The 117,066-nt window shown below is 53.0% G+C and overlaps 6 protein-coding genes, 1 long non-coding RNA gene, 1 other non-coding gene and 1 pseudogene across 14 annotated transcripts; 7 read left to right on the top strand and 2 right to left on the bottom strand.

Moving 5' to 3' along the window:
* Positions 1–3,293: 3,293 nt before the first annotated feature.
* On the top strand, positions 3,294–5,772 carry LRG1 (leucine rich alpha-2-glycoprotein 1). The gene is made up of 2 exons (XM_063109600.1): positions 3,294–3,386; positions 4,393–5,772. The coding sequence occupies exons 1-2, from the start codon at positions 3,355–3,357 to the stop codon at positions 5,375–5,377; spliced, it is 1,017 nt and encodes a 338-aa protein (XP_062965670.1). The 5' UTR covers positions 3,294–3,354; the 3' UTR covers positions 5,378–5,772.
* Positions 5,773–6,917: 1,145 nt separating this feature from the next.
* On the top strand, positions 6,918–15,826 carry PLIN5 (perilipin 5). Its single transcript, XM_063111979.1, has 8 exons — positions 6,918–6,997; positions 7,742–7,823; positions 8,572–8,767; positions 9,919–10,001; positions 10,446–10,617; positions 11,593–11,792; positions 14,231–14,347; positions 14,772–15,826. The coding sequence occupies exons 2-8, from the start codon at positions 7,764–7,766 to the stop codon at positions 15,303–15,305; spliced, it is 1,362 nt and encodes a 453-aa protein (XP_062968049.1). The 5' UTR covers positions 6,918–6,997; positions 7,742–7,763; the 3' UTR covers positions 15,306–15,826.
* Positions 15,827–19,149: 3,323 nt separating this feature from the next.
* Positions 19,150–32,559, top strand: PLIN4 (perilipin 4). 6 transcript variants are annotated; one of them, XM_063111317.1, is made up of 8 exons: positions 19,150–19,226; positions 19,348–19,415; positions 19,922–20,057; positions 20,964–21,025; positions 23,299–26,704; positions 26,859–27,046; positions 30,209–30,295; positions 30,376–32,559. In XM_063111317.1, the coding sequence occupies exons 2-8, from the start codon at positions 19,365–19,367 to the stop codon at positions 30,706–30,708; spliced, it is 4,263 nt and encodes a 1,420-aa protein (XP_062967387.1). In that variant the 5' UTR covers positions 19,150–19,226; positions 19,348–19,364; the 3' UTR covers positions 30,709–32,559. The 6 variants fall into 6 exon arrangements, with proteins under 6 accessions (XP_062967387.1, XP_062967385.1, XP_062967388.1 ...); XM_063111315.1 differs by having other exon boundaries at positions 20,949–21,025; XM_063111316.1 differs by having other exon boundaries at positions 19,183–19,269; positions 20,949–21,025.
* On the bottom strand, positions 32,541–53,975 carry HDGFL2 (HDGF like 2). 2 transcript variants are annotated; one of them, XM_063111321.1, is made up of 16 exons: positions 53,794–53,975; positions 51,289–51,365; positions 51,057–51,195; positions 43,939–44,136; positions 39,976–40,092; positions 39,794–39,865; positions 38,508–38,661; positions 38,248–38,323; positions 37,815–38,112; positions 36,477–36,580; positions 35,437–35,510; positions 35,145–35,215; positions 34,595–34,696; positions 34,244–34,457; positions 33,442–33,571; positions 32,541–32,847 (listed from the first exon to the last, which is right to left on the bottom strand). In XM_063111321.1, the coding sequence occupies exons 1-16, from the start codon at positions 53,863–53,865 to the stop codon at positions 32,745–32,747; spliced, it is 2,001 nt and encodes a 666-aa protein (XP_062967391.1). In that variant the 5' UTR covers positions 53,866–53,975; the 3' UTR covers positions 32,541–32,744. The 2 variants fall into 2 exon arrangements, with proteins under 2 accessions (XP_062967391.1, XP_062967392.1); XM_063111322.1 differs by having other exon boundaries at positions 32,541–32,844.
* Positions 53,976–54,411: 436 nt separating this feature from the next.
* Positions 54,412–79,872, top strand: LOC134387513 (caytaxin-like). The gene is made up of 9 exons (XM_063109968.1): positions 54,412–54,470; positions 61,623–61,681; positions 68,201–68,422; positions 72,226–72,411; positions 72,733–72,835; positions 73,981–74,112; positions 75,440–75,526; positions 79,657–79,755; positions 79,797–79,872. Exons 2-9 carry the CDS (start codon positions 61,645–61,647, stop codon positions 79,870–79,872), a joined length of 942 nt encoding a protein of 313 aa, XP_062966038.1. The 5' UTR covers positions 54,412–54,470; positions 61,623–61,644.
* Positions 76,904–76,977, top strand: TRNAV-AAC (transfer RNA valine (anticodon AAC)). Its single transcript has one exon. It is a non-coding gene; the product is annotated as a tRNA-Val (tRNA).
* A 3,454-nt stretch (positions 79,873–83,326) lies between the features above and the next one.
* On the top strand, positions 83,327–84,111 carry LOC134388379 (uncharacterized). Its single transcript, XR_010024631.1, has 2 exons — positions 83,327–83,362; positions 83,715–84,111. It is a non-coding gene; the product is annotated as an uncharacterized LOC134388379 (long non-coding RNA).
* Positions 84,112–85,013: 902 nt separating this feature from the next.
* Positions 85,014–89,258, top strand: LOC134387512 (uncharacterized). The gene is made up of 3 exons (XM_063109967.1): positions 85,014–85,017; positions 85,896–86,142; positions 88,655–89,258. Exons 1-3 carry the CDS (start codon positions 85,014–85,016, stop codon positions 89,187–89,189), a joined length of 786 nt encoding a protein of 261 aa, XP_062966037.1. The 3' UTR covers positions 89,190–89,258.
* Positions 89,259–89,599: 341 nt separating this feature from the next.
* LOC134387511 (zinc finger RNA-binding protein 2-like) lies at positions 89,600–96,383 on the bottom strand (annotated as a pseudogene).
* Positions 96,384–117,066: the final 20,683 nt, after the last annotated feature.

Below are 117,066 nucleotides of genomic sequence, written 5' to 3'. Positions count from 1 at the left end.
GGAGGGGGGTTGCCGCCTTCAACTGGATGGGGGCCAGTTTCTGATTGTTCCTTCGGCAAGTATTTAGTGTGCACCTACTGCGTGAGGGGCACTGTGGCAACAAAGAGCCTGTGTTTATGGAGTTCACAGCCTAGTCAAGGGGGAAGACGAAGGGGAAACATACAAACCAATTAAATCGTGATTTGAGCTGGGGGCTGATGGTGGGGTTGTGGGGTAAGTTAGGGAGAGCCTCTCTGAGGAGGTATCATTTGAGCTGAGATAGGATTTGGGCTGAGAAGGAGCAGCCAAGGGACGATCTACAGGGAGAGCTTTCCAGGCAGAGGCACAGCCTGTGCAAAGGCCCTGAGACCCATGTGGAGATTCAAACCCTTGACCTTGGTATTACCAATACCACACTAACCAACCAGCCCTTGAATTTGTTTTTTTTTTTTTTTTTTAAAGATGACCGGTAAGGGGATCTTAACCCTTGACTTGGTGTTGTCAGCACCACACTCAGCCAGTGAGCGAACCGGCCATCCGTATATGGGATCCGAACCCGGGGCCTTGGTGCTATCAGCACCGCACTCTCCCGAGTGAGCCACAGGCCGGCCCCTTGAATTTGTTTTTAATTGTGGTAAAATATATATAACATAAAATTTACCATCTTAATCATGTTTAAGTGTACAGTTCAGTGGCATTAAGTACATTCACATTGTTGTGCAGACATCACCAACCATCCATCTCCAGAACTTTCTCATCTTCCCAAATGGAAATTGTCTAAATTAAACATTAATTCCCCTTCCCCGCTCCCCCAGCCTTATTAATTTTATTTTAAGTGGGACACAAAATCATCAGAGTGTTTTAAGCAGGGGGTGTGATCTGATTTCTTTTCTTTTCTTTCTTTTCTTTTTTTTTTTTTTGGTGGCTGGCTAGTACAGGGATCCAAACCCTTGTCCTTGGTGTTACAACAGCAAGTTCTAACCAACTGAGCTAACTGGCCAGAACATATATCTTTTTTTTTTTTTTTCTAAAAGATGACCGGTAAGGGGATCTTAACCCTTGACTTGGTGTTGTCAGCACCACGCTCACCCAGTGAGCAAATGGCCATCCCTATATAGGATCCAAACCCGTGGCCTTGGTGTTATCAGCACCACACTCTCCCAAGTGAGTCACGGGCCAGCCCCCCAGAACATATATCTTTATTATTATTTCATTTTAAGAGATTGCTTTGATATTATGTCAGTACACTAGTCCCCCCTTATTTGCAGGGGACACATTCCAAGACCCCCAGTGGACGCCTGAAACCATGGATAGTGTTGAACCCTGTACATGCTATGTTTTTTCCTATACATACATAGCTATGATAATATGTAATTTATAAATTAGGCACATTAAGAGATTAACAACAACTATAACAATATACAGTAATAAAAGTTACGTGATTGTGGTCTCTGTGGGGGGGGGCTGGCTGGTAAGGGGATTTGAACCCTTGACTTCAGTGTTATCAGCACCATGCTTTAACAGAGTGAGCTAATTGGCCAGCCCATCTCTTTCAAAATATCTTATTGTATTGTACCATGGGTAACAAACCACAAAAAGCAAAACTGGGGATAAGGGGGTACTACTGTACATTTCAGATCCCTTCCTTCCTTCCAGCCCCTGTTAATTAAGCACCTACTATAGGCTGGGCTCTGGGGACAGGGCAGTGACCAAGATAGACCCAGCTTCCTCATCATGGGGGAGGTTAACAGTAAACAAAGAAATGCCCATGCCTGCCAGCCACCAAAAAAAAAAAAAAAAAAAAAAAGCAAAACACCATGACAGGATCTAACAGCTCCTCTTTGAACCTCTGTGTGTCTATTTTTGTGGATTCATTTCTGCCACAGGCTTTATCGATCTTTCATTCTCTGCTGTGTGTCCTGCTCTGTATCTCTGTTACTATCTAGGTGTTTTCACTTATCTGTGTCAGTATCCATGTCTGTGTATTCATGTATGTGTCTATCAGCCTTTCTTTATCTGTGCCTGCTGCTATCAGCTGAAGCATTTGTCTTTGTTCCACTACGATAGAACTCTTAGTTATCCTCATAGCTGAACAGGTACAAAACCTGTCAGAGATTGGGCTGGAAGAAGGAGTCATGGCCAGGCATGACAGAAGTCCTGGGTGCAGATAAAGATAACACATCATACTCGAATATTTAGAACTCAGTAAAAATGAAAGCACTGCATAGTCAAACCTGTGGGATGCAGCCAAAGCAGTTCTCAAAGGGAAACGTATAGCCTCCAAATGTATTTATTAGGAAATGAGAAAGATCCAAAACAAATAGCACATCAGCTTTCAGAAGAAAGAGCAAAAAGGGCCCTCAAACATTGAGTTCAGCTTCACAGTTGAGGAAACTGAGGCTGAGAAAAGTTAAGCCACTTGCTTAAGGTCACAAAGCAAAGCAGTTTGAGACAGAGCTGGAATTCAGAACTGGTTTTGTTCTTCTCAAGCCATTGTTCAAAGACCATAGAGACTTTCAGCATTACTCACTATTGAATGTTTTTATTTTTATTTTTACTTTTTTTTAAAAGATGACCAGTAAGGGGATCTTAACCCTTGGCTTGGTGTTGTTGGCACCATGCTCAGCCAGTGAGCGAACCGGCCATCCCTGCATAGGATCCGAACCCGTGACCTTGGTGTTATCAGCACTGCACTCTCCCAAGTGAGCCACAGGCTGGCCCTTGAATCTGTTTTTAAAACATCACTTCATTTAAAAACAAAACAAAACAAAAAAACCCCAACAACTTGTGAGTTCCAGGGGGAAAAAAAAATGCCATGAACTGAAGACAAGAGATTTTTTTTGATGTTCTTTTCAATGAGCTTCCTGGTTGTCCAAGTTTATCATAAATAGTACCTCTTGCTCAAAGAGCTATCCCCACCACCCAGGGAACCTTGACCCTGGAATCCTTAGCTGGGAGAAGTGGGGATTCAGCTAGAGAGACTCTTGGGTACCCCCCCCCCAAAAAAAAAACAGAAAGCAAGCAAGCCTGGCTGGTTAGCTCAGTTGGTAGAGTGTGGTGCTGATAACACCAAGGTCAAGGGTTCAGATCCCTGTGCCAGCTGCCCGGAAAATAAAAAAACAAACCCAGGAAGAAAGGGGAAAAAAACTCGGTTTAGAAGCAGAGCCAAAAAGGGGTGGGGCAGGAAACAACTGCCAAAGCAATTTGTGTAATCCTGACCCCGCCCCTTCCCCTGCCTGGCTCAAGTTCAGCCCCTACCAGGAAATAAATGGAGGTCGGGACTTCCCCATGGTTGTTTCCCCGCCCCCACTCCAGGCAGGTATAAGGTTACCTCCCCAGGCCCAGGGAACCAAGAAGGAAAAGAGAAGGGCCACCATGTCCTCTTGGAATGGAGCACAAAACCAGAGGTAGGTTCCTCTCCCATCCATCGTGGGCAGGCCTAGATGCCCGGCCACACAGGGACACATGGACATTTCATCTGACCCACTGAAGTCACAGGGGGCAGATACAGACCTGCAGGCTGGACCAGACCAACTGTAGCCGTGAACAGACAGGCTCCCTCCCACCCGCACACACACACCTGCAGAAGCCCAGGTGGGCTGTGGGGCCAGGCAGGGAGTGGGGAGAGGCTCCTTGTCAGAGGCCTGGGGCTACAGTGACCAAGGCCGTGCGGGTGATCTCTGATGCTGCTGGGACAGGGATGCCCTGGAGGAGGAGGAGAAGCCCCAGGCCTCCAAGTGTTATGGTGCCAACTCTAAACCACCTCTTCCCGAGACCGAATGCCCAGACCTGCCCAAAGCAGGACATACTTTTCATCTTCAGAGTCTCCTGTTTGCAGCTGGAGCCCTGGGTTGCACCCAAGCACTTGGACGGAGCTGGACACAGATAACCTAACCCAGTTTGGTCAGGGCTGGGCAGAAAGAGGAGGAGCCCAGAGCGGGAACTGAGAGCTCTCCTTGGGACAGGCAGAGCAGGCTCCATGGAAGGGGGGGCACTGGCGCTAGGGCTTTGCGGGATGAGTAAGAGTTCATTGGCTCTGCCTTCAAAACACAGGAGCCAGGGAGACAAGAATGGACCCAGAACACAAGCCAGATCAGAAGAAACTAGCAAGATGGACTGAGAACGATTAACAGCCCATTGGGGCTGGGCTGGTGATGGGGAAGGGTAGTATGTGGAGCTCAGACTCAGAAACTCAAGTTTCATAGAATTAGAATCCTCCCTGGGAAAGGGGCCACTTCTGGCAGCTGTGGGGGGTGGGAGTGGGTTGAGGGAAGAAGGCAGGAGAGGAAGAGGAAGTGACTGCCCAGTCCAGGGTGGTGGCAGTGGGACGAAGGGGCAGATTGTGGGTCCCCTTCTCACTTTGGTTATGAAGCACCTTCTGTTATTGCCGGGGCCTTGACCCCATCTCTCTAGAACCCTGTTCCTGCTGCTGCTGCTATTTGTGGCTTCGTTCCATGCGGCCACCCCAAGCCTCAAAGGCTGCCTGGTGTCCCAGTCAGACAATGGCAGTTCCATCTCCTGCCACCCGCCTGCCAGAGTGCCCCAATACCTCCCAGCTGACACCATCTTCCTGGCCGTGGAGTTCTTCAACCTGACCCAGCTGCCAGCAGACACACTCCAGGGCGCCCCTCATCTCCAGGAATTGCACCTCTCCAGCAACCGGCTGGACAACCTCTCAGCTGAGTTCCTGCTGCCGGTGCCACAACTGAAGGTGCTTGATCTCACCCGCAACGCCCTCACCAGGCTGCCCCCGGGCCTCTTCCAGGCCTCGGCAGCCCTTGACACCCTGGTGTTGAAGGAAAATCACCTGGAAGTCCTGGAGGTCTTGTGGCTGCAAGGCCTGAAAGCACTCAGTTTTCTGGACCTGTCTGGGAACCGCCTCCGGACACTGCCCCCTGGACTGCTGGCCAACTTCACCGTCCTGCGCACCCTTGACCTTGGAGAAAACCAGCTGAAGACCCTGCCGCCTGACCTTCTGAGGGGCCCGCTGCATTTGGAACGGCTGCATCTAGAGGGCAACAGGTTGCGGGAGCTTGCAGAGGGCCTACTGGCACCCCAGCCGGGCCTGCGCTATCTTTTCCTCAACAACAACAAGCTGGCTGTGGTGGCAGCTGGCGCCTTTCAAGGCCTGCAGCAGCTGGACATGCTGGACCTCTCCAATAACTTCCTGACCAGTGTGCCCGAGGGGCTCTGGGCATCCCTAGGGCAGCCAACCCGGGACATGAAGGACGGCTTTGACATCTCCGGTAACCCCTGGACCTGTGATCAGAATCTGCACGACCTCTATCGCTGGCTTGTGGCCAACGAAGACAAGATGTTCTCTGGGAATGACACATGCTGTGCTAGTCCTAAAGCCCTGAAGGGCCAGATGCTCCTGGCAGTGGCCAGGTCCCTGTGAGGCCTGGGGCTGGGGTGGGGGTGGGGGGTGGAGCCTGGAAGAACACTGCACCCCACTTAGCAAATAATCTCACTGTTGCTGGGACCCATTTTGGCCAGGTTCCCCAAAATGCACTGTGGGCTTTCCAGCCTCCTAACCTTGGTCCCAGCTGTTCCCACTTCCTGGAATGCCTTTTCCCCATTCCCAAGATGTCTCCGTCTCTGGGCTCCCCTACATTCCCAGGTCCCTCCTTCTGGCCAAGCCCTGGCTACAATGGGGTTGTCTTTATCTGGTTTCATCTTCCCCAGTTTGAGGGGCTCTGAGTGCAGGGCCTGAGACCGAGTCCCTTCTTATGCAACATGGCTCAGCTTGGGGGCAGACCTGAAGTGTTAAATAAATAACTGTTACAACAGGAATTGGATGAACTGGCATTCATTGTGTTCTTTGTGTCTCCCAAGTTGCTTTCCCAGATCTCCAGGATGAAGGAGTTTCCAAGGAAAGAAGAGGCATGCCTGGGGCCTGGGGTGTGGGACATGGGTCCCATAATGGATGGCAATTGGGATCAATGGCCCACGGCTTGTCCTCCCTCCCCCTATCTTGGAACTTAACTGGAAATAAAACCCTGACCATTGCCCGGGTGTCATTTTACTGGTGGATTTCTGCCAGAACTTGTGTCCTGGGGAAGGTTTAAGTTAAACCAGATTACCCAGGTCTCCAAACAATTTGTCATGCTGACTGACCTGTGATAACCCAACGGGGCCCCTAACCAGGGTAAGCTTGAAGGGGCTGGATGGTGCTGGGGGAACAGGCGGGGTCCAGGGCGCTGTGTTCTTATGACTCAGTTTGTGGGGCCACCTGCCGACGTAGTGGTGGGCTTGTGGGAACTGGGGTGTTGTGACACATCCAGTTTTCTCAGTCCCCTGGAAGGCATTGTGATGAAAGGCAGGGGTCTGGAGTCTAGCGGATCTGGGTTTGAACAGGAGCCCTTACTCGCTGTGGGACCCAGGGCAAGTGGCTTAAGTTTTCTGAGTTTCCTCAGTTTGTTTATCTGTAAAATGGGGATATGAGAAAAGGCTGGCCTGGCTCCTGACTTCGTTAAGTGGCAGATTAAACAAACAAACAAACAAAAACTACCAGCCAGCTGCCAAAAACCAAAGAAACAAAAAAGCCTGCCCCGTTCGCTCAGTTGGTTAAGGCGCGGTGTTGCTAATACTGAGGTCAAGGGTTCGGATGCCCATACTGGCCAGCCGCAAAAAAACCAGAAAGTCATTGAGAACTTGTCCAAGGTCACTCGGCAAGGCAGTGGGAGCTGTGATCGCCCTCCAGTGTCTGGCGGCAACAGCAATGAGGGTGACAGGTGACCAAACGTGGCCAATGAAAGTAGCTCAATACTTGGCATCCAGCGTCCCCGGGTTGCTATGGCAAAAGCAGAGTGCGGCCAAGGGGAGGGTGGGACGAGCCTGGAGCCCCGCCCCGTGGACACGCCCTCTCACGGCCTCTCCCCATTGGTCTGTCCCCAGAGGCTCCGCCCCCCGAGCTGCTATAAGGCGGGCGGGGCGGGCGGGGCCGGCAGGGGCGGAGACTTGAGCCAGAGTCTGGGGTCTGCGGCGGCAGCGGGGGTCTGAGGCTGCGGGCGTCCAGGTGAGTGCGCGAGCGCCCCCAGGCTCGGGGTGGGAGGCCGGATCGGTGGTCCGGCCGCCTGGGAGAGTATGATGGGCCGGAACAGGTGGCTGAGACCCTTGACCCAATTGGCCAGAGCTCAGGACCCTGTTGGGCATGGACCAGGACTGAGAGGGCCCGGGTGGCGACAGAAGTGGGGGAAGGAGGCCAGTCAGAGGCCTGAGGTCGAGCTCCCCGCTCTGACTCTGGCTAGCTGAGTGACCTTGGGCCCAGCATGGACCTGTTGTGTGCCTCAGTTTCCCTGTCAAACGGACTGTGGGTTAATTGGGATTCTGCAGCCACCACCTCCACCCCTGCAGGGGGCTGCTTATGCAGTTCTGTCAGCGCAGGGGCAGCAGGGACCTTCCTCATTTTATAGAAAAGGAAACCGCCCAGAGAGGTGAAGACACTTGCCCAAAGTCACACAGCAGATAATGGCAGGATTTGAACCCAGTGTTTCTCACCCCAGAGCCCATGCTTTGAATCACTACAGTACCCCCACCTTGTCATAGGCTCTTTATTCTGCACCTACTGTTCGCAGAGCCCTGTGCCTGCATTTGTCTGTGCCCTGAACAATACCCCATTTTACGGATGAGGAAACTGAGGCCCCAGGAGGGAACTAGACTTGTCCAAGTCACAAAGCCCAGCTGGACAGGGCCCAGGGCCTGGGAAAGAGCAGGGAGGGCTGCCATGCAGGGAACCCCCTCACTCTGTCCTGCTCTCCAGGGTGACCCTGTTTGGAGCAGACATGTCTGAAGATGAGGCAGGTCAGGCCCCCAGACCCAGCTTGTGGGACCAGGACCAGCAGGTGAGGAGCTGCCCCTTCCCATGGAGTAGGGGCACAGGGAAGGGTGGGGATAGTCCCTTCTGGGACAGTTTCAGGCCAGGTATCCCCTCCCATCCAATCCTTGCTGGGAAACAGAACATTTTAGACCATGGAGGGGGCTGGTCCATTCTGCCCATTCCCTAGAGAGGGCTTAATGAGGACCTGGGAGGGGGACTTCTCTCCAAGGATATCCAGCCGGCTTACCTGGCTCCTGCCCCACTCTCTCCCTTTTCTATCTGAATCTCCACCTGTATCTTTCTGTTTCTGTGCCCACCACCACAGCACCTTTCATAACAATAACGGTAATAGCCCAAGCGTTTCACGTACATTGGCTCCTTGAATACCCCAGTGCAACCCTAGAAACTCATTCTACAGATGGGGAAACAAACACACAGAGCAGTTAAGTCACTTGCCCGTGCTCACACAAGCTTGGAGGTGGCCAAATCAGAACTGAACACAGGCTGTCTTGCTCCAGACTCTGTGACCTTAACCCCTATAGACTAATGTCTCCTCCGTCGAACAGACAAATTATTTCAGAACCTGTAACACTCTGTGTATGGGTGCAGGGACCACAACAGTCTCACATTTATGTGTCTCCACCACCTATGCACAGTTAGGCGCTCAATACACCTTTCCGCAAGTCTCATGCCCAGAGAGGGGAAGTGGGCGATGCTGTGTCTCAGCCCCCCCATCTCCCCCCGGGCCCCTCTGATGCCACCCCTTCCCACAGAACGTGGTGCAGCGCGTAGTGGCTCTGCCACTAGTCAGGGCCACGTGCACTGCAGTCTTTGACGCTTACAGTGCAGCCAAGGACAGGCACCCGCTGTTGGGCTCTGCCTGCCGCATGGCTGAGCAGTGCGTGAACAGCCTGACCACCTGTGCCCTGGACCATGCCCAGCCTCTGCTCGACCACCTGCAGCCCCAATGTGAGTCCTCCTGGCCCAGTCCCTGGGATCTGTGGATTGCCCCACTGCCCCGGCCCCCCTTGGTCCATCTGCATGACATGCCCTGGGGTCATCCACCTGCCTGTACCCCCATCAGTCTGTCCACCTGTCCCATCTCCCCTTCTGTTCTCTACCTGTTCCACCCCCTAGTCAGCCCCCTTCCTACCTCCCCTCAATCTTGTTCACTTACACTTTAATCTGCTTGCTTGGCCTTCTGCCCTTTCCTGTTCATTCCTGGTCTCCCCTCCTCTCTGTCCCCATTTGCACATTTGGTCTGCCTCTCTGTCGTCCTCCCTCATTCCTTGGCCTGACATGCCTTAAGTCCATCTGTCTGTCCAACCTCCCACCTCTCTGTCCCTGCCTCCACTTGTCCTGAACCCCGCAGTCTGAGCCCCACATTTCTCAAATCTCCGTGGACCCCTGTGACCAGCTCAGAGGTCCAATCTGGCTGGGGTGAGAGGCAGGGGGCAGGAAGAAGGTCACCTGAGTGTCCCAGCCCTGGGTCCCCCCCACCCCCTTCCCAGCCAACACCAGTGACCTTGAGCTTGCTACTGGACATCTGAGCTGGGAAGGGCTGAGGAGTCACCTTGGGCTGGGAGCAGCCAGGCGGCTGGCTGGGTCCTGCCTGGTGGCCCACTCACACCCTCAGGGCCCCTAGATTCTCCCAGAGTCAGCCACTTGCTGGGAGGCCCCCAGGTCTCCCTGTGGTCCAGGTCTCCCTCCTCCAGAGTCTCTGTCCAAGACCTCTGGATGTCCATCCCAGCCTCTTTGTGGCTACTCTAGATTCACACAGGCTTAAGGTCTTAGGAGGCCTTCACACCTCTGTGGACAAATCTGTCTGTCTCCTGAATGCGGGTCTTTTCTTGGAGGGAGGGGAGGATCCATCTGAATCCTTGACCTTGGTGTTTTCAACACCGCCCTCTAACCGACTGAGCAGCCGGCCAGCCTCCTTTCTGTTTTGTCTCTCCCTGTCTTTTTTTGTCTCTCCTGATCTTTTCCCTCCCTCTCTGTCTCTGCCTCCTACTCTCTTTCTCTGCCTCTCCCTCTACTACTCCCTCCCTCTATGTCTCTCTCTGTGTCCCTATCTCCCTCTGCATCTCCCTGAGTCTCACTCCCCACCTCTCTCTCTTCAGTGGCCACAGTGAACAATCTGGCCTGCAGGGGCCTGGACAAGCTGGAGGAGAAGCTGCCCTTTCTCCAGCAACCTTCAGAGACGGTACCCAGGATGACCAGACCGTGGGACCTCCACGGGGGTGGGCCAAAAGAGATGGGACGGAGGGATGGTGCTAGCTGGACACTGGGGCAGAGGCAGGCTTTTGTTAATAATCAGCATGGGGCTGGCTGGTTAGCTCAGTTGGTTAGAGCACCACCATGTAACACCAAGGTCAAGGGTTCAGATCCCCATACCAGCCAGCAACCCCGAAAAAGAAAAAAGAATAAATAATTGGCACCAACATATATCGTCCCAGTAGGTGCTGGTAACCCCCTCAACAACCCCTGTGAGGGAAGGATTTTATTATCCCCTATTTTATAGAGGGGAAACTGAGGCACAGAACCAGGAAGGGTTCCAGGGGTCTTTAAGTGCCATCCCCAGAAAACTGGGGTGGGGAGAACAAAGCTGGAGAGCTGCAGCACCTGGAATGGGGGCCCCTCCTGCCAGGTGGTCACCTCGGCCAAAGATGCAGTAGCCAGCGGTGTCACAGGCCTGGCACGGCGGGGCCGGCGCTGGAGCGTGGAGCTGAAGCGCTCTGTGAGCCATGCTGTGGACGTTGTACTGGGCAAGTCCGAGGAGCTGGTGGACCACTTCCTGCCCATGACGGAGGAGGAGCTTGGTGAGGCCAGCACTCTCCTCTCCCCAGCCCCTGAATCTTCCTGCCCTATCACCATCCACATGGTACAGATCAGAGAGGTCCCCATGGTACAGATCAGAGAGGTCTGGGACTTACCCAAGGCCATACAGCAGATCGGCAACAAACATGGAGCTCAAATGCAAGCCTGACTTCTCAGTTGACTTCCACAGCCCCCCAACCCACATCTCACAAGGACCAAGACCCCTCAGACCCCAAGGGCATGAAGGGTTTATTGACTTGAGGACAGAGATCTCAAACTGGTGGCCCTCCAAACTGCATAATTTGGCCTGTGCAATGCCTTTTAAATGTTTTAATTCACTTTATGCATCTAGCAATCAGATTTTGTGCTACAAATCCTGATTTCTGGCTTGTCTTGAAAAACGACACAGGCGGTTCCCTTAACCCCACCATTTCCCAATGTTTCACGTTTTGTCTGCTTCAATTTTTTTTTTTTTTTTTTTTTTTTTGAGACAGACCCCAAACCCTTGCTTTGATTGTTTTTGATACCCGCCTGGCCCTGGAGACAATTTGGCTTTTCAACCCCTGCTTTATAACACTAGAAGAAGGTGTTGACTTAACCCCCTCCTTGGCAGAAAGGCAGTGAGGCATCTGAAGCACCTACTGTGTGCCAGATGCTCGTGATACATTCTTTAAGGGGCTGTGTAATAGAATGGGTAAGTAAAGTATACTCTAGAGCCAGCATGCCTGGGCTCAAATCCCAAGTCTACGTCTTGCAGACTGTGGGACTTTACCTCTCTTTTCCTCAATTTTCCTCATCTGTAAATGGGGCCAATAATAGTGCCTACATCTTAGGGTTTGGGGACAATTAAATGGATTGATGTTAGTAAAAGGAAACTATAAACTTGGGAGTCTGTGGGCTGTTCTACCCAGAAGGTGGTTAGGCATTTGTGGAAGGGGGTGGCCACACTAAAGCCCCTCCCCTGTCCTGTCCTCCAGCGGCGCTGGCAGCTGAGGCTGAAGGCCCGGAAGTGGGCTCGGTGGAGGATCAGAGGAGACAACAGGGCTACTTCGTGCGTCTGGGCTCCCTGTCCGCGCGGATCCGCCATCTGGCCTATGAGCACTCTTTGGGGAAACTGAGGCAGAGCAAACACCGTGCCCAGGACACACTGGCCCAGCTGCAGGAGACGTTAGAGCTGGTGAGAGTTCTCTGCTCGCCCCTGCTCATGAGCCAGACCAATAAGCACAGATTGAGCGCCAGCTGAGTACCTGGTCCCCTGCAGGGGGAGGCAGAGCCAGGCTCAGTCACCTCCAGCCACGTGTGTGTTCAAGGAGCCCGGGGAGTCAGGGAGGGGTTTTATGGATGAGGGGAGATGGGAGCTGGAACTTATAGACAGGAGATGTCAGAAGAAAGAGAACGTGCCCTTTTCCCTGCCTTGCCACCCTTCCGAATCCTCCCTCCTCTCAGCTACCAGCTCACATCCAGCTCCATCCCCCACTGTCCAGTACTCTCCGCTGCAAAGGAAAATAACAGCTCTTGTTTCCTGAGCTTAATGAGGTCAGACACCCCCAAACCTGCTCCTCCCGCATTCCCTGCCCCAACTTAGCTGACGACAGCTCCGTCCCTCCAGGTGCTCAGGCCACAACCTGGGAGGAATCCTCCCCACTGACATTCAATACAGCAGCCATTCTGTCTGCTCTGCCTTCAAAGTCTATCCCAAATTCACCCACTTCTCACCCCTGCTATGGCCACCATGCTGGTCCAGCCCCTATTATTACTCACCTGGACCCCCGGCTTCCACCCTCGCCCCCCACAGTCTGTCCTCCCTGCAGCAGCCACTGGAGGGCGCCCATGAGCACCCGAGTCAGGTCCTGCCCCTCCTCTGCCTGCAGCCCTCCATGGCTCCCACCTCCCTGGAGGGAGAAGCCCAAGTCCTCCTGCAGCCCACCAGGCCCTGCACGACCTACCCCATCCCCTCCCTGCCCTCCCATCCTCCCTCTCTCCCCCTCACTCTCTCTGCTCCATGTTCCTGCAACATGTGGTGCACTGTCCTGCCTTGGGGCCTTCGCACATGCTGTTCCCCCTGCCTGGAACACTTTATTCTCCTTCTTATCACATCTTGCTTCTGCTTTTGGAAAACCATGGGATCTGCTCCTTCATTTACTTGTTTATTGCCTCTGCCCCTCCAGACTGATAATTCTGGGAGGGCAGGGATCTACTCTGCTCTGTCGACAAACATTTATTGTGCCGGGCTCTGTTCCAGGTACTGGCTGGCTTGTTCACCACCCTACCCCCAGCACCTGGCAGAGCACCCACCACGCAGTAATGGCTCAATAAATGCTCATTCAGTGAATACATCAAGAGCCCAGCGGGTACCCAGCACTGTGTCTGTGTTTTACACTATACAGGTGTAGTAGGTTCTTGCACCAACGCTGTGTTTTCTAATACCCACTTTTTGTGGTAAAATGTACTTAACAGGGCTGGCCGCTTAGCTCAGTTGGTTAGAGCCTGGTATTATAACACCAAGGTCAAGGGTTCGGATCCCCATACCAACCAGCCACCAAAATACATATACATATATATATAAATATGTATATGTATTTTGGTTATGTTTTATATATATATATATATATATAAACGTAATATTGACCATTTTAGCCATTTTTAAGTGTATGACTCACTGTCATTAAGAACATGCACACTTGTGTAACCATCACCATTACCTATTTCCAGAACTTTCCCATTACCCCAAACAGAACCTCTGTTCTCGTTAAGCAATCATTCCCCTTTCCCCTTTCCTCCCGGCCCCTGGTAACCTCTATTCTACTTCTGTCTCTAAATCCAATCACTCTAGGTCCCTCCCATGAGCAGAATCACACAGTATTTGTCCTTTTGTGACTGGCTTATGTCACTGAGCACAATGTCCTCAAGGTTCATCCATGTTTTAGCACATGTCAGAATCTCCTTCCTTTTCATGGCTGAGTCATATTCCACCACATGTATCTACCACAGTTTATTCCCATTCATCTTTTCTTTTTTTTTGGTGGCTGGCCAGTACAGGGACCTGAACCCTTGACCTTGGTGTTACAAGGCTGTGCTCTAACCAGCCAGCCCTCCATCCGTCTTCTAATATGCACTTTTTACAGATGTGGGGACCACACCCATAGCTGGGACTCACTTATTTCGATGTGCGCCCACTAGGGAAGGCCCTGACCTGGGCACTGAAGGCACAGACAGCCCTCTCAGTCCACTAGGGGTGTCAGGCCCAGATGAGGGTCTGCCCAGCCAGGAGGGGAGGAGGGAGGGCTTCTGGAGGGGGTGACATCCAGATTGAGACGTGAATTGGAGTGAGCCAGGCAGGGGGATGGGGTGGAGGGGAGAGTGTACCTGGTGGGGGGACCAGCTTGGACAAAGGCCCAGCAGTGAAATTCAGGGGAACCATAGGTCTTGGGGGTTGGTCGAGGACAGAGCAGAGAAGGCGCAGTTTGGCCGGGCTGGATCAGTAGGCAAGGAAGGTTGCATACAGGAGGTGCTCACTACATGCTTACTGAGGCCAGATGCAGGGAAGGATTGGTCCTGAATCTACCCCACCCCCAAATCCTCCAGCCCTGACTACCACTGTCCTTGTCCTTGCAGATTGACCTCATGCAGACTGGGGTGACCCCCATCATCCCAGCCTGCCCCGGGAAGGTGCACGAGCTGTGGGAGGACTGGAGCCAGCAACCCTGGGAGAATGGCCGCAGACGGAGCCAGGTGAGGTGCAGGGGAGCCAGGTGAGGTGGTGGCCATTTCCAGGCAGTGTAGGGAGATGTAGAGTGAGGGGTTCCAGATCAGCCAGGGGCTGGGCTCAAGGTGTCTCCAATTAAATGCTGAGTTCAGCTGGTTGGGGTGTCCATGGGGAAACAGAGGCAAAGCGACAGTCCCGTTGTGGGTCCACGGGAGAAAATGAAGCAGGTCAGTGGCTCTGTATGTGTGTAGGGGTGAAACAGGCAGGGCCACAGTCCCATCAGGTATCCATCGGGAAAACTAAGGCACATTGATGCCCCATTGTGTGTCCATGGCAGCAATTGAGGCAGGTTCATGGATCCATGTATATCCATGGAGGAAAATGAGGTAGGGTGATGGACCTGTTGATTGTCCATTGGGGAACTGAGGTCCCTGCACCCCTCCCCTGCAGGCGGAGCTGGAGACGCTGATGCTGTCCCGCAGCCTGACCCAGGAGCTGCAGGGCACGGTGGACGCACTGGAGACCAGCGTGCGGGGCCTGCCTCCCGGTGCACAGGAGAAGGTGGCCGAGGTGCGGCGCAGCGTGCACGCCCTGCAGGCCGCCTTCGCCAATGCCCGCTGCTTCAGGGACGTGCCAGCAGCCGCGCTGGCCGAGGGCCGAGGCCGTGTGGCCCGGGCCCACGCCAGCGTGGACGAGCTGCTGGAGTTCGTGGTGCAGGCTGTGCCACTACCCTGGCTCGTCGGGCCCTTCGCACCCATCCTTGTGGAGAGGGCCGAGCCCCTGCCTGACCTGGAATCCCTGGTGGATGAGGTGGTCGGGAGCCCCGACCCTCGCTGGGCACACATGGACTGGCCTGCCCAGCAGAGGGCCTGGCAGGCCCAGCATGGGGATGGGACGGGCCTCCCCGGGGACATTCGCGAGGAAGAGCTGGAGCCCCCCAGCCGCCCAGACAAGCACACCCTGATGCCCGAGCTGGACTTCTGACCCAAAGGTTGCCAGTGGACGGACAGGCAGGGGGATGGCCACCCTGCACGCTGAGGTTGCTGCTGCCCCCTGGTGGCCATGCGTAAGCACTATCGGCCAATGCCTTGGCCTTGACACTGAGTTGAGAGGGGGCTGAACTCAGGATCCTTGGCCATCTTTGCTCCTATGGGACCCTCCCCTCTTTTCCTTGGACACTTGGGAACATGAGGCCCGGAGAGGAGCAGGAACTAAGACCCAACTCAGGTCTAACTTTAGCCATGAGCTGGGTTCTTCGTCTGTCTGTGGTCCCATTCCCCTCCACCACCAAGAAGCTTATCAAAACTCCCCAGAAAAACATACTTTTTGCCCAATGGCTTCAATTTGGGGCTTTGAAAAGTGAGCCCCCATCCTCCCCCAGCTTGGATATTCTTGACTGAGGGGTCCCCCAAAGATGCCTGGCCATGCCCCTCCACCTGCCAGACCCACTTGCTTTGCTGTTTGGGGTTTGCTCTCCAGAATAAAGGTGCTTAGTGTTGTCTGAAGGCCCATGCCTCTGTTCTGGTTGGAGTGGGTCTCAGTCCTAGGGGCCTCAGAGGTGTGTGAATGCGGGGACATGGAGAAGGGGGTTTCAAGCCAGAGTTCTTGATCTGGAAGGAATGACACTCCCTGATCCTCTGGTCATCCTGTCTGGAATTCCATCACTAGAGCCCAGCCCACCTGGGGTAAGCCCTGTCCCCTCAAGTGCACTACCCAGAACGGCAACTTTTATCATCTTAGTATAAGTGGATTTCTTAGAAACTGCAGGGAACAGGAGAGGGGAGGGCAGAAGTCAGACGGGACAGCCCCTCCTCTCCCCACCTCCCCAGACCTGCAGGAGCTGGTCTTGCCGTGATTTCCCCAGCTGCACTGGCAGAAGCGGAGAAGACAGAGGCAGGGCAAGGGTCAGGGGCTGGTCTCGTGGGGGCCCTCCTGTCCTCTGACCACATTCCTGGTTGCTCCTTGGACTCCTTTAAGGCTGGGTGGGGGGTTGGGAAACCACCTTCTGGTGCAGTGAGGTCAGGGTGGCCCCTGGCTTCCCTGGGACTCGGTCCAGAGGGTGGCTCTGGGCGCTCCAACCACTTCCCACTAGCCAGATTCACCTCCCTGCCCCTGCTCCAGAACCTCCATAGCTCTCTTTCACCCTCAGACCAAACATCCAAGCTCTTCAGCTTCCCGCTTTATCCTTTGCCCTGCACAGATACTCTGGTCCATTTCTCCTGAACTGTGCACATTCCCCTGGGCCTTTGCTCAGGCTGTGCCCGTTGCCTGGAATGCCCTTCCCACCTCACCACCCATCTCCTGAACACATCTTGTCCATCCTCAAGGCCCAGCCCCAATGCCTCCTCCTCCAGGAAGCCTTCCCGGACTCTACCCCAGTGGGAGAGCTCCCCCTCCAACCCTCCAGAGCCCACCTTATCAGGGCTCCAAGCCCTTTCCACCTTGACTTACAGCCACTGGCAAGCTTGTCTTCTCTTCCCACCCAAGGCTGGTGGCTCCCAGAGGGCCAGGCCTGGCGAGGATGGGCAGAACGGGGTGGGGAAGGGCATTTTGGCAGAGACACTAGCCCAGGTAAAGGCATGGCATTGGGGAAATCAGTTTGGAACAGAGGGGAGAGAAAGAGAAGTGTTGAGATACTGGGATCAGAGAAGGGTTGGGTTACCGGGGGACAGCAGTGAAGACACTGGGGTGTGGGCCCAGCCTTGCCAACAACTGGGTGGGAAAGGACTTTCCCTCTCCGAACTCCAGCTTTCTCCTCTGTGAAATGGGCATGAAAGTATAAAGGCAGTTCTGCCGAATCTCAGTAAACGTCTCACCCACGGAAACTATTATTCACTCATTCATTTGCTCGTTCAACAAGTATTTACTGAGCGCCTGCTGTGTGCCATGCAGTTCTCTACCCTGAGGACGCAGCAGTGAGTAAACATCCTGCCCTCTACGGAGTTCCTAGTGCAGTAGGGGAGATGACAATAAACAAGAAAAAGAAGTAAATTACTTATTTTAGTGTTAGTAGATGATGAGAAAAATAAAAGGGAAGGTGATGGGGAGCCTGTGGGGGTACAGGGAGGGGTGCCTAATATTAAATGGGAGGAGCAATGCAGGAAGGCCTCCCTGAGGAGGTGAATTCTGAGGTGATGCTTTGGGGAAGGGTGTTCCAGGCAGGGGGAATAGCATGTGCAAAGGTCCTGAGGCAGGACCAAGCCTGACGTGTGGGAGGAACAGCAAGGAGGCCCATGTGGCTGGAGCAGAGTGAGCGGGGAGGAGAGGAGGGCAGGGAAAGGATGGGGCAGGTTGTGCAGAGCCTTGTGGGCCTTGGGCTTTTACCCCAAGGCAGGTGGGAGCCATGGAGGGCTGTGGGTGGAGGAGGAACATGCCCTGACTGGAGAGTTTAAGATATTTCTACTGTTTGGGGCTGCTTTCTCCCCATCCCCACTGGGCTGTGGCTGCCTTGGGAGGAAGAGGAGGGAAACACCCAGAATTTTTCTTGCTACCCTTGGGATGCATTGGCTGGGAGTAAACAGACTGGGGGACACCCCCCTGTTCTGTTCCCAAACTGTTTAGCCAACACAGTGACAGCTCCAAGGAAACGGCCTAGGTGTCATCAGGCACAGTAGCTGGATGGACCCTTCCTCCTCCCAGCTCAGCGCCCAGAGCCACTAATTGGGTCTGCTCCCTCATCCAGCACGTGGCTAGGATCCCTGTCCCAGGGGCAGGTGGGAGGACACAGCCCAGGGAGGGTGTGGCCGTCATTCTTCTGGTTGTCCATCCACCCACAGACAGCCCACTCGGCATGCAGTCTCCAAGTTTGGATTTGAATCCTGTCTACAACTTCCTGGCTATGTGGCCTCAGGCACAAGACACCTCCTCTAGGGAGCCTTCCTGGGTTGGTCCAAGCCCAGTAGGCCAGCTTCTCACTTCTAGGGAGCCTCCAGCCCTGATGGTGCTACATCTTTGTCCACATTTTGGCTCAGGTCCCTTCTGGAGTGGCTCATCCCTTTCCTGCTTGGGACACCCCCATTCCTCTTAGAGACCCCATTTCTGCCTGGGCAAGGCTAAGCTAATGTCTGTTGAGCAGCTGCTGGTGCCAGGCACTGGGGTAGATAGGTCACATACGCAGCCTTGTTTCAGGCTCACAAACACCCTATGGGTTGGCCCATTTAGCCAAACATTTATTAGGCACCAAAATGTGTGCCAGGCACTGTTCTAAGTGCACGAGACACAGCAAGGAACGAAACAGGCCTGGCAGAGGTTAGGGACACAGGGAGCCATGTGGGTGTTTGGGGGAAGGGTGCTCCAAACTAACAGAGGGAACAGCCCGTGCAAAGGCCCTGGGGCAGGACCGAGCCTGGCATGTTGGAGGAACAACAATGAGACCTGTGTGGCTGGGACAGAGTGAGCAAGATGAGAGGGAGGAGTGAGGGAGAGGGGGGAGGGGAGGGCATGAAGGGGACAGGGCAAGTCATACGGGACTTTATGGGTCATGGTGAGGAGTCTGGAGGGGGAAATTGAGGCACAAAGATGGTAACTGGCCAAGGCGTCCCACCAGAGTAGGGATTCCAACTGTACCCATCTCATGGATGGAAACCGAAGGCAGAGGGCATGGAGACAGTGCCTCAGGGCCCAGGAGGAGAGCCCAGCTGGCCCATGAGTCACTTGGCCTGGTGCGGGCAGATACCGTGGGCAGAGGTGGCCCAGTGCTGAGAGCGGGGGAAAGGTGCTGGGCCTGGGGCCCACGCTGGGCCGGGCAGGCAGGCACATGACCGCCCAGGCCCCCCCAGCCTCACTGGCCGCCTGCCTCTGCCGGCTGGGCCTGCGCCTGACCCAGACCCTATAAGGCCTGGGAGCCGAGAGCAAAGCCAGCTGCCAGCTGAGCTGGCCGTTGCTCTGAGGGACTCTGCAGTTCAGGTGAGCAGGGCCGTTTGTGCCCCTGGTGACGCCAAGAATCCAGGTGGGTGTTGGGGGGATGGGTGTGGAGCAGGAGGCTGGGGACCTCTCCTATTCATGCATCTTCTCTGACCCCTTCCAGCTGCTTAGACTAGAACCATGTCTGCTCAGGATGAAGGGAGCCGGGATCCCCCCAAAACCAAGGGCAAGGTAAAGAGAGGGGAAAGAAGGGCAGATTCCTGCTAGGGCCTAGAGACCCCCCAGAGCCTTGGGAAGGTGACCTCCCCAGTCCTGGGGTCTGGAGAGGTGCTTCCCTGCTAGGGTGCGAGGGCTCTGAGAACCATGATGCCACCTCTTCCCTTCTGTCCCAAGCCAGGGGTGGGGGGCTCATGCAGACCTTAGCCCCTACCCCACTGTGTGACCTTGGGCCAGCAATGGCCCCCCCTTCTTAGCCTCAGTTTCCCCATCTGTGCAATGGAGACTGTGGAAGGAAAAGGTCTTCGGAGACCTGGTGGACGATCTCCTCCTCTGTCCATGGGAGGCAGGTTGAATCTGCCCATTGCCCAGGTGAGGAAACTGAGGCTGAGTGGCTAGGACACTTTCCCGAAGTCACCCAGGAGTGAGGGGCCGGGGTGGTATCGGACTGAGCAATGCTTCCCTCTCACCCATCCCTGCCATGGCCTGGTCTTGCTCACATTGCCCCCTACGCCACGCAGACCCTGGGCAGGTTTTTGGGGTCTCTGCCTGGCTTCAGTTCTGCCCGGAACCTAGTGGCCAACGCTCACAGCTCAGCGAGAGAAAACCGGCTAGCTGCCAGCCCTGCAGGGGCTCCCACCCCTGAGGCTGCCCAGGGTGAGTGGACAACCCAACAGTGGGGGGACTCTGAGGGTGAACCCCGTGAAAAGGAAATCCCCTAGCAGGAACTTCGGGTCACTTGGGGAGCGCTTCCTATATGCCTGTGTTGTCTGACTACACACTACGAGGCTGGCATGCTCATTTAGCGCCAGATGGGGAAACTGAGGCATGAATACAGGGAGAGAGTTGCCCAGGTGGCATCACCAGCAAAAGCTGGGTTTGGAACCCAGCCTGTTTCAGTCCTGCCCCCGCCCCCACCACCTTGCTGCTGATGCATGGTGGACCAGGCCGGTGCTTTGCATGTCTGAGCTCACCAGAGACTGAGATCCCATCTCCCAGAGAGGGGCGGTGGCTTCCCTGGGGTCACACAGCCTGGGAGACTCCCCAGCCTCCAATGGTTCAGCTGGGGTGCCTCAGGCAGGCTCGGGGCACACAGAGGGGCCACTGCAGGGAGCCCAGGGCTGGGGCAGCACCCCTAGCTAGGCCTCTCTCTGGGCCCAGAGCCCCAGGCAGCTGACTCCTGCTCCACATACCTTGGCAACAGGCTGCTGGCAGCTGCGTGGGGGTGGGGCAGGGTGGGGCAGGAGCTGCTCCCACCCACCCACCCACCCACCCCAGGCTATGTGGACCCTGGAACTTAGAGTAGGTGGCCAACACCCAGCAGAGAAAACGCCACAGAGCCCTGCTCCAGGGGACCGTGGCCCTGCGAGTCCAGGGAGCCCCTGGTGGGATTGGTGGTTGAGCCTGGCCAGTGGCTGTGGATGTCACCTCCTGCTGTCCCTGGCGGGGTGACTGGGACATTCCTGACCTTTCAGACTGTGCCCGGCGATTGTGCAACGGGCACCATTGTGGCTGATCCCATCCATGTCCCTCACCCTCCCTGACCAGCCCCTGTCCCCGCAGAGGCCACCGATCCGGAGCAGACAGCCAGGGGAATGGAAAAGCCGCTGCAACCTTCGGAAAAGGTGAGAAGGGCCTGTGGAGCCTGGTCCGATGGCCTCTGCCTCTCAACTTGCAGCAGAAACCCTCGGGGTGCCCCTTCTGAGATGTCTCAGTTCCCAGCATCTGGGGGGAGGGGTTGTTGTAGGCCAAAGACAGGCAGACACCCCTGTGGTGTGTCAGGCTCTATGCTAAGCACTGTTAACAGTTAATCCTCCCAACCTCCCCACAAGGAAGAGCGCAGTAATACCCCCCATGACAGTAGAAGCACAGAGAAGCTGAGTCACCTGCCAAAAGCCACACAGCAAAAAGTGGTAGTGTGGGGTTTCAACCTTGAACAGATGCTGAACCACGGACCTATGCTGCATCCGCCCTCAATCCTAGATAAATGGGGGGCACTGGCATTGTTATTGTCTCCAAGGCCCAGTCAAAAGAAGTGGCTAGTCTATGATGACTGAAGGCCACAGCAGGGGGGCAAAGCCCTGGTTCTTCCACCCAGCACACACCCCGACTCTGGAGTCTTTTGTGACTCCCCTCTGCCCTCACTGAAGCCCGATTGGAGGCTCTCAGAGGGCAAAGCACTGTGGGGCTCACCCTCTGCAGGCCCGTCTGGCCTAAATCAAAACATATTCCTGGAAGCTGAGGCCACACCCCCTTTTATACCTGCCCCCCAACTAGTATTAATTGAGTACCTACTATGCACACAGAGCTTCAGACATCTCGACTCATTTCCTGCACCACCCTTGAAGAAGGTGCCTCTTTGGTCACCCTTTTTCAGATGAGGATACAGGCTCAGAGATGATGAGGCTTGCCTAAGGTCACACAGCAAATGCAGGAAAGAGCTGGGATTCAAACCTGTTTCTCTCCAGCTGCAGAGACCAAGGTGCCCACTTGAGTCAACTCTGGGCAGGAGCCAGGTGTGAGAATACAAGGGGTCTCCAAAAAGTTCATGGAAAGATTCACACTACCTTTTGATTCTATTTTTCCATGAACTTTTTGAGGTATCATTGTATAATTTCAGGGCTTCTCAACCTCAGTACTATAGACTTGGAGCCAGATCCTTCTCTGTGGTGGGGCCATGTTAAGCTCTGCAGGGGTTGAGCAATGTCCCCGACCCCCACCCACTCCAGGCCAGGAGCACCCCCAAGTCGTGACAACCACAAATGTCCCCAGAGAGCTACCAATGTCCCCTGGGTGGGGTGAAGGATCAACTCAATTGAGAACCACTGGATTAAAAACAGCACACTCATGGTTACACCTAAGTGTTGGTAACTCCCAGGCCGTCACCAGCTTTGTTTAGTGTGGTGAAACTAGAGAAAAATGCCCTTTGGTAGGCCAAAACTGGTTAAAGGTCCTATGGTTCAAACCTAACGTCTGTATTTTTCTTTTTCTTTCTTTTTTTTTTTTTAAAAGATGACCGGTAAGGGGATCTTAACCCTTGACTTGGTGTTGTCAGCACCACGCTCAGCCAGTGAGCGAACCGGCCATCCGTATATGGGATCCGAACCCAGGGCCTTGGTGTTATCAGCACCGCACTCTCCCGAGTGAGCCACGGGCCGGCCCAGTGTCTGTATTTTTCTGGTTATTAATTTTCTAAACCTTGATTCATTTCTTTTACTTGAATACTTTATTTATTTTATTTTTTAAAGATGACCGGTAAGGGGATCTTAACCCTTGACTTGGTGTTGTTAGCACCACGCTCACTCAGTGAGCTAACCAGCCATCCCTATGTAGGGATCCAAGCCCGCGGCCTTGGTGTTATCAGCACCACATTCTCCTGAGTGAGCCACGGGCCAGCCCTTACTTGAATACTTTAATAAACAGCACCGACCAGCTGCCAAAAAAAAAAAGTTTAAACAATTTGTTCTCCTTAAAGTCTCTAGGAAACCAGGCTCAATATTTGCCATAAATAGAGAATAGGCAAGATGAACAAAAACATGTAATTCCAAGACTTGACCTTGAGGCCTTGGGACAGATTCAAGAGTTGTCAGGGACCTGCAGTCAGTCATCCATGGGGTCTTGACTGAGTTAGGGGCTGGAGCGAGTTGGAAAGGAATCACCTGGCATTCCGTAATGCAGAGCTTGTGAAGGCCGTGTCCCGGAGCGCCAGGCTGGCAGCCCAGGTGATGAAAGTACCAGGGAGAAGTACTTCCGGGGGAGAGGTGTAGAGGAGGCAGCTTGGTTTTCAGAGAGGCTGCAGTCCCTCCCCACAAGGCACACCAGGGAGTTGGGATAGCTGAACCTGGTGGGGAGGTGTCTCCTGGTTTTTCTCTTGCCTGCCCATGTCCTTTCTCATCAGATGGGGTCGGGGGCCAAAGACCTGCCATACCCTAAGATGTCTAGGACCAAGGACGCCATCTCCTCCGGGGTGACCAATGTTGTGGATGTGACTAAGGGAGTGGTCCAGGAAGGCCTGGGCACCACCCAATCTGCACTCACGGGCACCAAGGAGGTGGTGTCCAGTGGGGTCACCGCGGCAGTGGGTGTGGCCAAAGGGGTAGTCCAAGGGGGTCTGGACACCTCCAAGGATGTCATCACCAGCACCAAGGATGCACTGTCTACTGGGCTCACGGGGGCAGTGAACTTGGCCAAAGGAACTGTCCAGACCGGCGTGGACACCACCAAGACCATCCTAACTGGTACCAAGGACACCGTCTGTGGTGGGGTGACGGGTGCCATGAACACGGCCAAAGGGGCTGTCAAGGGGGGACTAGACACCACCAAGTCTGTGATCATGGGCACCAAAGACACACTGTCCACTGGGCTCACTGGGGCAGTGAACGTGGCCAAAGGAACAATCCAGACTGGCGTGGACACCACCAAAACTGTCCTAACTGGTACCAAGGACACAGTGTCCACTGGGGTGACCAGTGCCATGAATGTGGCCAAAGGAGCTGTCCAGACCGGCATGGACACTACCAAGACTGTACTAACTGGTACCAAGGCCACTGTGTGTGGTGGGGTGACCGGAGCCATGAACGTGACCAAAGGGGTGATCAAGGGGGGACTGGACACCACCAAGTCTGTGGTCATGGGCACCAAAGACACACTGTCCACTGGGCTCACTGGGGCAGTGAACGCAGCCAAAGGATCTGTACAAACCGGTGTGGACACCACCAAGACTGTGCTGACCGGCACTAAAGATGCAGTGTCCACTGGGGTCACAGGTACAGTGAACTTGGCCAAAGGAACCATCCAGACTGGCTTAGACACCACCAAGACTGTGCTGACTGGCACCAAAGATGCAGTGTCCACTGGGGTCACAGGTACAGTGAACTTGGCCAAAGGAACCATCCAGACTGGCTTAGACACCACCAAGACTGTGCTGACTGGCACCAAAGATGCAGTGTCCACTGGGGTCACAGGTACAGTGAACTTGGCCAAAGGAACCATCCAGACTGGCTTAGACACCACCAAGACTGTGCTGACTGGCACCAAAGATGCAGTGTCCACTGGGGTCACAGGTACAGTGAACTTGGCCAAAGGAACCATCCAGACTGGCTTAGACACCACCAAGACTGTGCTGACAGGCACCAAAGATGCAGTGTACACTGGAGTGACCGGTGCAATGAATGTGGCCAAAGGGGCTGTCCAGACTGGTGTGGGCACCACCAAGACTGTACTAACTGGTACCAAGGACACCGTGTGTGGTGGGGTGACTGGTGCCATGAACGTGGCCAAAGGGGCCGTGCAGGGGGGCCTGGACACCACAAAGTCTGTGGTCATGGGCAGCAAAGACACACTGTCCACTGGGATCACTGGGGCAGTGAACTTGGCCAAAGGAACAATCCAGACTGGTGTGGACACCACCAAAACCGTCCTAACTGGTACCAAGGACACTGTCTATGGTGGAGTGACCAGTGCTGTGAATGTAGCCAAAGGGGCCGTTCAGACCAGTGTGGACAACTCCAAGACCGTGCTGACCGGCACCAAAGACGCAGTGTCCACTGGGGTGACTGGAGCAGTGAATTTGGCCAAAGGAAGTGTCCAGACTGGTTTAGACACCACCAAGACCGTGTTGACTGGCACCAAGAACACCATCTATACTGGGGTGACCAGTGCTGTAAATGTGGCCAAAGGGGCCGTCCAGGGGGGCCTGGACACCACGAAGTGTGTTGTCACTGGCACAAAAGACACTGTGTCCACTGGGCTCATGGGGGCACTAAACGTGGCCAAAGGAACTGTCCAGACTGGCTTGGACACCACGAAGGCCGTGCTGACTGGCACTAAAGACGCAGTGTCCACTGGGGTGACTGGAGCAGTGAATTTGGCCAAAGGAAGTGTCCAGACTGGTTTAGACACCACCAAGACCGTGTTGACTGGTACCAAGGATACCGTCTGTACTGGGGTGACTGGTGCCATAAACGTGGCCAAAGGGGCTGTCCAGGGGGGTCTGGACACCACAAAATCTGTTGTCACTGGCACAAAAGACACTGTGTCCACTGGGCTAATGGGGGCACTAAATGTGGCCAAAGGAACCGTCCAGACAGGCTTAGACACCAGCAAGACTGTACTGACTGGCACCAAGAACACCATGTGTGGTGGGGCGACCAGTGCCATGAATGTGGCCAAAGGAGCCGTCCAGACGGGTATGAACACCACCAAGACAGTACTAACTAGCACTAAAGACACAGTGTCCACTGGGCTCACTGGGGTAGTGAACTTGGCCAAAGGAACTGGCCAGACCAGCATGGACACCACCAAGACAGTCCTAACTGGTACCAAGGACATCGTCTCTGGTGGAGTGACTGGTGCTGTGAATGTGGCCAAAGGGGCCATCCAGACCAGTATGGACACCACCAAGACTGTGCTGACCGGCACCAAAGACATGATGTCTACTGGGCTCACTGGAGCAGCGAATGTGGCCAAAGGGACCATCCAGGGGAGCCTGGACACCACAAAGTCTGTTGTCACTGGCACAAAAGACAACGTGTCCACTGGGCTCATGGGGGCACTAAATGTGGCCAAAGAAACGGTCCAGACTGGCTTGGACACCACCAAAACCATGCTGACTGGCACCAAAGATGCAGTGTCCAGTGGGCTCACTGGGACAGTGAACTTGGCCAAAGGAACTGTCCAGACTGGGTTGGACACAACCAAGACCGTGCTGACCGGCACCAAGAACACCATCTGTGGTGGGGTGACTGGTGCTGTGAATGTGGCCAAAGGGGCTGCCCAGGGGGGCCTGGACACCACAAAGGCTGTGGTCATAGGCACAAAAGACACACTGTCCACTGGCCTCACAGGGGCAGTGAATGTGGCCAGAGGAGCCGTGGAAACTGGACAAAATGAGACCCAGGCTGTCCTGACCAGCACCAAAGACACAGTGTCCACTGGGCTCTCTGGAGCAAGAAGTGTGGCCACAGGGGCTGTCCACACTGGTCTTGACACCATCCGGAATTGGCTACCTGGTACCCAGGACACCCTCTGGGATGGATCCACCAGTTACAGGGCCTGGGACAAAAGAGATCACACTGCCCTGAGCCACCCAGACACACTCTGTGCAGGCCTAGAGCTCACCAGGGAAGCCACAGCCGCCACCAAGAGCCTTAAATCTGACGTGGCCACATTCACCCCAGGCTGGGAGGATACGGGGCACCCAGCTGCCACACGTGGCCATGAAGGGGCTACAGGCTTTGCGACACTACGAGATGAGTTGGAGGGGCTGGGGGAGATCTTCTGCCCCATGAATGCTGAGGAGCAAGGTAAGGATGACATACCAGGGGAGGTCCCACCTCCAGCTGGGTGCCCCAGGGTGGGCACAGCTCCTGGGTGAGGGTAGTGCCTTGACTTTTGTAAACCCCAAGCCCAGATGCCCTGAGGGGCTTCTTGGATTGAATCACGCCATGCTGTTTGCAGCTCAGCTGGCTGCTGCCCAGCCCGGGCCAAAGGTGCTCTCAGCTGACCAAGGGAGCTTCTTTGTCCGTTTGGGTGACCTGGCCCCTGGCCTCCGCCAGCGGGCTTTTGAACATGCTGTGAGCCACCTGCAGCACCACCAGTTCCAAGCCAGGGATGCTCTGGCCCAGCTCCAGGATGCCTTCCAGATGGTAAGAGCTTCCCCCTCCCCACCCCTTCTCCAAGGCAGCTTTTATATTTTGGGGGGCAGCTGGCTGGCATGGGGAAGCAAATCCTTGACCTTGGTGTTACAAGACTGTGTTCTAACCAACTGAGCTAACTGGCCAGCTCCCCAAAGGCAGCTTCTTAGGATACCTCCCTCAACTTGCCCATTCATGCTCAGAGATTCAATGCATATCAGCTGAGCACCTCAGAGACGCCTCCATTGGCCACTGAGATGGCCACGACTCTGCTCACGGGGCTCGTGTCCCAGCAAGGGAGACAGACAGCGGGACCAGCTACTTACAACAGGGAATGTAGAGAAAACAAAACAATCCATGTGCAGAGGGAAGATCTGGGCTGGGCAGGGAGGCCGTCCCTCTGAGCCTTGTTCTGACTGATGGGTAGAGCCATGCAAAGCCCAGGAGAAAGTGGGGACAGTGAGCACCCCGGAACAGGTTGGGTGTGTCAGAGCAGCAGAAATGTGGCAGTGTGGCTGTGGGGAAGTGAAGGTGGAAACTGGATCAGGAGAGCCACAGGGCCTGGGGTTGCAGTGCACGTAGGAAAGGACCCCATTGAAGGTGACTTGAATAACATCTAGGGGACAGGCACCCTGGTTGGAGAAGACTTCCCCTCCCACTGTCCCCATTCTCTTTTTTCTTTTTTTTTTTTTTTGGTGGATCCAAATCCCTGACTTTGGTCTTACACGGTGGTACTCTAACCAACTGGGTTAACCGGCCAGACCCCAAACTCTCTTCCTCTGGTCCAGGGTCTCTCTCCCAGGGCGCTGTAGACATTGGGGCTGGATCCTTCTCTGCGGTGGGGCCGTCCTAGGCACTGCAGAGTGTTGAGCAGCGTCCCTGGCCTCCACCCATCCCCTCCCCAGTCTCAAGGACAAAAAATGTCTCCAGACACTGCCACATGGGCAGCTCTAAGATTCTCAACCTTGAGAGTGTATCAGAATTACCTGAAGGGCTGAGTTCCGCCCCCACCCCCGACCCCAGGTACTGATGCTGCTGCGTGGTTAGTCCACATCCCAGGGGTCTGTGGCTAACTGCAAAGTTTGAGGCTCTAACCCAAGGGTTCTCAATATGGGGATGATTCTCCCCCAGGGGACACTGGGCATGTCTGGGGACATTTGTGGTTGTCATGACTGGGGGTGCTCCTGGCACAGAGTGGGTGGAGGCAGGGATGCTGCTCAGCACCTGCAGTGCCCAGGACGCCCCACCACAGAGAAGGATCCAGCCCCAAATATCCATAGTACTGAGGTCCTATAAAAGGCTGGTCACAAAGCGCTTTTCTGCCTCTAGAGCCTCAGCAAAGTTGACTGGGCAAGAATTCACCAGCAGCATTTTTCAGAAGGGGAAACCGAGGCCAAGAGAAGGGACAGAAAGAACTTTGCTGCAAGGTCACACAGGATCACATATTATTCATTCATTTGCTCATTTGTTCATTTAACAAGTATTTGTTGGATGCCTTGGGATGTCCTGAGAATAAAGTCCTCTTTTGAGGGGTGACACGGTAGTTGGGGGATACAGACAATTAAGAGAACATATGGTATGGTAAACAATGTGTCAGGATAAGGCAGTGGGAGTTCTGGGGTGATCACTGTGAAAAGGGGATGTTTGAGGTGAGATCTAAATGACAGAGTTAGATTTGGAGGAAGTGTGATCTGAGAAAGAAGACACAGCATGTGCAAAGGTCCTGGGGCAGGATAGAGCCTGGCATGTGGGAGGAACAGCAAGGAGCGAGAGGGAGAGGGGGGGAGGAGAGGGGAGGGGAGGGACGGGACGGGGCAGGTCATGCAGGGCCTTCTGGGCTGTGGGGAGGACTTGGGCTTTTACCCCGAGGGACATGGGAGCCACGGAGGGCTGTGGGCTGAGGAGTGAGCTGATCCGACAGAGGTTTTATTTAAGAGGATCACTGTGACTGCCATGGGGAGGTCAGGCCACACAGGAGTCAAGGGCTGGAGCCCGAGATCAGTGAGGAGGCTTCTGTACAAGTCCACGCAGGCAGTGCTGAGGCTGGGGGTGGTGCTGGGGGTGGGAAGCAGCAGGGCTCGGGGTGTATTTCAAAAGTAGAGCTGCCAGGGTCTGTAGGTGGGTGAGATATGGGAGGTGAGAGAGAGAAGACCCTAAGTGGCCCCTGAGATCTGCCACCTGAGGAAAGCAGGGGATGCTTAGGGAGCTGCCATGTGGGCTGAGGGTGAATGTTACAAGCTTGGATTTGGATGGAGTGAGGTGAGATGCCTGGTGGGCATTCAGGTGGAGATGTCTGCAGATGCAGCTGGCTCTCAACGGCAGGGGTGAGAGCCAGGAGGAGGGCAATGGCAATTTGGGGTCAACATCTGGTCCTCATGCCACCTCTGCTACTGGCTATTGAGAGGACAAGGAAGACTGGACCCTGTATGGGTGGGGGTTGGGGGCTGCTAAGTGCTGGAGACACAGCAGCCAACAAGGAGGAAAACATCCTGGCAGAGCTCTCACCCAAAACATGAGATAACAGCAAATAAACACACACCTGAAATAATTTCAGATGGCGATGTGCCCACGAGATTAACAGAGAAGTGGCAGGGAGGGACTGGGGGCTGCCACATCGGGTGGGCAGGGAAGTCCTCTCCTAGAGGGCAATCTGGAGCTGAGACCAAATGGTGCCAAGTGAGGGGACAGAGGAAGTATACTGTGGGCTGAGTGAGCAGCACACGCACAGGTCCTGAGGCAGGAGCGTGTTGGGCATGGTCGGGGGACAGAATGGAGCAGTGTAGATGGAGCAGACACAGTAATGGGGTGTTGGTGGGAGATGAGGCCAGAGATGTCCCAGGGGCCAGAACACCTAGGACATTGTGAGAAGTTAGATTTTATCCAAAAGACACTGGGGAGCCATGGGAGGGTTTTGAGCTAGGGAGTGACACAATGCCACTGACATTATTTGGTCTCCCAACAACCCCATAAGGAGTGTGCATTTTCACTTCTTTACATGAGACGACAAGCCCACCATGGCACAGCTGACATTAAACTCGTGGTACCTCCACCATGCCACGGAGAAGGTCAAGGCACAAGGCTCCAGAGCTAGGAGTCTGAACGCCCCCCTAGTCCCTGGGAGAGTGTGAAACGTCCTTACCAAGAATCTACCATCTCTCTGCTTATTGTTTCCAGATCGAAAAGGCCAAGCAGACTCCAGAAGGGCAGCCAGGTCTGGACTGGGGCTCATGCACCAGAGTGGAGGACACTGGGTCCCAGGAGGTGTGTTTGGTGCAGGCTGAGCCTCCCTTCCCAAGCCTCCTGCCCTTCATCCCTGCTTACCTTGCTCCTTCCTCCCACAGGTACAGGACTCTGGGGCACTGTCCAGGGTCTGCGGTCTCATCCAGCAGCTCCACACGGCCTACAGCAGCCTGGCGTCCAGCATGCAGGGCCTGCCCACCGAGCTCCAGCGGCAGGTCGGGCGGGCGCGGCACAGCCTCTGCGAACTCTATGGCATCATCTCCTCGGCCGGGTGCATTGGGGAGCTTCCAGCCGAACAGCTGGACCAGAGCCGCCAAGGTGTGAACCAGGCGTGGTGGGCACTAGAGCAGCTGCTGGAAAGCATGCAGCATAGCCCCCCACTTGGCTGGCTGGTGGGGCCCTTTGCCCTGCCCCCAGGTGGGCAGCAACTGTAGGTCTCCCTGCCCTGCCCGAGCAGCCCTCCTCTGACCATTGTCCCTGGCCCCAAGTCCTGCTGCAGCTTCCCAAAGATCTGGATCCTATGGCTACAGAGGATGCGACTTTCTAAGCTCAGCCTTGCCACGCACCCAGCTCTGGGCCTGCCTGCGCCTCCTGCCATTCCCCCAGCACTGCCAGCATCTCTGCTGCCCAGCACCCTAATTCAGAAGGAGCAGCAGGAATGTGCCTGAGCCTAGAAGGTCCTCCACTCATCCCCCCCAAGGAACCCTTTTATCTCTAGGGGCCTCTTCCGGCCCCCGTCTGCTCTGGCAGCCAGCAGCTGAACAGGCCGTGCTGCTGCACCCTGGGCTAAAGGTGGCTTTGTCCATGGTGATGTACACTTGGAGACCGGAGCCTAGGAGGGCAGCCATGGAAGTCGCTCCAGTCCCAGCCACCCTCTCCCTGGATCCCTAGGGCAGCCCAGAGAGGTGACTGCAGACAAACAAGCTGGGGCCACAGAGGTGAACAGGCGGCTGGTAACATGAGAAATCAATGGGCAGCGGGTACACGTCCCCCGATGCCTGGCACCCCAGCCTCTCCTGCTGCCCCAGCACACTGGGACACGGGAAGCTTATCAAAGCTGGCTCTGTCCAGCCTATCTCCAGACACCACCCACCCATGTCACTGTGGACAAACCCCAACCCTGCGGTCTCCCTGAAGCACCCTCTTCTCAGCAAATGACCTGGAGCTCCAAGCTCCTGGGAGATGCATGACAGAGGGGCCAGCACGCCACAAATGGGTCACCTGGGTGCCAGGAGCTTTGAGAGCCAGGGTGCGCATCAGCTCAGCTGAGCTGGGGATGCTGGCAACTCAGGTGCAGCCTCAAGTGAGGGGCTGTGTTGAGGAACAAGCCATCAGAGGGTGGGACACTAGACATACAGCCATTTGCAGAAAGCAGGCACGGAACTGAGCTCAAGTCCATCCAAACCAAACATGGGGCCGAGGCTCAGGAAGTCCCTTCTCACCATTCCAAGGCCTAATTCTTAGCTGGGATGGAGGAAACTCGGCCATTGGGGGATGGGGACAAACACTAGAGGCCACTGTTGAATGAGCAATGACAAGTGTCAGGCGCCTCCCTAGAAGCTATGGCCATGTCCCTTGTTTGAATCCACACAACAGTCCTGTGAGGCTGGGGGCAAACCCCTTACACAGATGAGGAAAGAAAAGCCCAGAGTGGGATGGCCACTTGCCCAAGATCACACAGTGAGCCGGCAATGCAGCTGGGAAAAGAGTGGAGAACTGCCGCCAATGCGCATGCCCTCTGAACGTCAAGTACAATGGACAACCTGCACCACTGAGTGCCCTGAGCTAGCACCGGGGACTCCAGGTCTTGCCTGGGGGCCACGGAGCCACCTAGGGGCTGGGTGGTGAGGGAGGCAGCAGCTTTCAGGCAAGGCACAGTAGCCACCCTCCTGGCCCAACCTTAGGGGCCAGCAGGGACTCACGGGACCCCTGCCCACTGCAGTGTCTGTTCCCGCTCGCTCTACCTGGGCACTGGTAGAGCAGGAAGAGCCAAATCACAGCCTCCGTTTGAGCTGTACAGGTTAGAGATGTTTATTTCTCCTTCCTTCCTTCTGGAAAGGACTTGCCCCCACCCCATTCTCCTTCACCACCAGCCCTGTGGGGTTGGGGTGGGAGCGCCGGGAGAACAAAATTCACATTTGCTGCTTATGGTACCCTGATGGCTCAACCTTGTCCCCAAACAGGCCCTTTGATGACTGTGCACAGCTCCCCAGCTCCGGCCCCGACTGTACCAGTAATGCTAAAAAACCAAACCAATAAAACTGACTTCTTTTTTCATTAAAAAACCCTTTATAGTCATTTCATGTCGGTCAGAAATCACAGAAATTAGGCAGGAAAAAAAACCCAAGGGAACAAATACAAACAAACAGCACAGCGTTTCCCCAAAAGTTCACTGCTCTCCTAGGAGGCTGGGGAGGGAATCGGGACAGGTCTACAGACATCTACATTGTGCCTGAGCACAGCCGGGGGCTCAGCTCTCCTCATCCAAGGACTCCGAGTCCATCCGCACCCTCTCACACTCCTGCCGATCATTCCCAGGCCTGTCCAGGTCGGGGCCCTCCCGCAGGCTGCTGCTGGGAACACAGCAAGGGCGGGGCATGAGGATACTCCCTGCCCCCAGAATGCACCCCCAAGGCCCCTTCTCTACCTCTGGGGTGATTGGTGCAGAGACAGGGGCACCCAGGAAGAGCAGTGCCATCACTTCTGGCACGTGAGTCTCGTGGGCTGCCTTCCTCTGTCACTTCTCCCACTAAAGGAACTGCAAATGTCTTGAGGACAGAGCCCACATCAACCAGGTCCAGCATAAAGCAACCACTTGATGAATGAGCCTCGCCAGCCAGACACAAGCCCGTGTTTCTCAGCACTGGCTGCCGTCAGAGGGCCAGGTGCTTGTGCACGGTGCCTGCTGGGCCACTCTCAGGGGCCAGCAAGAAACCACCTACCCAGGAAGCCGGGCCCAGTCAGCTCAAAGCCCTGGAGCTGGCTTGATGGTGGCCACCAGAAGGAGGTGCCAACCAGGAGGACCCTGGAGGTCAGCTGTGAAGATGGGAGTGGGATGCCCAGTGTGTGTGGGTGATGTCCCTCAGGCCGTTCCCAGAGTGGTTGGTCCATCAGGAGCAGCTCACTGCTCTCAGGAAGTCACACCCCGTGGCCCTAGTGACACTTACTCGTTGTGCAGGTCTTCAGAGGAGCCACACCTCGGCCCCTCTTCTGAGTCCTGCCCATCCTCATGCTCCTTGTCCTCCATGTTCTCCTCCTTTTGGGATGTGGCCTCACCGTTCACTGGGGCTGAGAGATCTGGATTGGACAGAGGACATAGGACACTGCTGGGCTTGAGCTAGGGACACCTTAACTCTTCCTGTTGAGTGAGCCAGTTTTGGGACAGGGTCCTAAAGGACCCTGGGCCCTCCTCAATAGTCCTGGACTGGGGACCAAGCTGGGCACCTTGGCCTTGTGGTCCATATTCACCTCCAACTCCACACTTACCCACACACAGCATGACTTTTAGGGGTCATGCTAGCTCCCACCCGTGGGCTGGCTGTGTGCGGTTCCACTCAGCAGCTGGCCCGGCCCTGGCCTAAAGCAGCGAGGGGCCAGAAGACAAGGGCATGTGGGCAACACCAGGAAAAGCTCACTTCGGCCTGGGACAGACATAAGGGAAATGCCAGCCTCAGGGCTGTCCCTGGCCTGCGGAGGCCTGTGGCAGAGCTCTGTCCATCTCAGCTCTGAAGGCTGCCCTGGAATCTGTGACCAGGGCCATCTGGACCCAGCAACCCCCACAGGAATGACTTTTGTCTCCTCCAGCCCCCTGTGGCCCGGCAGGTGCAGCCCAGGGCCTTTGTCCCCCAAACCTCAGCCAACTGTGTCTGAAAAAGACAGGGCTGCTGCCTACTGCAAGGATGCTCTGCCCGGTACCTCCTCCTTCAGCTGAGGACACCAAGGCTCAGGGGTCACCCGCCCGCTCCTCACCAGTGCTCGGCTCGTCCTCTGCCTGCTCTTTGGGGGCCTCCTCCCCAGCCAGTTTCTCCTCGGCCTTCTCTGTCTCAGCCTTCTCCTTCTCCATCCCGGCCTTGTTTGCTTTCTGGATTGCCTCAATCTTCGGTCCCAGGACCCGCGACTTGAGCCGAGTGTAAACTTCTGCCGCTTTCTCCATCACGTCCTTGTTGGCTTTGTAACGGCGAATCTGGGCACGAATGGGACCAGCATTCCTACCCACCAGCCACCTGCCTCCCCAGCTGACCCCAGGCTCCCAAGCAGACGATGCTCCTGGCTGTGCCCCGCCCACCACCAGCCCCTGCCGCCTCTGTGTTCCTGTCCTACCTTCTTCAATGTGGCCACCACATCTGTGTTCTTCTGCAGGATCTGAGAGGTCACCTGAAGGGTTCCTAGCTCCTCTAGTGCGTTCAGACACCTCTTCACATCCTGCAGAGAGAGGTGGGGAGGGAGGAGGGACAGCGCCTGGCCAAGGGGATCCGAGAAGCCCCAACCACGTGGAGATCATCCGGGCTCTTCCAGCCAGGGAGGGCTGAATCTCACAGTATGGTCTGCCTCCCCTACCCCGACTGACGGAGAACTCTAGGGACAGGTGGGAAGGACCCAGATAGTCGACTGGGGGTGGGGGGTGGGGAGTGGGGAGCTCCTGAGACCTGCCATGGTGCCACCAGCTGGGGAAGTGGAACACTGCACCTCAGGACCATCTGCTGGCATGCCGTAGGAACAAGGATCCCTGCCCCACCCACCAGTGGAAGCTTGGTTTGCCTCAGCACCCTGAGAATTCTAAGGGAGCCCTAGACATGAGGTGGCAGAGGGGACCACTTGGCTCAGGGGAAATGGCTGAGCTGTGACCCCCATGGCCCAAGGAGGGTCTTACCGGGTTGTCGACCTTCAGAGCAAACTTGATCTCGCTGTGCAGCTTCTGAAGCTTTTCTTCCACTGAAGGTTCTGGGGCCAGGAAAGAAAGCACTGCCCAGACCTGAGCAGGGCCGTGGAGGCCCAGGCCACAGGTGGCCGGCCGGCTCAAGGGCCGCAGCTCAAGGCCCTCTGGGGGAGTCTGTACACCGACCACGGCCAGCTCAGCTCCCTGCCCCACACACACTCCAGGCCGACTGAGGACCAGCCTGAGCACCCTCTCTAGGGACAGGACAATCTGAAGAGCCCCTTACCTTTCTTCTTCTCCACCTTCCTGTCCAGTAGGAACCCTTCGGACCGTTTCCGGGTTCGTTCCACCTTTGTGGGCCTATGGAGAGGAGCTCCCCTCAGATGGGCCCCTGACCGACCAGCATCGGGGGGGCCCCTCTGCCCCACCATCACCACTCTCCCACTGAGGGGCCATGGGCCGCCGGGGGTGGACTTGCACCCACTGCAGAAGACCCTCAGAAGGCCCTGAAAGCTGGGTTCAAGGAAGGGTCAAGACCCTGTTATGACCCAGGTTTAGAGCAGGGACCAGAGGTGAGCTGCGGGCCTCAAACTGGCCAAAGATGTAGGCCTTTCCTCTGGTTCTCATGAGCAAACAAGGTGAGATCCCAGAATTCTCTCCTTTTTACACGCTGCAGAGAGCTGGTATGTAAATCCCAGCAAATGAGTTATTAAAATGCACTTAAACTTGATATTCAAAACCCATGGCAAGCTTATCAGCGGGGCTCAGTTCTATGTTCTACTCCACAGCCTGGCCACCACACTGCTGAGTTTTCACTAAGCAGGTTTATTCACCAATGGCTGCAATTTCAGTTAGAAAGTGGGCCAGGATATGGGCTCTGTGCCCCACCTCAGTGGGCCTCAGAATTAAAAACACTGGTCTGGGGTAAGTTCTCTCCCCCTGGCTCTGTGGACATTTGGGGCTGGGTCACTCTCTGGGGTGGGGCCACCTGGGTACTGCAGGTGCTGAACAGTATTCCTGGCCTCCACACACTCCATGCCAGTTGTGACAACCACAAATGTTCCCAGACTTTCCCCAGAGTCTCCTGGGGGGGCAGGATCATCCCTGGATGAGACCCCTAGTCCAGAGAAAGAACCACAATCCTGTAGCAGTGGTTCCTGCACCACCTGATGGGCCCCAAGAACCAGATACTTCAACTGGATCTGGCACCAAAGCTGAATTCAGAAGCAAGAGTGAGGGGTAGAGGGGTCCCTGGGAAGCTGAGGGGCCCAGGGACCAGGGCAGGCAGGGCTCCGGGTGTTCTGGGAGGTGGCAGAGGGTACTGACTTGGTTCGGAGCTTCTCCTCAGACCGCCCCCTCCTCTCCTTCTGGCTGGATTTCCTCATGGGCTCTGTGCTCTGCAGCTGTGACTTCTTAGCTGATTTCTTTGCCTATAGCAGAGAAAAGTGGGGTTGGAGCAGAGCAAAGCGGGGACGTGCCCTGACCCACCCCACTAAGAGATGTAGCTCAATGCTTTCTGCCATAGGTGGAAACACTTCTCACTGTTTGGAGATGTGAGGCAGAATGGGAAGAGAAGGGACCTGTGTCCAGTGTCCCCAGACAGCAGCTTCTCAGACCCTGAATGGACTTCAGAGATCTTGGAGTCCAAGGCTCCTTCCAAAAAGTGGCTGCCCACAGCATTCTTCCTGCCCAGCCACTGTTGGCCACTGCCTGTGCCCGGGGCTCAGCCTCCCTTTTGTGACAAAAGAGAGCAACAGGACAAGAGGGTGTTCTCCCTACTTCCACCAAAGGAGGGAGGCCTGGGCTGGGGGTTAACATCCTGAGGGATCCTAGGGCTCAGTCTGGAAGGTCAGACTCTCTGGATTCAGGCCACACTGCCAGAGCCATGAAGGTGGGGAGCTCAAGCGGCCTGAAGCATCACATGTGGTACAGAGCGGGCCTGACAGCCACCACCACCCACAGAAGGCCTCTCAACTGCTCCCATGCTTACCCCACAAGCCATCCCCCAACAGAGGCCAGAGGGCTCCTGTGAGCTAGGACACAGCCCTCCTCTGCCCACCGCCCTCCATGGCTCCCATCTCCATCTAGGGAAAAGCCCAAGTCCTCCCAAACTCACAAGGCCCTGCATGACCTGCCCTGCCTCCTCCCTGCCCTGTCCTCCTTACTTGGCTCTAGCTACACGGGCCTCCTTGCTGTTCCTCCAACACACCAGGCTCGGTCCTGCCCCAGGACCTTTGCACAGGCTGTTCCTCCTGCCTAGAGTGCTCCCCCAGATGTCTTCACAGACCTCTTCTCACTTCATTCAGAACCAGACTTGATGTCACCTTCTCAACTGAAGCCCTGGGACCTGCCCTATCTAAGACAGAAGCCCCGCCCATCTCGCTTTATTCTTCTCCTCAGCACTGAACACTCTGGAACGCCCTGTGCGCTATCCTCATATCACTGTCTATCTCCCTCCTCAGGGCATCAGCTCCTCCAGGGCAAGGTTTGTGGGCTCCACTCGCGACTTTACTCCTATATCCCTGGCAGCTGGAACAGTGCCCTGTACCGGGTAGTTGCTCAGTAAGTGTGTATAGCGAAGGAATGGATTTGCGGAATCCATTCCACAGACAGGAAGAGGTGGGCATCGGGGAGAAGCCCCCGGGCCGCCCTTCAGGACCGCACCTCTCTCTCCAGCTCAGTATCGGGCTCTGAGTCAGAGGAGGATGGGGGTCCCCGGCTCCGGCCCTTGCGCCCCCGCTTCTTGACGGGCTCATCGTCATCCCTGAGCTCTTCGCCACTGCTGGCGCCGCTGGCCCCACGCTCAGCCCGCTCCCGCCGCCGTTCCTTCTCCTCCTTCTCTGCCTCCCGCAGCCGCCGCAGCTCCTCCTCCTGCTCGCGGCGCCGCCGAGCCTCCAGCTCCCGCCTCCGGGCCTCGTCCCGCCGCTTCCACTCACTGATGCGGTCCACCTCGTCGCTGTCGCTGGGGGCAGATGGGGCGGTTAGAGGGAGACCCTCTGTCCCTTTGGGACCCTCTGCCCAGTCCACCTGCCACCTGTGGCATTCGACCCAATGAAGAACCCAGCCAGAGATGATCCCAGGGCCCCCTGACACCCACCTGTCACTGCTTGAGCTGGATGGGGGCCGTTCAGGCTTTGGCTTCCTCCCTCGGGGCTTAGGGGGAGGCTTCTCAGCTATGGGAAAAGGAGAAGGGGGTGACCTTATCATGCACTGTCTCTCCTGGGCTGCGGGGGCTTCCAGGCAGGGCTCCAAGGTGACAGGGGGTAGGGGGCACCCTAGGAGCTCCCCAGCACAGGCCAACCTGAGAGAGGTGCAGGGCGCAGGAGGGCAGGCCACAGGCACTGTGTCAGGCTCTACCTGGCTTCCTGCCCCGAGGAGGTTTCTTGACAGACACATCCGAATCAGAGGACGAGGACGAGGACGAGGACGCTGACCTCGCCACGGCCACTGGTTCATTCTTGACCCCATCTGAATCTGCTTTGGAGTCTGAGTCGGAGGCTGATGGTACCTTCTGGGGATGAGCAGGGACAGGGGCAGCATCAGGAGCAGAGTGTGCAGAGGTCAGCAACACAGGGCAGGGAGCCCGGATCTGCCCGGTACCCAGTCCTTCTGTAGCTCAGCAGCTCTGAGTCCTCCCACCCGACCCACAAAAACCCGCCTGTGCCCCAAAGTGAAAGCCTGAGATTGCAGGCAGCCCTGGGTTTTTCAGGCAACTGCTGGCCGTTCACTCGGTCAAGGTGCGCCTTCCTCCCACACCTCGCTTTCTCATTGGTGAGGGGGACAGCACATGAGGTCCCCAGTGCCTCCCAGTGGCAAGGTCTTTCCTTTGTGCAAAATGTTGCACAGAGGCCAACGAGACGGGCTGCTCTCCTCACTGCCTCCCCCTACAGCCCCCACTCCAGAACACACACGCTCGTGCACACACGGACAAAACACACATGGGCACATAGCACACAAAACACACACTACACACAGGCACAACACATGCATAAACACACAATACACACATAACCCGACACTTGTGCACATGCATAAACAAACACACGGACACAACACACAGGCACACAGCACACACGGACACATATGAACATATAACACACAGGCATAACACATACACAAACACAAGACACACAAGCTCATAACACACTCGTACATGCACACCTGCACACAACACAGGCATACATTCATACATGTACACATGGACACACACAGATGCAACACACAGGCACACACAACACATACTTGTACGCACACAACACACACGGACACATGCATACACATGCATGCACACATCTGCACATGCACATGCAGAGACATACACACATGTAAACACAACATACACACGTGCACACACATGCACATCACACACTCTTTCTCTCTCTCACACACACAGGGCCCTCAAGACCTCACTCCCTTCCAATGCCAACATTCCAGAATCCCATTTTCTAAACCAGACTGTTCAACCCCTCGGGAGCAGTGGCAACCACTCAGTCTGCTCCTGGTGAACATGCACGTGGGCACTCAAGACAGGAGCTGCTGCTCCCTGAGAGCCTCCTGTGCCCTGCCAACGGACCCAACTCCACCCCGTAGACGGTGGCTGGGAGCCAAAAGCGGGCAGGAAAACAAAACATAGCATACTCTACCTTTTTCTTCCGCCCTCCCAGGGGGCCCCGCCGAGGCACCCGAACCACGGCTTTCTTCTCAGGGGTGAAGTCCTGGGTGGAGAGAAGTGAGCTGAACAGGAGCCTGCTGGCTGGCCCCACTGTATACCTCTCACCCGTGCATCCCCTTCCCCTGTCCTCAAAGGAGCCGACCAGCTGCTCACCTGGTCACTGGTTTTCTGTGACTCAGATGAGCTTTCCGAGTTCTCCTCTTCAGATGGTGACACACTGGCTTGATCCAGGTCACTGGAGGCCTTTCGAACTCGTTTCGAGACTGACATCTGGAAGGGGAAGGGCCAGAGCACATTAGTGACTGGGGAAGCCTGTGCTATGGACAGGAAGCCCTCCCACCTGACTGCTCACAGCCTAGGGCAGAGCGGAAGGTCTGGAACCTTGCTCGGAGACAGGAATCTCTTTGAGAATCTGATTAAAACCAGGGACCTTGAATGAGGAAGAGGACATTATGCTCAATGAAAGAGGCCAGTCACAAAAGGATAAATACGGTGTGATTCCACTCATAGGAGGTCCCTAGAGTCGTCAGATCCACAGAGACAGAAAGTAGAATAGCAGGTGCCGGGGGCTGGGGGAGGGCGATAGGGAGGGAGTGTTTAATGGGGACAGAGTTTCAGTTTGGGAAGATGAGAAAGTTCTGGAGATGGACAGTGGTGATGGCCGCACAGCAACATGAACTGTATACTTTAGGATGGTTACTTTTATGTTAAGTGAATTTCACCCAATAAAAAAAATTCTTAGTTATACATATACACACACACATACAATTCTGCATTTGATTTCAAGGGTTCAAAGACTCCCTGAAGTCAACCCAAAGAAGTAAACTTAAGAATTTTTGCAATGGAAGAACTGAGGAAGTCAAGAGAAGTAAGCTTTAGAAATGAGTAGAATCCTGCCCAGAGACAAGAACAAAACTCTTCCTATGAGGGCACCTGTTAGAGTATCATAGGATATGGGCTGGCCTTCTGTCACAACTAAGAGACTTGCCCATGTGTATAACAACTGTTTACTGAGCATCAACCCTGCCCCCTGTCCAAGGCCTGGCCAATATGGACTGGATCTCATACCTTCCCCAAATTCATATGTGGAAGCCCTAGACTGAGCCCCAGTCCCTTCAAATGTGACTCTACTTGGAAATAGGGTCTTTAAAGACAAAATGAAGTGATTAGGTTGGGCCCTAATCCAAAATGACTGGTGTCTTTATAAGAAGAGGTGATCAGGACACAGATACACACAGAGGGACCACCATGTGGGGACCTGAGGAAAAGACGGCCATCTGCAAGCCAAGGAAAGAGGCCTCAGAAGAAACCAACCCTACTCACATCTTGGTCTTTGACTTCCAGTCTCCAGAACTATGAGGCAATAATAAACCTCTGTTGTTTAAGCCACCTAGTCTGTGGCGCTTTGGCACAGCGGCCCTAGCTAACTAATGCACTGAGTGGCATATCAACGAGAGATGAGCCCCTGCTTTCATGAAACTTATATTCCAGTTAAGAAGGACAAATGCCGATAACAAGGCAGAATGTGAAAGAAGAAGTCCTATGAAAATGGAAAAGGGCTCAAGGGCGGGGGCTGCCTGAGATCAGGTGGTCAGAGAGCTGTAGCTAAAAGACCTTAGGATAAGGAGTGACGAACTGACAACGGGCTTCCCGGACTACAGCCACAGCAAGTACAAAGCCTGAGAGTGGAAGGGAGCCGGGCAGTTCAAAGAAATGAAAGAAGGCTGGTGTGGCTGGACCTGTACAGCTGTGTGGAGCAGCTCCATGTCATGGATGCCATGCAGAGACCTGGTGTTCCTTCCGTGTCTGCACCCCCAGGAAGGGAGATGACCAGACCTGGGCAGGCAGGCTTGCTCGACTCACTGGGGAGATGAGAAATCTCGGCAGAGAAAGCGAGTGAGTTAGAGGCATTTCTTTTGTCCTTTCTCATCCCCATGAGGACACAGACTCTTAACCCAGCACTCAAGGAATCCACCAGAACCAGATGACATTTTTGTCTCCCATGCACATTTACATGTCATTCTTCCCAGGGATTCCGTCAGATTCCCGAAGCAGCTCCAGACTCTGAGAAAGGTTAAGCATTTCAAGCTGGGATGTGGTCTGGCTCTCTGGACAATAGGGCAGGAACCAGGAGGACTGAGATGATCAGGATATTGAATGGGCAACTGCACATGAACCCAGGCAGGACCCTTTAAGCAGAGCCCTCCCTCTTGACGTGGACATGTGGGGGTCACAGGAGAGGAGGAGCCAGAAGGTCCCTGAGCAGCGAGATCCTGTAACACTGGAAAGAACAGACACCATGGGTAAGCAGTATCCAGCCGGAAAAACCAGCTCAGCTCCCCTGCCGGCCAGGGCCCTGGGCTGGGCCCCGCTTCAAGAGGGTTAGTGGCGGAGGTCTGGGATGTCATTTAACCCATAAAACCCTCACAAAAGGAGGCCCTCTGTGGGGCCATCAAGAAGGATGAATATGTATGAAGTCTGCAGCTGCATGGAAAAGAACTTACAAAAATAATGTCACCTGAAGGGAGAGCATAATGCTGACCCCTCAGTAAAACTACAGCCCCCCATGATGGGGGAAAGGAACACCAAAAGTAAGTTACTGCTGTGGGATTACGAATGAAAAGGTCTTTTAAAGTTTTCCCCAGTGCTGTTAAAGGGGGTTGGGATAATACCTTACGTTTGCTTAATGCGAAGTTGGCCAAAAAATTAGAAGGAATACATACCGAACTATGAATAGTGGTTATCTCTAAGTGGTGGGATGCGGAGTGGGGACATTCGTTTTCTACACATTAGTTTGATTTCTCTAAAAATCGTAAGTGGAAGTGGCTGGCTGGTTAGCTCACTTGGTTAGAGTACAGCCTTGTAACACCAAGGTCAAAGTTTCCGATCCCCATACCAGCCAGTCGCCAAAAAAACCCCCCAAAAAACAAAAAGAAAGGGGGTCTAACAATTGTAAGTGGAAATAAACAGGGACCCTCAAAAAAACAATGCTGAGTATACCAAAAGGTTGTAGAAAAAAACGAAACACCCAACAATCTTAATAAGATATCAGAATTGGGCTGGCTGGTTAGCTCAGTTGGTTAGACTGTAGTATTGGTAACACCAAGGTCAAGGTTTTGGATTCCCTGTACACACACACACACACCATATGTATACGAGACCACAGAGAAAAACATCAGGACACTACCAGTCCTTGCTTGACTCAGAAACCCCATCAGATAGTACAGGTATTTTTTCAATAGCTTCTTCATTCTTTTTGCATTTTTCAACTTATCTATACTCAACGTGGCTTATCATCTTAGAATCAAAAGCCAATGTTATTTTTTAAAGATAATAAAAAAAATACCTTACTCTATCAAAAGAATTTGCTGCTGGAACCTGGTCCTTACATTCTGGACCCAACTATTTACAAGCAGTCAAAGGCGGGAGAAAGAAGACATCCAAGAAAATTGAAAATGTGTCTGCACAAAAACTTGTACAAATGTTCACAGCATTATTCATAATGGCCCCCAAATGGAAACTACCCATATGGCCATCAACAGATGGACAAACACAACATGGTCCATCCACACAGTGGAACATCACTCAGCCATGAAAAGGAACGAGGCTCTGACACATACTACCACATGGAGGGACCTTGAACACATCACACTCAGTGACAGACACCAGACACAAAAGACCATGTAGCGTGTGACTCCATTTACATGAAATGTCTAGAACAGCAAATCCACAGAGACAGAAAATGGATTCGTGGGTTCCAGGGGCTGGGGGAGGGGATGGGGAGTGACTACTGATGGGGATGGGGTTTCTCTTTGGGGCAATGAAAATGTTCTGGAATTAGACAGAAGTGGTAGTTGCACAATTCTGTGAATATACTAAAAACCAGAGTTATATACTTTGAAAGGGTGAATTTCATGGTACATTGATTATATCTCAAAAAAAAAAAAGGGAAGAGGAGATGAAAAGTAGGCTGCTGGGCAAGACTTCATGGTGAGAGGAGGAACGGCCAGGTCCAAGCCACCCCAGGACATGACCTCTGGGCTTCTACCGTCAGGGCTTGCTGCACCCCCCCCCCCCCCCCAGCCAGGCTGCCCTGGCCGCGCTGGCTGTCCCTACCTTCAGAGCCGACGTCTTCCGCTTCAAGCCGCTGTTGTCGCTGCTCTTGTCCGAATCCGAGTCACTCTCCATCCTGTCGCTGGCAGCTGCAGCAGTCACAGCTGTGACAGCCATGACCCCCCGGTCATCATCCTCGTCGGCCTCACTCCCACCTGCAGGGTTGACTTCAGGTGCCTCGCTGTCAGAGGAACTCACCGGCTGGAGAACAGGGGGTGGGGGTGGTAGACAAGGGCCTCATGTCACTACAAGTCTTGGGTGGATTTCCCAACCAGGATGGCGACCCAGAGGACAGCATCCACTGGTGGGGGTCTCAAATGTCAGGTTCTGGCCTCCTCACTTTACAAATGGGGGGACTGAGGCCCAGAAAGCCTGGAGAACTGACACTGGAGGGTGAGATGGATATGTGTGCAATAGGTGTTGGGGGCTGGGCCGCAGGATTCAGGGTTAAACCTCAGGCATGTGACTTCAGCCCCTCTGTGCCTCAGTTTCCACACCCAGGCAATGGGGATGGCAGAGTTTTGGCCTCCTAGGGCTATGGCGAGGATGAAATAGAGGTGGTAGGTGAAGCACTAGGACAGTGCCCAGACTATGGGAAGAGGCCTATAAATGCTTGATTTTTTTTTTGTTTTCTGGTTTTTTGTTTGTTTTTCTTATGATGGCTGGCCAGTACAGGGATCAGAACCCTTTGACCTTGGTGTTATAACACTGTGCTCTAACCATTTAAGCCAACCAGCCAGCTTATTTATTTTTTTTAATCATTCTCATTATTAAGAGTAGAAAGCTGACCTAGGACAAGACCTCTGGGCTTCTACCTTCCAGGCACTACTATTTCTGTTACACTCAAAATGCCCGCTCAGGCAGTAACAGTCACCAAAATAGTAAACACTTATATGGTGCTTCTTACACACCAGCCACCTGCCTGAGTTCATTTACACACTTGGTCGACGTTTGCTGAGCAGCTCCTGCGTTTCAGACACTGTGCTAGGTGGGTAGAGAGTACACAGAAGTGACCTTGGTATGGTCCCCTGCCTCTGGGAGCTGACGATCTAGTGGGAGACACTGATCATAGCCATTTAAACAGATACATACAATTCCAAATCGTGGTGACAGGCAGAAAGAAAATATTGGTATGTGGTTATAAAGGATTGAGAGAGGTGGGAGTATTTTTCACTGGGTGGTCACATTTGGAGAATGTGACATTTTAGCAGAGGAGTCACCTCAGGCATGCAATGGGGTGGGGGGTATATACATGCATTCCAGAGAGCAGGAATGGCATGAATGGAAGTCCCCTTAGGAACCAGAAGAGGCTGGTACAGCTGGGGCACAGGGAAAGACAGGAAGATGGTAAAGGAGAGGATGAGCGTTAGGCCAGGGCCCGATCATGCATAGAGCTGTCGAGGATCTAAAATTGATCAGGCAGATGGCACAATGGGAGTCAGGCCACAGGGCTTTCTCAGGTCCCCTTCCTGAATTTGTTCTAGATGTTTTATGTTTATGGGAGGAAAATGTATGAGCCCCAGTAATATTCAGCTGTCACTCATTCATCCAATGAACATCACAGAATACCTACTATATGCCTGGCCCTGTGCTGGGCACTGGGGCTAGAGATGAGTAAGACATGGTCCCTGCCCTTGAGGAGCTCACAGTTTAATGGGGAGACAGACAAGTAAATGCACAGTTACAACACAGGAGGAGAAGGAGCACCAAGCAGCACCCAGCCCAGCAATGTCCAGTGCAAAATCTGAGTTGTTTCATGTCACTTCTTTCCTAATTAACTGCTACTTTTTAAGAGAGAGACTGAGATTTTTAAAAGCCACATTTTCTGGAAACAACCCATATGTCCAACTGATGAACAAACAAGATAGATGTAGCTATGTAATGAAATATTATTCAGCCATGAAAAGGAATGAGGCTCTGACACATGCTACAACATGGTGAACCTTGAACACGTCACACTCGGTGACAGACACCAGACACAAAAGGCCACAGAGTGAAATTTATATGACATGTCCAGAACAGGCCGATCCACAGAGACAAAAAGAGGATTTGTGGTTGCCAGGGCTGGGGGAGGGGGTGGGAGTGACCGCTAATGGGGACGCGGTTGCTTTGTGGGGTGATGGGAATGTTCTGGAATTAGATAATGGTGATGGGAGCACAACATTGTGTATGTACTAAAAGCCACTGTAGGGTATATTTTAAAATGCTAAAATGGTGAATTTTATGTCATGTGAATTTTACCTCAATTAAAAACAAGCAACATCACACAAAAATAAGACGTTCTCTTGTGCGATGACAGGGGGTGCAATGGATTGGAGCAGGGCAGGCACACTGGCCAAGAAAAAGCAAAAAGGAGGATGAAAAGGGTGTATAAGAACAGGTGAGAGCGGCTTCAAGGAGCTGCTGATGGTGAAACTTGGAAGGAGAAGCAGAGAGAGGCCCGAGTGTGTGCTGAGGTGTTGCGTCTGGGCCGTCAGAAGGAGGGAGGCGGAGGACTGGCATAGGGCTGGCCAGATGCTGGAGACAGGGTCTCCACAGCACCACAGCACGGAATGGAAATGTGGAATGAGGAATTGGGGCATCAGAGCTGGGCCAGAGGAGGGAGCAGGGAGTGACCAGGAGGGAACCTCGGCCCTTCTTCAGTGCCCTGCCCCCGCCAGGCTCCTGCTTTTATAAAGTCTCCTATTCTTCCCCCACTGAGAGCAGAGGCTGGGAGGGAGCTGCTAACGATCCCTACTTAACAGACCAGAAAAAGGAGAACCAGGTGTTGAGACGACCTCGCCACTCAGCACCAAACATGTTTTGTTTCCCTCGTGTTGTTGTGGCCAACAGCCCTTAGGCACAGTGACAGGGCCCTGTCTGTATAATTTTTGACAAGACTAAAAGGATAATATTAAGTAGGTCAAGCCCCAAACTGAAAATGCTAGGAGAGAATAACAACACTTTCACGGTAGATTTCTATCACACCTTTCCTCCAGAGTGTTCAGAGGGCCCTCGTATCTGTTATTTCTCTTCGGAGCATCCCTGGTAAGTAGAGAAGGGAGATATTATCCCCCATTTTTCTTGGCGGGTGGGGGCAGGGCAGTGGCTCAGAGACTAAGAGACTAAACGGCTGGTCCAAGGATCTCTTGCAGGAGGTCAGTATCACGACACTAGGAGCTACCATGAGCTAAGTGACTCTAAACTTATCACTCTCTCTATGTAATGGGTGGGGATTATCATCTTCACTTTGCAGATGAGGAAAAAGGCAGAGAAAGGTTAAGTAGCAGCTCAAGATCACACCATGAAGAACTGACAGTGCAGCCATGCAAGCCCAGGCTTGGTCTGCACTGGCCTCGAAGCCTGGGCCACCAGCCACAGCTACCCTTCATTAAAAATCCCTCCTTGCTCTTGACCAACTGGTCCGATTTGTTCCTCCACAGCCCTGTCAGGCAATTGGGAAGAACATGCATGTTCCACAACTGGGGAAACTGAGCCTCAGGGAGGTTAAGTGACTTGCCCTACATTGTGCTTGTGGCTAAAAACAGGACCCCTGGATCTTCTGAGGCTGGACCGCAGGGATTGAACTGCCTTCCAGCAAAGGTTGGAAAACCTGAACCACATCAAGAGACTGAGAGAATATGAATAGTGGCGGCACAGAGAAGAACCCAGAAATAAAAGGCCAAAGCCGGCCAACTTCCAACCATCCCAAGCCCCGACGGTGGGTAAGCGAGATGAGCAGATCTTTTCGCTCATTGTCTTAATGAATCTGGGGGGTGACTAAGGTGGAAAAGAGAAGGTCCTGCCTCCTCCTTGCCAACTACCACCTCCACCATCCACTGAGCACTTGCTACATGTTGCAGCACTAGGTGCCTGGTGTGCACTTTCTCACTGGATTCTCCCAATAACCCTGTGAGAGGCAGGTACTAGCATGACCTCTCTGTTTTAGATGAGGAAACTGAGGCTCAGACAGGGAACGTCAATCCCCAAGGTACACAGAAAGCAAGGGTAGAGCAGGAACTTGAACCCAGGTCCACCTGCCCACATGGCAGGGCTCTTAGTCACAGACTCCTCACAGGGAGAGTTTACTGCCCGGGCCCTCCTCCTGCCTCGGCTTGTACCAGCCAGAAGGAAAAGAATGCCAGCATGGGAGTTGGGAGGCCTGGGTTTGCATCTCAGCTCAGCTTTCTTGCTAACTAGCTTGAGGACTTTGCACAGGTCCTTTTCCCTGTTCATCTGCAAAGGGGCAGGGAGGCCTGAAGAGGGATTCTTTTAGGTCAAGGGTTCTCAATCTCCCAGCACACATCTGGCAATTTCTGGAGAGACATTCTGATTATCAAGATTAGGGCGGGCCAGTTAACTGAGTTGGTTAGAGCTTGGTGCTGATGGAACACCAAGGTCAAGGATTTGGATCCCCACACTGGCCAACTGCCCCCAAAAAAAAAAAAAGAGAGAGAGAGAGAGATTACAACAGACTCTCTATGACAGAGAATAATCCAGCCCTACATGTCGCTGTTATCCTCTGTTATAAAGTACTGATGTTAGAGACCCTGTCTAGGTCTATGAGGTCTCAGATTCTAGCTGGGTTCTTCTGGGCATGTGAGCAAACTCTCTGGGCCTCAGTCTGCTCATCTGCTCAACGGAAAAACCCACCACCTGATCAGTCCACCCTCAGGATTACTTTGAGGACCAAAAGACAGCACGATGGGAAGCACACCAAGATACCATTTTTCATCTACAACCTTAATGAGGGGATGGGAGACAGGCCTTGTAGACAAGGTCTACTCTTGGTGGAATACTAATTTGAGTTAAGGCTGTTGAAAAGAAAGAGGCTGTTTTCTGTGTGTCGGCATGGACCAAGTGTCAAGATATACTGTTGGTTTGTATCCCCTCACTGGCCAGCCGCCGAAAAGAAGGAAAAAAAAAAAAAAAAAAAAAAAAAAAAAAAAAAATATATATATATATATATATAGTTGGGTGAATAAAGCAAAGATCAGAATGATATGCTAAAAAAAGAAAGTTGTACATGATTTTATATGAATAAAGACTCCTGGGGGCTGGCCAGTTAGTTCAGTGGTAGCGCATGGTGTTATAATGCCAAGGTCAAGGGTTCAAATCCCTGTACCAGCCAGTTGTGGAAAAAAAAAAAAAATCTTGGAAAAGTATATACGGAACTGGTAGCTGTTGCTATCTTGAGAGAAAAACAAAACAGAGGGACCAGGATTGGGAGGCAAAACTGACTTTTCACTGCATGCCCTTTTGTACCATTTGAATTTTATAAGTCTGTATTCCTACTAGAAACGTAAAAATAAAAAACTTTAAGGATGGAAAAAGAGACTGCTCAGTTTCCCATAAAGCTGTGTTTCCAAAAGCCCGATTATGTACTGGCTACATGAGAAGCATCCAGGAGACTGCTTGGGAAGAAAAACTCAAGGTTCTCAGGCCTCAGTCCACATTACTAAATCTACATCTCCGGAGGTATGGCCCAGAAAACTGCATTTTCAACACATGTTCCCCTGGGAAGCACAGGTGGGACAGAGAACTCGAGAGCAGCAATAAGCTTCACTACTGCAGCTACTTACCAGTTTGGGGGATCTGTACAGGACTTGTTTAATTTCAAGGGTGCATTATTTTTGAGTTTCCTTTCCTCGAGGGCAGGCAGATATGCAGTACTTAGCAAGCTGTGGGTGTCCAATAAATATTAAATGGTGCAATGATTCACCAGGTGGTAATAAGCTCAGGATGTAACCAAAGAGAACCTGAGCCAGGGCCAGAAAAGGCTCTCACGAAACTCAACTACCTTAAACACCTTCCTCTCTACCCATCCCCACTGGAGACAAGCAAAGCCTAGGGAAAGACGGCGGGTACCAAACCAGGAGGATCCTCCATCTCCCAGACACATCATGGACCATGAAAGTAAAATATCACTAACATGCAATATCTGTGGGCCCAGCCCCTTGAGAAGGGGCTGCCAAATCCTCAGTACTCAAGAGGCATCTGTTGAGTGAATCCTGAATTCTAGACCATGAACTCCCAAAAGGCAAGGACTGTCCCTGATTCACCTCATGCTCCTGGTCCCCAGCATGGCACATGGCAAGTGTCACACAGAATCGTCTACAGACCCATGGGCAGGTGCTCACCAGCGCCAGGCCAGTCCAGCTGAGATGAAAGAGAGGTGCACCCAGACCATCTCAAGACCCCAAGTTCTCAAACAGAACCAGGCACTCCAAAATGACTCTGTCTTCCACTCGCAAAAACCAGAAGTGGGACCCGACCCTTGCCAGCTCCTGCTTTCCTCCCCCTGGATCACCCCAGATGTTCTTTTCTTCCCTAACAGCCGAGCTTTCCCCAGCTGCAATTAGTTCCCTTCACCCCCCCCACCAGCTTTAAGCTCAGGCTTCCCCTGCCCCCCACTCTCCCCTATAAACATCAAAAGCAAAGTGAAGAAACTCCTGCCCAGCCTCCCCCATCCCCATCTCACCCCAAAATACCGAGAGCAAGGCCCCCTCTTCCATCCTTCCACAGCCTTCTAGCAATTTGACTTCCGCTTTCTAAATTCCTTCCTGCCCCTGAATATTTCCAGACACTGATTTGCAACCAAGATATCGTCTCTGATTTTTGGCATTTCTTTCTACCTGATTGAGAACTCTCACATCTACAAACTACTGCCCTGTCCTGAGCCTCAAACGTGGCAGTAATGGGAAGAGAGGGGGGTGTTATTGAAAGAAAAACTTTCTTTTCCTTAGAAAATAGAAGGTTTCATAAGAGCTATAACAACACTCTGTTACAAATGCAGGCTAATCCTAGCAGTGGTTCTCGCCAGGAGTGATTCTGCACTCCTTTGCCCCGCTACCTGGCTATGTCTGGGGACATTTGTGGTTGTCACAATTGGGAGTGCTTCTGGCATGGAGTGGGTGGAGGCCAGGGATGCTGCTCAGCACCTGCAGCACCCAGGATGGCCTCTGACATAGTGATCCAACCCCAAATACCTATAGTGCCCAGGGGGACAGACATTGTCCTAAAGGCTTCTTTCTACAAGACAAGGAAAAGGCCACCTCTAGCCCCACTGTGGAGAAGTGCCCCGCCCAGCTCAGGCTCTGCAGATACTTCAGCTGGACGCTCTCCATCCCCAAGGTACTCACCGGAGGAGCGCTGTAGCTGGCGTGGGGGTTGTTCTGGATCTCCCACAGTCCCTCATTGAAGCCTTTCCTCTTGTTGGGTTTCCCGTACTTATCTTTACATTTGTCGTAGGGGAACAGGTCCTTGGGTCCCAGGAAGGCTCTGGAGAAAGGAACCACAGGTGGGTCCCCGGTGAGCCAGGCTACCCCAGAAGGCACTAGGTGAAAAAACCAAGCCCCAGCTGGGGACACTTACGTTTCGTGTGTACCAAAGAAGAAGATGGGGTACTTGTTGGGTGGGGGCTTCACGGCACCGTCGGCGATGTCATCAATCTGCAGTGAGAGGCCAGTCAGGGAGTGGCTTGGGGCAAAGGGGGAGCTTCACGCACTGACCCAGGAAATCACCAAGAAAACAGCCAAGTTACTCAGAGAAAAGCATGCTGGGGGGAGGAGATCCTGTAACCCAGGAAGATGCACCTTCTTCCAAACGGGAATCTGCACTCTTCTGGTCATGGCCTATTGCAAACCTGTCCCCCAACCCAGGGTGATCTCTTTCCCCCCAGGAAGAGAGCTGGCCCCAAGGCAGGTGCTTCACCTGAGTAATGCCAATATGGCTTGGGGCTAAGCTCAGCTTCTATGAACTCTCAGGACCCTTCAATGGGACCCCTCCCGCCAAGAGGCAATCAGCAGGCAGTCTCCTAGAGGTGCAGCTGGCAGCTCCAAGGATGCAGAGGGTGGGGGGTGGGCTCCAGAAGACTGGCCCTGAGCATCCAGGAAGTCCCACCCTCTCCCTGCAGGCTCATGGGCTACGGCAGCTGTCAGTCACCTCCCCACTGGGAGGCTATCAGCCCCTTCACTTCCAATCAGGTGCTTGCAAATGTTCTGGGGGCTCAGAGAGCCAGCAGAAGGGGGGCAGGGGAAGGGAAAAGCTACGGCTCTGGAAAGAAGAGAACCAGGAAAAGGAGGGAAGTGCCTTTAAAGTTTCATCACTCTGGCCTCCCCCAAGAAAATAAGCACAAGCAAATCAGGTTAGAGTGGGTCCTCTGGTCCCAGTTATCCATTCCCCATCCACTTCTCCAGCTCCTGGGTGGCTGCTGGAATCTTCCCTGCCCCACTCACCCAGCTTCCTTCTCACTCAATTCTCTGAGCTACTTTTTCAAAGTCCTTGGCCCTGGGCTCGGCCGCAGGCATCCAGGCCAGCATCCCTCCCTCCTGCAGAAGCATCCCAAACTCGGCCAACCTGAGGACCAGCGCGGCATGCCTTCCTTCCAGGCCCTGCTTCTCCTCTTGCCTCACCGAGGACCCGCCCCTGGTCCTCTGAGTCCCACGCACCCCAGCCACCTCCCGTGCTGCTTCAGTTCCAGCCCATCCTTCAGCCTCACCCCTGCACTGCCTCCCCTCCCTGCCTGCTGCCTGGGCCTTCCACCACCGCACCCCAAATTCCTTTAGTCCCTCAGCCCTAGGGCGACTTTAGCCCTAAGACCCAGGGATAACAGTAGCCTCCGGGTTCCTGCTCCACACTGGCCTATCCCTGACTAGGCCTGGAACTCCACACATCTGCACACCTAGGATTTCCAGGCTGAGGAGGCCCTTCAGACCTGGACCCCAGCTTTCTCAAAAGGAGAACCCCAAGTCCCCTTGGCCTAGCCCCCTTCCCTCAGATGCTCTCTCACCCCTGGGCACGGGCTCCATTTCAAGCATTGGAAAGGACCATCCTGCCTCCAAGCCCCCTCCCCAACAAGCTTCTTCAACTTCCTCCTGGCCTCCTCCTCGCAGGGAGACAGTCCCCAGGGTCCCCTGACAAGCCTCATTCCAACCTCTTTCTCAGACCCAGTTCCCCCAGCCCCAGTGACCTTGTGAACAGAGCCCACAGCCCCATTTCCACCCCTGGCCTCCCTCACCCTCCTGCATGCTCCTCTTCCCCGGCCATCCTTGGCCTTGACCCTCAGCCCTTCTCCGTTACTGCACCTCTCATCCCTAGCCCCACAGCCCCTCAGATCTTGGTTTCTCCAGGCCCCCAAAGAGGTCCTTCAGCGTGGGGTACCCCTCCCATCACACTTGACCCCTCTCCTCAAATCCCACGTTCCTGGGCTCCCCTCAGACCCCTATCCTCCCTCAAACTCGAATCCTGTCTGCTCAGGCCCCCGCCCCGCAGACCATCCCCCACTTCTCCCTCAGGCCCTGAGACCCCCAGATCCCAGGCAAACGCTCTCAGACCCCAGCAGCCCCGGCCCCTCCACCCTGGCACCCCCAGACCCCCGGCGCGCGGCCCCCTCAGACACGGGGACCCCAGACCCAGGGCGCGCGGCCCCCTCAGGACCCGAGTCCCCAGACCCCCGGCGCGCGGCCCCCTCAGACACGGGGACCCCAGACCCAGGGCGCGCGGCCCCCTTGGACATGGGACCCCCAGCACCCCTGACGCGAGGCCCCCTCAGACACGCGGACCCCCGGCGTGCGGCCCCCTCAGACACGGTGACCCCCGACCCCCGGCGCGCGGCCCTCTCAAGACACGGGGACCCCTAGCACCCGGCGCGCGGCCCCCTCAGACACGGGGACCCCTAGCACCCCCGGCGCGCGGCCCCCTCGGGCCCGGACGCCCAGACCCCCGGCGCGCGGCCCCCTCAGGACCCGAGTCCCCACACCCCCCGCGCGCGGCTCCCTCACGACCCGAGCCCCCAGACACCCCGCGCGCGAACCCCTCAGGTCCGGGCCTCCACTGCCCCACCCCACCCCCTCGGGCCCATCTCCCGCGCGGCCTCACCCGGGCCGGCCAGTGTGGGTAGCCCTTCATCTTGGCGAACACCAAGTCCCCGGGCTTAAAGGCGTGTGGCATTCTGTCGGCGGGAGGCCCAGGCCGCGGGAAGCGGCAGCAGCAGCAACGGCGGCGGCGGCGGCGGCGGCGGCGGCGGCGGCGGCGGCAGCAACGGGAGGCAAAGCCAGGGGCGGGAGCGGGACGCAGAGGGGGCGGGGGCAGCCGGCCGACGTGTGCTTATTGGGCACAAAGCTGCCGGAAGTCCCGCCTGCCCGCCATCACGGGCCTGCGGGTCCGTCGCTCAGGATCACGTGCAGGGACAGAGAAGAACGGTGACCAATGAGAATAGGGGTTGGAGCAGAGCAAGTTAACGGGATTGGATAACGGGCAGAACCAAGGGGCGTGACCCAGAGGCCTAATAAGAGGGGGTGGAGGTTATGGGGGGTGAAAGTGGAAAAGGGAAACGAAGGAGCTAAAGAAGTGAAGGGGCGGGGCTTAGGGAAGAGGGGCGGGACACAGACTGTCACAGGAGGAGGGGCTTTACGTAGGAGACAGACCATTGGGTACCACAGGAAAGAAGGCCCAATCAACATAGGGGGCAGGTTATTGAGCACCTCCGTCCTCCCGGGAGGAGGGGCATAATGTAGCGATGCGGTCATTGGATAGCACGACAGAAGCGCCTCAAGGTAGGGAGCGCAGCGCAGAAGGAGGGGCCTAAGCGGGTCAGCCATTGGCTGTCGTGAGAGGACAGGTTCGACTCAAAACAGGGACCGGCCGTTGCCAGCTGGAGGGGCGAGGGCGTGGGGCTTAGGGGAAAGGGGAGCCACGGAGGGTGGGGGTCTTAGGCCACAAGATGCACAGAGCAGTTATTAACAGCCACAAAATGCACAGAACGATTATTAACAGCCACAAAATGCACAGAACGATTATTAACAGCCACAAAATGCGCAGAACAATTAACAGCCACAAAATGCACAGAGCAGTTATTAACAGCCACAAAATGCACAGAGCAGTTATTAACAGGCACAAAATGCACAGAACAATTATTAACAGCCACAAAATGCACAGAGCAATTATTTCTTCACTTACGGGAAGTTTATTGAGCACCTACTATGTGCCAGAGCCACAGAATACCTGATGTACATAAGAATCCGTTCAAGAAAAAAGTATTGAATACTATGCAACCAGGTTACTTAATCGCTCCGTGCCTCAGTTTCCCTCTCTGTAAAATGGGACTCATCATGATACTGATTTTTTTTTTTTTTTTTTTGGTGGGTGGCTGGTAAGGGGATTCTAATGAACCCTGGACCTTGGTGTTATTGGCAACTACCTCTAATCGACTGGGGTAACTGAGCACCCCGATGGTACTGATCTTATAGGATTGTGAAGATTGAAGGAGACTTCACCACCCAAAGGCACTCAAAACTGTGCCTGGCGATAAACAAGAAACACTGAGAACACTAGATGCTGCAACCTTGTCTTCCAGGAACTCAAATCTAGCAGGACAAAGAAATGTTATTATTATTTTTTTTTTGTAATTAGGATCCATGAACTCAAAGTAGGGGTTGGCCAGTTAGCTCACTTAGAGTTTGGTGCTGGTAACACTGAGGTTAAGGGTTCGGATCCCCTTACCGGCCAGCCGCCAAAACCAAAACAAAACCTCATAGTGAAAGGACCAGAATGCTTAAGAATAAAGCTGAATAATGGGGGTGACTTCATTTATCTATCCTGGGGAACCATGGTAGGATTTCTGGAGGTGGCGAGTTTAACCAGAGACCTGGAAGATGAATAGAAGCTGGCCAGTATAGTGAGGTGGGGCTTGGTAGGGCATTGGGGAGAGGAGATAGCAAATTCAAACGATCCCGGGATGATTGAGTGAGTGGGGGAAAGGTTTTGGTAAAGCTGGAAGGGTCCATTGAGGAACTGTCATAATGCTTGTGAACATTAGTGAGGTGTTTGGATTTTATTTTAACTTCTCAGAAAACCATTGGAGGGATTTGATCATAGGGTACAAAGACTTTAGTTGCAAAACAAAACAAAAAACCAGAAAAATCTATGTTTGTGAACTATATCTTGACAAAGACATTTATTTAAAAAATGTTAAAAATGGTCTTATACCATATGGCCCAGCAATTTCTTTTCTGTTTTTTTTTTTTTTTTTTTTTTTTGGCAGCTGGCCAGTACAGGAATCAAACCCTGGACCGTGGTGTTATCAGCACCTCACTCTAACCCGCTGAGCTAACCAGCTAGCCCTGACCTAGCAATTTCATTCCTTGGTACTCTGGAATGAATTATGTCCCCCACAAATTCACATGTTGAAGTTCTAACCACTACCACCACACCTCCCACAACTGTATTGGAGATAGGGTCTTTAAAGAGGTGAGTAAGGTTAAATGAGGTCATAAGGATAAAGCCCAGATCCCAAAGAAACTGGTGTTTTTATAAGAGGAAGAGACACCAGAGCTCTCCCTCAGCCATGTGAGGACAGAGAAAGCAGGCAGCCATCTGCAAGCCGGTAAGAGAGTCCTCCCCAGAACCCGACCATGATCTTGGACTTTCACCCCCAGAACAATGAGAAAGTAAATGTCTATTGTTTAAGCCACCCAGTCTGTGGTATTTTGCTGTGGCAGCTCAGCCTGGTTAATACTGTAGTTATCTACCCAAGAAAAATGAAAACAAGGATTAGCCAGTTAGCTCAGTTGGTTAGAGTGCAGCCTTATAACACTAAGGTCATGGGTTCAGATCCCCATACTGGCCAGCCACGCCCCAGAAAAGAAAACAAGGGTCCACACAAAAACTTGTATGCTGGTATTCAAAGCAGCATTATTCGTAAAAGCCAAAATGTGGATAAACAAAATGTGGTATATCCATATGATAAAATACTATTCAGCAATGAAAACAGATGAAGTATTGATACACACTACAGCCTGGATGAACCTCAAAAATGTGATACTCAGTCAGAGAAGCCAGATAAAATATCACGTTCTATGATTCCAAAATCGTGTAACATTTGATGAAATGCCCAAAAAAGGCAAATCTGTCAAGACAGAAAGTAGATTAGTGGTTGCCTTGGTGTGGACTTGGAAATTCTGAGTGACTGCAAATGAATATTAGGTTTCTTTTTAGGGTGAAAAAAATGTTCTAATTCTTTTTTTGTTTGTTTTGTTTTGTGGCTGGCCAGTAGAGGGACCCAAACCCTCTGACCTTGGTATTATAACATCACGCTCTAACCACCCAAGCCAACCAGCCAGCCCTCACCTGGCCTTGAAAACCATAGCTCCTGTGTCGAGAATTAGTGTGTTATGTCTCCAAAGGGCCCAGATCCCTGCTGCGTTGGCTTCTCTGATTCAACATAATCTCAAACTTACTGGATGTCCACTGCATTCTGGTGTTCTGCCAGGTACCTCAGCCTCACAACCTCATGCCACCCATGCAGCACCGCCACCGCGCCCCCTGGGGCCTTCCCACACTTATCCCCTGTCCACGCCTCCCTCCCCCTGCTCTGTCTGTGCCGGTCACCCTGTGTACTTTCTTACCTGTTCCTTGGACTCACCAAGCTTATCTCGGCCTCAGGGCCTTTGCCAACCTCTGTTCTCTATCTGGGATGCCCTTCCCCCAGTCTCCAGGTGAGGCAGTCTTGACTTAAAGGGCAAGGGTTTGGATCCCCGTACCGGCCAAGCACCAAAGGAAAAACAAGTCAAAGAGGCCCTCCCTGACCACCCCGCTAATTGATCCCTCTCCCCTCTCTTTCATCTTGTTATTTTCTTCATCATTAAATATCACCGTCTGCTTTCTTCATTTGTTTGCTAACTCAATTAGTGTCTTCCATACATATGATTTATTCCCAGGGATTGGCTCCCACACCTATGAGGGCAGCTAATCCAAACCCGGCAGGGCAGGCAGCAGGCTGGCAACTCTGATGCAGGTGCCAATGCTGCAGTCTAGAGGCAGAATCGCTGATTCCTCAGAAAAACCCCGGTTTGGGCTCTTAAGGCTTTCTAACCGCATGAAGATTGCAATCCCATGTTGTCGAGGAACTCTCCTCTCCTCACAGTCCACGGATTGCAGATGTTAAACACATCTACAGAATACCTTCACAGCAACACCTGGATTAGTGCTTGATCAAATACCAGGGTATATCGCTTAGACAGGTTGTCACATACCACTCCCCATGGCACTCCCCAGATTGGACTCCCACGATGGCAGAGACCCTGCATCTGTCTCATCCAGCACTGTATCCCACAGCCCAGACACCTAACGTGGATTTATTAAATGAATGACAAGCAGGTACCTGTGACATGGACATTTTACTGATGAGGAAAACAGAGGCTCAGAGAGGAGAGGCACCACCCAAATGCATAGCGCCAAAGAGAGGCCTCTCCCGGGCACCCATAATGTTGCACCTGCTTTCCTCAGTTTCTCCGTCTGCACCGTGCAGCTGGGATGCCTTAACGTTTCAGCTGCAGCCCAGCGACAGTCCACCAGCCAATGTAGGATCTGCGTGGACCCTCCAGGGTTGGGAGGCTGAATCACATCCTGGTGAGAATCCAAGAGAGTGCCGGCTGCAAAGCAGCTGAGTCTTCCTCTTATAGGAGGAGTTGGTGGCTGGACAGGGCCAAGTGGTGCCCCAGGCCAGTGGGCTTTTTCCCTGTCATCCCCTCTGGGGTTTGTGCATATGTGCCGGCAGGTCACAAGGGGGCAGTAGAGCACAATGACCAAAGGCAATGACCAGAATCTCAGCTCTGCCACCTGCAAGGTCCGACCTGGCCACCTTCCCCTGGCCCAGCCTCGATTTCCTCCTCTGTGAAGTGGGCTTGCACCTGCCTCATGGGATTGCTACGAGGAATAAAAAAGATCATACTGTGAGCCTCCCAGTGTGGTGCCTGGCCCACGGTGAACACCCTGTACACAGTCTAAGTTATGATTCTAGATGATTCTTCAACAGGAACTGTAGACTCCTCCGATGCTGGCAGGTACTGGGCAGGCAGCGTAAAGGAGAGAAGGAGCCGGGAGGAAATTCCAACACCCAGATGTTGAGCATGGGACAATTTCTGTCTATTGTCACCAGTGTGGAAGGAAAGGTCTCCTGGTTCAACAAAAGATGGAAACCTAGATGTTTTGTGTCACATCTCTGATTTGGTGGCAAATTTTAAGTTTTTAAATGCCGTGTGAGCAGGACAGAACTAGATGGGGTGCATCAGCCATCGGTCTATGATTTTGTAGCCCCATTTTGTGGAACCTTGTCAGTGGGTTTTGTGTTTCCTACACTCCAGACCCTGGGCGTGTGGGTTGATTTTTCAGCCCCGATCTACCTCTTTAAAACCTCTTCTGACTTTGAAGCTTGCTTTTTTAAAAATTGAGGTGAAATTCACATAACAAATGAACCATTTCAAAGTACACGATTCAGTGGCATTTAGCACATCCACAGTGTTGTGCAATCACCACCTTTACCTAGTTCTAAGACATTTCCCAAAAGGAAACCTTGTCCCCTTTAGCGGTCACTTCTCATCCCCTCCCCCAGCCCCTGGCAACCACGAATCCACTTTCTGTCTCTGTGGATTGGCCTGTTCTGGATATTTAATATAAATGGAATGAGACACTATGTGGCCTTTCGTGTTTGTTGTCTGTCACTAAGCATGATCTGCTCAAGGTCCATCCACGTTGTAGCATGTGTCAGAGCCTTGCTCCTTTTCAGGACTGAGTAATATTCCAGTATGTGGATGGACTGCGTTGGGTTTATCCATCCATCCATTGATGGACACTTGGGTTTTTCCTACTTTTTGCCTTTTGTGAATCACGCTGCGGGAGTTTTTGTGTAGACAGATACTCTCATTTCCTTTGGACGTCCACTCTATTTTGACCTCTGACATCCACGAGAGTAGTGTGACATCTGACTCATCCTTTACATCCAGGACCTGCCAAAGCACCTGGGACACAGTGGTTACTCAAAGAACACGTAATGAATGGGCAGATGGAGACCAGAGAGAGGGCAGGAGGGAAGGAAAGAAGCGTAGACAGATTCCTCCCTGAGGAGGTTGCCAGCTCACGCCCTAAGCAGAACAGAGGGAAGGGAATACATGGTTTTTAAAAGGAAAAGAAAAACCATCCTAGCATCCTTCCCATCTAGACAGCTCCCCACCCCACCTTTCCACTGAGCCGGCACTTGGGGTTGCAGAGATGAATTAACTCACTTTCCTGATTCATCACACCCTGCAGCTAGAACCTCTGACAGCTCCGTGTGCCTGGAGTTGAGTATTTCCCAGGAGAGGGAAGTCGCCAGAGCACCCGGGGCAGACTGAAGATGTCCAAGCTGTCACTCCAAGAAGGGGCACAGGGACTGCCAGAGAACCAGGGCTGCTTCTGCAAATCCATGCTCAGCCATGCAGTTTGCACACAGGACGTCAGGGCAGCATTAGAGGGACGTAGATGCATTAGTGGCTGCATTTCTTAAAATAAACTTTAACATTTAGAACAGTTTTAGGCATACAGACAAGTTGGGCAGGTGGTCAGAGAGTTCGCTGAGACGCAGCACCCAGTCTCCCCGTGATCAGCTTCTCACACGAGTTAGCGTGACTTTGTTCCAATTAGTGACCCAATAACGATACATTACCAGTAACCGAAGTCCGAGCTTCATTCAGATTTTCTTAGTCCTTTTTCCCTAGTGTCCTTTCTTCTGCCCTAGGATCCTGTGTGACGTTTGGTTGTCACATCTCCTTAGGCCCCTCTGGGCTGTCTCAGTTTCTCAGACTTTCCTACTTTTGATGTCTTTGAGAGGTTTGGGGAGGGTTGATCGGGTATTTTGTAGAATATCCATCCTTTGGGATTTCCCTGGTGTTGTTCTCATGGTTAGGCAGGGGTGACAGGCTTTGGGGAGGAAGACCACAAAGGTGAAGTGTCTTCTTGTGACATCCTATCAAGGTTCAAGTGTCCCCACCACCACCATGACTTATCGCTGCTGATCCTTGATCACCTGGCTGAAGTGCGCTCGGTAGCTCTGTCCGCTGTGATATTCCTCTTTCTCTCCCCTTCCCATATAGTACCCTCTGGAAGGAAGTCACTTTGCACATGGACAGTGGGGACTTACTCTCTGCCTCCTTGAGGGTGGATAATTCCATAAAATATTTACAATGCTTCTGCACAGGAGGTTTGTGTCTTCTCCCCTCCTTACTGATTTATCCAATCATTTGTTTATATCGGTATGGGCTCATGGACATTTATTTTAACCTTTGAGTTACAATCCAATCTTCCATTATTTATTGGGTTGCCCCAACCATTCCAGCATTGGTCGTGGGTGCTTTAACAGTTGCCTTTTGTGTGCTTTGTGGTTTTTTGGGTTTTTGGGTTGGCTTGGCCGGTATGAGGATCTGAACCTTTGACCCTGGTGTTCTAACACTGCACTCTAACCACTGAGCAAATTGGCCAGCCCTTCTTGTGTGCTTCAGACGTTGTGTTCGCTGCTTTTGATGGTCAACAACTCATCAGAGACCAAACTGCACAGAGTCACACTAAAGAGAATTCCACTTAAGTTCCAAAGTATGTGAAGCCATGTGACGCTAGACGAAACCTTCATTCTCTCTGGGCCTCAGCTTTCCCCATCCAACAGTCCCCGAAAAGCTTAATATTAATTTGATGATCTGAAAGTCCCCCCGTGTTGGTGTTTTATGATTTTCCTGCACCAAGAAAGAAATGTATTTGGGCCCCATGATTCCCCAGAACTAAATGCGTTTTGTTGCTTTTGTTGGAACTCACTTGGCCGGACCTGTCCGGGTCACTCCTGACTCCTCTGGCTGGATGTCTGGTGACTGGTGGCCGATGCCTGCTCCCGACTGGGTCCGCAGGCTGCTCCCAGAAGAGACGGGGATGGAATTGTTGGGCAGCCCGGCGGAAGACACATCCTGTAAGTTTCCATGCGTTCAGGAACGGGTGCACTTTTCAGGTTTCAGCTCTGCCGGGGGCTGTAAGTGTAGACGTGTCAGAGGCCACACACCATGGGCAGAATGTCAGGGGAGGGGGCCTGCGAGGAAAGCAGCTGCGGTGGGTGAGGGCACTGTCATAGAGACGGCAAGCTGGGTTGCTGTGTGTCCTTGAGCTGGTTGCTCGGCCTCTCTGTGCCTCCAATGTTTCTTCTACTAAATGCAGGTTGTGAGCTTCTCACAGAGGGGGTGTGTAAGGACTAAACATGGTGATACATGCAAAGTACCCAGGCAGGAGGTCAGCACAGCCGAGGGTGGTCTTTGAGGGTTCTTGGCCTCTGGGAGTCTAAAGCCCCAGACACCGGAGACAGGGGATCCTGGGTGGCCAGAGGAGCTGCCCCAAACCCTGTATTCTCCTCACCAGCATCTCCTCGCTGAGTCCTACTTGAACCCCTGCTCTGACTGCATCTGCCCTGTGTAGCCCATCATGACACCCACTCTAGAGGGGAGAGTCCGACCAGAGAGGGATAGCCACGTCCCTGAGGTCACACAGCAGTGACAGCCAGGTCTGCCCAGCCATTCGCCCACCCCTGTACCACACTGTGCCCAAGAGCCAGGTAGGGGGACCAGCTTGTCCCAATTTTCTGGGGATGCTGAGGATACCTGGTCACTCCAGAGTCAGGCCACAGAGAAGGGCAAGCTGGCTGGGGGTCTTTATGCCTGGGCTCTAACCTGTGCTGTCAATCCCAGCAGGGTGGCCTCAGGCAGAGTCCTGTCACCACTCTGGGCCCTGTTTCCAATGGAGGGTGGGGGCATTACTAACAAGGTCCCACTTCCTAGGCGTGGATGGCTGAACAATGGCTCCAGACATATCAGATCCTAATCCCTGATTGGGGGATTCAGATCCCAATCCCCAATGATGGTCCTTGACATGGCAAAAAGGACTTTGCAGATGGGATTAAGTAAAGGACCTTGAGCTGGGAAGATGCACTAGTTAATTTTATGAGTCCACGTGGCCAGGCCATGGTGCCCAGCTATGTGGTCAAACACCACTCCAGATGTTGCCGTGCAGGTGTGTTTTTCATGAGACTGAGATTTAAATGAGTGGACTTTGAGTAAAGCAGATGGTCCTGCATAGTGTGTGTGGGCCTCATCCAAGCAGTTGAAGGCCTAAGAGAAGAAAAACAGAGGTCCCAAAGGCAGAGGGAGTCCTGCCAGCAGTGCCTTTGGACTGAAGCTGTGGCATCAGCCCTGCCCTGGGTGTCCCGCCTGCCAGCCTGCCCTGCAGACTTCAGACTCACCCGTTCCACGGTCCCGTGAGCTAATTCCTTACAATCAGTCTCTCTTAGCAGTTCGTGGGAAAATAGAATTAAAAGATAATAAGAACGTCCATGACGTTTTGAAGACCCCTTGTGTATGTGTATATCCATCTATATAAACACACACATGCACGCGCACACACACGCACACACACATGCACGCGCGCGCACACACACACACACACACACACATTGTATTGGTTCTGTTTCTCTGAAGACCTCTAAAAACCAGGAGATTATCCTGGATCCGAGATTGCCCGGGGGCCTAGTGTCCTCACAGGGTCCTCATAAAAGGGGGCAGGAGTGTCAGAGGCAGAGAGAGGCTGGAAGAGGCTGCACTGCTGGCTTTGCAGATGGAGGAAGGGGCCATGAGCCCGGGAAGATCAGCGATAACCACGCTCCACTCAGCATTTGGAGCTGCCTGAGAGCGATGATTCATTTTCTCCCTACTAGACCCTGAGGGGGGAACCCGGCTTCCCCAGCCCTATAACAAAGCAGCATTTACCAGGTTGCCAGCTCCCTGTCCTGCTGTCTCTGGTGTCTCAGCCTCCAGCAGCCAAAGGAAAGTGCCTCTTTCATCAGCCTGGGAGTCCTGGGGTAGGGACCGAGTCAGCCTTGGTCACCCCAGAACCCCAAGCTTAGGACAGGCCATGAAAGAAGGAGACAGGCCTGACATGGGCAAAGCCAGCCAGGGAGAGGGAACAATTACAAGGTCCCCCAGATGTGTCCAGCCCAAGGCCAGGAGCCCCAACAGCCAGCAAGCACTCTGGCCTCCTGGTACTAAGGGTCCCCATATGCACCAAAATCTATATGCAGGCTGGGAAGCTTAAGCAACAGAAATGTATTCGCTGTCAGTTTTAGAGGCTGGAAATGTGAGATCAAGGCGTGGGCAGGGCTGGCTCCTTCGAAGGGCTGTGGAGAAGAATATTCCAGGCCCCTCCCCAGCTTCTTGTGTTCTCTGGCATCTCTGGGGTTCCTTGGCTTGTAGACGCATCACCCCGATCTCTGCCTCTGTCTTCACATGACGTTCTCCCTGTGTGTGTGTCTGTATCCAAATTTCCTCTTTTTATACAGACACCAGTCATACTAGATTAGGACCCACCCTACTCCAGAATAACCTCATCTTAACTCATGACATCACCATAACCCTATTTCCAAGTAAGGGCACCTTCTGAGGTCCTGAGGGTCCAGACTGCAACATGCGAATTTTCAGGGGACACAATTTGACCCCTGACACTCCGCCCTCTGGTCCCTCCAAGCTGCATGTCCTTCTGCCTGCAAAATACATTCACATTCACACCGTCCAACATCCCCAAAAGTTTCAACCTATTCTAGCATCACCTTTAAGTCCATAATCTCATCTCCGTAGAGTATCATTTGAATCAGGTATGATCCATCCTGGGATGAAATTTCCCTCCAGCTGTGAACCTGTGAAACCAGACAAGTTACCCCCACAATACCATGGCGGGGCAGCCACAGGCTGGATGTTCTCATTTTAAAAGGGAGAAATTGAAAGGAAGAAAGGGATCATGGGCCCCAGCAGGTCTGAAATCTGTCAGGGAAAATTCCATTAGATGTTTTTCTTTTTTTTTTTAGGGTAAATTCCATTCGATTTAAGGCTATGAATAATCCTCTTTGGCTCAAAGCTCTGTTCTCTGGGCCCACATGATGATGTTACTACCTCCCCGCTAGTGACAAGTGTCACGTCAACACCTTCTGTGTCATTGTCACCAGGCTGTGACCTTCAGCTTTGTCCCATCAAGAGGAGACAGTAATGTTTTTATCAAACTCACCTAATTCACCACCCCCAACCCACTCCCTCTGAGAGGCAAGGTGAGCCGAGAGACCTGGGGTCTTCACCAGCAAGGTGGCCTTAAAGCCAGTCACTACCTCACTGTTTGCATCTGTAAAATGGGAACATTTCCTGCCACACAAAGTCATGGTGAGATCTGGAAGTTACATCAGTGCCCAGCACTTAGTAGACAACTGGTTAATGAGATCATTCTGTTTTTATCATTTTCTGCCAAAGCACACATTTATATCCATCTCCTGCAGCTGTTACCACTGCCCACCTATTTAGGGACCAAAAAATTCAAAAGAAAAACAAAATAAAGAAGCCCTTCCATTTAATCATGGATAAATGAGCATCGTCATCCAATGAGGGAGGATGTGTTTATTATTCTGTCTTCATCTGGCTGCTCATGAAACTGGAGGTGAGTTCCCCTGGTCTCTAGAAGATCAGCCTCTTTCCCCCAGCTGGCTTTGGGGACAGAGGATGGCTTTTCTCCCAGGTAAAGCCCGAGGGGTCCAGCTTGTTCTCAGATTGACTTTAACCCCTTGGGGTTGTCCCAGGAGGAGAAACCGTCTTAAAGGGAGACCAGAGTCCAGGCTGAGAGTCTTTAGGGGAAAGTGCTAATTAGATCATGGAGACTATTCACCTGACCGGCACCAGAGTGATCTATCTGGAAGGACCCTGTCCCTCTGTGCCTCTGTTTATAGATCTATTAAGGGAGAATATAACAGAACCTGCCTCAAAAGACCTGATCAAAAGATGTTAGTGATTAAAAAGTCAAACACAACATTGTCTGCCGACCATGTCCAGAGGTGACCTCCGCTAGCCTGACAATGATCGTATATGCAGATCGGTTGCTCAGGAGGCCCATATATTGATGTTGGTGTAGGGGCCAGGGGCCCGATAGTCGGCCTCAACCCACCCAGTCCTCTTACCAGATTCTTGACTCCACCACGGGAAAGAATTCAAAGGCACAGTCACAGTAGAAAGTGAGAACAAGGTGAATGTAACAGAGAAGAAACAGGCTGCACAGAGACGGTGCGGCATGCTGCGGAGACCGAGCAGGGCCCACACCGAGCTGAACAGGAAAAGTTCAGTACAGGCATCAAGTCTAACACAAAAGCGAGAGAAACAAACTTAAATTTCAGTACAAAGTGCAGACTGGCTCAAGAGAGTGAGCAGCTGCTGCTGCTGCAAGTAGGTTCGATACAAAGTATCCACACTTCAGCCAGCCACGTGCAGGCTGCCTCCAGGAAAGTGGGCAACAGCTCTGCCTTGGGCTGGGATTTGGCTTTTATAGTTTCTCTAACAAATGCTCAATTAAGGGGGTGGTTCCCAGATATATGCACCAGGCATATTCAAGAATATTCTGTGCTCTCTTTTGAGCATGACCAGCCTCTGGATTTGCAAAAGGCAGCCCCTTGTGGTCTCATTTTCTGTGTTGGTGCTGAGAATAGGTCTAACTGGCAACAGTAACTTTCCTCCCAGGGAGAGCTCAGAGGAGGCGGCCTGAGACCTCAGGAAGTGACTGGAAACCCGGAGGCATGCCCTGAAACTTGAGCCTAGGGAAATCCTGAGCACATTCTGTATCGATATCATGGTGGTCAAGATGACACTGTCTGTGGCAGGGCAGGCTGCCTGGGGTCTAGTCCCCATGTCATCCATGAGACCCTGACTGACTGCTCTCCTACAAGTCCCATTTTACAGATGGTAAAACTAAGATCAGTCAGAGAGAGGAGGTGGCTCTCTGAGGTCGCAAAGCTAGGGTTGCCGACAGACCAGGCTTGGCTCGCCCTCGTGCACTAAACGAATGACTCAAAAGTCCAAAAGTTGGTGCAAGGATTAAAAGTTTATCCAGATAACCAGTACTCAACTAAACATCTAACCAAGCAAACAAAGAAAAAAGAAGCACAGTGAGGTCCACTTTCTAAATCAGAGAAACAAAGCACAGCCGGGAGCCCCCAGGGTGCACCTCTACAGCAGTGATGCAATCCAGCCAAACAGCAGGAGAGGGCTCAGAAGATCAGAGAAAGGTCCAGAGAATTTTAGTGGCTTCTGGACTTCCAGTCGCTGTGCAGGGTGGGAACGAATCCCAACACTCTCATGAATCCCCTGTCTGGGGAACCTGCTCAAGCAAGATCTTCAGTGTAGGACTGGCCACCCCTCTGCTAGTGACCCCTCGGGACAAGCTGTTGCCAGCCAGAGGGAGCAGCTTCTCACAGGCTGAGAGGAGTTTATGCTGTAGTTGTCCGGCAGTCACTTGAAAGAGGAAGAAAAGGGAAAGAAAGCAGGAGAGTAAAAGAGAATAAAGCATCGTCTTGTCAGAATCGTCTAGGCTGCGGGCTCCAGGAGAGACTTACCAGCAGCGGATACACGGGAGCAAAACAGTCCCAGTGGCTACTTGTTTCTTGCAGTTGGGGTCTTCTCTGGTGCCCAAGGTTTTTTTGCTGGTGCAGATATTAGAGCAGCATGTGTGCCACATGGATAAAATCCCAGGGCCATCCTTGTCACCCAGAGTCCCCTTACCTCCTGGCTTGTACCGAATTAGGCTCTTGGGTCATAGAACTAAACAACACACCCAGCAGTAAAGCAAGCAATGCTTTATTAAAAGAGGAGATAGACTTATGCATAAGGGGGGTAGCCACAGGAAAGCTAGCCCCCCGAGGGGAGCTCTTCCGGGTCTTTTATAGGGAAAGGAGTTAGGCGGTGCAGGCCAGCTCCACTGCAGGTGGTCCATTCTGTTCTTTCTGGTGGCATCATGGGCACATGCTCAGTTAGGGCTTTGGTCCTTGTGCCTGCTCAGTAGGCCTGAGATGGCAGTGGTGTATTCATCATTGTCACCCCAGGAGGGTCACTATAGCAGTCACCTTGAAGCTTTGTGCACGAGGGAATTCCTAAAGGGGTGTTAAGATTAATCTGTAACTTAATGTTTGCAATTACAGTAAACAAGCCTTGGGCAGGGTTTTTGCAACTCAGTGACTATCTGTTCCCCTCTTTGTTTCTTTTATCAGGGTGGGCCATGGGTGATCATGTGCAGGGGGGTCTCATGACTGAGGAGTAGAAAAGTGACAAAGTGTCCTGTGCAGGGAAAATGGAGTCGGTTTGGTTCCCAGGCCCAGCCTTACTCTGTAAGTGGCAGAGTCAGGCTTTGAACCCAGGTCTACCCAACGTCCAAGCATGGGCCTCCCCGCAGGAGGGCGGTCGTAACATTTACTGTTGTCATGAGTGGACGTTCTTTGAGTCGTCATCATGCCGCACGATGGGATCACTATGGGCTGGAGTGTAGCCTCCCCTCCCCAGCCCCGCGCTCTAAAACGCTTCCTCCGGGTCAGGAATTGGGGAGGAAAAGAAAAAGATGCCAACGGGGTTTTCTGTTGTCCTGCTCCCCGCAGCCCCTCCCAACACATTAAACTTCAGTGGAGCACGTCGTAAAAGAAAGACCCTGGTGGCCCCAGAGATTAACATTTCCTTGGACCAGAGCGAGGGCTCCTTGCTGTCTGACGACTTCTTGGATACCCCTGATGACCTGGATATTAATGTGGATGACATCGAGACCCCCGATGAGACCGACTCGCTGGAGTTCCTGGGGAACGGCAATGAACTGGAATGGGAAGGTAATGGTTGAGGGTCTCTCGGTGGTCCCTGCCCAGCCCAGATCTGGCTCGAGGTCTCCTTTTGGCTTCCAAGGCTTGTTTTCTGGAGCCATCCCTGTGTCCCCATAGACTCAGAGAGTGGCAGGTGGGGCAGAGGATCTAATGGGGGTGGGAGGGACACAGAACAGCCCCAGGAGGGTCCATCCACCCTGCCAACTTGAGGCACATCTTTCTTGTGGACTTGTGGATATTTTGGGGGGATGCGGCTTTCATTGGATTCTCAAAGGCCACCGAGATGCAAACAAACTGCAGGCAATTGAGATAACAAATACTTGCTAAGCGTTAACTCAGGGGCAGGTCCTGATCGAGGTGTCAGGGACACGGTGGGAATTTGACGGGAGTAGGTGGTCCCTACCTGCATGAGTAGGTTGTCCAGAAGACAGACGCTAGATGCTTAATATGCACAAGAGTATTGGTCATCGGTGCCACGGGAAAATAAAGTGGGGATGGGAGAAGGCAGGGGTTCTCACCAGGGCAGGGGGAGATTCTGCCCCCCAAGGGACACTTGGCGACATCTGGGGACATTTGTGGCTGTCGCGACTGGGGATGCTCCTGGCATGGAATTGGTGGAGGTAGGGACGCTGCTCAGCACCTGCAGTGCCCAGGACGCCCCGCCACAAAGAACGATCCAGCCCCGGTGTCCACAGTGCCGAGGGGGAGAGACCTTGGGTTTCGGTAACTGCGTGGGGGGTCCCTTTACAGGGTGGTGGGGCCAGGCCTCTCCGGGTAGGTGTTATTTAAGCTGAAATTCCCAAGACCAGAACAAATGCCTCGCAGGGGCTAGGAACCCATGGCCAGGAGTTTGGCCCTTATTCCCAGTGTGGTAGAAAACTGCGGCAGGAGCGACCCGATCCATCTCCGATATGTCTGTGGAAGCCTCCCTGTCATGGCCAGGGAACAGAAGACAGTTGCAGGGACAGGGAGGCCAGAGAAGAGGCTGGTGGGAGGGTGTCATTACATGAGATGGTGTGGCCGTGGGGTGGACAGGAGTGGGTGGACTCGGGACTCCCCTTGGAAGCAGAGCCTGCAGCCCTTGCTGGGGGGACATGGGGCAGAAAATTAAAGGTCCACCTGGGTGTTGGCCTGAGCAGTTGGGCACAGGGTCACGCCGTGTCCTGAGGAGGGATAGAACTGGCTCTTTTAAGAGAGGTTACGCACACTGAGAAGCCCAGAGAGGGAGACACGGTGGGCAACATCACACAGCAAATCGTTCATAGAAAGCGGCTCTCCTCGGGTCACCTGACCTGCACCCCCCGAGCACCTTCCTGTGTTCTGTGGCTTAAAAAGAATTAATATCTGGGGGCGCGCTGGGCGGTGTCTCGTAGGACCCGGATTGAGAGAAGATGGTGGCCTCGCGTTGAGGACTTGTTGAGGGATGAAAATTGGTTTGCCTAGAAGCAGATATTAAAAGCAATTCCTCTTCATATCAGCTGATAAGCATCGTGATACACCATGGCAGCAGCAGGAGCCGTAAAATGGGTGATACCAAAGAAAACTATCTTGAAACATTTATTTCCAATCCAAAATGGAGCTTTATATTGTGTTTGTCATAAATCTACGTATTCTTCTCTTCTAGATGACTATAATTGTAAAGTAGAGCTTGCTTTGACATCCGATGGCAGGACGATAGTATGCTACCACCCTTCTGTGGACATTCCATATGAACACACAAAACCTATCCCTCGACCAGATCCTGTGCATAATAATGAAGAAACACATGATCAAGTGCTGAAAACCAGATTAGAAGAAAAAGGTGAACAACTTAAGCAAGGACCCATGATAGAACAACTTAGCAAAATGTTCTTTACTACTAAGCACCGTTGGTATCCTCGTGGACAGTATCCAGATGTCGTATGAAACTGAATCCTCCAAAAGACAGATGACATTGAGGTTCTTGGGGAAATCAAAGAGACCTATGCCTCATTTGGCATTTGTCACCTGAGAAAATGCAATCTGGTGTATTCACTAGTATGCAATATAGTAAAATAATAATAGTAAAATGTCTTATATATTAGAATGTGTATTTCTTTATATATTCTGTAATTCTGGATTTGACATTCTTATTTAGAGAAACCTATTGCATCTTAATTTCCTTTTGAGATCTTAAAATCTTCAATTTCTTTTTTATGTATCTAATGTGATTAAGTATTTTTACATCATCAGCCAAACATTGTTAGTATTATAAATATGATTAATAAAAATGTTCATGGTTCTCCTTATGAAGGGGATTTTTAATTGCCCTTGAGAATAAACTTATGAGGTATACTCAAAAAAAAAAAAAAGAATTAATATCTGGACATGAGTTGTTGACTCCCAGTTCCTCCATTTCTCCCAGCCTGATAGAGTTGATCGGCAAAGTGTAGGATCCGTGGCTCTGCCTGTGGCCCAGGAGGGAGAGAGATGCCCAGGGAGACAATGGGAAGCTGGCATAGATATCGGTTTCCAGTCATGGAACACCATTGTTATACTCAGTGTAGTTTATTCCAGCAATGAGAGAGCGAGGACACGGAGCTGCTCACCCGTGGCCCTCTGGTTGCTCACGTCTGTTGGAGGAATACAGACATGGAAACTGACTGTTAAGAGTACAGTGTGGCCAGGACACAGCTGATAGGGCTCAGGAGGTGCAGGGCAGCCTGCTGACTGGGGTGCCATCCAGGAAGACTTCCTGGAGGAGGTGGCACCTGTGCCAGATTGTAACAAACATACAAGTAGAAAGTAGGCAGAGACGGGGTGAAGATGGCCGTCCAGCTGGTTTCAGTGCAGGGCTCTGAGCAGAGAGGAGCTGGCTGGCTAGCTGGGAGATGGGACACCAGGGAGACCCGCTTGTCACTTTGTAACTATAGCCTCTGAATTTTGCACTGTATGCAAGTAATTCATATTTTTGAGCAAGAAGCACTCCAGGAAAAGTGCTGGTCACAGGCAGAGGTACAGAATCCAGAAGGCTCGGGGTCTTCAGGGAGAGACATTTGCATTGGCATTGGGAGGGGAGCATTTGAAGAGAGACTGAAGCTGAAATCAGGAGCCAGAATGCAAGGGTCAGGCCTTCCAGATCACAATGGGATTCAGACTTTACCCCATGGGTAGTGGGACGGACTTAGCATCTATACTCATAAGGAATATTGGTCTGTGCTTTTCTTCCTTTTGATGTTTTTGGCTTCAGTCTCAGGGTAGTGCTGGCCTCATTAAATAAGTTTAGAAGGGTTTCTTTCTCTTCAGTATTTTGGAAGTGTTTGAGAAGGACTGGTATTAATTCTTTAAATGTTTGGTAGAATTCGCCAATGAGGCCATCTGGTCCTGGGCGTTTCTTGGTTGGGAGAGATGAGTGATTCAATCTCCTTACTTGGTTTAGGTCTACTCAGATTTTCTGTTTCCTCCTGAGTCAGTTTTGGTAGTCTCTGTGTTTCTAGGAATCTGTGCATTTCATCTAGGTTGCCTGATTTGCCGGGGTGCAATTGGTTGGAGTGTTCTGTTAGAATCCGTTTTCCCCAGAACAGGCCTCTAAAACCAACAGAACATTCTGGAAGACTAGTGAAAGGGGTGTCCAGGAAGGCTTCCTGGAGGAGGTGGTGTTTAAACCAAGCCTGAAAGGGCAAGTAGAAGGGAGAGGAAAATCGGTGAGCAGAGCAGCCAGATGGAGAGAAGTGAAGGACACACGGCCACCAGCAAAAAAGGGAGCCACAGGAGGGGGTCTGGCAGGAGGTTGGGAGATGTCCAGACTCAGGTGTCCTGTCCCTCTCTCTCCCCCCACCCCTGGCTGCTTCCAGATGACACCCCTGTGGCCACTGCCAAGAACATGCCCGGGGACAGTGCGGATCTGTTTGGGGACGGTGCGGCAGAGGACGGCAGTGCTGCCAACGGGCGCCTGTGGCGGACAGTGATCATCGGGGAACAGGAGCATCGCATCGACCTGCACATGACCCGGCCCTACATGAAGGTGGTCACTCATGGAGGTGAGGCTAGCACCCTCAGCACCCCCTCCCGGCTCCGGCTGGGACTGCTGGACAACTGGAGACCTGTCAGTGCCCCTCCCTGGACCTCGGTCTCTTCATCTGATCCACGGAGGGTGGGGCCATGGGCAGTGCCCACATGGGGGTGCCTCTGATGTTGGCTGTCACCCCTCAGGGCCAGGCTGCCGTGACTCAGAGCTGTACCCTCCTGAGCACATGGGCAGTGGGAAGGGGCTGGCCAGAGATGAGGTGGACATGGGAGATAGTGCACGGCGTGGCTCAGGGCTCAGGGCTGGAGGCCACTCACTGGCTGCCTTTCCCCAGGGTACTATGGCGAAGGTCTCAATGCCATCATCGTCTTTGCTGCCTGCTTTCTCCCAGACAGCAGCTCGCCCGACTACCACTACATCATGGAGAACCTCTTCCTGTAAGTCACCCGCCTGCCGTGGGCAGCCTGGGGCCGGCCGCCGACCGCTCTGAGATGTCCAGGCTGGTGGGGGTACAAGGCTGCAAGAAGCATGCAAGGGCTCTGAGCGGCGCTGCCTGGCACCAGGGAGGGCGCGGCTGCCAGCAGACGTTGATCTGGGCCCTTGCTGGCCCTTCAGGATGGTGGTGGCCTTTCTGGTCCACCCTGTCCTCCGCCTCCTCGTCTATCATTTATTGAGCATTTACTACCTGACAGGCACAAGGCTAAGTGCTTCCTGCGTGTGAAAGCAGCCCGCCTCTCCGCAGCCCGCCTCTCCACACCCCTGTGGGGTTGGAACTTTGCTTCTCATTCTAGAGGTGAGGGATCTGAGGCACGGAGAGGTTAAGTGACTTGGCCAAGGGCACACAGGTACAGTTTTATTATGACAGATACAGATAGTGCATATGAAGCACCTGACATGATAATAAGAGCTCAGTAAATCATGGTTCCTTGTTTTATTGTTAATAATAGCAACCTAATAGTAAGATTTCCATCTTACACAGCGGAACTTGGGTGCCAAGTTGGGTCAGACAGGACAGAAAGGGGCAGGATTTGGCAAGAAAGAAGGGGTCAGGGCAATTTGGTGGGAGCTCCTGGCATGGAGTAGGTGGCGGCCCAGGATACTGCTCAGCAGTGCCCAGGACGTGCCACCACAGGCAGTGATCCAACCCTGATGTCCACAGTGCTGAGGGGGATAGGCTGTGATCTGTCTACATCCCTATTGTGTGGCCTGTCTGCCACACCCCCGAGTCTCCTATTCCCCAGCTGTTGATGGAGCTAACGCCCAACTCTCAGCATTAATCTCTGGAGACATTAAATGTGATCATGTATATAAACACCTGGCACCTAGGAAGTGCTCAATACAATGGTAGCTGGTGCTATTCTTATGCCCACCGACATTGATTTGGGGTGGGCTGGGGTGATCCACATTCACCCCCCGCCCGGGAGTGTTGCAAGGACAGCAGACACCTGAACAGGTGTGGCTGGCCTGGCCAAGGCAAAGGTGGAAGCAGAGAAGGCAGGAGCTGCAGGTGTCCTGACCCTGGGCCCCTTCTGCTGGGTCTCTGTCTTCTGCACGATCTCTGTCTTCTGCACTCCGGGACCAGGTACGTCATCAGCAGCCTGGAGCTCCTGGTTGCCGAGGACTACATGATCGTGTACCTGAATGGTGCCACCCCCCGGCGGAGGATGCCCGGCATAGGCTGGCTGAAGAAGTGTTACCAGATGATTGACAGGAGGTGAGGGGGTGGGCGTGGGAACCACCTAGGGGGGCAAGGGGTGCCAGTGGGGGCATGACGAATCAGCCAGAGCAAGGGACCCAGAGTGGTGAGGACTTTCTGGAAGGTGGTGTGGTACTTTGCTAGGGCTTTCGTGACAAAGCACCACAAATTGTGTGGTTTAAGCAACAGAAATTTGTTCTCGCTCAGTTCTGAAGCCCAGAAGTCTGAAATCAAGGTGCTGGCCGGGCTGCTTCCTTGTGAGGCTGTGCGGGGCATCTTGTTCCACGTGTCTCTCCCAGCTTCTGCTGGTTGCTGGCGTCTTTGGTGATCACTGGTTTGCAGACACGACATCCTGATCTCTGCCTTTGTATTCATGTGGCATTCTCCATGTGTGTGGGTGTGCATACAAACTTGCCCTTTTTATAAGGACCCCAGTCATGTTGGATTAAGGATCTGCCCAACTCCGGTATGACCTCATTTGAACTAATTACATCTGCAGTGACTCTATTTCCAAACAAGATCACATTCTAAGTGCACAGCTCAGTGTCATTAAGCACCTTCACATGGCCGTGCTGCCGTCACCACCATCATCTCCAGAACTTTCTCATCTTCCCAAATTTACACTCTGTCCCCATGAAACACTCACTCCCCATCCCCCTCCCCAGCCCCCAGCACCCCCCATTCTACTTTCTGCCTCTGTGGATCTGACGACTCTAGGGACCTCCTGTGAGTGGGATCACAGTGTTTGTCCTTGTGTGACTGGCTTATGTCACTGAGCACAATGTCCTCAGGGTTCATCCACGCTGTAGCACGTGCCAGGATTTCCTTCCTTTTTGAGGCTGAAGAATATTCCATTGTGTGGATGGACCACGTGTGTTTATACATTCATCCCTCAGTGGATACTTGGCTTGTCTCCACCTCTTAGCTACTGTGCATACGTAGCTGCAGAACGAATTTCAGTTGAAGAGCTGACTTATCCTGTGCCCAGGTTAGTGCAGGGAGGCTCAGAGCAGCGGCGGGTCCCCCTCGGGCACTAGGTGGTGAGAATACAGTCTGGGCTACTCCCCACCTGGTTCACTTTCTCTACAGCGAGGGGGGTCTCTCCCTTACCCCATCCACCTTGGGGTCTTAGGGACTTGAAGGTTGTGTCTTTATCCTGCCACAGGACCCACAAGTCCTGGATGGGGGCAGGGATTTGACAGGCACCTGGAGACCTGTGGAATAAAGGAGGAAGTGTAAGCTGCCTGCAGTTAGCTCTCCATCCCTTCTCCTGCTCCCCCAACCCCACCCCTTCCCCCAGGGATCACCCCAGATCCCATCTGGCCACCTTTGCCTCCCCACACAGATTGCGGAAAAACCTGAAGTCCTTGATCATTGTCCACCCCTCCTGGTTCATTCGGACGGTGCTGGCCATTTCCCGCCCTTTCATCAGGTGAGACAATGAGGTTGTCAACTGTGTGTGCCACCTGTGCGTGTGTTTAATCTGCGTTTTCCGGCTTCTGTGTGATGAATGTGTATTATTGCCTTTAAACAGATTTAAATTACAAATACATATATATGTATATATTTGTATTAGTCCATTTTGTGTTGCTTATAACAAAATACATGGAACTGGGTAATTACAAAGAAAAACGACATTTAGTGCTTACAGTTTCTGAGCCTGGGAAGTCCAAAGTCCATCTGGTGGTGGCAACAGTGACCCAGGGGTCTCGCATAGCAAGATGGTGGAAGCAGAGAGAGCAGAGAGAGAGAGAGAGAGAGAGAGAGAGAGAGCGACTCTCCTCTCCTTTTATAGCCCTCACAACCACGCCCCTTGACCACCATTTTTAATCCATTCGCTACTGCAGGTCCTACAATCCAATCACCTCTTCAAGGCTCCACCTTTCAATGACCATAAGAGGATCTTCCAGCCTCTTAACAGTCACAGTGGGAGCTAAGTCTCTAATATATAAAATGTGGGGGACACAATTCAGTGAGTTTTGGGGGGACATAATTCAATCCACTAGAATATTCTTATTAAGCAACACACATGGGAAAAATAACCATCTCTCAACTATTGAATGTCAGAGACTTTTTAGTCATTGCCACTATAACCCTGGCAGGTTGATGTCATCATGCCCATTTCATGAATGAGGAAACTGAGGCTCAGAGAGGTCACACACCAAGGGTGCTAGCCCACCACACTCTCCCAGAGGTGATCCCAGCTCCATCAAATCCAGTATCCATGTGGGGGCCATTGGGACTCCAAGAAGTTTACCCACTCCTGGCCCCATGCTCATTGGGGGGCCCACAGTGCAATAAATCAATCCATGTGTGTGTTGGGGGTCCCCAAGACCACACTTAAATTCAGTGATTCACTAGAAGGACTCACAGAACTCAGAAAGGCTGTTATACTCAGGCTTATGGTTTATTTCAGCAAAAAGATACAGATTAAAATTAGTAAAGGAAAAAGGTGCAGAGAGGAGTCCAGCAGAGAGCAGAAGGAAGATTCCAGTTGTTCTAACCTGGCGGAGCATTACTGACAGCCCTTAATTCTCCCAGCAACAATGTGAAACAACTCTAAGTGTTGCCAGTCAGGGAAGCCCACCTGAGCCTCAGTGTTCAGGGTTTTTATTGGGGGGTTGGTCACATAGGGATGGAGCTGCCTACTGCTGACACTGTTACTCAGTCTCCAGCCCCTCCAGCCCCTCATGGCTTCCAGAGGTCAAACTGGCAGCATGTGGCCCAAAGCCCCCACCATAAATCACATCTTTAGCATAGACGATCTGGCAGGGCTTAAGGCCACAGGTAAACAAAGACACTCTTGGTTGGCCAGTTAGCTCAGTTGGTTAGAGCATGGTACTAACAACACCAAGGTCCAGGGTTCAATCCCTGTACTGGCCAGCCACCAAAAACAATGTAAAAAAAAAAAAAAACTAAAAAAAAAAAAAAGACACTCTTACAGACAGGATAATCCAAAGGTTTATAGATTATCTCCCAGGATCGTGTCGAGAGCCAGTTCTTTCTTTGCAATGTGCGGGGTTTGAGCACTCCAAGTCTGCTGAGTTCAATCTTTACTGCATAATACATAATGCACAGTTTGCAAGAAGATGACTCTATTCTCAAGGATTCTTAAGGAAATAAAGGCACTTATTTGTGTATGAGTGAAAATTGGTGAATAATACACTAATTATAGATCAGTTGTGTTAATAATGACCTGCCCAAGCACAATGGCGAACACGCACTCCAGTCTGAAAGAACTGCATTTCGTACTCTTTGTTCCATAATCCAGTAACAAATATGCCTTTGCCTTTAATGTAGACGATTCTATTGCTTTTGGTTTCTTTTACCATGGAGAATGTTGAGGAAAAGGGGGGCTGGCCGACTAGCTCGGTTGGTTAGAGCAAAGTGTTAAAACACCAAAGTCAAGGGTTCAGATCCCCAAAAACAAAAACAAAAATGCTGGGGGGCGGGTAGTTAACATCCCCATTTGAAAGCCAAGGAGTTCAGAGACTGATTGTGAGCTGCTACTCAACCCTGAGTTTCTGTGACTATAACTACAAGGAAACTTCTATTTGTTCGATGATGATCTAAATGTTGGGGAAGTGCCTTATCTTTGACTGGAATTCTCCTAAGACCCCCCAGTGAGCAGGTATATCAGTCCATTTCTGCTGCTCATAACAAAATACTTGGAACTGGGTAATTTGTAAGGAAGTGAAATGTATTGCTTACAGTTTCAGAGGCTGCAAAGTCCAAAGTCCAGGGGACACATCTGGTGAGGGTTCTCTTTGGTGGTGGCTGTACAGCATGACAGGGTCTCACATGGCAGAAAATGGTGGAGCAGAGAGAGAGACTCTCATGTGCTCTCCTTTTAAAGCCCTCAGAACCACACCCGTGAACTGTGGCGTGGCCCTTACAATCCAATCACCTGCCCAAGGCCCCACCTTTCAATTACTACAGTAGGATTTCCCATCCTCTTTACACTGTCACAGTGGGGACTAAATTTTGGGGGAACATCAGTCCCCAGCAGAGGGAAAACTCGGTTTACAGGCAGAACAGGAGGACATTGTCTCTGCCAAGGCATGAATACCAATTTCCAGCCGTGGAATGCCGTCGTCTTTATGTGACTTGTGCCTGTGTTTATAGACCAGCTCTCAGATCCGCAGGTGTCAGCTCTGTACACAATAAAGAAACTTCCTAGGAATTCACACCAGTCTGACGGCAGAGCCTCTGGACCTCGACTTTTCAGGTGGAGTCTAGACAACCCTTGTAAGATGCACCCTTAGGCTTCCTTCGCTGCAGGGAGACCTCCTGTTCTGAAGATAATTGTTGTTGTTGTTGTTTGAAATCATAAAAGTAAATTTGAACTGCATTAAAGCAGTTGGAGAGGTCATTCATTCCAGTACCCGATGGCCACCTTGTGACTGTCATTCCCTGGTCACTGTCTGTCGGCCTTCTGCTTCTGCTTAGGAACTGGTTTATTTTTCCCTCATGGATGCTGTGAATTTATCATTCCTCATGCGTCTCTCTTTGCATTGGAAGCCAGAAAGCTGAAGACGAATTTGTATCGAATCTCTCAAAATAGAAAACTTCTTGGCACCCGTTTTATATACCTTTGGTTCTCCTTAACATTTGCACTGTTCGCCTTGTGTGCCCCATCATTAAAATTTTTACTTTGCCTTGAAAAAAATGAGGATTTTGTTTGTATTTTCTTTTTTTGTGTCATTCCTTTTTTTTTGACTGGCATTTATGGGGATCTGTACCCTTGACCCTGGTGTTGTAACACTGTGCTCTAACCAACTGCACTAACCGGCTGGCCCTGATATTTCTTGTTTGTTTTTTATTTTATTTTGTCATCTTCTTTTTTTTTCTTTAAGTTTTTTATACTACATTTTGCCAAATGTAGGCTTCCTTTAACTTTTTAAAAAGTTACCATGGCCGGCCCAGGGCTCACCTGGGAGAGTGCGGTGCTGATAACACCAAGGCCACAGGTTCGGATCCTATGTAGGGATGGCCGGTTAGCTCACTTGGGAGAGCATGGTGCTGACACCACCAAGACAACGGTTAAGATCCCCTTGCTGGTCATCTTTAAAAAAAAAAAATTTACCATGAGTTCAAAGCAATGTACTGGTGATGAAGACCTCGTGGTACCAGACAGCCAGAGTTTGGGTTTGAACAGGAAAGAATCATTTATTCCAAAAAAACAGAGAGGGGATCAGAAATCCCACCTGCCCCATTCTAGCGCCCAGATGATCTTTGCTGCTGTCCTGGACAGTGACACGGAAGGACACATTCTTGGTAAAAATTAATACAGACAAGAGACTCTTAGAGATGATGCAAAACACAGCTTAGAGTCCAATAGAATCTTCTTGCCTCTCTATGTCCTTGAAACCAGATCCTCACTCCACAGGGACACATGGCTTTGCAGCCAGACCTGGGATCGGCTCTCTCCACCCCAGGAGGAACGGGGGGACTGGGCAGGGAGTGGGTTCCCACGTGCATCCGCCACCATCACTCCTTCTGGACACTGGGTGACCACCCTGCCAGCTGGATCTCAGACCTCTCCCTCTCTCTTCCTACCAGCGTCAAGTTTATCAGTAAAATCCAGTATGTGCACAGCCTGGAAGATCTGCAGCAGCTCATTCCCATGGAGCACGTTCAGATCCCAGACTGCGTCCTACAGTAAGTGTCCCTGGGCTGCCCCCGTCCCCAATGCCCCACAGGCTCCTCGCTGCCCAGTCCCAGCCAGCTCAGGGAACCGGGGGAAAGGACAAGAGGAGACGAAACCGGGGACTGTAACCCACGGCTGTGTGTCCCACTCTGTTCGAACAAAGCGTCATACCCTGAGCATCTCCCCATCATTTCATGCCGTAGAAAAGTCTCCCTAATCATCATTCTTAAAAATTGTGGTAAAATAGGGGCCAGCTTGTGGCTCACCTGGGAGGGTGCGGTGCTGATAACACCAAGGCCCCGGGTTCGGATCCCATATAGGGACGTCCGGTTGGCTCATTGGGGTGAGCGTGGTGCTGACACCAAGTCAAGGGTTAAGATCCCCTTACCGGTCATCTTTAAAAAAAAAATGTGGTAAAATATACATAACATAAATTTACCATCTTACCCATTTTTAAGCGCACAGCTCGGCAGCATGAAGTACTGTATTAGTCCACTTTTTGTTGTTTGTAACAAAATACATGGAACTGGGTAGTTTGCAAAGAAAACAAAATGTATTGCTTACAGTTTTGGAGGCTAAGAAGTCCAAAGTCCGGGGAACACATCTGGTGAGGGCCTTGGCTGTGATGACAGTGATGGCAGGGTGTCACATTGCAAAAATGGTGGAGCAGGGAGAGCAGAGAGTAACCTCCTCCCTCACTCTCTTTTTAAAGCCCCCAGAACCACGCCCCGAGCACCATTTTTAATCCATTCACTACTGCGAGGCCCTGAACCCAGTCACCTCCAAGGCTCCACGTTTCAGTGACCGTAGCAGGATTTCCCACCCTCTTAACACAGTGGGGATCAAGTTTCTAATACATAAAACTTGGGGGACACCAATCCACTACAAGCACATTCACACTGTTGTGCAACCATCACCCCCATCATCTCCAGAACTTTCTCATCTCCCCAAACTGAAGCTCTGTCCCCATGAAACACTCACTCCCCGTCCCCCTCCCCAGCCCCTGGCACCCCCCATTCTACTTTCCGTCTCTGTGGATCTGACGACTCTAGGGACCTCCTGTGAGTGGATCACACAGTGTTTGTCCTTGTGTGACTGGCTTATCTCACTGAGCACAGTGTCCTCAAGGCTCATCCACGCTGTAGCGTGTGTCGGGATTCGCTTCCTTTTTGTGGCTGAATCATTTTCCGTTGCACGTATGTACCACGTTTTCTTTATACACTCATCCATCGATGGACGCCTTTCGGCTGTACGGAGGCATGCTGCTGTGAACATGGGGGTGCAATATCTCTCCAAGACCCTGCTTTCAATTCTTATGGGTACATGCCCAAAGTAGCATTGCTGGTTATTCTACGCTGAATAATGTGAGGACCCGCCTCGCTGTTTTCCGTAGCAACTGCACGGACGTCCCCACCAGCAGCGCACAAGGGTCTTAAGCATTGTTTTCTAAATTACAACTTTTATTTACTTGAGATTGAGCAGTTATCAAACTACATGTTTTAAGAAAGTCTGAATTTTCTCCTAACACTGATGAAATGGGATGTTTATATTTATTAATTATCTCACTCCCATATTCACATTTTGGTCTCTATTCAAAAAATATTTTTGATACATAGACATTTATCATCAAAAATGCATCTATGACTTTCAGTCTATTAAAAAGACAAAAATATAGGAATCAAAATAACATATTGTGCTTTTAAACCTCTTTTACTCCTACAATGGACGGGGATATTTATTGGCTTACCATGACTGGGTTTTATGCATAAATGGAAAATCTGCAGCAGCTAGGAAAAAAAATTAATGAACAGAAGCATTTTTTTCTTTGCTGCCAAACAGATGTTTGCTAATTGAGATTACAGGAAGAAACACAGTGTTTTTCCTATACTCTTACCCAGCAACAATCCACACGGAAGACTTCTGTCACCAAACACGCGGGGAATGTCCCCACCAGCAGCAAGCAGTCAGTTCCACAGCAGACGCCAGCCGGGTGTCCTCCAATTCAGTTCCAACTCTATCCACCTGAAGATTGCATCAGATCCCACAGGTTGAGTGCTCGGTCCCCAAGACTGCCCCTACCTCAGAGGCCAGTCCCAAGTCCCAGCCCCTGAAACTTCTGACCAAGGTGCTACAAATCATTGTTCCCACGACCACCTCCTTGGGTTCAATTAATTTGCTAGATTGCCTCAAAGAACTCAGGAAACTCATACTTAACATTTACCAGTTAATTACAAAGGATATTTTAGAGGATACAAAGAAACAGCCAGATGAAGATATACATGAGGTGAGGTCTGGAAGGGTCCCGAGCACAGGAACTTCTGTCCCCGTGGAGTTGGGCTGTGCCACCCTCCCGGCTATCGGGAATCTCTGAATGCAGTCCTTTGGGTTTTTATGGAAGCTTCATTATGTAGGCATGATTGACTAAGTTATTGGCCACTGGTGATCAACTTTCAGCCCCTGTCCCCTCCTTGGAGGTTGGGGATGGGACTGAAAGACCCAACCCTCTAATGCTGCCTTGGCCTTTCTGGTGACCCATCCCCATCCGGAAGCTACCTAAGGGCTGCCAGACACCAGTCAACTCATTAGAAAGACACGATCACTTCGAAGATTCCAAGGATTTTAGAATTTGTATGCCAGGAAAGGGACAGGAAGGAAGACCAAATATATATTTCAAAATATCACACTATTGCCAGAAAATGTGACTATACATTTTTTTAATTTAAAAAAATCACAGTAATATAGATGTAAATTCTTTTTTAGCGTACCTCCCCCAGACAAGCAAATGAACAAAATATCCATGTATCCTTGTGTAGAAATCATTTTTAATGGCCACATAATATTCCACTGTACAGCAGGTGTACTTCTAGCAAGGTTCCTTCTGTGGATTCCCAGCTCCCGATGAAGTAGAGATACAGGGAAACAAGTATGTGTGAGGTTAGTGAACACAGCAGTACTGGGCATCTAGTGCAGGGCAGGGGTTTGTAAGCCACGGCCCTCTGCTTGTTTTTATCAATAAAGTTTTATTGGCACACAGGCACGTTCATTCATTTATGGATTTTTTATCAATAAAGTTTTATTGGCACACAGGCACGTTCATTCATTTATGGATTATCTGTGGCTGTTTTTGTGCTACAACAGCAGAGTTGAGTGGATACAGCAGAGACCATCTGGCCAGCGAAGCCAAAAATATTTATTCCCTGGCTTTTTACAAAGAAAGTCTGTTGAGCCCTGATGTAGGGACATGTAGATTAACTCACATCATGGGAGCATTGCTGTATAACCACGCTGTTCAATCGCTGGTGTTGAATTAAGCAAAAAATGGCTGCTGAGAAACATCTATGCAGATGCTGCAGCTAAAGAGATATTCCCTGTCCTGGGAGAGCTTGCTAAGTAAATGCAGGAAACATGAAAAAGAGATGACAAGATGTCAGCTCGGGCTGCACTTACTGGTCTGCAGCCTGGTGTGGATTCATCTACGACTCTGAGATTGTTTCTGTGCTCGCAAAGGGAAGAAAATTCCCTGGAAAGTGTATCTACCCAGGGGAGGGAGGGCTGTGTCTGAAATCCTTTTCTTTCTTTCAGGTACGATGAGGAAAGACTCAAGGCCAGAAGAGAGAGGTGTGTGCAGAGTGGCCTCTGTCAGGGCTGAGCCAGGCCTGGAGGCTCAACTGGGCTCTCATTTGGGGAGGTGGCCCGGTGGCTTCCAATGGGCAGGGAATGCCCCATGCAGAGCTCGGGGCTCTGCCTGTCAAGCCAGGGCTTTAGAGTCAGATCTGGGTTTGAATTCTGGCTCCATCATTTAGTTGCAGGGCAGGGTGACATTAAGCAAGTAAAAACTCACAACCACCTTGGAGGTTATTGTGAAAAAATCTGGGACATTGTAACCCCCGTGGGTAAAAGGGGCCCAGACTTCATGCTCAGTAAAGGATAATAATGGTCATTATAATAATATTAAGTTCTCCCTTTACAGAATGAACACAAGCCTGATATTCAGCACTGGCGCATAAATGCACCTGTGCTAACCTACCGACTCGGTTTTCATTGGAGGCGTAATCATTAGGAACACTCACAGGATTTCAGGACTATTCCAGCCCTTCCCAGTTGTGGAGTTCTTATACCACCTGCTGGATACTTTGCAGTTCCCATGAGAGCTGGGCAGGGCGAGGATTCCTACCAACATCTTACATCCTGGGAATTTGAGGCTCAGAGAAGGCAAGGCACCTGCCCAAGGCCACACAGCAAGTCCATAAAAGATCTAGGATTCCTGGGATTTCCCCTGCCACCTATCCTCTCCTTCCTTCTACTTTTCCTCTCTCCTTCTGTCTTCTGTCTTTTTTAAAAATTGTGATTAAAATTTACCATCTAAACTATGGTAAGTGATAGTTCAGTGGCATTAAGTACACTCTTACTGCTTTGCAGCCATCCCCACCATCCAGAACACTCTCCTCCCGATCCGAAACTGTCCCCGTTAAACACTCACTCCCATCCCCCTCCCCAGCCCCTGGCACCCCCCATTCTACTTTAGCTATTGTGAATCATGCTGGGAACAAGGGTGAGCAAGAATCTCTTTGAGTCCCTGCTTTCAACACTTTTGGGTAGATACCTAGAAGCGGAATTGCTGGATCACATGGCAATTCTGTTTAATTGAGAAGCTGTCAGGCCATTTTCTACTGCAGCTGCACCGTGTCACGTTCCCACCATCAACAGTGCACGAGGGCGGATGGATTTCCCCACCTCCTCGCCCACCCTTATTATTTTCTGTTTTTAGGACAGTAGCCATCCTTGTCACCTCTCCCAGGGTGACAGAGACACAAAGGATTACTCAAAGCCCATTTCTCCAGAGCAGTGAGAGGCCCAGAAGGGGTTAATTCCAGGAAACGATTTCTTCAAGGGAGAGGAATTCCTAGGAAATAACCCCGAATCAGGGTTTTCTCTCAGTCTTTATTGTTCAGGCAAGAAAGTTACAGAAAAGGAACACAGGTGGTTCCAAAAGGAACAACGAGACAATTGTCACGGCAACACTTAGTTCCCTAAGAAACTCAAAGAAACAACCAGAGGCAAGTCGTGGAACGTCCCCCAGCCAACAACCGTGAAGTCTTAGCTCACATATTAGAGCCAGCATCTTTGCTGTGTACAGTTTTTTTTTTATCTACAACAGACTTTAGTCCTGGGAAAGTTTTCTGTTTTTCCCAAGCTTAGCTTTTCTATGTGCGACAGGCCCTGTGCAATACATTTGCTTAACTAACGTTGGTATTCTCCGCGCATCCTAATGGGTGTGAGTTCATAAGGTCTGAACTTTCTTCTTTCATTTTTCCCCTTGTAAAGCTAGGCAACCACACTAGTTGTCGGGCTCTTTTACCTGCTGGTGATCCTGCACCGACTGGGCTGATGGTCGAGCTAGGGCTGGGTCTGGGGCTCCCAGACCCCTCAATCCCATTCACAGACTGGGTCACAAACCCTTCATATGCCAGGCTGGGTCACCAGAGCCCTTCACGCAGGTCTATGAGCGAGGTAACTGGCCAAAAGGTCCCTGGAGCCATAGGTTGGAAAGCGTGGCTGTGCCAGGTGAACACCCAAGGCAGAGGCCTGCCCACCTGCTTCACTCAAACTCCTCTGTCTCTGTCTCTGTCTCTGTCTCTCTCTCTCTCAAGAACACAAGAATAGCAACAAAACTAAGAAAGATACATTGGCGCACATGCACACTAACTCCACACACACACACACACACACACACACACACACACACACACACACACACACACACACACACACACAATTTGCTTACAAAGGATGCTGAACCACACCCGACTGGACCCGAGGGGAGGGCCCTGACCAAACTATTCTATTTTCCCAACACCCCTCCCTCCCTCCCTCTCTCTCTCCTTTCCTTCTGAGTCGTATCCCTCCCACCTACCCAGGCTTGGTTAGAGATGAACATGACAGCAGGACACCTGTCCTTCTGAAACTGCTGAAACTTACTGGACGACAGCATCCGTCTAATAAGTGCATAAATGCATCTCCAAGGAGCAGCTAATGCTTTCCAGGAATGGTTCAGGCAGGGTCTTTCCTCCTCCCCTGGCCCCTCATGCTGACGCCTCACAGCGGGCTTCGTCTTCATTAACCCTAAATGATCATTTCTCTCCCGTCCCAGACAGCAATGGGGCCATCTCCACCCTCCTGACCCAACACATCCCAGGGGCGCAAAACCACCTTCAAACTGCTCCCAGGCCACGGCTGGCCCAGGCCAGCAAGACCCGTGGGAGCCGAGAGCCCCTGGGCTCAGCCCGGCTGGTCACCCCTAGTCACTTCGCTCTCTCTGTCCACAGCGTGAGGCCACAGCCAGAGTTCGTCCTGCCCAGGTCAGAAGAGAAGCCAGAGGCAACACCGGCAGAGCGCAGGTAAGTGTCCAAGTGACCGTGGGGCCAGAGTGGACACCCACCGAGGGCTGCCCAGTCCCCAGGGAGAGGCTGGGGAGGAAGACGGGCCTCCGTGAGGGACAGAAAATAGAGCTAGGCCATCCTGCTGCCTTTGAGTAAGGCGGGTTATGCAAACTGTGATTCCCACGTCAATGCTGTTGATTCCAGCCAAATCCAACCAACCCATGGAGCCCACAGCCAGAAGGTTCAGGGCCTTCTGAGGACCATGTTCCTGGGGCTGATCCATGTCACCAGGCTTTTTCCAGAAGAGGCTGTGCTCACACTGGCCCCCGAGGGCCCACAGGAGTCAAAACCAGAGTGTTGGGGCAGGAGGGAGAACCGGGTATCCCCAGGGTGTCCCCAAGCAGTGTGAGAGGAAAAGGTTATTATGTCATGGGCTCCCCCCACCTCCATCTTCAGCCAGAAGGACTCAAATTTTAAAAGCACCTGCTCCCAGCCGGACAGTGTGGCCATCTCAGTCCCACCCTTCCTTAACTCTGACCTCAGTCACGTCCACGACTACTCTGGGGCTCAGTGTTGCCATCTGTAAACTGGGCGTGATGAGGCGTGAATGAGGGAATCCATGTTCACGCTCATAGCGTCTTAAATCAGGTTTGAGCCCACAGAAATGTCCGATTGAGGTTATCAGCCTGTTATCATAATGAGGAAATGAGAAAATGGATGTAAAACTCCGCTGTAAATATTTGCTCAACACCTGGTCACTCCTCTGCTTACCCCCGAGCTGTCCCACACGGGGGCTGCTTGCATGGGTGGCTACTTCAATTGAAGTGAATTAACAATCAGATTTTAAAATTAGCTCCTTGGCCACATTGGCCCCATTTGGGGAACTCAGCATGCGGCCGACGGCTTCCGTATGGGGCAGCACAGATGCGGAATAGGAACGTTGTTGGAGAAAGTTCTGCTGGACAGCGGGGCTCCGGCCACCTTCCCTCCCCTGGTTGTCTCACTTTTTTTATTTTTTAATGGAGTTGAACATCGTGTAACACAGAAGAACCCTTTGGCCCATTTAGTTCATTCACAATATGATGCAACCATCACCCCTATGGATTCCAGAACATTCCGTCACCCCAAAAGGAAGCGCTTACCCATGAAGCAGTTGCTCTTCATTCCCTACTTCCCCCTACCCTGGTTATTTTCATTCTTTAAATCCAGCAAGTTGAATCCAGTAAGTATCGATTAAAGTCCTTTCGTGACTCTCCCTGGGATGTGCACACCAGCCCCACACAACTCCAGCCCTCTCCCTCCACAGCAGGGAGCCCCAGTTGCCTGTCTCTCCTGGGTCTGCAGCCTACATCGGAGCTTTGTCATAGCAGCCTAGGCCAGTTATGCCTCTTCTCTTGCCCTGGGAGCTCCCTGAGGGCAGTGACTCCTCTAGGAACGGTCCCTTACTTCCTCTCCCCACATCTAGCACAGGCCAGGTGCAGGGGTCCCAGGAACAGGGAGGGTGACCTCGTACCATTTCCTGCATACTTTACATCACCTGAGAGCTGGGCAGGGAGAGGATTCCCACCAGCATCTTACATCCTTGGGAATTTGAGGCTCAGAGAGGGCAAGGCACCTGCCCAAGTCCACACAGCAAGTCCGTGAGAGACCAAGTTCAACTCTTGGGTGAAGGTTACAGCAAGAGACCTTTGGATATGTCCCAGGAAATAGATTCGGTCTCCCCAAGCCCAGTGGACCCTGAGCAGCATTTGCAGTTTCATGCTGTGTCAATGAATAGGCCTCAGCTGATTTCCTTACAACTGCCTGTCCTGGCTCATTTGTTACACAGCAGGCGTGTGCTGACACCTGCTTTGTATCAGACCAGGATGAAGCAGCATTGGCCCTCATGGGGTTCATGGCCTCGGCCAAAGGTGGAAAATGCCCAGGCTCTAAAAAATAGGCAATTGGGCCAGCCCGTGCTCACTCGGGAGAATGTGGTGCTGACAACACCAAGTCGAGGGTTAAGGTCCCCTTACCGGTCATCTTAAAAAAAAAAACAAAACATTCACCTTCTCGGACATGTTTAGCACACAGCCCAGTGGCATTAAGTACATTCACGTGGCTGTGCAGCCATCACCACCATCATCTCCAGAACTTTCTCGTCTTCCCACACTCAAACTCTGTCCCTATTAAACTCTCACTCCCCATCCCCCTCCCCAGCCCCTGGCACCCGCTGTTCTACTTTGTCTCTGTGGATTTGCCTGTTCTGGACATTTCATATAATGGAATCATATACTATGTGGCTTTTTGTGTCTGGCGTCTGTCACTGGGTACAATGTCCTCCAGGTCCGTCCATGTTGTAGAGTGTGTCAGAACTTCTTTCCTTTTTAGGGCTGAATAGTATTCCCGTGTGTGATGGAAACGTTGTGTTTATCCATCTACTGAGGGACATTTGGATTGTTCCACATTTTGGCTAGTGTGAATCATGCTGCTATGAACATGGGTACAAATATCTGTTTCTTAATACATTTTGTTTTCAAAACTTGGACAGACATGAACAGGAAGGCACCCCCCAGCTGCCACCTCCACCTAAACAAGAAACGTGGGTCCTCTGGCTTGTTCGCTCAGCAGAGCCTCAATCCGCTTACCCGAAACATCTTAGCCCCAGAAGCCCAACTAAGGAGGTCACCAGGGAGAGGACAGAGCCAACACTTCCCCTAGCCAGCTGCAGAACGGGCCAAGCCTTGGAGACACTCCTGAACCGTGGATTGGGACCTGCTGGGGCCTGGGACATGGTGCATCTTAGTGGCCACATTTCCATGCTATCAGTGACCTTGCAGATGGAGATGACAGATCTGCCCCTCCTTTTCCATCTCTCCTGCCAGATTCGGCTCCAGCCCTGCTCACACGACCGTCACCCCTCCCACACTCACCGACGTCTCCTAGCAACTGGGCTCACCGCCTGCATCCCACAGCCTGAGGTCCCCACTTGCTCAGGTTCTCTGGGGGGGCTTCTCCACCCCCAGCAGTCTGGTGTCTTCCCACCACGACCAGCCAACCCTTGTGTCCCCTGCCTGGCAGGATAAGGGCTCTGGCAGGGTGGGTGGTGGAGATCGCCAGAGCAACAGCTCTTTAGGCCTTTAGTGAGTGGCACTGTCCAGACAGCTCACCCATCTGGACCAGATCTTTCCTAACCAGCTGCTTGGTTTTGCTGTTGCATCACCAAACTCGGCTTTTTGGAGTTGCTAGGAGGGCTGACTTAACTCGTTCTCACTTGGTTGGTTTTCAATGACCTGGTGGGGAAGGAGAGTGTCTGCCTCCCCTGGGAGCCAGGGATAGGAATGTGGACAGGGGCAGGGAGGCTTCTGAGAGCTGCCCCGCCAGGATGCGAGGGAGGGAGTCGGTCTGTGAACGCGGCCCGTGGTTCCGCTACACCTGCCGCGGCCCTCCCTGTCGCAGAGGTGAGCCCCTCCTCCCTCCCTTTTCTTTCTCCCCACTGTCCTAGCTGGATTCTCTCTCCTGGGTCGAGATGGAAGCAAACAGTGTCCTCTTCAATGTTGGGAAGGGACTCTCTGGGTGTCAGAGCAGGGCTCGAAGCATCGAACCAAGATGTGTCCAGCTGCTAGTGTGGCCCGTTCCTGCCCACAGAGAAGTCAGGTCCTCGAGAGGAAGACAGATAAGTCATTTTAATTGATGATATGTGGCATAATGAACGACAGCAAATAGCATTACATGACAGGCTGAGGCAATCAGGGAGGCCTCTCTGGGGAGGTGACATTTGAGCTGAGACCTGAAGGAGGGGAGGAGGAGCAGACCAGCAGGTCAGGGGAAGAGCTCATCAGGCAGAGGGAGCTGCATGTGCAAAGGCCCTGGGGCAGGAACAAGCTTGGCTGGTCTGAGGCTTAGCAGAGGATGGCGGGTCTGAAGTGAGGAGGTGGCAGACAGGCTCTGTTTTTGTCTCTTTTTAAAAAAACATCTAAACATCTCCTGTGAACATTTTATTTATCATTATATTTCTGTGGCTGGCCAGTGCAGGCACGGAAGCCTGGACCTTGGTGATCTCAGCACCACACTCTGGCCACCTGAGCAACCGGCCAGCCCGCCGACTGGTTCTTGTGGGGCCTTGTTGGATCTGGGGTTTTACACGCAGTGCACTGGGGCCTCTCAAGGGTGTGAGCAGTGAGTGCCGCTGGGGCTGGAGAGAACAGTAGTGGAAGTGACAGGATTTCTAGATGGATCGGCTGCGACTGCAAAGGGTTCCAGGAGGACTCCCTGGTGGTGGCGGTGGCCAGCCTGGGCAGCTGCTGGGTGAGTGGCCGTGTGCAGGGGCTGAGGGTTAGGGAATTTGGGGAGCTCCCCTGCATGAGGTGCAAAGAATGGGGGAGAGCAGGAGAGAGGCTGTGCGGGGGAGGAGGCTGGGCAGAGGGACCTGCACCCGTCCCCGTGCCCAGTCTGTGGCTGTGGCCGGGACCAGCTGAGGGGCTGGCTCTGCCTGTCAGTGTTGTAGGGGTGCCCACTCTGCCAGGAAGGGGCCCCATGGCAGGGAAGAACAGCTCTCCCACCTCAGCGGTCTAAGCAGTCAGGCTCCAGGTAGCTGTTTCCTGTTTCACACAGGTAATGTGCCTGCCTGCTCTCCCCCGTGACCACCTCAGCCTCGCCCGACTCCCGCTGCCTCTTCTGGAAGTGGGCCACAGGCCTGCTCCTGGACGGTGGCAGGGGGCCCATGCCCAGGATCCTATGGACCTGCCAGAAGGCCAGCATGTGCTGGTCATGCTGCGGGAGACGTGGCCATCAGGACAACCCTCCTGGCCACTCCCAGGGCTGCGGAGCACCTGGGTGGCCTGTGAATGGGGCCGCAGGAGGTCTAGCTGGGCCTGCTGTTGGCCCTTCAGGACAACCCTTCTTGCAAATGCTGAACTCCAGTCACCCCAGGATGAGGGGAGTTTCACTGGGAGTCGCCCGGTGCCCTGACGCCCCTTGGAGCACCAGCTCTTCCTGCCTCACTAGAGGGACCCAGATCCTGCAGTGCGAGCAAGTCCACTCGTCCATTAAAGCCAATTCACAAATGTCAGATGCAATGTGATTTGATTTTTGTACCACCGGGAGACTTTTCTCATCCACAAATATGCAGACAAGGAACTCACAGGGGACGCTGGCCGTGCCCTGCCCTGGTGCTCGAGGTTGGCCAGGCTGGGCCACACCAGGTGTTTATGGACCACAGTGGGTGGGGGACTCCCAGGACAGTCCCAGCCAGTGAGACCCTCTGAGATGGCTCTGAGCACTGGCTCAAGGCCAGGCTGGCACTGACACTTACGGCCACCCTCCTGTCCCCACACAGCTCTGCACGGAGGGAAGGGGATCCTAGACCACTTCAGGGGATGGTGCTCAGCTGCAAACAGGGTTGGGACCCATGTGCCACCCCTGCCTGGAGTCAGGTGGCCTTGTGGCCTGGCCTTCCTACCTGGGCGCTAGCTGTAATGTCCTCCTGCTCCTGGAGGGTCATGGGCTCGAGGACATCCATCTGGTCTCTCTCATAGGGGATCCTGGAGCCTGGGCCCGTCTTCATAGGGGGAGATAGAAGCAGAAAAGAACGAGAGAACACCCTTGTGAGACAGTGCCAACGAAACGGCCAATCTGCCCCACTGGGGGAACCCAGGAGGTCTGCCCCTGTGCCCAGGGCACCCCTGACCCACAGGCCACACTGGGTCAGCCCACCCTCGGCCAGCACAAGGTCCCACCTGGGAATCCCCACAGCCACACCAGGCATGATGGGTGGAGCTCCTCCTGGCCATGTGTGCGTGTGTGCATAGATACATGGCTCCTGCGAGGGGCCCAATGCTTGATCCTCCTTTTTCCCTTAATGTCATCCCATGTCACTAGCAGTTACTGGAAAATGACATTTTGAGTGTGCGACTTCCACCTGCCCCGAGTGCGGGGACAAGACACAATCCAACAGACAGATGGGGACCCTGGGGGCAGGGATGTTGTGACAAGACACACCGTGTTGACCAACTTTGCACATGCCCATCATCTGAATTTCTGGCTGTTTCCTTTGCATGTTCTTGGGATGGTGCTCACCTGGGCAGCTCTAGGTGGCAGCGGCAGGCATGGCCATCTAGAATATTCTGCCGTGCAATTGGCCTTCCTCTGCCCTCCCTGGGGTGGATGCGTCCCACTGCCACCGCCCATCTGCTTTCTGTGTGTGTGAGGCCCACGCCCGGCATGGGGGGCTGTGTTCTCAAGTGTCCGTGATAGCGGCCCTCTGTGTACTACGGCTACCATCCTGGGCCTCTGCAAGTTACTGCCAACATGCCAGGCTCTCCATCCATGGTGACTGACCTGTCAGGAGCATCCCTGTGGCCACACACTCCAGGATGCACTTCACAGTGTCCCTGGGGCTCAGGGGGTCAGTTGTGTTGCTCAAGGCCTTCTCCACCAGCAGCTCCATGGCCTGGGCAGTGGGGCCTAGAGGAGACATGGTGCTTTTGGAGAGGCCACGGCCAGCCCCCTCCCACTGGAGGTGGCTCTACTGGGGCTCAGCCTGGGGAGAATCTGGGGGCCCTGGGACAGGGGGGGCCTCTCGACTTTTCCCTGACCCTATGAACTTCCATGGAGGAGCGTGGCCAGTGGGGCATCTGCCACTCCTGGCATGGCCACGGGCAGGTTTCTTCCCCTCTGTAAGCCTCAGTTTCCCCACTGTGGCCCACATTTAGCTGCGGTCACGCCCCCTCGGCCATGGTGTGCCCGTTCCAAGGAGCCCCCCCACAGGTCCCTACCCTTGTGTGCACAGTGGCCCCAAGGGCACAGTGTGTGCTTATGTGGGTGCTTCCACATTCACAGGAGGAAAATGGGTTCCAGGGATATGGGGCCTGTCAACATCCAGATAGCCCCGTGCCAGTGACCTCCTCAAGGGGCCGGAGAGGACATTTCCCCTGGACACTGGGTGGACACCGAGGCCAGGGTTGTGGATAACGTCAAGGGTGGGCTGGCTGGGAGAGGGGCGGGCAGTCCCCACTGCGTGCAGCCTGCGACCTTCCTTCATTCTCACGCTGGGCCCAGCTGCCTGCCCGAGTGCAGATGCCACGGCTGAGCAGCTTTCAGACCTACATGCAATGTCACCTTCTGGACTGAAAAGGGTGGGTGTGAACAAGGGAGGGACAGATCAGAGATGACTGGCGAGGGGCGCAGGGACAAGACGTGATCCCACAGGCAGATGGGGATCCTGGTGGCAGGGAGGAGGCTGAGCGGGGGTGGCTGGTGTGGGGGTTGGGCAGGGACCTGGGGGTCTCACTTGGAGGCACAGGGGCTGCTCATGAGCCTCTCGGGGGTCCGTTCTTCTCTCTCCTTTCCATAGGGATGGGCTCAGGGGCCTATTGACTGGGGGGTGTTAGGGCCACAGAGCAGGTGGGGCTCGGCCAGGCCACCTGGAGGTCACTTGGCTCCCTGCCCTCTGTCTCAGTCCTCTCCCCACTCTGGTACCACCAGGCCTCGGCAAACACTACACATTCCCATGGACATGCATTTGCATGCCATCCCAGCTTCCTCTGCTGGGTTTGGGGTCAGGTAATGATGAGCAAATGGGGCCATTATGGAGGAGCTGCTCCCCTCCCACAGGGCTCCATGACTCTCCACTCTTGTTGCCCTCACTTGGGCTAAAGCGTACACTGGCCCCTTTGTGCAGAGATGCGCTCAGGATAGCATTTGTCTCTGGGCCACCAGGGCTGTGGAGCCCTTCAGGGATGGCAGAGGGGATCCGCCACCATGTGCTGCCTTACCTAGGCCAGCAGGGCCCCCCAGGTGGGCACACACTGCCAGAAGTCCTGGAGGACCCTGAGGAAAGTTGCACACAGCTGCAGGTTGCTGGCTCGTGCCTTTGGGGAGGAAGCACACTGTTAGCGCTTGGGCACCACAGCCCACAGGACCCACGCAATGTGGCCACAGGCAGGAAGAAGGCTGACTCATGGGGCAGTGGGCCCTGATGCAGGTGAAGGCCAGGAAAGGACACAGGGACCATGACCCAGCCAGCCTTGAGGGCAGCAGGTGGAAACAGAGTCCACTTCCCCGTGAGCACAAGACAAGTGAACCAGTGCCAGGCCGGGTGCTGGCCATTGGGTGGCCGCAGGACGCAGTGTCCCCACCCCAAGAGCAGCAGTCACTCCTTCCAAGTTTCCTGACTGGATCAGCAAAGCACCAACCCTTGTTAGGTTGTGGCTCAACAGGAACAAGTGGGCCAAGCAACGAGGAGCTGAGGAGCCGCTCAGAGATGCCCCATCTGTGCTCAGAGCCCTCACGGCCGGGGCTGTGGTGAGGGTGGTGCTGGTGTCTCTGAGACATGTTCCTCCCCACCTAGAACCACTTGGCATGGTGGAAGGCGGCCAGGGACTCGAGGCACTTCTCTAGGCTCAGGACATCTCTGGGATCGGGATGAGGTTCCTCCATTCCTTCTAGAAGAAACAGGAGAGTGACCAGAAAAACCATTCCTGGGAAAACCTCATGTCCTGTGAAGTCCCCTGCTCCAATGAGAAAGAACTTCACTGACTGCTACTGAGAGGCTTCAGCACTGATCTCTTGATCAGCCCCTTAAGGTGAAGAGGTAAAACTGCATGGAGCCAGATTTCCAGAAACTTCCAAATGCATCATGATGGAGAAAGCGGGTCGGATTTCAATGTGTCCTGTCACTGACAACAAAGGCCCCAGTGTCGGGAGCAATGCAGGTGTATTTTCCCTTTCTTCTTATCACTGTTTCAAGAAGATGCTTCCCGTTTCATTACAGAGAGGATGACAGCAAGCCCTGGTTTATTTCGGGCACGTAACGTCATGATAGTCCATAAATACCCTCATCGATCTCTGTCTGTCTGTCCGTCCACCTGTCCATCATGGGCAAATTCCTCCTCTGGGGATGAGATGGAAGTGGTGGGGTGTGCACGTGGGAGGGGCTTTCAGAAGCTGACCGTGCCATGCTGGGCCGGGAAGAGGAAACCGAGGGAGGAAGTGGCCAACAGGAAGTGCAGTTTCCTCGTGGGCCCGCCTGTCGCCTGTCAAAGACCGGTCCTCACGGAAGGGTTTCCTGCTTCTCAGTCTGTCCGGCCAGGCCAGGACCAAGCCTCATCTAGTGGCCACTGGTCTTAATGTCCGAGAGTCCCCATCTCTTCCCTGTGTGCTGTTCCAGGGTCTTCGGCTAGAGTCCAGTGGCTTTCCACTTATGGTTCAAAGGCCATTCATTCATTCATTCATTCATTCAAAAAGATGACCGGTAAGGGGATCTTAAGCCTTGACTTGGTGTTGTCAGCACCACGCTCAGCCAGTGAGCTAACCGGCTATCCCTATATAGAGATCTGAACCCGTGGCCTTGGTGTTATCAGCACCACACTCTCCCAAGTGAGCCACGGGCTGGCCCTAAAGGCTCTCCTTTTAAAAAAACAAGATAAAAAAAGAATTGATTTAAAGAAAAACCTCAGTGGCTCAAGGCCCTCAGGGATGACAAAAAAAATTAGAAAGGGGGTTCAAGGATAACTGGAGTTTGGAAAGCAGTCCTAGAGACTGTCACAGGAGGTTCCACAGTGGCTGAGACTCTAGGGAGCGCAGGCATGCAGGGTGTTCCTGGCATCAGCCTTCACTGCGGTCGATGACCAAGGCCCTCACAGCCCTCTGGCCTCCCAGCACCATCTCCACTCTCCCAGGTGCTGCAAATCTGGGTTCAAGTCCACCCTGAACCCGCATTTCCCAAACAAGCAGCACTGGGACCAGTGGGGTCTGTGGTGGCCCCATGTCACAGAAGGACAAAGTCAAACCGAGCTTCTGCCGTGACTTTTGGGAAACTGCTCACACCTGTCCCTTTTCACCATGTTTCTGCCAGGTGTCACCATCAGTGGAGGCAGGGGCCGTGTTGGTTTGGTGGGCCAGGGAGGACAATGCCCACAGCCCAGGCTCTGAGCCCATCTGACACTCTCTCACTGACTCATTTCCTCTGCTGCCCCAAGACCCCGCTCTTGTGTGGCCTGCAGCATCTGGTGGGACAGAGGAGGTGGAAAGCTGTGGTTGTGGTCTTTCCTGCCCAGAGCAGAGGCGGACACTGCCCCATGCCTGAGCATGAGCAGCACCCTGGGGAAGTGGGGGATGGGGACAGGGGAGCTGGACAGAAGGGTTTGGCTGCACCTTGGTCCTCACACATTAGGGGCAAGGGGACGGACAAGGTGACCTGCACCAAGCTCCATGAAGGAAGAGATGACAATCTTGGCTTCGGGGTCAGAGGAGACCTCGTACTTGTCCTCAGTCACCATTTAGGGGGTGTGAATGCAACATGAGGCCACATTACTCCATCTGAGAGCCATGTGTGAACAAGCCATGACACAGCTGGTGTGTCCCTGTTCATCCTGTTGGCCCTCACGTGCTCACTGCTTTTATGCCAGGCCCTGCACTGGGTGTCCAGGGTCTCCAAGTGACTAAGACATAGTCCCAGCCCTCCAGGAGTACACATGTGTAGCAATAGGAAAAGACAACAGACCTTGAGCTATAGGGAACCTTCACATGTAAAGATCACCCATAACTCAATAAAAACAAGACCAGCAAGCCAATAAAAAACTGGTGAGTGAAATAACAAAGTCAGCAAAGAAAACACAAATGACCCTTTTTACACAATGACACAAATCGCCCCCATAGTCAGAGAGCAGATTAAACGTATGAGTTGCCACTGTCACTTGTGAGAAGGACAAATTCCAGTGGTTTCCGTAGCAGCCCAGCCTCCCCATCCATCCTCACCAGCCTCAAAGTCACCTGCATTCACCTAAGCCCAGACTCCTACCTGAAACACACCTTCCTCCCCATCCCGAGCCCCTCCCTATCAGGCCTCCCTGCTGCGAAGTGGCCCCTGGGGTCTCTGCTTCCACCACAGGCATGGCTTTCCTATGGCCTTAGCCATCTTTGTGTGGCTTAGGACCTATCTGTGCAACTGGGCTGTGAGTTTTCAGAAAGCAGGGCCTGCATCTGAGCCACCTTTACACCCCCCATGGTGGTTAGCAGAAAAATATGTCACCAGTGTTCAGGCATAGAAGATTAAGTCACTGAAGTCACAGCACATCACTCCTCTGCTTAAAACCCTCGTCTCCCCACTTCGCTGGGAATGCAATCCTATCTCCTTGCACGGACTTCAGGCCCAGCTTGATCCAGGCTCTCGTCTCCTCATGCCCACCTCTCCTGTCCCCGGGCCTCCCCGCTTGGGCCTCTGCAGGTGCTGGGCCTTTTATGTGGAATACCCCCCACTTCCACCCTGGACAATCCAACACCTCGTTGTTCAGGTCTTGCCTCCCCCCATCCTGTGTGAAGGAGCCCCCACTCTCCCCAGCTGCTGTCTACCTGGCACCCAGTTTTTATTTCCTCGCAGATGAACTAAAGTGAGCTGGCTCCTGTGCCCGTTTATTCTGTCTCCCTGACCAGGGTCTGCCCAACTCCTCACACCCACTTCTCAGCTGACATGTAAGAGGAGTGATGCTGAATTTAGGAAGAGGACACTGCTCTGGGAACAGGTTTTTTTGAACCTAATTTTTTTTGTGTGTGTGTGGCTGGCTGGTATGGGGATCTGAACCCTTGACCTTGGTGTTATGACACCATGCTCCAGCCAACTCAGCTAACCAGCCAGCCCCCATTTACCCTTTTTAATGGTAGGTGTCATTACTGTTGGTTAGATGTCACATGAGTTCTCATTCGGAGGGACATTTAGATTGTTTTCAAGTCTTTATTCTTCAGTGGCTGGCTGATCTGAACCCATGACTTTGGGGTTATAAGACTGCGTGTTTTTAAGTCTTAAACTGAACTCACTTCATAAAGGGACCCTGAAGTTGCTAGGCCTCTCTCTTTGCAACTGTAAATTCTGGTTAGTTTTAAAGGTGATATTTCTTGTTTCTTAAAGTTTCATAGAAACAAAGTTACCCCCATCTAGGAGCCCGAGGGGCTTGTGGGAGCGGTTGGCAGCCAGACGCCAAGGGGACCTCACTGGGAGCTGCAGGGCCAGCTGCTGCGCGATCCCCAACAGCAGGTGTGTGTGGGCTTCTAGGAGCACAGTAGGGCCAGGTGCACATTCCTGTCCGCCCACAGAAGGAGGCCTTTTGCCAGGATGCCGATTTCCATGATGCCCTTCAGGATCCAGGCTAAGGCGACACGCCACTGTTAAGACAAAGCCACCAGGGAAGGGACACTGGGTACCCTAGCTGCTCATGAGCTGCAAGGACCCTGGCAACTTGCAGAGCAGCCTCTGTGCCTCAGTTTCCTCATCTGTAAAATGGGACCAAGCCCATTTTGCAAATCAGAGGCACTTGCTGGGATGAAATGACACATCATGAGATACATCTAAGAAGTGCCGATGCTGGTGGGAAAGGATACTGGCCTCTCTGTACAGGGATGCCCAGTCAGTGCCACACCCTGGGTCACTGGACCGCAGGTGTACCCATCCTCTCCTTACACCTCACGAGTTAGAACAGCTCCATGGCTCAGAGACTTTCTTTTCAGAGTTTGCTGCATCAGAGCTGGCCGGCTGGCTCAGCTGGGCAGAGTGCACTGTTGCAACACTAAAGTCATAGGTTCAGATGTCACATTGCATTTTGGCTTCTCTCTGGCCCCAGAGGTGGATGTGACAGATCAGGGAGACTCTTGCGCTTAAGCTGAGGAGTGGGCTGTGGGTGTCCATTATGTTAGGACACTGTCACTCACAGGTAGAGGACACACATGTCCTTTTATACAGACCAAATGCTAAGGTAGAAGGAAGCCACCCACACTCGGCATAATCACCCAGGCACAAGAGGCCACATAGCGTGTGATTCCACTTACATGAAACGTCCAGAACAGGCGAATCCCCAGACATGGAGGGTGGGTTAGTGGGTACTTTAAACGAAATGGGAGTGAGAGTTTAATTGGGACAGAGTGTCAGTTTGGGAAGCTGAGAAAGTTCTGGAGATGATGGTGGTGATGACTGCACAGCAGTGTGACTGTGCTTCACGCCACTGAACGATGCACTTAAACACGGTTAAAATGGTGAATTGTATGTTATGTGCATTTTAGCACAATAGAAAATCATTGAAAAAAGACAATGAAAAAGTAGCTCCCTAGAGAGGAAGGCCTTGGGACAGCTGACTCCCTCACGGGTGACTTAAATCGTGTGACAGCTAACCACCACAAGGGGGGCTGTCTCATCTCCTGCTAATCATGGTGATTCACACGGGCTCTCAGTGACACTATGCCTCCGATTGCTTAATCACTCGGTGAGGTGAGGAATATAGCTATGAAGCTGAGCTTCCTTTTGCAGGTGAGAAAACTGAGGTTTACAGGGATGCTGGATCCTTCACAAACTCCATTTTTGGATGGGCCTCTGATAGCAAAAGGGAATGTCTGCCATTAGAACAACAGCTGTCACCAGCAGCCACCAGACCTCACTTGAAGCCTTGAAGCTCAGGCTCTGAGATTTGGGGAAAGCCCCAGCAGGCCACAGGGGGTTCTAGGCTGATCAGAGGTGGGGGCTCCCAGCTCTGGCTTGTCCTGAGGGTGAGCAGGGCCTTGGGGGGGAGGGAGGGAGGTGGGGATGTCCCCTCACCTGGGCTCACTGCCCTCTTCCTCCCGGCTTCTGCAGTTCTCCTGGACCGGCTTGTTGGACACCAGCTTGGGGAATGGCTCCGTGTGGGACACAGCCTTCTGGACAGTCAGGAGCTCCTGCTCCATGGGGTAGATGGTGGCGTGCCTACACATGATGTGCCGGTATTCACTGAATTCCAGCCACTGCCCAGGCGGCAGGGAGAGGCAGCGCAGTCAATGTGAGTGGAGGGGTCTTGGGGACCGAGGGGGCAGGGGACAAGACAGTTATATTGAGGTGGCAAACAGCACCCACAATAGTGGGAGGACTTGAGGGGGGCCATGGGGCCAGGCTGGCTTCGAGGAGTGAGGGGCAGGCAGGTAGGTAGCCAGGGGCAGCCAGGTTAAGAGGTGACAGCTCAGGGATGCTCACCATGGACAGCCATGGGGTGATGAACCAGGAAGGTGCTCCCCCACTATGGCTATAGGCAGCACAGGTCTGGGTGGGGGGCCAGAGGACCCCGCTTGGGCAGTGTTCTCACATTTCCAGGCCAGAGCCTTCTGAGTGAGCCCGGGGCCTCTCCCCCTAGGGTTCCCATTCAAGCTCGGGCTCGGCCTGCATGGACAGACACTTGAGAGGCGCCAGCAGGAGCCATGGTGTTGGGACACAGGAAAGAGGCTCCCTAAGGGATGTGAGAGCCGGGGCCAGGGAGCTGGGGCCCCCATCTGTGGAGTGAGGGGCCAGGCCGTGGAGCCCGGGCTTTTCCAGCCCCCGTACCCTGGAGTTTGGGAGTCTTGGTGCAAGGCCAGGAGCTCCTCATTCCTGGAAGAGGCCAGGTCGTTCCAGTGAGGAATTGGGAGGGAGGGAATGTCCCGCCACCTACCGGGAGTGGGGTGGTGGGTGTCCCCAGCCTGCCCATGAGCGGAGGCGGGGGCCAGCTGGGCACTGTGTGCTGCAGCTGCTGCTGCCGCTGGTCCTGGAGCTGCGGCTCCTCCAGCTACCTGCAGTGCACGTCGTACAGCCTGCAGGGAAGAGACAGGACAGTGGGAGGTGAGGCCAGCGGTGGGACCCCTGAGCCCATCACTTGAGAAATGCTCACGCCCCATGCCCCACTGAGTGGGCAGAGCACAGCTCCTTCCATGTGCTACTCCCCATAGCTGAGGGCTGCCCACACTGACCTGCAGTGTGCACATGGAAGGTGAGACCAGGAGAGGCTAGCAGGCAGGCAAGGTCACCCCCGGGGGTGGCCAAGGGACACAGCAGATGCCAGGGATCAGGGGACACAGCAGACCCCAGAGGTTGGGGACACAGTGGACCCCAGAGGTTGGGGACATAGCAGATGCCAGCCATTGGGGCACAGTGGATGCCAGGTAACTCTGCAGTAGCCAGTGTCCGTGAAGGGGCAGGGAGTGCCTCCCACCTCTACGTTTATCACATCACTGCGGCAGTAACAGGACCCCTCAGAATGACATTGAGCTCAGCACTAAAACCCCCTCTCTCTCTCCAACAACTAGGACAGCACGGGCTGCTCATTGCATGTGTGATTAACAGTCCCTTCCCCATGCCTGGAAGCCACCAAGCAGGCCCCCAATGTGGGTGGAGGGTGAGGGTTTGATCCCAAGCCGCTCCTGGCCACAGAAGATGGTGGATCTGCTCCTTCCCTGTCAAGGCTGCGGGGGGACACAAGGACAGCCCATGGTGGTGGCACCTCATCTCCACGTGCCAGCACCACATCTCCTCCAGCCTACTCTTGCAGGAGCCTCTGCTTCTCAGCCGCTCCTCCAGGAGCTTCTGGACTCTGTTGCTGGGCTTGATGGTGATGGGAAGGTTGGGGTTCACTTTTTTCTGGAAAGGGAAGGAAAGGCTATGAGATTAGAGACCTTCATTTAGGCGAGAATGCAGGGGCAGGTCCCGGGGACACAGGGAGAGATCCCGAGACTGACCTCCTCCTGCTGTGTTTATAATATGGTGGGGTTTAAATCCCCCTAAGTCTTGAAACTCCTCATCTCAAAAGCAGTGGTGGGGAAAGGGGGCTACTGACACTCAGAGTTGACAGCAGCCAAAAGCAAAAGCTGAACCCACAAGTTATAGATCTGGGAAGGGTCACAGGAAGAAGGTGCAGGATATGATTGGTGGATAACATTGGTGATCATGGGATATTCACTGAAAATTCAATGCAAGAGCACCTGCTGATTTTAACTAAAGACACTCATTCCCAAACAAAATAATTCTGGCTCAAGAAAAAGCAACAGCAACATGTATCTACGATCGCCAAAGTGACAGCGTGTCTGGGGAAACCAGGCAGCATTTGTGCGTCTGTTTCATGTGCATATTAAGGACATGACCGTGTGCCTTGGGAACTGTCCCCAGCAACAAGTGGGTGCAGAGTTTAAAACTGAATAGTCTTCAGCGAGAGATGAAATGCACTTGGCAGACACAATGCTGTTTGTTCCTATAATTTTATTCCCTTCCCTTGTTTCACTGACTTGCCTGCAAGTCTCCTGCATCACCAAAACTGAAGATGCTTTACAAAATAATACACTAATCTCACTGGTTTACTTCTATCCATCCACCTACCCACCCATTCATTCATCCACTTATCGATCCATCCACCCATCCACCCATCCATCCACTTATCCATCTACACACCCACCCACCCACCCATCCACCCTCCCATTAATCCACTCACGCATCCATCCATCCTTGGGAGTGGACAGGGAAAGATTTTACTGTATAATCTCTGGAATTTAGGAATCCAGAAACTTGTAAAGAGATCACCTAAGCAACAGAGTAAATTTGCACACATACACAGAGATTAGGAAAAAGAGTCTACGGAATAGAAAAAAGTCTGGAAGGATACACACCAAGATGCTACCGGTCAATTATTTCAGGGTGGAGGGATTATGGGTGGGTCTCGTCTGCTCTTTGCTCTTGCTGTGGTAGTTAACCACAAGGGCTTTGACAAACCTAGGTCTGATTTCTATTGTCATCACTAAGACCAACTCTTAGCCACAGACAGACCTCGACAATGCCCTTGTAAGGATTAAATAGTCCACCTAACATGCTCTGCAGAGTGTGAGAACAGTCACTGTTTTATCACTCCTGTTGTCAGGCTCCCAACACACATGTATGATACGTGTAATGAGAAGCCAAGGGAGGGTTTTTAGAAAGAGGCACCTGGGGTGCACTTGGGGTGCCCATGGCTGATAGGGGTGGGTCTCACCATGGATTATGCATCAGAAACCACACTCTCTGCAACTTAGAAAATCTGCTTAGACGGACGGCTAGAGAGAACACAGTACTGCCATCCGGCCCTGGAGGCCATGTGGACACGAGCCCATTACACACAGCAGGTAGAGACCATGTTAGGCTGTCTAGATGCAGTGGCATCTGAGCAGTGTTGGGGTAGGCGGCAGGTAGGAGGGGGCCATGGATAGAAAATGGCAACACGAGGGTCCTCATGGTGCTGGAAAAGTTCAGTATCTTGGTGGTGGTAGGGAACTCGGCTAGGACAAAATACACACACAGGCACACGAGTACAGAAGGTTCCTAATTTATGATGGTTCGACATACAGTGGGTTTATCAGGGTATTAAGTGTATTTTTGACTTATGAATTTTCAACTTAGTATGCATTTATTGCCATTTGGCATCTATACAAGTGAAACTGGGACACCTGAATCAGATGGGTGGACTGTGTCACTGCCAGTGTCCTGGTAGTGACATTGACCATAGTTCTGCAAGATGCTATTTATGAGCATTGGGGGAAACCGGGTGAAGGGTGGGGGGCGCTCCCCGCATCATTTCTTACGACTGCATGTAAACCTCAATCGCCTCAATAACAATGTCCACATACAGTGCTGAGAGTATGAGCTAAAGGCTGGGAATAATGATAGCTGACATTTCTACATGGCATTTGGGCATCACGACCACCTGGAGGCAAATTCTATGATCACCACTTTCCCATGAGAGGACTGGGACTTGGAGGGGCTGTGCCACTTGCTCAGGTCACCACTAGTAAGTGGTGGGCCAGGTGACACACCCAGGAGGCCAACTCCAGAACCCACACTTAGAGCCCACGCCACCCTCAATGCGGAGTACCCAGCAGAACATCATGGGCTCACTCGATTCTGGAAAGAATCTGGGCTCATAGGAGGACATGCTTGTGTCTGGCACAAGGACCAAGATGGGCACAGAATTTTATATTCAGCAAGGCCCTCACGATGCAAAGTAAAAATCGCGCATAGAGATGAAGATGGGGACAGGCAAAGGCAATCTTTTCCTAATGAGCACACACATTTTCAATGGAAGAAAGCACACCCAAAACATCCTGTCCAAGGACTCTGCAAAGGAAGCCAGCATCCTATGCCTCACCCCCCTCCAGCAGGTGACAGAGGTGAGCACCGCTGAGGGAAAGAGCCCTAGACTAGGAAAGTGTGGACTGGGGTGGGGGTGGGGTCCCAGGCTGGCCCTGGCATGGCCGGCCCCATTTCCCCAGCTGTGTCACTGAGGCCTGATCAGGGGTTCTGGAGGCTTCTCACATCTCCAGAGGCTATGATTCTGGACTCTAAATTTCTCCAGTCTAGAGCCTCCTTTAGGATGTGTGTTTTGCAACAACAGACATCTAGCGTTTCAGTTGTCTTCCAGGGAATGAGCCTACGATTTCAGCTGGGTTGTTTTTGAGCTTTACCAACTCAGGCTCGTGAGTTCAGCAAGGAGATCCTTCACTTGCATGTCCCAAACAGTGCTGTGCACACGTATGCGCGCACACACACGCACCCACACACACGCTCACGAACACACATGTGCGCATGCCCTGAGACTGAGCAGAGTGCTTCATTTGTATCCAAACTGGTTAAATGGCCTCCGGCAAAGGGACACCACAACTGGCCGCCTGTGGGCAGCCACATCTGCCTCACTGCCCCCTGCATCCCACCCTAGGAGAGCCCACAGAGCCCGCAGAGAAGCCTCCTTGGGCATCACGACCACAGCTTCTGCAGGTAACCATAGACCCTGGGCCTGGCTCTCATTTGTTCCACTAGAACACCAGCAGGCTCACCTTAAGGCAATTCTTCCACATACCTTATGGTGCAAGTTTAACAATGGACCTATTTCTTTTTTAGTGTTTGGCAGCTGGCCGGTACAGGGATCTGAATCCGTGATCTTGGTGTTACAAGGCTGTGCTCTAACCAACTAAGGTAACCAGCCAACCCAACAGACCTATTTTGGCCAGTCAATGACCCTGATCCCTGGCACCCACATTTGGCCCACAGGGGATTTGGGGGTCGGAGAGACCCCCGGGCCTGCCCACACTGGAGGGGGATTGACCTGGGGACTTGCACAGCTGAGCTCACAAATGTCACAGTAGCGAAGCTGGGGCTGCGAGGGCCCCTCTTGGGCTTCGGCAGCTTGCTGGTAAACGGTGGCTTCCTAGGGAAGCTGCCAGCAGAGTGGGCCCTGGGGCTGCCTCCCGAGCTGCTCCACAGTGCTGAGCCCACGGGTGGCATTGGCAGCAGGGAGGGCTGCTGCTGGGGGGTCCCAGGGAAGGCGGGGCTACATCTGCGGGGTGAGTGCTGGAGGATAATAGAGACAGGCTGCTGAGCACACCAACATGTCATAGCTTGGGTAGCTTGGTCCTAAGAAGCAGAGAAAAAATGAGAGAGGGAGGGAGAGGTACTGATTTCCACCCAGTTTACTGAGAGAGCAGACGGACCGACCGCCTATGCAAACATACATGCACAGGGAAACGGTGGTCCTACCACTGTACTGGGCACAGATGGGGTTGTATAACGACAGGGGGTAGGAGGCTGTGGTGGAGACAAAGGTGTCAGGCTGGACACTTGTCGCCATGGGGTATGTGTGTCCTGAGGATGAGGCGCTCACCAGCTGCCCAACCATTGCTGTGAGTGCCTGTCACAGGGCCTGGGCTTGGCTGTGGCCACCGCTGGGCTGCCCATAGCCTCCTTTGGTCCCTAGAGAACAGGCTCAGGCTCTCTGCAGAGACACCCCCCTCCCCGCCATCTCTGCCTGCCCTGAGCCTGTGGTTGGGCCCTGGCTTGGCTGGCTGGAGCATGCAGGAGGATGAAGTCAGGACCAGAGGCCGGAGCCCTGGGCTGGAGCCCGGCAGTGCCCAGCCTATGACCCTGTGCCCACCACTGCTGTCCAGACTCCAGCTGCCTCCTCCCCGGCCACGGGGGAGAAGGGCCATTTGTGTCTTCCATGAGCTCCTACACGTCTTCCACCTCTAACACCCAAGTCCTCCACCGAACTTAGCTCCTTCCATCCTGGGAAAAAGCTTCCTTGAAAAAAGAAATCTAGCTCCATCGCGAGTCTGGCCCTCACATGCACAGGCCTACCAGCTAGCCGAGACTTGTGGCACATCTCAGAAGCCCAGCCTGACAGTCTCGCTACTCCTGATCTCCTGTGAGTCTAGAGTGTCTAAGGTGTCACCTGAATGAGTTCTCTCTGCGCCATAGCCAACGTCTCATCACCCCCACCCTCTGCCCCTGTGGACAACCCACATGGCCGGAAGAGTGTGTCAGAGGCTGGGGACCAAGGCTGGGCGTACCGGCTGTCCCTGTAGCTGCTGGTGGCCATCAACTGTCCATAGCTATAACTGTCCTACATGGGGGTTTCTGCGGGAGACAGACAAAGAGCAGGAGACAGCAGCTCAGGGCCACACTGCACTCTGTCCATGTTCATTCATTCCCACAGTGCTGGCCCCGAGCGCCTGCTCAGGACTAGGCCCTGGTTCAGGAATTGGGGACATGGGAAGAGCCAGGCCTGCCCGTGACTTACAAGAGGATTCTGGCTGTTGGGGAGCATGGAGAGGGCGGGCTTGGAGAGAAGCCCCGAGGCCTTGGTGAAGGGATGGAGAGGGGTGGGGAAGAGGGAGGGGTTAGAGGGTCCAAGCTTGGGTGACTGGGGCCTGTGATGTCTGGTTACTGACATGAACAGGGATGTGGTGTGGGTGACAGGGCTGAGGTCTGCATGGGACGCCTCTTCGACACCAAGTGGAAACACAGCGGCCAGATCTGCAGGGCCTGGAGCATGAGGGTGAGGGTGTGTCCTGGCCTCTCTGGGGCCACATGGCCAAGGTCTCCTGCCCCCACAAGGCCTCCACCTCCTTCAGAGCCACCTGCTCAGGCTGGGTAACAGACAGGAGACAAAGCTCTGCATCTGGTCTCTGTCCCCAAATGGCCTTCTGGGCTTCTGTTGTGAGGTTCCCTGAGAGAAGCCAATTCTCTCTTTAGAAAGTGACTCTAATTTAACTGATTTCCCCCCATGTCACATACACACTGTCAGAAGAAAATGCCAGAAGGAAAGATCGCAGTAAGGGAGCTGTGACAAGGGGCATGTAGGGGCAGCCAAACTCATGCACATGATGCTACAACATTTTCTAGTGAGAAGGGACAGCCTGATACCTGGTAGGCAGGTGCAGTGCTGGGCGTGGGTGCGGGCTCCTGGACCAGCTGCCATAACCAAAGTCCTGGCCAGCGTGGGGCTGGGACCCACCATAGCCCACTGGGGCAGCCATGAGGAACACGGGGCTCCCAGCGCACATTCCTGAGACCTCCCTGGGAGCCCGGGAACAATTTTAAGTACTTTTCCCAGATTAACACAAACTTACAAGCCTGTGAGGTTGGGACTATCATTGCACCTGATTCACACATGAGGAGACTGAGGCACAGTAAATACCAAAGTCGGGACTCGAACCGATTAATCTAGCACTCAGATAATCTACTTGTGCGGCATGCCTTTTTCTCAATGTCAAAATTCTTCACAGAAAAGCGAACTTCAACAGTACTTTTTTCTGTTCTTTAAACAAGTGGGGTTTTTCTTTGTATGTCTGGACCATTCAGGCAGTACATCTGAATAAAGCTGAATGCAGACAAATAAAAAGAAAACTGGGAAAAAAAAAAAAAAAAGAGGAGCCACCAGGAGTGCACCTGGACAACAGAAGGCCGTGTGGGAGCGAGTGGCTGAAGTGCAGAAAACAAGCAGCCTGAGCTCTGGAAGGACCAGCCGCACAGACGCTGGACTGGCACCCAGCACTAGGGAAGGGGAGCTGCTGGAGACGGCCCGGAAGTAAAACCTCCAGGGCCTGCGAGGGAATGACGACCACACGGAGTCAGTTTGAGCCCTGCAAGTCAAAGCTGGGGGCTTAGAGGTGTGCGGGCATGGTCAGGAAGTCCCAGGAGGAACAGCGACAACCGCCTTCCCCCAGGTCCAGAGGCATTGAGGGCATGGGGAGGAGGCACCAGGGGAGGTGCTGCCCCCCAGGGAGTGTTAGGTTTCCCCGTATTAACAATGGATTTTTTTTTCTTTTTTGTTTTTGTTGGCCAGTACAGGGATTAAACCCTGCACCCTGGTGTTATCAGCACCACACCCTAATCGGCTGAGCTGACTGGCCAGCTTGACCATGTGTCTTACTTTCTGTATTTGAGGACATTTTGCAGGCCAGGAAGAGACGGCCCCTCCCAGTGCTAAGCAATTCTTAGAGATGACAAAGGGCCTGGCTGGGAGCATGACTTTCCCATGCAAACCCCCACCCAGCCCTGCCCTACCCTACAACATCCCAGCACCAGCATCTCAGTCCATCTGTGCTGCTGTGACTGACCACCACAGACTGGGTCACTGACAAAGAACAGAAACGTTCCTTTCTCACAGTTCTGGAGGCTGGGAAGTCCAAGATCAAGGCGCCGGCATGTGGTGTCTGGTGAGGGCCTTCCTGCTGTGTCCTCCGGAGCGGAGGAACACCGTGTCCTCATGTGGCAAAAGATCAAGCGGGCAAGGTAACCACAGGCTGCCACTGCCCGAAGCCAAATACTGCACCGTAGAAGCCACTAGGTGCGCTGCTAATTTCCAAACCCTGGTTGGTTTCTCTTCATGACTCCCTAAAAAAGAGCACAGCAATGTCACACACACTAGGTTAAGGGGTCGGCATGAACTTGTTACGGGGTGGAACTGAAACACTAGCTTTCATCTATTTTCAAAGTACTTTAATATAGTCGTGAAAAGTGCGGCAAAGGCCCCGAGCTCAGTGCAGACTTGTGTAACGGGCAGTTTGCCTCTATGGTGGGCACAGCAGGGGCTGCGAGAAATTGGCCCAAGAGGTCGTACCAGGTTATCAGCCTGAAACTGACACAGGGGATACATAAAAATGATGGGGAGTGGGGTGGGGCATCCTTTCCCCCAGGGATGCCAACGCTGGCTCCCCGACTGAGGCTGTGGTCTTGGGTGACAGGCCAAAGGATTGAGAACAGCAGAGATGCAGGCCTTGGAGAATGGTGGGGAGGGGGTGTTTGTTGCACCCGCTGTGTCCCTACCCATGGATCCCTCCTGCCCCTGGCCACTTCTCAGTCTTTAGCCCCTCCCCCGCCATCTCTTCTCCAGGCTCCTTTCTCTCCCTCTCCCCCCAAACGCCTGGGTCCCTGTCCCCTACTAGGTCTTAAATATCCAAACACCTACTCCGCTGCCTCTCAGGGTCCCAGGTGCCTCTCACTCCTCACTGTCCCGGCAGGGTGGCCTTTCCCTAGAAACACCAGGTGCCCACCCTCGAACTGGTCTCAGGACCTCTCACCATGCGCAGTCTGCTCCCCACCCCAGTCCTCTGGCCCTCCCCTCAGGCCTCAGTTCCCCCCACCTCCCCACTCCATCTCTGCCTCTCCCTCTGGTACCCTCCCAGGTCTCTGTCTTCTCTTCCTCTCCGAGGGGGTCAGTACCCCCCCCCCCCGCACTCCCTACCCGGCCAGGTACCCTCCCAGATCTGCCGCCTCTTCCCCTCACCATCAGGGGTGAGCTCCTCTCTACCCTTCCCGCTGCCTGGCCAGATAACCTCCACCAGGGGTCAGCTGCCGCCCCTCCCCCTCCCCCTCATCACCAGGGGTCAGCTCCCGCCCCCCTCCAGCATCAGGGGTCAGTTCCCGCCCCTCCCCCATCATCAGGGGTCAGCTCCCGCCCCTCCCCCCATCACCTGGGGTCAGCTCCCGCTCCTCCCCCATCAGGGCTCAGCTCCCGCCCCTCCCCCGCCCGGCCGGGCGCCCTCCCGTCTGTCTCCTGTCCCTGCTTCAGCTGGCGCCGGAGCAGCCTCGGGGCGGTCCCCTCAGGGACTGACTTCCACCCGCACGGTTCGGGCTCCATTCCCCCCACAGGCCCAGTGCCCGCTCCCACGTCAGGAGTCCCTTCCTGCCCCCCGTGACAGACACGAGTGCGCTCTGCGGCCAGCGGAGCCGGTTCGCACAAGACGCCGCCCCGCAGGCCCCTCGCGGCGCGGCTCGGGGCGGAAGGAGGGCCGGGCCGGGCGCGGGAGGCGCTGCGGGGACGTTACCTGAGATAAGAGCTGGCGCCCCGCGCGAAGTCATAATAACCGCCCGCCACCATCTTCGGAGGCCCCGAGCGCCGCCGGCAGGTGACGTCACGGCCCTGCCCCGGAGCTGCAGGCCCCGCCCCTTACCCGGAGTCCCTCCTCCTTCCCCAGTCAGACGCCCGCTCTCTCTTCAAGCCCCGCCCATGCCACAAACTCCGCCCCGACTCGGAGACGGGACCTTCCTTTCAATGACTCTGCCTCCGGGGTCTCTGCCTCTCGCCCCGCCCAGCGTCGTGGCCCCGCCGCTTCCTCAGCCCGTCTTCCCGTTGACCTCTCGGAGGTGGGGTCGCTGCACCCCAGGCCGGCCGTGAAGGCGGTCTTTGAGGCTCCCCTCTCGGGAGCTGGTCCTTCGGTCCTGTGGGCTCACCTGCCCGTCCCCTTCTGCCTGCGGCCCCTCTTGGTAGAGGATGGCCTTACCTTTTGCCCCGGTTGGGTGGGTTTGGGAGCCCTGCTCACCACCTCCTGGCTGGGTGAGGTTTTGCTGACACAGCCAAGGCCTGCATGTCCCTGCGGAGTCCCCCTGGGGGCCAGCCTTTACGTGGGGACTTCTAAAGTCCCACGCAGCACCCCAAATTCAAAACCTTGGTACCTCTAAATGGGTGTTCCACAGCCATGGGCAATTTGCCCCCAGAGGACACTAGGCAATGTCTGGCGACATCTGTAGTTGTCAGGACTGACGAGGAGGGTGCTCCTGGCATGGAGTAGGTGGAGGCCAGGGACGCTGCTCAGCACGTGCAGGACAGCCAAACCACAGAGCGTGATCCAGCCAGAAGGTCCGCAGTGCCAAGGGGGAGAGACCCTGGTGTAAACGTAGCTCGTTTTGAGAGATTTAATGAGCCACGTACTATGGGCTGGGCCTTTGGAGGATGCGGTACTGAGTAAAACTCACATTATACCAGACCTCCAGGAACTTAGAATCAGACAGACAGATCCTAACCAAACGTTTCATTGCAATTATGATGCTTTTAAAATTAATAACAGCTTCCTGGAGCGATAGTTCATATACCATACAATTCACTCACTGAAAGCATGAAATTCAGTGGGTTTTAGTGGTTTTATATACACAGGGTTGTATAACCATCACCACTATCAGATTCCAGAACATCTTCATCACCCTACAAAGAAATCCCACATCCATTAAAAGTCACTCTCCCATCCCCTCCCCCAGCCCCTGGCAACCACGAACCCACTTTCGGTCTCGTGGACTGGCGCGTTCATATAAATGGAATCCTACACTGTGTGGCCTTTTGTGTCTGGCGTCTTTCACTGAGCGTGATGTGTTCAAGGTTTGCCCACGTGGTAGCGTGTGTCAGAGCCTTGATCCTTTTCATAGGTGGGTCATATTCCAGTGTGTCGATGCACCATATTTTATTTATTCATTCATCAACTGACAAGCATATGATATGTTTTTGGAAGTTGGGAACCTATAGAGTGCCAAGAGAGTATAAACCCACCAGGCCCCAAACCAGATCAGCGGTATCATGGAAGGTGTTTAAGCTGAGAGTTACATAGGAGTTACGGAGGCTGGGGGCTTCTCGGCCCAGCCAGACATTTTAACTTGTAAGACTGCCATGGGTCACATTTGTCACCTGTGACCTTGGAAGACACCAGATATTTTTCTTCAGTGGGAAGCGGTCTCTGTACAGCCACTGAGGTGACAGATTAGGTGCCAAAAGTCAAGTCCAGTTACATTACAACTGAACACTTACATTACAAGTCCAGTTATGGCAAGCCTGATCAGGAGGACCCTTAGCTGCAGGTGAGGCCATCGGTTCCCTTAGTGCCAGGCCAGGCCAACCCAGGCAGCAATAGGGGCAGGCCAAATAAGGGTCCCTTTGTCAAGTTTTATAATTTATACTTGGTCAGGAAGTTAACTTTTACTTTAAAATATCAAATTTATTTATGAAAGGTTTATTTCTTAGGTATCCTTATTTTCATAGTTTCCTTGGGATCTGTAGGCACATCATTTTTTTTCACTCCCACATTTGTGTATTTTTATTTGAATCAAATTTATTTAATAAAAATAAACACTGACAGTGAGGGCATGTTTTTTGATGGATCTTTATGATTCAAATAACAAGCTTTCAGATTTATTAATCTGTGAATTCTACCATTTTCTCCTGATAATCTGATTTTTTTTTTATGTTTAGTATATCCATTCTCCTGTGAATCTTTGGTTTCTTATTATTTTCTTAATTTCTTATGATGAATAAATAGTTTTAGAATATTTTAATTTTTTTTTGTTTAGTAATGACATATAAGGGAATGAATTTGCTTTAGAGAAGAAATTTGACTTTATCTAATTCCTTTTAGCAATTTAACTATAATGGACTTTAGTATGATTTTCTCCTCCTTTCTTTTTTAATCCTAGTTGGGGTTTGCCAATCTACTTGGAGTTTCTTGAGTCTGTGGATTGACGTATTGTACCCATTTCGGAAAATCCTCAGGCATTACACCTTCAGGAATGGCTTCTGCCGCCTTCTCTCTTCGCTCTCTCTACACACACGCAGTTGTAATGAGGCTCGTCCAGCTCTGCTTCTTCTGTCTTCCTCAGGGAAGGCCCATCAGAGACTCGGATGGAAAGTCTAGTGGGTAGCTCTAGTCAAGCATGAAAGACTGTGGCAAATCCACTCGTGGCCTTTGGAGGTTTCAGCTTGCTGCTTTAGCCCCCATGCCCTGCAGCTTTAAAATGATACCCGACACTGGGTAATTTATAAAGAACAGAGGTTTATTTGGCTTACGATTCTGGGACAGCTGCATCTGGCATGGGCCTCAGGCTGCTTCTACTCGTGGCGGAAAGTGGCAGCAGCTGACGAGCACAAGCAGATCACATGGTGAGAGGAAGCAAGAGAGAGAGGGGAGGTGCCAGGGTCCTTTAAACAATCAGCTCTCGCGAGAACTCATAGAGCGAGAACTCACGCATTAATCCCCCTCCCCCAGGGAGAGCATGAATCCATTCATGAGGGATCCGCCCTCATGACTCAATCACTTTCCACACTGCCACATTGGAGATGAGATTTCCACATGCGCTTTGGAGGGGACGACACATCCAAAGTCCATCAGGGACCAATCAGCAGCCCTGTCCCTCTGGGGAAACATTCTGTCCCAGGCACTTTGAGACTCAGGCAGATTTTACGCTGACTTGTAGGAACCCTTGGCGTGTCTCCTCATGCTCCATGTTCTTCTCCACAACACACAGAATGTCTTGTGGAAAACACCAGCCACACCGGGAGACAGGAGGTGCTCAGTTTCCCTGGGTCCGGGTTTCCAGACATGCCTCTGGGTTTCCAACCACTCCCCAAAGTCTCAGGCCCCTCCTCAAGGCCTTCCCCGACAGGAAAGCTACTGCTGCCAGCTACACCTATTTTCAGCTCCCGGGATCAGTGAAGACCCCCTTGAGGAAGGGGGCGAGTGGAGAAGCATCTGGAGGACTGGACGGGGGTCTTTGGAGGCGGTTTCTGGGATGAGAAAGTCTGGGGCAGAGCTGTGAGGAGTCTGGAAAGGGACTGTGAAGTGACACACTTTTCCCTGCTGTCCATTCCTCGCCCACCTCCTGAGCCCTGGGTCCTGAGGCCCCAGGTCAGGGGTGAAAGACAACAGGAGGGTCCAGGGCGGGGGCTGGATCTCTGGGTGACCATTGGGAGAACGGGTTCGGTTTGGTTTTTTCCTGGGTTTCTATTCTCTAGAGACACTTAACAATTGATTTCTGAGTCTGGATCTCACCTTAGAATTCCCTAGGATTCTGGGACCAGAGCACCTTTCAGTCACTACTCTCTGGAGGGAGATGTGCTTATCTTCTGTGGGATAAATCCTGGGCAACTGAACTTCACAGCTTGAATCTTGCCCAGATCCTGTCAATCTGGGGTGCCACAGGACTCAGGGGGCCTCTTTCTGAAGCATCAGATTTGCTTGATTCTTTTGAAAGAGAAAAATCCTCTTAATGTACTTAGGGGTGACATTCACCTGGATTTGTAAGCTCATAATGGATTTCTCTGAAATGATGCTTGGGTTGTCCTCTTTTTGTGAGGTCCCCAGATCCCTAGGGGTGTGCCCTCATGACTTCTGCCATTAGGGTACATTGACATAAACGTTTGAGAAGTACTGGGGTGCAGCTCTCAAAGCTCTGTGAGGGAGGGCCCCGATGTCTGATTTGTATTTGGCCCGCCAGCAGCTGCTGATTCATGACAAAGCTCCAGAAGACTGAAGTTCAATTCCATTCTTGCCTTTTTCTAATCATGCTATCGGTCCATTTCTTCAGCCATTTGGTGATCACGACAACACCTTATAGGGTTGCTGGTGGCATTAAATCAGATGGTACAAGTAAGAATACTTTGTAAAAACTGTAAAGTAGGTGACAAACATAGGGGCTTCCACATCTCCTGAATATTACGGCTTTTCCTTTTCACAGTTAAGAGAGTTCCAACTTAAAAGGGGCCTAACTGGCAGTAGGCCCCAGCCCAGCACTTGTGGGAGGTGCCAGTCACCTCAGGAGGTGAGTGTTGGCTGGTCAGGCTCCTGGGAACGGGGGCCTCAAGGGGCAGTAGGGAGTAATGGTAACGACCATGGAAGAAGTGTCAGGGACTGGGTAAGAAGTCTGGGTTTGAATCCTATGTCTCCCTCTGCTCGGGATATGACATAGGACTCTTCTCTGAGCTTCTCCCTTGAAGCTGTGCACACAGATGGAGCACGAGCGTGGCTGTCTCATTGGATCCTGCTGCAGGAAGCACAGGATGATGTTGACAACACCAAGGCCCAGGGCTCAATCCCTGTACTGGCCACCACCAAAAAAAAAAAAAGTGCAGGATAAGAGCTGCTTGGGAGGGGAGGGATGATTGGGAAGTGAGACCTTGAGAAGTGGCACAGAGGGGCTACAGGAAGAGGGCCTGGTCAAGGTTAGGAAGAAAGGACAGCAGAGGGCTTAGCCATTGAGGGGCAGAGCACCTCCATGTGTGCTCTCATCTCTTCCAGCCCCCATCATCCATCACTGGGGAGGCCTTGAGGACTTCAACTTGTTACATTAAGGAGCTAGAGGTAAGTGCCTTCCAGGCCAGTCCCCTACAACCTCCCATGCTGGGGGCTGGGGGCCCCCCTGCCAACTGAGACAGCCACCACCCAATGTTGACAACACCAAGGCCCAGGGCTCAATCCCTGTACTGGCCACCACCAAAAAAATTTGCAGGACGAGAGGTGCTCGGGAGCGGAGGGACGATGGGGAAGTGAGACCTTGAGAAGTGGGCACAGAGGGGCTACAGGAAGAGGGCTGGTCAAGGTTAGGAAGAAAGGACAGCAGAGGGCTTAGCCATTGAGGGGCAGAGCACCTCCATGTGTGCTCTCATCTCTTCCAGCCCCCATCATCCATCACTGGGGAGGCCTTGAGGACTTCAACTGACATTAAGGAGCTGGAGGTAAGTGCCCTCAAGGCCAGCCCCCAACCACCTCCCATGCTGGGGGCTGGGGACCCCCTTGCCAACTGAGACAGCCGACACCCAGTGTTGACAACACCAAGGCCCAGGGCTCAATCCCTGTACTGGCCACCACCAAAAAAAAAAAAAAAGTGCAGGATGAGAGGTGCTCGGGAGCGGAGGGACGATGAGGAAGTGAGACCTTGAGAAGTGGGCACAGAGGGGCTACAGGAGGAGGGCCTGGTCCAGGTTAGGAAGAAAGGACAGCAGAGGGCTTAGCCATTGAGGGGCAGAGCATCTCCATGTGTGCTCTCATCTCTTCCAGCCCCCATCATCCATCACTGGGGAGGCCTTGAGGACTTCAACTTACATCAAGGAGCTGGAGGTAAGTGCCCTCCAGGCCAGCCCCCCGACCACCTCCCATGCTGGGGGCTGGGGGCCACGCTGCCAGCTGAAACAGCCAACACCCCCACCCCTAATGATCGCTCTCTCTACCTCTCTCCCAACCCTCCTCCAACTCCTCCTCTCTCCATGTGCCACAGAGCCGGTGCCTAGTTCTGCAGGCAGTCCTGGACTCCACCTATGCAGTAAAGAAATATATCGAGAGTGTGGTGCAGGAACTGGTAAGAGTCCGGTGGCGTCCCCTGGTTCCACGCTGCCAATCCTGGGCTCCAATTTCCCCTTGGGGCTTTGAAGAAAAGGGGCTGGGGGTTCCCGTGCCAAGGGAGAATGGGGTGCTCGGTGGCCTAGTTCTCAGCAGGAGGGACCCCAGACCATGCAGCATGGCTCTTCCTGTTGCTGACCTGCCTGCCCACTCTCTTTTCTCCAGACACCCCTGCTTGAGTCCTTGCCGCATGGGCTCTGGGCTGTTGCCCTGTTGGAAACACTAGGCTGACAGTTGTCAGGAGCCCTGTGTTCCCACCCTAACTTAGTTCCTGCTTTGCTTGGTCTTTGGTTTTGGACAAGCCACCTCTCCTGCCTGGGCTTGAGTGTCCTGAGATAGAATTAGAGGGTGTCAAAGGTCCCTTGCAGCTCTAAGAATGAAAGATTTCTAGGCACACACGAGACATCAGGGAGACAGGGATCTTGCCTGCCCTTTTCATTCCTGGATCCCTGCTATTAAGATCAGTCCCTGTCCTTAGTGTGTGGTTCATGGTGAATACATGCACCCTTGTGAATCACAAGCTGGGAGAAGGGTAGTCTTTCCTTTCTCAGCCTCCATTTCTAGAGGTTTCTGTGGTTGTCATGTAAAGAGAATCAGGATTCAGATGTTCAGCTCTGAATCCAACAAAGACCCCAATTCTCTTTCCTTGGGAGTTCAAGGACAGTTTGTCCATTTGCGTCCCCATAGGGTCTGAGAGCTTTTCCTTGAAAATCCATTCCTGGCCCCACCACTTCCCAGTCTGGGGAATGAACCTGAGGGGACAACCTCAGTCACCTTCCCGTGACTCTCCACATGGAAAACCTGGCACCAGGAAACTGGATGAAGTGGAAAGAGGGACATGATTTCTTTGTTCGCTCCTTCCATGTCTGACGGGTTTGGGGACAGACTGAGATGGAGAGGCCGCAGGCTCGTCCTGCCCACTCCCAACCTGGAGAAGGCTCCCCCCTGCACCCCACCCTCAGCACCACGGGGTCC

Source organism: Cynocephalus volans, chromosome 10 (assembly GCF_027409185.1).
Source record: "Cynocephalus volans isolate mCynVol1 chromosome 10, mCynVol1.pri, whole genome shotgun sequence".
Taxonomy (NCBI): Eukaryota; Metazoa; Chordata; class Mammalia; order Dermoptera; family Cynocephalidae; genus Cynocephalus; species Cynocephalus volans.
This window is presented reverse-complemented; position numbering and strand designations above follow the sequence as displayed.

Excerpts from the sequence above, each read along its gene's own strand:
- LRG1 (XM_063109600.1), top strand. The coding sequence starts at position 3,355 with ATGTCCTCTTGGAATGGAGCACAAAACCAGAG. Across the intron at positions 3,387-4,392 it reads AATGGAGCACAAAACCAGAG|AACCCTGTTCCTGCTGCTGC; the intron begins GTAGGTTCCTCT and ends CCATCTCTCTAG.
- PLIN5 (XM_063111979.1), top strand. The coding sequence starts at position 7,764 with ATGTCTGAAGATGAGGCAGGTCAGGCCCCCAGACCCAGCTTGTGGGAC. Across the intron at positions 10,002-10,445 it reads TCCAGCAACCTTCAGAGACG|GTGGTCACCTCGGCCAAAGA; the intron begins GTACCCAGGATG and ends CCCTCCTGCCAG. Across the intron at positions 11,793-14,230 it reads TGCAGGAGACGTTAGAGCTG|ATTGACCTCATGCAGACTGG; the intron begins GTGAGAGTTCTC and ends TTGTCCTTGCAG.
- PLIN4 (XM_063111315.1), top strand. The coding sequence starts at position 19,365 with ATGTCTGCTCAGGATGAAGGGAGCCGGGATCCCCCCAAAACCAAGGGC. Across the intron at positions 21,026-23,298 it reads CGCTGCAACCTTCGGAAAAG|ATGGGGTCGGGGGCCAAAGA; the intron begins GTGAGAAGGGCC and ends CTTTCTCATCAG. Across the intron at positions 27,047-30,208 it reads TCCAGGATGCCTTCCAGATG|ATCGAAAAGGCCAAGCAGAC; the intron begins GTAAGAGCTTCC and ends TATTGTTTCCAG.
- HDGFL2 (XM_063111321.1), bottom strand. The coding sequence starts at position 53,865 with ATGCCACACGCCTTTAAGCCCGGGGACTTGGTGTTCGCCAAGATGAAG. Across the intron at positions 44,137-51,056 it reads CCAGCTACAGCGCTCCTCCG|CCGGTGAGTTCCTCTGACAG; the intron begins GTGAGTACCTTG and ends CCTGTTCTCCAG. Across the intron at positions 33,572-34,243 it reads AGAGGACGAGCCGAGCACTG|ATCTCTCAGCCCCAGTGAAC; the intron begins GTGAGGAGCGGG and ends TGTCCAATCCAG.
- LOC134387513 (XM_063109968.1), top strand. The coding sequence starts at position 61,645 with ATGGAATTGTTGGGCAGCCCGGCGGAAGACACATCCT. Across the intron at positions 72,412-72,732 it reads GAAGGTGGTCACTCATGGAG|GGTACTATGGCGAAGGTCTC; the intron begins GTGAGGCTAGCA and ends GCCTTTCCCCAG. Across the intron at positions 79,756-79,796 it reads ATCCCAGACTGCGTCCTACA|GCTCCTCGCTGCCCAGTCCC; the intron begins GTAAGTGTCCCT and ends AATGCCCCACAG.
- LOC134387512 (XM_063109967.1), top strand. Across the intron at positions 86,143-88,654 it reads GCAACACCGGCAGAGCGCAG|ACATGAACAGGAAGGCACCC; the intron begins GTAAGTGTCCAA and ends AAACTTGGACAG.